This window comes from Scyliorhinus canicula, chromosome 23 (genome assembly GCF_902713615.1).
Source record: "Scyliorhinus canicula chromosome 23, sScyCan1.1, whole genome shotgun sequence".
NCBI lineage: Eukaryota > Metazoa > Chordata > Chondrichthyes > Carcharhiniformes > Scyliorhinidae > Scyliorhinus > Scyliorhinus canicula.
Genome location: NC_052168.1, coordinates 12,172,668 through 12,316,322, shown reverse-complemented (window position 1 = coordinate 12,316,322; position 143,655 = coordinate 12,172,668). Strand labels below are relative to the sequence as shown.

Genomic DNA, 143,655 nt, shown 5'->3' with positions numbered 1-143,655 from the left:
CCCCCGCCCCCCCCAACTTCCAATTAGGGGGTCCTCGCGACCTCCGCACGCCACCTCACAAAGGCAGGACACTCTCTAGCCCGATCGCTGGCATGGGCAAGAGGCAACCTGGGCGCCTCGACACGTCCAGCCTGGCAGCGCCACCTGGGAACCCTGATATTGCCAGGGACTGCCGGGGCAGCAGGGTAGCATGGTGGTTAGCATAAATGCTTCACAGCTCCAGGGTCCCAGGTTCGATTCCCGGCTGGGTCACTGTCTGTGTGGAGTCTGCACGTTCTCCCCCTGTGTGCGTGTGTTCCCTCCGGGTGCTCCGGTTTCCTCCCACAGTCCAAAGATGTGCGGGTTAGGTGGATTGGCCATGCTAAATTGCCCGTAGTGTCCTAATAAAAGTAAGGTTAAGGGGGGGGGGGTTGTTGGGTTACGGGTATAGGGTGGATACGTGAGTTTGAGTAGGGTGATCATGGCTCGGCACAACATTGAGGGCCGAAGGGCCTGTTCTGTGCTGTACTGTTCTATGTTCTATGTTCTATTCCATGACTGCCATTTATTGAACATCTTGTTCCACTTGCGTCGTGCCTCCGGGTCAAGTGGGGCTGGAATTGACCGCGCACTGCCCCGGGGGGGGGGGGGGGTGCCAAGAGCCAGACACATAAATTCTGATTAACAAGGGGAGGGGTGGGGGAGGGTGGAGGGGGGAAATCGGGCAGGAGTGTGGAGTCGAGGTTACAGTCAGGTCATGATGTGGAGATGCCGGCGTTGGACTGGGGTGAGCACAGTAAGAAGTCTTACAACGCCAGGTTAAAGTCCAACAGGTTTGTTTCAAACACGAGCTTTCGGAGCGCTGCTCCTTCCTCACCAGAGGTGAGGAAGGAGCAGCGCTCCGAAAGCTCGTGTTTGAAACAAACCTGTTGGACTTTAACCTGGCGTTGTAAGACTTCTTACAGTCAGGTCAGCCATCGAGGGGGTCCCGAGTGGCCGGCGCCTGCTCCTGATTGGCACATCCGTACGAATGAGGAGCCTTGGGAACTCCTGCCGGGCAGTCGGCACTTCAGGAATGCAAGTTCCTCCTGTTCTGCAGCTGATACTCGAGTTACACCTGAGCAGCAGGCACCTGCAGTAACCTCGCCCTGCAACTCCAGGATTTAGAGATAACTCACACAAAAAGAAAAACCAGCCAGTCCAGAAAGAAAAAAAAAACCAGGTTAGGTGAACGCCCTCTGATTGGAAAACTGGTTTCAGTCCTCACGGCGTCTGACACAGTGACAAATCTCTCTCCGTGACAGCAGTGCTGTTTATATATAGAAGGGGTAGTTAGTTCCCCAAAGACAGGATATTCTGTTGCAACTCGCACGTCAGGGCACGGTTCCTCAAAATCTAGTTTCAGGCTGACAAAAGAGGCTTTGGCGACAACGTGTGAATCACCGTTTGCTCGTTTACTTTCCTGCCTTCTCTGGCGCGGCGCAGGCTTCTGAGATGCAGCGGCAACTGAGAGAGGAGAGGTGAGGGGCGGACAAAGGCGGGTTCACCTGCCGACCGGGGCTTGAAGGGAGCGGGGTGGGGTGTGGAGGGGGGAGGAGGGGGGGGGGGGGGGGCGTTGGGGGTTGATCAGATCAGAAAGCAGAGAGAAATAGGCAGAAACTCAGATTCCTCTTTCCCGTTTCAGTGACTACGACCAGCTACCCGACAACGTGCCAGTCTCTGCCCACATCGCCGACGCAGAGCCGAGTAAAGGGTTCAGTAGCCACTATGTGAGTATTCCGCCTCTTAAACGGCCAGGTCACCTTTGTGGGGTTCTTTTCACGGATGTGTGAGCGCGACAAGGCGCTTTGGCAGAAAAGCGTGAGCCAGCCAGTTTGCGCCCAGCAAGATTTCGTCCCAGGTAGCGGTGGGCAGGCAGTGCACGGAGGTACTGTCGCTGGAATAGTAACTCAGAGGCCCAGGTTAATGCCCATGAGGACCCGGGTTCGAATCCCACCCCGGCAGATGGTGGAAATTAATGAACCTCGGCACTTAAATTCTCTGATTCTATGAAACGTTTGGATTTATAGATCTAAATGACGGCCATGAAACTATTCTCGATTGTTCCCTCTGGAAGCACCGAGCTGCTTGGTTTAAGGGCACCAGGGATGGACGATAAATGAGGGGGGGAAATGAGCGGCGAGCGGACCTCTTCTGATGATACTGGTTAAGGGGAGGGGGAGGAATGTGGCGGTAGGAGAATTCAACTTAATTATGTCAAGGCGGGTCAACTCAATGGACGCTTCGTCCACACTGGACCAGGAGGTCGTAGGGTCAATCCCCACTCTGCCAACCTGGGGGCATAACGGAGGGTTCTGTTAACTCCGTGCTGGCGAGTGAACCTTGATGGCCTTTTAACGAACATGCGTGACATGTTAATGCATGTAAAATAGCCCCCCGACATTATCCGTCGAGAAGCTCAAGCCCCGCCTTTAAATTCACCGGGAGCAGAATTCCGATAGTTTGTCCCTCCGTCGGGAATCAGACTTCTGGCCTCGCACCACATTAGGTTCCTCCGACCCCACTCCTGGTGGGTCCAGACCATTCGGCCCAACTTTTGAACACGACTCTCCTTCCGTTCGGGATGCTTGTTCTGGAGGCGTTAACTCTGTTCTCTCTCCACCGACTCTGCCAGATCTGTTGACTTTCTCTCCCCCCCCGGAGAGGAACCCACCTCCGTTATGCCCCCAGGTTGGCCGAGTGGGGATTGACCCTGCGACCTCCTGGTCCAGTGTGGACGAAGCTTCCGTTGAGTTGACCCGTCTTGGTTCTGTTTCCTACGAAACCGGAGAAGACCACACAATCCCTAAAACCTGCGCCATCGCTGGACAAGGTCATTGCCGATTCTTTAGCACGACTCCCCTTTTGTCGGATAGCCTTTCTCTTCCTTTATTCTCTCACGGGGTGCGGGCGTCATCAGCCAGGCCGGCACTCGTTATCCATCCCCAATTGCCCATGAGCTGAGCGGTTTTCTGGGCCGTTTCCGAGGGCAGTTTAGAAGCAACCACATTGCTGTGGGTCGGGGGTCACATGTAGACGGTGGCATAGTGGTAATGTCACTGGGCTAGTAATCCAGAGGCTGGACTAATCCACCGGCACCACGGGTTCAAATCCTACAGCCGCTCGTGGAATTTAAGTTTGATGAATAGATCAGGAATTACCCTCAGTAATGATGACCGTGAAACCACTGCAAACCCCTGGCCAACCCCCACCAGTCCCCCCCTGCCCTCACGGAAGGGCCCCCCCTCCCCCCCACTGGCCAGCGGCACGTTTCCTGTCCGATTGTGGCAGCGTTCACAGCCGCCAAGCCGGGTCCCCGACTGCTGAGACCACAAGCGTCCCGCGCCGTGGGAAACGCGGCCCATCGGGGGCGGAGCATCACGGGAGGGTCGGCCGGTCTACGCGCGAAAGCCGTTGCAACGTCGCGCGGTGTGCGACGACGCCACTTTCGAGGGGGCTGACTGATTGGTGAGGGATTGGCGCCAATTATTTTCCGCGTAAACCTCCCGCGGATTCTTCGTTCGGGCTGGCACATCCGCTGAAACAGAGAATCCAGCCCACACGGTTTCACGGTCGCCGTTACTGAGGGTAATTCCTGACCCATTCGTCGAACGTAAACGGGCGCAGGCCCCGATTTGGGCGTCGGAGTCGATTCTCCGTCTGATCGCCGATTACGGTGCTTTCGGGAAGGAAGTCTGCCGTCCTCACCCTGTCTGGCCTCCATGTGACTCCAGACCCACGGCGATGAGGTTGGCTCGTAACTGCCCTCTCTGAAACGGCCCTCAGCAAACCACTCAATTCGAGGGCAATTAGGGATGGACAACAAACGTTGGCCGAGCCGGCGACGTGAAAGGATTTGGCCCTGGACGCACCTGCCCACAGGTTTGGGGGGTTGACATTCCCCTTTCAGTAAGGTCAACTTTTGTTCTTCCCTCAGGTCTTCACAATCCAGGTGAAGCAGAAAGGTGGCGGTAAGTATTTCATCTTCCGTCGCTATCGGCAGTTTTATAACCTCCAGGTTAAACTTCAGGAGAAATTCAGTCCAGAAAACCACAAGAACACCTACACCTGCGACTTGCCTTCTCTACCAGGTAAGGAGACATAGCAACTGCCAGGTTAGGCTGGTACTACCCGTGGCTCGTACTGCTTAGACACCAATGAACAGTCTAGTAGAAGCTGCCAAGAAGTCTCTATTAACATTATTGAACTCTGCGCGTGTTTACAGTGGACGGTACATGAATGGCGAGCACTCCATGGCATGTCCTTACATGTTGCTAATTAGCTCTACACTGCCAACCTAAGCCCTGGGTCAGGTGCCTCCTTACATCACCGGTGCGCAGTTCCAGGTTAACCCCTAATGTACTGGATCTTTCTATGCCCAGCCCTGACAATGGAATACTCCATTACTACTACTGTATACACAAACATACAAATTCGGAGCTGGAGTGGGTCATTCAGCCCCTCGAGCCTTCTCCGTCATTCACTAAGATCATGGCTGATCTGACTGTAACCACAACCCCACATTCCTGCCGAACCCCCCCCCCCCCCCCAATAACCTTTCACCCCCCCTTTGCTTATCAAGAGTATCAACTGAAAGATATTCAAAGACCTCAACCCATTTTTGAGTGAGAGAATTCCAAAGCCCCGCATAGATTTAACCTTGCAGAATGAGGCTATTTGGCCCATCGAGTCTGCACCGGCCCTTGGAAAGATCACCCTACCTAAGCCCACATCTCCACCCTATTCCCTGTAACCCCATCTAACCATTTTGGATGTGGAAATGCTGGCGTTGGACTGGTAGTGACGAGGAGCCTGCGCAGGGAAAACCGCACGGACTTTACACCTGATTTGGATGGGCGAAGAGGCTGCCTGGTGGGTGACACCACTGTAGTCATGGGGACGGCGGGCTGGTGCAGTAACCCCATCCCCTCCAGAATTGGCCTGGAGTCTCCGGGAATTGAAGATCAATCTCCCGGGGACACTTTCACCCTGCGAGGGAAGCTCCACAAATATAATTAATCGCAATTGGCACCCCTGCTAACTTGCCCATTCCTACCAGACCAGTGGGCCTTCAACATACCACAGTATAAGGTGACCAATTGTCCCGCATTGGAAGAGATTGTCCCTCATTCTGATTGTGGATACTCTGTCACTTTGGCCTGCGTTCCTCGGAGAGCCTGTGCAAGACTGAGCCGGGGAGCCTCCAAGAGTGAGTTGGAGCGTTTTTGAATGGGACAGGCAGTGAGTGGGTCAGATAGGAGAGTGACTCAAGAAGATAACTTGACGACAAGGGGCAGCACGGTGAGACAGTGGTTAGCATGGCTGCCTCACGGCGCCGAGGTCACAGGTTCAACCCCGGCTCTGGGTCACTGTTTGTGGGGAGTTTGCACATTCTCCCCGTGTCTGCGTGGGTTTCGCCCCCACAACCCAAAGATGTGCAGGCTGGGTGGATTGGCCATGCTAAATTACCCCTTAATTGGAAACTATGGATTGGGTACTCTAAATTTTTTTTTAAATTAATAAAAAGATAACTTGACTACAAACCCACTGCTCCCGCCCGTTATTATGCCCCCCAAACCGGCCCATCCGTGTTCTCATGCCTACTGACCCCCTACAATCTCTCAGGGTCACTAGCGCACACACCCTCCTTGACTCCAGTTCCACGGTGGAAGTGTCCCTTATTTTATTCCGTAGGACTCAGTCACCCTGAGGTGAAAAGGTTTCGAGAACCCTGACAGTCTTCACACTTTACATTTCTCTCTGGTGACACTGTGAACAGAGCGATAAAAGCCCAGTCCGTCACACCAACCTGCCTCCCATCCACTGACTCCATCTACACCTCCCGCTGCCGGGGGAAAGCGGGCAGCATGATCAAGGATCCCTCCCACCCGGCTTACTCACTCTTCCAACTTCTTCCATCGGGCAGGAGATACCGAAGACTGAGAACACGCACGAGCAGACTCAAAAACAGCTTCTTCCCCACTGTCGCCAGACTCCTAAATGACCCTCTCATGGACTGACCTCATTAACACTACAACCTGTATGTGGGCAGCACGGTAGCATTGTGGATAGCACAATCGCTTCACAGCTCCAGGGTCCCAGGTTCAATTCCGGCTTGGGTCACTGTCTGTGCGGAGTCTGCACATCCTCCCCGTGTGTGCGTGGGTTTCCTCCGGGTGCTCCGGTTTCCTCCCACAGTCCAAAGATGTGCAGGTTAGGTGGATTGGCCATGATAAATTGCCCTTAGTGTCCAAAATTGCCCTTAGTGGGCTTAGGGGGCTGGTTTAACTCACTCAGCTAAATCACTGGCTTTTAAAGCAGACCAAGCAGGCCAGCAGCACGGTTCGATTCCTGTACCAGCCTCCCCGGACAGGCGCCGGAATGTGGCGACTAGGGGCTTTTCACAGTAACTTCATTGAAGCCTACTCGTGACAATAAGCGATTTTCATTTCATTTTCATTTCTAGTGTTGGGTGGGGTTACTGGGTTATGGGGATAGGGTGGAGGTGTTGACCTTGGGTAGTGTGCTCTTTCCAAGGGCCGGTGCAGACTCGATGGGCTGAAAGGCCTCCCTCTGCACTGTAAATTCTATCTGATGCTAATGCTTATGTAGTTACATTGTATATCTTCTGTTGCCCTATTATGTATTTTCTTGTACTTCCTTGAATTTTGTTTAATTCCCTTTTCTTCCATGTACTGAATGATCTGTTGAGCTGCTTGCAGAAAAATACTTTTCACTGTACCTCGGTACACGTGACAATAAACAAATCCAATCCAATCCAATCCAAATATGTCACAACACTGTGTCTTCCAGAACCCTGTCCCAATATTTGTCCCAATATCGTATGCAAATGTTCCCTTGCCCTAAGCCCAAGTTCGTCTACTCTCTCTGAATCAACAGTTATCTAACTCCTTTCTCAATGTTAACCACACTAGGTGGCAGCCTAACACATAAATGGAGAACATTCTTATTGAATCAATTTTAACATTGGTGACCTCTTCAGTTCACTATTGTGTCGTTTGGATCTGTGCAGAATTGTTTTAATGATAATAATCTTTATTAGTGTCACAAGTAGGCTTACATTAACACTGCAATGAAGTTACTGTGAAAAGCCCCCAGTCGCCTCACTCTGGCCCCTGTTCGGGTGCACGGAGGGAGAATTCAGAATGTCCAATTCACCTACACAAGCACGTCTTTCGGGACTCGTGGGAGGAAACCAGAGCACCCGGAGGAAACCCACGCAGACACGGGGAGAACGGTGCAGACTCCGCACAGACAGTGACCCAAGGCCGGAATCGAACCCGGGTCCCTGGTGTTGTGAAGCAGCAGTGCTAACCACTGTGCTGTTGTGCTGCCCTACCTTACCATCTTTTTCATCCTATCTTAACAATTCCTCTCATTAATATCTGTTTGGATCATATTCCCCAGTCTCCACCCCCCCCCCCCCCCCCCCCCCCCCCCCCACCCCAACCCGGCCATGCTAAATTTCCTCTTAGTGTCCAAAGATGTGCAGGTTAGGTGGATTAACCACGCTAAATTGCCCCTTAGCGTCTAAAGATGTGCAGATTCGGTGGACTGGCCACGCTAAATTGTCCCAGAGATGTGCAGGTTAGGTAGGGTAGCAGGGATAGGGCGAGGGTAGTGGGTCTAGGCAGGGTGCTCTTTCAGAGGGTCGGGGCAGACCCAATGGGCCAAATGGCCTCCCACACAATTGAGGTAGGTGCTCCAAATCATGAGAGATCTGTTTCCGCTGATGGAAGGATTGAGAACGAGAGGGGCACAGATTTAAGGTCATTGGAAAAAGTAGATACGGGGGGGGGGATGAATAACTTTCTCATCCAGCGGTGGTAAAGACCTGGAATGCGTTGCCTGAGGGTGTGGTGGAGAGAGGTTCAGTTGAAGCTTTCAAGAGGAAATTGGATTATTATTTGAGAAGGAAGAATCTTCAGGGTTATGGGTGCTAGGATACCAGATCAGACCCCAACATTTGTTAGGATAGTGGACTAGAACCCCAAACAATTGTTTTAGATTTGTAAAACTTTGAGGAAAGGGTACTTCACCCCAGGAGTGATAACTATTTTTTTGTTCAAACAAACTTTAAACACAGAATTAATCACATTAGCATCAAAGAAATAACTTTACAATTGTCAATTATACAATTCTTAAACAAAAGTACAAAGTTAAACTTACTATCTATAACTTGCTTCCAACTCCAATTGAGCAACCCAATACAGTTCAAAAGCCACTTATAAATAAAGTTAACAAACCGATTACTTACTTAGCTGTGTAGAGACTTTGGTGAGAGTTCCTTTCAAGAACAGAATTAGTACACTTCTGCTCAACCTTGCAGCATTTACGAACGTTGCTGTTCAACTTAAAATCCTTCTGGCTTGTCAGTGCCGAGTGGCAAAACTACAGACAGACCTGGCTCCTCCGATTAATTGAATAATCTGTATCCCACTAAGTTCCATGACCTGCGTAGATAGGACTAGGCACCACGGCCCCATAAATTATCTACCCTTCAGGGAATCTCCAGCAATAATAACACTGTTCCATTAGCCTTCTATATGTAAACAACTAAGCTCTTTCAAGGAACTAGAACCGACACAATAGGCTGAATGGCCTTGTGTGGCAATTCTAGGATTGTTTAGGTTTTCCTCAGGTTAGTGTGTTCATTATAAATCTTTACCCTTCTACTCCCTGTTAGAGAGCCATCACTTCCACTACTCTCTCCAATTCCAATTCACTTCCCGCACCTGGTGTGCACTAAGGCAGCCATGTTTTTGTTCGTCCCCATCGTGAGGTTTGCCTGGAATAGGCCGCTAGTCCGTCGCCAGATGCTTGTGGCTTGAGGGGCGCCACTCCACATCAAGCGTGGCTGACCAGGAGTCTCTCCCGTTCTTACCACCAGCCATTGACGTGTGTTGGGAGGATTCACAGGTTGACACGCTGAATCTGTTTGGCCGCGTTATGAACGCACCTTCCTCTGCCATCGAGTCCTGGGGTGGAACCCGGAGTATCCGGCTCAGAGGCAGGGACGCTAACCCACTGTGCCACCAGACCTCCTCCTACCGCTCTCTGCAAAGACTGAGGGCGCGATTCTCTGAGCCCCGCGCTGGAGAATCGCCGCAACCGCGCCCCAACGCCGGCGTGCGATTCTCCGAGGTGCGGAGAATCGGCACCATTTGCGCCGGCGTGTTCGATGCGGCGCCGGCTGCCAGCCGCTGGAATCGGCGGGGCCGCTGATTATCCGGCCCGGATGGGCCAAGCGGCCGCGCGGATACGGCAGAATCCCGCCGGCGCCGTTCACCCCTGGTCGCTGCCGGCGGGATTCTGCACAAAGGGTGGGGGCGCAGCCTGTGGGGCAGGGAAAAGCGCTCCTTCACCGGGGGGGGGGGGGGGGGGCGGGGGCGTCAGATGGGGGCTGGTCCGCAATCGGGGCCCACCGATCGGCGGGCCGGCCTCTCCACCCCGGGCCTCCCTTGTTGCATGGCCGGCCCCTGAACCCCGACGCCATATTGAATTGGGGCCAGCGCGCTGAATAAGTCCCCCGCGCATGCACAGGTTGGCGCAGCGCCCATTTGGCACAGGGAAGGGAGGAGCGTGAACCGCTCCAGCGCCGTGCTGGCCCCCTGTGGGGGACAGAATCAGTCGGCCCCATGCCCATTTTGCGCTGTCGTGAAACGCAACGGCTTTCACGACGGCGCAAACACGTCATCTCCATTTTGCCCCCTGATTTGTTTTGGAAATTGATACTCCCAAAATAAAATGCCGTTTGTTCTTGGCATGAGGGGAACACTGAAAAGTCAGTATTTATTGCCCACCACCAGTTGCCCAATGACACGAGGAATGAACCATGTAACTTGATCATGAAGGATGACAGAACCAAGGCAGATAGATGGAGTTAAGATACAGGTCGGCCAGAATCTCATTGAATGGGGAAACAATGGGTGCGAGGGTCTGAATGGCCTTCTTCCATTCCAACACTCCCATAACAGGAGATACCCATAGACCTGACCAGACAGGAGTGATAGGTTCCCACCCCCCTGGGGCAGGAATTAGTTGTGACCTTACAGTTCAACGCTGGTGTTTATTGGCACTTTCCTGGTGAGGGATGAAGTTAAAGTCAGCTTTCCAATTCGAAGCCATCCCTCTCTCTCTATTCTTCCCGGAATAACAATTTATTGCAATTATCAAAAGAAACCACTGAACTCTTGACACAGACAGGCTGAAAAATGTCAGAGCCACATTACCACCTTCGACTGTCTGTACTGTTCACAGTAACTTGAGTTCATAGAATGTACAGTGCAGAAGGAGGCCATTCGGCCCATCGAGTCTGCACCAACTCTTGGAAAGAGCACCCTACCCAAGGTCAACACCTCCACCCTATCCCCATAACCCAGTAACCCCACCCAACACTAAGGGCAATTTTGGACACTAAGGGCAATTTATCATGGCCAATCCACCTAAACTGCACATCTTTGGACTGTGGGAGGAAACCGGAGCACCCGGAGGAAACCCACGCACACACGGGGAGGAAGTGCAGACTCCGCACAGATAGTGACCCAAGCCGGAATCGAACCTGGGACCCTGGAGCTGTGAAGCGATTGTGCTATCCACAAGGCTTGAGTGTGAAGCATCCTTCATTTTCAAACCATATTGGGTTTAATCGGTACCATTCTGTCTTGTTTCAAACTCAGCTGGATTAGATTCCACTTGTGGCTAATTTTATCCCTTTCCTCTGCACGTTGTACTTCCAACATACCTTGGGATTAGACTGCAAAACCTTTCGACAGTCTGATCTGCATTATGTTTATTCCCCATTGTGAACTGGCATTTCCTATTCGAAGCCTCCATCACTTGAAGGAGGTTCTGATTCTGTTGGAACCTGTCGCACTGCTCCACCTAGTGCGAATTATTCAGCAAAAACTAGAAAGTGCTGGAAACCACACAGCAAGGTCCATCGCCATCTTAGGAGGGAATAACAGAGTTAGCGTTTCAGGACAATGAGCTTTCGTCAGTAAAAATGAAATGAAAATGAAATGAAAATCGCTTAGTGTCACGAGTAGGCTTCAAATGAAGTTACTGTGAAAACCCCCTAGTCGCCACATTCCGGCGCCTGTTCGGGGAATCGAACCGTGCTGCTGGCCTGCTTGGTCTGCTTTCAAAGCCAGCGATTTAGCCCTGTGCTAAACAGCACCAGTGTGGAAGATGTTAGAGATTGACTAAGCAGGATAGAGCTGTAACAAGACAATAGATTTGGGCTTGGGGGTGGAGGTGTTACTGTCTTGTCAAATTACATTGGTAAAGTTTGTTAATGTCAATTACATAGAAACGTAGTCAGCCTCCCCGAACAGGCGCCGGAATGTGGCGACTAGGGGCTTTTTTCACAGTAACTTCATTGAAGCCGACTCGTGACAATAAGCGATTTTCATTTCAAAATAGGTGCAGGGTTAGGCCATTCGGCCCTTTGAGCCTGCACTACCATTCAATATGACCATGGCTGATCATCCGGTCGTCGGAGAATCACACGAAGGCATCGCGGGTCCGACGCCCCATTCTCCGCCCCCCCCCCCGCGCCGGGCGCGATTGCGGCGCTGAGGCTCCGAGAATCCCGGCCCGCCATGTCCCAGGAATGTGGCAGAGTAAAGTGGGAAAACCAATAGCCGGCCAAACCCTACTCTTGCAGATCAGGGCAATGGGAAGGCTGATTGAGAAGAGGTAGCCATTTGAGGCTGCCGCTGAGTGCTCCCAATGAAAGGGTTAACCTGGCAGGGAAACATCTCCGAAAGCCACGGGAGTTAGAAAGCTAATGATCGTAACAATTCTTTGATCTAATAATTGAAGGAAAGGCTTGTGTTGATTGTGAGGAGGTTGCCTTAGATACTGCCTCTACCCTGCTTTCACCGGAGGGTGACTGATTCAACCAATTATTAATTTCTTTATACTTATTGTGCAAATTATCACCTTCCAGTGAAAAGATATACTTAGGAGTCGCAGAAGGTAAAATGATTTAAGGTTGCATTGTTTGATTCTTCACCTTTCAGGGAGTGACATGGTTTAATTCTTGGCTCAACAATTGGGATCTTTCTTTAACTTTCTCTTATTCAGTATTCTCTGTGAATTGTTATTGGGGTTTTGCCCCCAATCCCCCCTAAAATAAATCCATCTGCACCTCATGCATTATAGAGAAAAGAGGGCGGCACGGCGGCACAGTGGTTAGCACTTCTGCCTCACGGCGCCACGGGCCCGGAGTCGATCCCGACCCATGGTCACTGTCTGTGTGGAGTTTGCACATTCTCCTCGTGTCTACATGGGTCTCACCCCCACAACCCAAAGATGTGCAGGGTAGGTGGATTGGCCACGCTAAATTGCCCCTTAATTGGAAAAAAAATAATTGGGTACTCTAAATTTATTTTCTACAAAATCATAGAATGGACAGTGCAGAAGGAGGCCATTCGGCCCATCGAATCTGCACCGGCTCTTGGAAAGAGCACCCTACCCAAGCCCATACCTCCACCCTATCCCCATAACCCAGTAACCCCACCTAACACTAAGGGCAATTTGGACCCTGAGGGCAATTTAGCATGGCCAATCCACCTAACCTGCACACCTTTGGACTGTGGGAGGAAACCGGAGCACCCGGAGGAAACCCACGCACACACACGGAGAACGTGCAGACTCCACACAGACAGTGACCCAGCCGGGATTCGAACCCTGGGACCCTGGAGCTGTGAAGCATTTGTGCTAACCACTATGCTACCGTGCTGCGCTCCGAAAGCTATTGATTCGAAACAAACCTGTTGGTCTTTAACCTGGTGGTTTAAGACTTCTTACTGTGCCCACCCCAGTCCAATGCCGGCATCTCCACATCACAACAAACCATTGGGATTGAAGGGAGACAAGTCCCCGGGGACTGATGGCCGACATCCTACGGTGTTAAAGGAAGTGACAGCGGAGATAGTGGATCCATTGCTTGTAATATTCCAAAATTCCCTGGACACGGGAAAGGTTGCAGGAATTGGAAAAATGTTAACGTAACGTCCTTATTCAAAAAGGGAGGGAGGCAGAATGATGTAAATTACAGAACAGTTAGTTAGTTGGGAAATTGTTAGACTCCATTATTGCGAAAGTAATATCAGGACATTTGGAAAATCAAAACGCAATCCATCAGTCAGCATGGTTTTATGAACGGTAAATCATGTATTGCTAGTGTTATAGAACATAGAACATAGAACAGTACAGCACAGAACAGGCCCTTCATGTTATGCCGAGCCATGATCACCCTACTCAAACCCACGTATCCACCCTATACCCGTAACCCAACAACCCCCCCCCCCCCTTAACCTTACTTTTATTAGGACACTAGGGGCAATTTAGCATGGCCAATCCACCTAACCCGCAAATCTTTGGACTGTGGGAGGAAACCGGAGCACCCGGGGGAAACCCACGCAAACAGGGGGAGGACGTGCATACTCCACACAGACAGTGACCCAGCCGGGAATCGAACCTGGGACCCTGGAGCTGTGAAGCATTTATGCTAACCACCATGCTACCCTGCTGCCCCTTCAAAGATGAAACAAGCCGAGTGGATAATGGGGATCCTGTAGATGTAGTGGACGGGATTCTCTGGCTGAGCTCCCCCTGGCAACCAGAAATTCCCGTCCGAGGTCCATGATCCTTTACATGGTCCGCTCCCCACCCATGGCGATCTTGCAGTGGGAGGGGCGGAAGAACCCAGCCCTGTATATCTGGACTTTCAGAAGGCATTTGATAAGGGGGTGCGCAGAAGGTGAATGTAAAAGGTGAGAGCATATGGGATGAGGGATAATTTATTAGCTTGGACAGAAGACTGGCTGACGGGCCCAAGACAGTGAGTCAGGAGAAATGGGACCTTCTCTGGATGGGGGCAAGGTGTAACTAGTGGGGTGCCACAGGGTTTGGTCCTTGGGGCCCCAAATATTTACAATCTATATTAACGACTTGGAAACAGGGATAGAAGGTTCTAGAGCCAAATTTGCAGATGACCCTAAAATAGTTGGGACAGTAAGCTGCAATGAGGAAATAAGAACCTTAGAAATGGATAGAGATAGGCTGAGGAGAGTGGGCCAAAATGTGACAGGTGGAGTTTAACGTGGATAAGTGTGAGGTCATGTATGTTGGTCGGAAGAATGGACCTTCTGTGCAGCACCTTATTGTCTAAATGGGGAGAGACTTTGGGTTCTCCAGTGTGGTGTCCACGTGCTTGAGCCACAGAAAACGAGCAGCTACAGCAGGTAATAAAGAAAGCGAATGAAATGGTGGCATTTATAGCTAAAGGAATAAAGTATAAAGGTAAGGAAGTGTTGTTGCAACTATACAAGGTATTGGTGAGACCACATCTGGAGTATCGTGTACAGTTTTGGTCCACGTTATTTGAGGAAGGATGTCAGGCATTGGAAGGAAGTTCAAAGGTTGATTTCAGAGTTGAGAGGTTTGTCGTATGAAGAGAGATTGAACAGTTTAGGCCAATACTCTCGAGAATTTAGAAGAACAAGGGTAGGTCAAATTGAGGTACAGAGGACGGTAAAAGGTATGGAAAAGGTAGACATGGAGCAGATGTTTCCTCCTTTGGGACATTCTAGAACGAGAGGTCACAATCTCAGGATAAGAGGCGGTAAATTTAAAACAGAGTTGAGGAGAAACTACTCCTCCCAAAGGGTCGGGAATCTGTGGAATTCGCTACCCCAGAGTGCAGTGGATGCTGGGACAGTGAGTCCATTTAAGGAGGAGCTGGACAGATTTTTAATTGGTAATGAGTTGAAGGGTTCTGGAGGACAGGCAGGACTGTGGAGTTGAGGCCCCGATAGGATCGTCCATGATCGAATGGCAGAGCAGACGCGATGGGCTGAATGGACTAATTGTGCTCCTATATCTAATGGTGCTATGCCAAGTGGCTACTTAGTCCTGTCAGGGTCTGGTCAGTTGTAGGGCAGGATTTTGCCCTTTGGATCTGGAAGCAGGGCTGGGAGGGGGGATAAGGGTCGCAGCAGTGATTTTCCCCGGATTGGCCAATTAGTGGCCCGAGGCTCATTGTAATTAAGTGCAGGGCGGGCAGCCTCTGGCTCAGCAGGCCCTCCAGCATGTAAGGCCTATTAGGGGCTGGTTTAGCTCACAGGGCTAATTGCTGGCTTTTAAAACAGACCAAGCAGGCCAGCAGCACGGTTCGATTCCCGTACCAGCCTCCCCGGACAGGCGCCGGAATGTGGCGACCAGGGGCTTTTCACAGTAACTTCATTGAAGCCTACTCGTGACAATAAGCGATTTTCATTCATTTTCATTTCAAGAAGCAACAAGCTGCCTTCTCAGGCCAGAGAGAGAGAGAGAGAGGGCCGCTCAAAGACGCCGACAACCTCTTTCCAAGCTTCTAAACCTTTGAATTAAACAAAATAGACTCGGTATAGCTATACCCCCTGCCTTTCCTCCTGTGGCCTCAGCTAATGTCAGATGGTCACAGAGGAGCACAAAAACCTGCCTGGAACCCTCGCCCTGGCCACCACCCAGCAACTGGCCCATTTCCCAACGCCTCCAGGGGCCATGGGCCGACTGGAAAATCTGAGAAGAATTTCTCGGAAGTCTACGAGTGGTGATGTTCTGTGGTGTCCAGAGATTTCCTTCCCTCACTCGGACAAATCCATTCCTCTTTGCTTGTTCCGTTTTGTTGCACGTTTTACTTGAGTGTATTACGCGTTTTATTGGAGTGTATTAACACGCCTCCGTTTAAAGGCCGTGTGCTTAACACTACTACAGCTCTGTGTATGTAATTCTGCTCAGGAGTCGCCAGGTGCCGTATTTAGACACCTCACAAGTATATCAAGGTCAGGTTCAAAGTAATAAATCTGTACACTGATTAGTAAGTTCAAACGATTGATATTTATTATAACAAATATAATAAATACACATGCATACGCTAAAGAGACTAAGTTACTTCTAAACTAAACGACTAAAATACTTATCTAAACAGGAACAGGCAAGGTCAGGGAGCGAGGCCTTCGTCCCGTTCTTGGTCTGCAACTCTCAGGTATTAAAGGTCGTCAGGGTCTAGCAAGTCTGGATCACGTAGCGATCGTCGTGGTGACACTTACAGTTCGATGGCTGGCGATGGAACTGAAGTCAGGATGCGATGTATCAGCAAGCGATGAAGACAGCAGAGAGCCGGAGCCAAAAACAACAGACCGGACCATGTGCGGGGTTTACTTTTCTAGGTCCCCCCAAAGTCCGTGCCTCTTCGGGGCGGTCTCTACCTGCTGTATATCGATTGGGCCTTCTCCCAATCGATATTTTCCAAACCCCCCAATCTGAGGGTCGCTTCTCGATGGGTGGGGCGGTCTCTATGGTGCTTTGTGATGGATACTTATGGTGCCGTTTCGTCTGGGCGTCTACTCAAAAGTATCCATTCAAACCTAAATGTTTCTATTGTGTGGGCCTGGATCTGGATCACCTCATTACTATGGAAATCGTTGTTGCCATACACCTTTAGCTGAGATTCTGCACCTGGCCATAAACTGGTTTCTGTACGTGCAGAATGCTAATTAGCCTTCTGCAAACTGCTTGTCCTTGCTAAGACTGCTTTCTCCCTGCAGCCTTAGCAGTTCTCCATTTTGTAGCCCAGTGTCCATCTTAGGTGGCTACAGTTTGTAACGGTCTCTCCTTCTTTTCGCACATAGGGAAAGTTTTTATTGGTAACAAGCAGGACATTGCAGAGAAGAGGATCCCCGAACTCAACATCTACATGAAGGTGGGTCACCTCTTCAGAACCCCAGAAGCTGACGGCTTCTTCGTTGCCCTCTTTCTCGCTTCCCTTTCTCGCTCCTCTCTCTTTCGCTCCCTTCTTGTCGTTTTCTTTTTCTGCGTCCGTCCCTCTTTCACTTACTCCCTTGCGTCCTTTCTGAAACTGCTGAGAAAGGGACGGTGCTGTCGAAGCTTTCCGTCGCGCACTCATCAGGAATGACGCAAGAATGTAAAACTTCAAAAGGAACAACAATTTATGACCTCGTGAGGAAAGGGGCGCTGATTGGTTGTTGCCACGGTAAATGTAACGGGCAGTTGTTGACCCCATGATTTTTCTCTATTCAAAAAAAAAGGTGCGATGTCTGGAAATTTTCATTTCTGAAATCTTTTTTTTTGTCTATCTTTCGTTGATGTAATCCAGGTTTCAAAACTCTGAAAGGTTTTGAGCACACAGGGAGAAGCTAAACAGCTCTTGGTGGGAGGGCCAGAGCACAGCGCTTTAAAAAAAATCTTTCACGGGATGTGGGCGCCGCTGACTAATCCAGCATCGGTTGCCCATCCCTAATTGCCCCTTGAGAAGGGTTGTCTTATGAAGAGAGATTGAACATTTTAGGCCTGCACTCTCTAGAATTTGGAAGAACAAGGGTAGGAGGTATAGGAGATGATAAAAGGTATGGATAAAGTAGACGTGGAGTGGGTGCGTCCCCCAAAACGGAGGTCTAAAAAGAGAGGTCATAGCCTCAGGATAAGGGGGAGCAAATTTAAAACAGAGACGAGGAGAAACTACTTCTCCCAAAGGGTTGTGAATCTGTGGAATTCGCTACCCCCAGAGTGCGGTGCATGCTGGGAGAAGTGAGTAAATTTAAGGAGAAATTAGACCGATTTTTAATTGGTAATGGGTTGAAGGGTTACGGAGAACGGGTGGCGAGTCGTCTTCCTGAACCGCTGCAGTCCATGTGGTGTAGGTGCACCCACAGTGCTGTTAGGGAGGGAGTTCCAGGAGTTTGACCCAGCGACAGTGAAGGAACGGCCAATATATTTTCAAGTCAGGGTGGTGAGTGGCTCGAAGGGGAAGCCTAGCCAGTGAGCCCCACATCCCGCAAATTAAAGCGATTCCCTCAGGCACTGGTTAGGTTTTAGACTTGGCTTCCCAGAAAACAGCGGAGGCTGTGATATCGATTTTATTCAAGGCTAGGTTGGATAGATTTTTGATAAAGACGGGAGCCAAGGGTTTTGGGGAGGGCAAAATTAAGAGTGGGGATTAGACCACAACTAGATCAACCTTGATTTTATCGCAAGGCAGAATAGGCTTGAAGGGCTAAATGGCCTACTCATGTTCCACGTTTTCTGATCATAGATCATAGAATTTACAGTGCAGAAGGAGGCCATTCGGTCCATTGAGTCTGCATCAGCCCTTGTAAAGAGCTTAAGCACAGGCCTCAACCCTATCCCCGTAACTCAACCTAACCTTTTTAGACACTAAGGGCAATTTAGAATGATTAATCCACCTAACCTGTGTAATGATATATATAAGTGTAGATAACTAAAGGGATGGTTATAACAACTAACTGTAACACTACCACTAGAGGGCATTACAAGATCCACTATAAGTATCAGCTCCCAGAGGATCTTGGTCTCTTTCAACCCAGGAGTGTTTAGTAAGTTTTGTATGATAGATAGCTCTCAGTATAGTTAGTATTTCTAGTTGTGAATCAGTTAATACAATATATTAAATTACTTGATTTCTAGAGATAGGTCTGTCGAGTGTCGAACTCAGGTATAATTGTTACTTAATAAATTAGTTTGCTTAAGTTGAAGACTCGTTTCTTCAGGATGACACCATCAGACCATCGGCATCAACAGCAACTATTAACGATATATATTACTAGACCCAGTAATACAACATGGTACCAGGGGCAGTAATAACACAACAACCTGCACTCTTTGAACCCTACGCTGTCACTCCACCAACACCATTAAAAAACGGATTATTTGGTCATCTGGAAGATCATTCAGGATTGAAGGGAGAAGGTTCATTGCTCAAAGAGCCAGTACAGGCCTGACAGGCTGAACGACCTCCTTCTCCTCTGTTAGCGTTCACTCTGTCATTCTGTGCTTCTATTGCTGTTCATGGGACCTTGATGTGCGCAAATTGGCAGCTGTTTTTCCTATATTATCGCAGTGACACTTCATAAGCACGTCATTGACTGTAAAAGGCACGGCGGCACAGCGGTTAGCACTGTTGCCTCGCAGCGCCAGGGATCCCGGTTCAATTCCGGCCTCGGTTGACTGTTTATGTGGAGTTCACACATTCTCTCCATGTCTGCGTGGGTTTCCTCCGGGTGCTCCGGTTTCCTCCCACAGTCCAGTGTGGGCAGCACGGTAGCACGGTGGTTAGTATTGTTGCTTCACAGCTCCAGGGTCCCAGGTTCGATTCCACGCTCTCCCGTGTTTGCGTGGGTTTCCTCCGGGTGCTCCAGTTTCCTCCCAGAAGTCCGAAAACATGTGCTGCTAGGTAATTTGGACAGTCTGAATTCTCCCTCCGTGTACCCGAACAGGCGCCGGAATGTGGCGACGAGAGGCTTTTCACAGTAACCTCACTGCAGTGTTAATGTAAGCCTACTTGTGACAATAAAGATTATTATTATTATTGAGCTGTGCAGGTTGGGTGGATTGGCCATGCTAAATGCTCCTGACCGTCCAAAGTTGTGCAGGTTGGGCGAGGTTACAGGATAGGGTGGGAGAATGTGCCTTGATCGGGTGCTCTTTCAGAGGGTTGGTACAGACGCGATGTGCCAAGTGGCCTCCTTCTGCACTGTCGGAATCCTATGAAAGCCCTTTGAGATGTTGTGAGCGTCTCTGTGTCAAGGAAATCTCTTTCAAGTCTTTTACTCGAACGCCCTTTGTCGAATTGTGGTTGAAATGTTATATTTGAAATGTTATATTCTTTCCACTGGTGACTCATCCCTGTATATGTTGATGCAGTGTCTGTCCCCTTCTGACTTTTCTCAGATCACTTTAATACACTTTAAAGTGGCTATCTTTCACTTTAATACACTTGGCTACCTTTCACTTCTGGAGAATTTCTGGAAAAAAAACCCTGACCTTTCCACAAGTTGCCAGCTGAGCTGATGTCTGGATTGTACATTCTGGGGACAGCCATTAACTACTTCAGGAACATCTTTAAAAGCCCTTTGTTGTCCAGTGGTGATTGTTGAGGCCTACCCTGGCTGAAATTCCATTGAAACCCAGGAGCTTTGTGTGTGTGTGTGTTGTCAATTAACTTTGTCTCCCTGCTGTGTAGACGCCCAAGTAAGGATATTCATTTTCTAATATTCATTGGAATTCTAGAAACTTCTGGGACTGTCGGTCTGGGTCCTTCTCGATGAGGATCTCCGGATATTCTTCCACCAAACTATAGGAGACACGAAGTATGTACCACGATCGCTACGGAGACTGAGGCCTTCTACCCAGAGAGTGTGAGTAACTGTGCTAAATGAGAATCCCGCGATCTCCTGGATTGTTGCCCCTATCGTCCGCACACACTGTTATTAGGCTGAGACAGGGCTCGAGGAATTTGAGACTACTTGCATTAACTGCATGTTCATTTCGGGGGAATTTATCGAACGCTTTTTCAGGATTCATGGCCCATGGAGTCGCCAGGGAACACATCGTCCGCCGACTCCAGCCGACTGCCATGTGATGTTTTAGCGAGTGTAATAACAAGGTTAATGTTGGTCAGGGCGGGAGAACTCTCTGCCCTTTCTTTTCGAAATGGTGCCGTGGGATCTTTCACGTCCGCGCCTGACAAGAGCACTCACGACCTCCGTTAATGGACGTCCGGAAGATAGACATTGGGGGCGCGATTCTCCGCCCCCCACGCCGGGTGGGAGAATAGCGGGAGGGCCTCCTGACATTTTTCACGCCCTCCCGCTAGTCTCCCCCCCCCCCCACTCCTGACCCATGCCACGAATCGCCGCTCGCCGTTTTTTACGGCGAGTGGCGATTCTCCGAGGCCGATGGGCCGAGCGGTCGGCCCTTCACGCCCGTTTCACCATAGCAACAAACACACCTGCTCGCTGCCGTCGTGAAACGGGCGCCAGATGCTTGTTTGGGGCATCTAGAGGCCCGATTTGGACGGGAGCACCACGACTGTGCTCGGGAGGGGACAGGCCCGCTATCGGTGCCCACCGATCGTCGGGCCAGCGTCCAAAACAGACGCACTCTTTCCCCTCCGCCCCCCCGGCAAGATCAAGCCACCCCGTCTTGCCGGGCGGCTGAGGAGAAAGACGGCAACTGCGCCTGCGCGGCTGACGTCACCGGCTGCGTCAGCCGCTGTGACGCTTGACGTGCGGCCTTGACGACGGTCGTCAAGGCCGCACCGCCGTGACCCACGGGGCCGCGCTCCTAGCCCCGCCGGGGGGGGGGGGAGAATCGGCCCCGGAAGTGGCCGTGAAGGCTGCTGTGGGTCACGGCCTGTCCCGCGGCAGCCTTTACGATTCTCCGCGTTAGCGGAGAATCTCGCCCTGGGAATCTCCTGTCTCGCCAGCCGCGTTTTCCTTGGGCAGCGCGTCCCCCCTGCCGGCAATGGTATTCTCCATTCCCGCCACCTGCCAATGGGATTCCCCATTGTGGCCACCCCACCTGCAACGGAGAATGACGCCGGCTGAGAATCCCACTGCAACAACATCTGACGGCCCAGCGCTCCCTCGGTAACGCACCGGAGGGACGGCCCGGATCTCGGTGCTCGAGTCTTGGAGTGAGGGTGGAGGTTAAGTGGGATTGGGGGGCAGGGGGCGTCGGGGATGTCAGAGAATTTTAGCGGAGTTGCAAAGTGCACGTTATTCTAGCTAAGTGAAGAATGGAAGAGGAAGATAAACGGATAATTCTGTAATGGGGAATAATTGGATACATTTGCATCCGAAGAACACTGGTAATTACTGTCACTCTTCATCTGTTCCATTAAGTTCATTTTTTTTTTGCTTAATGAATTGCACTTAACTTAATTATGTTATTGCAACACTAATAATTCCTCATTTGTTACCTAGAAAATCCAACAGCAGAAAGGAAAATGCAAATGAAAAGTCAGAAGCTCCTCAGGCAGAGGTAGGTTTGCTAATGGATTCAAATGAATTCAGCACGTACGCTGGCCAAAGTATGGGCGTTAATTATTCCATTCTTGGTCTCTGCTCTGATTTTCATTCCCTCGCTTCTGTCCATTGCTGGACCTAGACTCAAGCGATCTTAGAAAATAGGAGCAGGAGAAGGCCATTCAGCCCTTCGAGCCTGCTCCGCTATTCAACATGACCTTGGCCGATCGTCTATCTCAACACAGTACTCCAGCTCTCTCCCCATACCCTTTGACTTCTTTAGAGCCTCAAATCTTTTCCTTCTTTAATAGATGGACTCCACAGCCTCTGTGGTAGGGAATTCCACAGGTTTACCAAGCACTGTGAAGAGATTTCTCCTCATCTCAGTCCTACATGGCCTACCCCCACATCCTGAAACTACGGCCCCTTGTTCTGGACCCCACCCAGCCCGAGGAAACCTCATCCCTCCATACAGTCTGTCCAGCCCTGTCAGAGGTTTATACGTTTCAATTAGATCCCCTCTCAGTCTTCTAAATTCGAGTGAATATAGGCCCGGTTGTCCCAATTCCTCCTCACGTGAAAACCCTGCCATCCCAGGAATCAGTCCAGTGAACCTTCGCTGCTCTCCCTCAATGACAAGTATATCCTTTCTTAGATAAGGAGACCAAACCTGCGCACAGTGCTCCTGGTGTGGTCTCATCAAGGCCCTGTACAGCTGCATTACGATATCTTTGCTCCTGTACTCAAGTCCTCTTACAATGAAGGCCAACACACCATTGCCTCCGTAACTGCTCACTATACCTGCATGTTTGCCTTCAGTGACTGGTGTACTCGGGCGACCTTCATGTGAAGATCCCTAACTGTCTGACCACAAAGTGCATCACATTCATTGCCTGAAGACTGGAGTCATACATGCACTGACACATATGCACTGGATACACTTATAGACAGGTACACGTGTACACCTGTGTGCAAGGAAGTCAAGGGCAGAAGATGCCACCACCTCCAAGTTCCTCTCTAGCCATCCTCACTTGAAAATATATCGGCCGGTCCTTCTCCATGGCCAAGTCAAATTCCCAGAACGCCCTCCCTCACAGCACTGTGGGTGTGTGGTGGTTTTAAAATTAAGACTGCAGGCCTCAAAGATTGAAACAAAGAGTTTTATTCAGGAGATGTTAACAATACAGGCCACTGTGTTGCACTGGCCATTTACCCACGATCGATCTCTTAAAGGGGCCCTGTTCCACTGCAAGTGAGGAAACACTGAATACACAACAGCGGGAAATGCAGCGGTTTGAGAAGGAGACCCACCATCACCTTCTCAAGGGATGAGCAAAAAAATGCTGGCCCAGCTAGCGATGCCACAATCCTGTGATACCATCGATGTGAAACACTCTGGACTGAATTTGCCGATTTTGAGACTATGTCCCCCACGCCGGCGTGGGTATGGTGGTGTTTTGAAAAATGGAATGAAATGAAAATCGCTTATTGTCACGAGTAGGCTTCAATGAAGTTACTGTGAAAAGCCCCTAGTCGCCACATTCCGGCGCCTGTTCGGGCAGGCTGTTACGGGAATTGAACCGTGCTGCTGGTCTGCTTTAAAAGCCAGCGATTTAGCCCTGAGCTAAACAGCCCCTACTACTAAACATCCGGCGCAAAACGGCCACCGATTCTCCGTTTGGCTGGGGGTTAGCAGCCAAGCAGCATAGAGCTCCTGGCTCTAGCTGCTGATATGGCCTGGAGAATTGCTGAGTCCGTGGCCGTGCGTGCGCATGGCGGCAGCCTGCAGCGGCCGCGCTGAGCAACATGGCGGCGACCGCTCATGGACCCGGCCTGCAAAATAGTGCCCCCCACCTTTGGCCAGCTCGAATGCCCCGGACCACCCCCCCCCCAACAGTGCCACCAGCCCCTGACAAAGTCCCCCCTGCCGGCGGATCGTCTCTCCCCCGACTGTGGCGGTGCTGGGCTGAGTCCACAGCCACCACGCCACACGGGATCGATGCCGTTGGGGAACTTGGCCGTTCCGGGGGGGGGGGGGGAGCATCGGGGGGCTGGCTTCAGGCAACATCCTGAGACCGTAGAATCCCGCTCGCTCTGTGAGCTTGGCTCCATTTTTGTCACCGTCGTCCCCTTCCACCCGCCTTCTGGTTGTGCCAGCATCAAACATGGCTGCCAGAAAACAGCCAGGAACAAACATGGTGGCCGACATTCTCAACAATCTTCTCTGAAAGGTGGCATAAGATTTGCTGTTTTTAGTGGTGCTTAAGCACTGGAGAATTTCTAGGTGTGGGAATGCGGAACTCGACACCACTCATTCTCTAATGACCCGCAAAATGGGTAAATAAGAAACATTAGGTGCTAATGAAGAGTAGATTTCGACTGCGTGAAAGAAATCCATTCTATTGAAGTCAGCATCTGACTAATGTGCTTTTTCTAAAATGTTAAAGCATCGCTAACAAGCTTAGATAATTTGCTTTTTCAACTCCCAACCACGATAATTCTGCTCAACTGAAGCAAGTTGGGACGTCAGCAAGGCGGCGGTCTGGTAGCTGAACGCAATGTTGTCCCCATCAGAGAATCCTGCAAATTAGCTGGATCGGGGATCAACTGCTCTTTGGGATTGCTGTGCACTTTGCCAGTAATGGATGAGCGTGTCTTTGTCAAACACCCTCGCCAAATGGACATCGGATAATGAAAGAAGAGGTGAAGAGGTTAATCCCCCCAATTGAGCAACCACTTGGCAAGTGCCGAGCATTCGGAGCCCGTCCATGTGGAGGAAACCACTTGAATTTGGGTTGTCTTTCTTAAAGGGGCCATGTTCATTTCTGACCAGCTTTGTGTTGGGCCTGTGACAGCCAAGAGGTGTTGGAAAGACAGCATATAAAATGCAAGTTACATAGAAACATTAAAAAACGGAGGAGGAGTAGGCCATTAAGCCCTTTGAGCATGCTCCGCCATTCAATAAGATCATGGCCGATCCTCTATCGCAACACCTTACACCTGCTCTCTCCCCATACCCCTTGATGCTTGACTATGTTGAAATCTATCTATTTCCTTCTTCAATATATTCAGTGGCTTGGCCTCCAAAACCTTCTTTGGTGGAGAATTCCACAGGTTCACCACACTCTGAGTGAAGAAATGCTTACCTCATATCCTTGGACTGTGACCCCTTGTTCTAGATGTTCAAACCAGAGGAAACATCATCCCTGCTTCTAGCCTGTCCTGCCAGAATGTTTTCAGCTTTAATGATGTCCCCTCTCATTCTTCTAAACTCCAGTGATTAGAGGTCTAATCGACCCAATCTCTCGTCATACAACAACCCAGCCACCCCAGCAATCAGTCTGGTGAACCTTTGCTGCACTCTCTCTATGGCGAATATGGCCGGGATTCTCCCCTACCCAGCGGGGCGGGGGGTCCCGGCGTGATGGAGTGGCGTGAACCGCTCCGGCGTCGCGCCGCACTTCCGCACCTTTAGGGGCCAAGCCCTCACAGTGAGGGGCTAGGCCCGCGCCGGAGTGGTTGGCGTTCGGCGGCTGGCGTGAATGGCCTTTGGCGCCATGCCAACCCGAGCCGAAAGGACTTCGCCGGCCGGCGTAAGTCCGCGCATGCGCCGGAGCGTCAGCGGCTGCTGACGCCATCCCGGCGCATGCGCAGGGGAGGGGGTCTCTTCCGCCTCCGCCATGGTGAAGACCATGGCGAAGGCGGAAGAAAAAGAGTGCCCCCACGGCACAGGCCCGCCCGCCGATTGGTGGGCCCCGATCGCGACCAGGCCACCGTGGGGACACTCCCTGGGGCCAGATCGCCCCGTGCCCCCCCCCAGGACCCTGGCGCCCGCCCGCACCGCCAATCCCGCTGGTCAGGTAGGTGTTATGATTCCCGCCGGCGGGGGAGGCCTGTCAGCGGCTGGACTTCGGCCCATTGCGGGCCGGAGAATCGCCGCAGGGGGCCCGCCGACTGGCGCGGAGCGATTCCCGCCATCGCCGAATCTCGGGTGGCGGAGAATTCGGGACACGGCGGGGGCGGGATTGACGCCGGCCCCGGGCGATTCTCCGACCCGGCGGGGGGTCGGAGAATCCCGCCCTATATCCTTTCTTAAGTAAGGAGACCAAAACTGCAGTGAATACTCCAGATGTGGTCTCACCAAGGCCCTGTACTGCAGCAGTAGGACATCCTTGCTCCTGTACTCAAGTCCTCGTGCAATGAAGGGCAACAAATTGCCCTTAGTGTTAGGTGGGGCTACTGGGTTATGGGGACAGGGTGGAAGTGTTGACCTTGAGTAGGGTGCTCTTTCCAAGAGTCGGTGCAGACTCGATGGGCCGAATGGCCTCCTTCTGCACTGTAAATTCGATGAAAAATATCAATTACCTTCCTAACCGCTGTCCATATTTGATTGCTGCACCACTTTCAATTAATGTAATACTCGTACTGTGCACTCACATTGCATCTTTGTTTAAGGTGCTGTTCCGAGTGTTGACACCTTTTTCATTTTGACCCATCAGGCTCTCTATGATTTTACCGGGGACAATGATTTGGAATTGACATTCAAAGCTGGCGACATTATCAGTCTGCTAAAAAGAATCAATGACGACTGGTTGGAGGTAAGTGGAACTAAGCTCGCCTGTGCCTACTCTTATGGAAGATTACCATATGTTTGGCTGTGCACTGGAGTAATAATTTGGGGATTGTGCTGTTAACATTGAGAGCTTTCCACATGTATAATTCTTAAAGGAATAGTTTTAGGTCTGCACTATAGATAGACAGACATGAATAGACAGATGGATAGATAGATAGAGAGAAAGAGTTAGATGGATGGACGGATGGATAAATAGACAGGTGGACAGACAGACAAGCAGATGAGATAGATGGATGGATGGATGGATGAATGGATGGATGGATGGTTAGATGGATGGATGGATGGATGGGTGGTTGGATGGATGGATGGACGGATGGATGGATGGATGGTTAGATGGATGGATGGATGGATGGATGGATGGGTGGTTGGATGGATGGATGGACGGACGGACAGACGGATAAACAGAATGATAGACAGATTGACAAACGGATGAATGGACATATGGATGGACGGATGGAACAGATGGATGGAAAGAATGGATGGATGTATGGATAAATAGACGGATGGACGGATCAACTGTACCACTTTAGCAAAAAGAAAGAAAGGTTTGCATTTGTATAGCACCTTTCACAACCTCGGATGGCGCAAAACACTGCAAGTAATTACGTGCTTTCAAAGTCACCGGACGGAATTGAAGGCCGGCTTCGGGTGGGAAAGTAGAGCTGAGTCCACAAAAGATCAGCCATGGGGGCAGCGAGGTGGCGCAGTGGTTAGCACCGCTGCCTATGGCGCTGAGGACACGGGTTTGAATCCCGGCTCTGGGTCACTGTCCGTGTGGAGTTTGCACATTCTCCCCGTGTCGGCGTGGGTTTCGCCCCCACAACCCAAAGACGTGCAGGGTAGGTGGATCGGCCACATTAAATTGCCCCTTAATTGGAAAAAAATAATTGGGTACTTTAAATGTAAAGTGGAGCTGAGTCCACAAAAGATCAGGCATGATCTCATTGAATGGTGGAGCAGGCTCGAAGGGCCAGATGGCCGACTCCTGCTCCTAGTTCTTATTTTCTAATGCTCTGGGGAACCAGGTTCAAATCCCACCATGGCAGATTGTGAAATTTGAATTCAATAACTTTCAAATTCAATAGAAATTTGGGATAAAAGTCTAATCATGACCATGAAACCAGTATTGATTGTTGCAAAAACCCATCTGGGCCATTTGGAACTAAAAGTCCGATGATTGGGTGGCACGACGGCGCAGTGGTTAGCACTGCTGCCTCATGGCACCGAGGACCCGGGTGCGATCCCGGCCCCGGGTCACTGTCCGTGTGGAGTTTGCACATTCTCCCCGTGTCTGAGTGGGTCTCACCCCCACAACCCAAAGATGTGCAGGGTGGGTGGATTGGCCACGCTAAATTGCCCCTTAATTGGAAAAAAAAATAATTGGGCACTTTAAATTTAATAAAAAGTTGAATGATGACCATGGCCAATTGGTGTAAAAACCCATCTGGTTCACTCATGTCCTTTAGGGAAGGAAATCTGTCGTCCTTACCCGGTCTGGCCTACAGACCCACAGCCATGCGGTTGACTCTTAAATGCCCTCAGGAGTGGGCAATGAATGCCCAGCCAGCGAGGCCCACATCGTATGAATGAATAAAAAGAAGGTAGTTGGGGACGAGGAGATAGTTTCTCCTGTGTGTATAGTCATCAGTTTACTTAAGTGTCACAGTCTATTACAGTCCATATCATGTGTGCTTTTGTCTTTTAAGTTAATAAATATTCTTTATTAATTGTTCACACATTGACTGGACTGTTCCTCACTGGTCTGAACACCGTTCCTCACCTTGTGTTTGGAATTCTCCAGCCGTTGGGAATCTCTGGGCGGGATTCTCCCAGCCCCGGGCCGGGCCGGAGAATCCCCGCACCCGCTCCACGCCGCCCCAAAACCGGCAGGCGATTCTCCACGGAGCAGAGAATCGGCGCCATTGGTGCCAGCGCGGCGCAGGTCGCGGGCCGCTCTAGGCGGCCGGGCCGCCGATTCTCCGGCCCGGATGGGCCGAGCGGCCGCTCTGAAAAGGCAGAGTCCCGCCGGGGCCGTCCACACCTGGTTGCAGCTGGCGGGAACTCTGCGCGCAGGGTCGGAGGGCGGCCTGTGAGGGGGGGGGGGGGGTGCTCTGACCCCGAGGGGGGTCTCTGATGTGGCCTGGTCTGCGATCGGGGCCCACCGATTGGCGGGCCGGCCTCTCGCTCCCCGGGCCTATTTTCATACGTGCCGGCCCCTGAACTCCCACGCCATGTCGCGTCGGGGTTGGCACGTTGAGGGAGGCCACTGCACATGTCCTCGTTGACGCCGGGGCCACAGCTTGTGCCGGATGGGAGGCTGGAGCGGCGTGAACCACTCCAGCGCCGTGCTGGCCCCCTGTAGGGGCCAGAATCGGTACTCCCAGCGGCCCGCCCACACCATCGTGAAACGCGACGGCGTTTCCGACGGTGTGGACACTCTGCTGCCGAATGGGAGAATCCCGCCCTCTGTTCCCGCCGACAGCGTGCCCCCGCCCGTGGGTTTCGCAGTGGTGTGGCGGGGGGGGGGCCTCAATGGGGAATTCCATTGACAAGCGGTGGGAGTAGAGAATTCCGCCGCCAGTGAATGGCGTACCTCCGAGAGACACGTGGCGAGGGGACCGGAGAATCTAGCTCTATACCGGAAAGAGCGCTTGTATCACAGCGAACCGGTGCTCCACGTCACCTTTCTGGCTTTCAGGATACCTTCGCCTTTGGCATCAGCTGGGTTCGGAAAAGTGGCCTTGGCATCTAATAATAATAATAATCTTTTATTGTCACAAGTATGAAGTTACCGTGAAAAGCCCACATTCCGGCGCCTGTTCGGGTCAGCTGGTACGGGAATTGAACCCACGCTGCTAGCCTTGTTCTGCAATACAAACCAGCTGTCTAGCCCACTGAGCTAAACCAGCTCAACAAGCCAGCCGAGCTGAAGGCAGGGCTGCCAACGGCGGAGCGATTAAAGTCGGTGACATGCGAGAGACTAAAATTGGAGGAGCGAGGGATAGCGAAAGGGGAAAAGGCCAGGGAGGGATTTGAACACCAGGGCAGGAATTTTAAAACTGAGGCATCACTGGACTGGGAACCAATGTAGGTCAGCGAACACAGGGCCAAGTCTGATGCATTCAAATGTATTGCCCCTTGCTCCACCCCCCCCCCCCACCATAATGTTAACCCTACTGAAAATTTTACACTATAACAGAAGAAGGGTAATAATTTTTTTCTTCATCGGTTTCTCAATAATTCTTTGTTTTTTTGCCTCGTACCGTTTTTCCATTCCTCCAGCCCTTGCCCTTCCGTGAAATTTGAAATCCCCATTTGTTTTGAAAGATAACAAGAGCATATTTTGAAAAGATGGATGTGTTCTGCTGATGGCAGATGGTGGCCAGCTGTATTGAAACAACTGGGCCAACAGATGTGCTAAGTGTATATAATCGGACTCTTGCAGGAGGGGACTTTCGGATTTGGCAAGGGAAGAACAAGGACTATTTCCTCTAATACGGTGACTCCTGGCTGCAACAGGTTGAGTGTGAAGCCAAAAAATGCCAATCTATGTTACAGAAACAACATGCAGTCTAGCTAGCCACAAAGTGCTCTCCTTCCACCTTGTTTGTGTAGTGAGAGTGTTTCGGTGGGACGTTGAACAGCATCCACTCAGTATTTTAAGATCCCCAGTTAGGATGGAATGGCAAAAAGCCATTTGGATCATTGCCTCAAATAATCGGCCTCGTTTGGAGACGCTACCCCGGCGCTTCCCAAATTATTTTCCAACAGGGCCCCATTTTAATGGATCCATTGAATCCCGACAGCGCTGAAGGAGGCCATTCGGCCCATCGGATCTGCACCGACCCTCCGAAAGAGCACTCTACCTCGGCCCACTCCCCCGGCCCATCCCTGTAACCTCGTGCGTTGATCATGGCCGGTCCTACACCTAACCTGCACATCTCTGGACTGTGGAAGTACACCAAAGTATTCCCTCCACCATCGACGCACAGTGGCAGCCGTGAGCACCATCTACAAGATGCACTGCAGCACCTCACCGAGTCTGTTTCGACAGCAACCTCCAAGCCATAAGCCACCACCATTTCGCAGGACAAGGGCAGTGGACACATGGGAACACCTCCACCTGCAAGTTCCCCTCCCAGCCGCTCATCATCCTGACTTGGGAAATAACAATCACTGTTCACTGTCGCTGGGTCAAAATCCTGCGACTCCCTCCCTAACAGCACCGTGGGTGTACCTACACCACATGGACTGCACAGATTCATAGAATTTACAGAGCAGAAGGAGGCCATTCGGCCCATTAAGTCTGCACCGGCTCTTGGAACGAGCACCCGACCCAAGGTCAACACCTCCACCCTATCCCAATAACCCAGTAACCCCACCCAACATTAAAGACAATTTTGGACACTAAGGGCAATTTATCATGGCCAATCCACCTAACCCGCACATCTTTGGACTGTGGGAGGAAACCGGAGCACCCGGAGGAAACCCACTCACACACGGGGAGGATGTCCAGACTCTGCACAGACAGTGACCCAAGCCGGAATCGAACCTGGGACCCTGGAGCTGTGAAGCAATTGTGCTAACCACTATGCTACCGTGCTGCCCTCCACCACCTTCTCAAGGGGCAATTAGGGATGGGCAATAAATGCTGGCATAGCCAGCGATGCCCAGCCACCTTAAATAAATAGAAAAATGCGTAAAACAGATTTTAGACACAGTCTAGATCTACTCCTATCACTTGTCATGTGGGAGATGTATTTATGTTTGTTGTTTTTCTCCTAAGATCATTAGAACATAAAGAGCTGGAGTAGACCATTTAGCCCTTTGAACCTGCTCCATCAATTGATATCATGGCTGATCTACCTCGAATACACCTTCCTGCACTATCATAGAATTTACAGTGCAGAAGGAAGCCATTCGGCCCATTGAGTCTGCACCAGCTCTTGGAAAGAGCACCCTACCCAAGGTCAACACCTCCACCCTATTCCCATAACCCAGTAACCCAACCCAACACTAAGGGCAATTTATCATGGCCAATCCACCTAACCTGCACATCTTTGGACTGTGGGAGGAAACCGGAGCACCCGGAGGAAACCCACGCACACACGGGGAGGATGTGCAGACTCCGCACAGACAGTGACCCAAGCCGGAATAGAACCTGGGTCTCTGGAGCTGTAAAGCAATTGTGCTATCCACAATGCTACCGTGCTGGCCAATATCCCTATATTCCTTAATTCCCTTGGTACCTAAAAGTCTTTGGATCTCTGTTTGAGTTTTCTCAATAACTAAGCATCAACTGCTTTTTAGGCCAGTGAGTGATTCACAACCCTTCATGTGAAGAAATTTCTCCTCACCTCAGTCCAAAATGGCCACCCCCATATTTTGAGAACGCAGCGAGAATTTCAGACTCCTCAGCCTTTCCCTCTGCTTCATCAGTCGTCCCTAATCTCACCTCATTCTTCTTTTCTTGTCCCTTTCAGTCGTTTCCCCCTCTCCTCATTTCCATTTTGACCTCCTTCTGTTTCGGCCACTCTTCCTGTTTTCGTCGCTGCTTATTTATTTGTTTCTTCCCTCCCCCGCTCTCTCCCGAATTAGGGCGTTCTGAATGGCTGCACCGGGATTTTCCCCAAATCGTTCGTGAGGATTATTAAGGATTTGTCGGAAGGAACGCTCAACGCGGATGGGGAACTCACGGATGCTCACTGGTTCCGATGCTTCTACCATGACATCCATTGTTGCGAGATCAGGTATGTGGTTGCCCAGTTCCGAAGAAGATTGCCAAGTAACCCGGGTAATATGGAGTCAGGCACAGATTGTTACTTCTTTACCGCAGATTTTCTTCAGAGTTGTAGCTTCTGGATTGCTTCAGCAATCTCCAATGCTATTCTAACCTAATCTAATTGTTATTTATGTTAAGGAATTGACTCCTGGTACCATGTAGTGTTCTTTGTGTTGCTTATTTCAGGATGGTTGGCATAGTGTTCATAAAGACCACAGAATAGCTTTTACCATAAACAAAGCTATGATTATATTTACACGGCTAAACTGGGGTACGACACCTAGACCTTAAGAATACGCAACTGAACGCAACTACACTCATCTACTGTTAATCTCACTACTGGTATAAACTATGATCTAACCTTACTGACGCTATCTTCTCTGACGGTCTTCACTACTACCTCCTGCATACACTCCTCCCCTAAGATCTACCATCACTGCCTTATATAGCTGTATCTGCAGCTCCCTCTAGTGGCTACTCTCGATACTACATTAAGCCTTAAAATGCTGGTAGTTCTGATAATACCACAAGCGTGAGTCCAAACATTTACCCACTCAGCCGACCCTACTCAGCAGAATGTTGCGATTCCCTGGGGTGGGGGTGGTGGGGGGTGGGGGGGGGGGGGGTGGGATGGAGTTAGGCCCATTGGCCACCTGAAAGTAGATTGGATAGGCTCACATGAGTGGCCGGGTGCCATGGTGGGCTGGTTCTAATAATAATCTTTATTATAATTATCTCTATTGTCACAAGTAGGCTTGTGTAGACTGTTATGTGCCAGGGTATAGAAAACTCTAAAGTATATCATGGAGTTCATCTGACCTTTAACTGCTTATAGATTTTAGTTATGAGGAACACAAGGGCCTACCTTTCAGGTGTTATTCAACAGGGCACTTTTAATCAAAAACAAAGCTTATTCTACGAATTCAGTCAACAGTGTTATAAACACATACAGGTAGCATTGTTATCAACTACAAACAGAAATACCCCACACAGCTACAGTACTCTACATATAACCCTTTAATGAATTCCCAGTGTTATGGGCCAGGATTTAGAGAGCCCCAAAGTGCATCATGGAGTTCACCTGACCCACAACTTTTAATAGATTGTGGTATGGGGAGCACAAGGCCCACTCTACAGGTGTGGTACAGCAGAAATGGAAAAGTATTTTTAAAAGCAAAACAATGTTTATTCTATGACCTCAAGTTAACCTTTTTAAAACAAACAGTGAACATCTTAGCAACCATTAATTCAAATACAACCCCCAAAGACTACAGCACTGAGTAAACATTTAAGCTTTCCTTTTAACATCCATACGACTTAAAAACACCTTTTAACAGAAGCACATCAGGTTTACATTCACTACTGAGAACATTTATCATTCTGAATTCACCAAATGATCAAGAGATAGTCTTTTGATGGCAGAGAGAATAACAGTACACCTGCTCTGTCTGGCTTCAGCTCCAACACTGAAAACGCAACCTGCAGCCTGATAAAAAACGGAAGTAAAAAGCTGACAGACAGCCCAGCTCCACCCACTCTCTGACATCACTGCAGTAATAAACACCCATTGCTTCAAGGTACTCTCACTACAGATATTTATGTACACACCCATTTATAAACACCCATTTCTTAAAGGTACTCTCACATGATACCTGAGCTGTTTCAATTTAATAACAACATCCCATAACCCTTTTACCAAAATAGTAGGTTTGAATTCCTTCCAGAAAACAGTTATCACTTTTAAATTATCACATAATCTGGAAACACCTTTTAACATGCAGAGAGAGAGAGAGAGGCAAGACAGACTTCTCTGTCTGAATTTAGCTTCCAAATGTGAAAACCAAAGCAGAAAAACCCGGAGCCACAGCCCAGCTTCCAGCTCAAAAATGAAACTAAAAACCCAGAGCCACAGCCCAGCACCACCCACACAATGACTTCATGAAAGCCATTTGATTAGACACAACATTTCTTAAATGTCAATCCCATGACATTACTGTGAAAATCCCCTCGTCGCCACACTCCGGCGCCTGTTCAGGTACATGGAGGGAGAATTCAGAATGTCCAAATTCACCTACACAAGCACGTCTTTCGGGACTTGTGGGAGGAAACCGGAGCACCCAGAGGAAACCCACGCAGACACAGGGAGAACGTGCAGATTTCGCACAGACAGCGACCCAAGCCGGGAATCAATCCTGGGAGCCTGGTGCTGTGAAGCAACAGTGCTAACCAATGTGCTACCATGCCAATGCCTGCATTGTTTTAATGGAGTACAAAGGTCATTAAGCCCTCATGGTGCTCCATCCACTCTCATGGCACTTATAGCCCTCATGCTAACACAGTGTCAACTCATGACCCCCCACCACCAGCACTCTCACTCCCATGGCTTCCTCCAGCCCTAATGCCAACTTAATGCTTACATACGCCCCCCATCCACTAACCTAGCCCAATGGCCCCCTCAGGCCCTCCATGCCAACGCAAGAAACCCTCCATGCTCATTGACTTAGTATACACTCTGTACAGAACCATTGAGCACAGTAGTGACAATGGCATGTATAGAACTGCTCAGGAAAAGAAGACACCCATTCAAATATCTTCTGCAAAGGCAAAACTGCTGTTTCTGCAACTGTGTAAAAGTGTCAATCAAACAGACCATTAAAATTTCAATCACAGAAGCGTAACCACGTTGCATCTCTTAATCTCGTGCAAGCAAGCACTGAGTTATTGACAAAAGAGATCACAGATAGAGAAACCTATTGTAACCACATAACAATGTCAGTCAAGTGAAGACAACAGTTCTCTCCAGCTGTCCAAAAAATCTCCCATTGAAGCTGAACTTCAAAGACCAGAAAGTCCCTGATTTTGTTCCCAGCTTGTGATAAGCTTGTGATCTCAGTGATACCGGTAATGAGAGCACCAAGGTTGATGTTTGCGGTGATGTGCTCCCTCCTTCTTGACTGCTGGAAGCGGACATTATGTGAAAGTTGGATTGAATTTGGCTGAATGCCTGCCTTGGTTGGGATAACTCACCTATACTTCAGGGGAAGAAAGGTCCTTGAGGTTAGGTTAGGTTGTCCCACAGCACATTCCAGTGAGGAGTTTGGGACAGGGGTCGTTTTGTTTGCAAGTTGCGTTGAAAATCTTCCTCAGCGTAGTTAAGGCAAGGGTACGTTGGCCATAGATTTGTGTTACTTCCAACAATATCCAGAGGGCCGTAGGGAGGTCCATGTCCTTGCTCCCTCGCTAGTGCCGGCTAATAGAAGGCAAACTAATTTCTAGTCAACAACGCCAATCCACTTACCAGTGTTTAATGGGAATTGTGCGTTACTTCGTGGCAGCCAGGAGCATCACTGAGTGCTGGAATGGTGTTAAGTAGGCTTGGGGCCTCTGAATGTTTGAAGTATATTCTTGGCCACTCAACCCAACAATGAAGAACTCCAGCTGTGAGCAAACTGAGAACAAGGTTGCATTTATTAATTTAGTTGCGTGTTTCTAAAGAGACCCAATTCTTTTTGCTTTGGGCAGAATTGTCCCATGCCACCTCCCCCCCCCCCCCCCCTTGCCCCACCCACCCCCACCCCTTTGTTGGGACCAAGGGCAGGCGGGGTTGGGGAGATTTGGCGGGTGAATTTCCTGGGGAATCTCTCGCTGCTGCCCGCCATGGCAGATCGGGACATTACTGGAGCCCGGCGTGAAGCTCATTTGCATCTCGCGAATGGGATTCAGGTGAAGGGCTCTCCGCCCTCGCCTGATTCTCCGTGACGCCAACGGGTAAACACGCCATCGGGGCGAAACACGTTGGGAAAACATGGCGTGCGGATGTTGAGACTCCACCGAACAATGCCCTGGGGCTGCCTCCAGAGGTCAGGATGGAGGCCGCCAGCAAGCGTGGACTCCGGAACACCACGGCAATGAGAGGGATGGCGGGGGGGGGGGGGATAGAAACAGAGCTATCGGCAGGATCGCTGGCCGGTGGATTCACGCTGGTTTCCCGGTGGCGCGGGGTGCCTTGACAACGGCGAGAATGGGGAACCCCACCACCAGCGAACTTTGAGCAAGTGAAAAGCGACGGCGGGAGGGGGATGTGGTGGGGCGATGGGAAGAAGACGAAGATGAAAGCTGTGGAAGCTTTGGCGTGCGTTGTCCCACCAGCCTCTGCAGTGGGAAGGTGCAGGCTTGAAGGGCCGAAGGGCCTGGTCCTGTGCTGTATTGTTCATTGTTCTTTGAAACACTCCACGCTCCCGCCTCCGCCATGGGACTTAGTCCCAGGGTGGGAGATTTCCGCCCATTGAACCATGATAAGGCAGCACGGTAGCATAGTGGTTAGCATAAATGCTTCACAGCTCCAGGGTCCCAGGTTCGATTCCCTGCTTGGGTCACTGTCTGTGCGGAGTCTGCATGTTCTCCCCGTGCCTGCGTGGGTTTCCTCCGGGTGCTCCGGTTTCCTCCCACCGTCCAAAGACGTGCAGCTTAGGTGGATTGGCCGTGCTAAATTGCCCTTAGTGACGAAAAAAAAAGGTTAGGAGGGGTGATTGGGTTATGGGGATAGGTTGGAAGTGTGCGCTTAAATGGGGTGCTCTTTCCAAGAGCCGGTGCAGACTCGATGGGTTGAATGGCCTCCTTCTGCACTGTAAATCCTATCATTCTTTGATAAGGCCAAGGCCGGGATTTTCTCGAGGTTGACCGCCAGTCTATGGTGTTATGTTTGGCTTGCTCACCCCCTCCCCCAGTGAACCTGCTGTGGGGGGTGGGGGGTGTCATGATATGCTGACACACACATAATGATATACAGACAAACAGCTAATGGACGCAGAGATCAGGACATGACCAATAAGCAGGCAGGACACCCAGGGGTGGGATCGGACTATAAAAGACACGAGGCACTCACACTCCACCTCTTTCCACTGATGGACATCTAGAGAGTCAGTCGAGGGTGTTGTTACAATCTCACACCTCCACCACGTGGCTAAGAGCTATTCTGGTTCAGTCAGACAGCATGGTGGTTAGCTTAAATGCTTCACAGCACCAGGGTCCCAGGTTCGATTCCCGGCTGGGTCACTGTCTGTGTGGAGTCTGCACGTCCTCCCCGTGTGTGCGTGGGTTTCCTCCGGGTGCTCCGGTTTCCTCCCACAGTCCAAAGATGTGCGGGTTAGGTGGATTGGCCATGCTAAATTGCCCTTAGTGTCCTAAAAAATAAAGTTAATGGGTGGGGGTTACTGGTATAGGGTGGATACGTTGGCTTGAGTAAGGTGATCATTGCTCGGCACAACATCGAGGGCCGAAGGGCCTATTCTGTGCTGTACTGTTCTATAACAGACAGAGTAACCACACTTACGTTAGCAGAGAGTCGAACTCACAGAGAACTGTGCTAACTGTGCTATTAGTTCAATAAACCTGATTGAACTAACTTCAAGGTCTGGAGTATCCTTTTGATCTAAGCTGCATCCAGTTGCAGCCAGTGTTAGACCAGTGTACCTAACATGACGGGGGGGGGGGGGGGGGTCACCTCCGGTGGGACTGGAAGATCATGCCGGCGGGAATCCCCTCCCCCCCACCACATTAAAATGGCTACATTTTAAGGCCTGAGGCCTGTTGAGCAGGATTAGAGCCGCAGGAATAAAGAGTGAAATTAATATACAACAGTGCTGTAAGTGTGTGTGTGTGTGTGGGAGGGGGGGGGGGGGGGGGGATTAATAGTGAAATACTTCAATAGTAACTGTGTTACTGAAGTAGTTATTCAGTTTTCGTGTGTTTTCTCTTTCCGCAGGGATATAACTATCCGAGATGGTGTCCCTGTACATATGGAATACACAGAGCTTTTGTCCTTGATGAGGTATTATTTAAAATATTCTCCCTTTGAACAGATTTCTTGCAGATTTTTACTTTGCTTTCAGCTTCCCTTTGTTTGAGCCGAATTTCAAATCAGTCACAGAGGTGAGGGCATCCCACCCAATCAGAGGCAGTCTCCCTTGGAGGTGGAACGTCCTCTCAGCATCTTAACTCCGAACTGTACCCCTTTCAATAAGATCGCCTCTCGTTCTTCGAAGCTCCGATGAGTGGTTCTCTTCCCCCCCCCCCCCCTCCCCCCCACCTCCCCCACACACACTGAAGGACGTGCCAAACACACTTGGAGCTCCATCTTGTTTTCCAGACCCAAGCAACGCAGGCCTCCTCGATGCCAACCATCTGGTTTTCCAATCGGGCATCAGTCTCTTCCGCCCTTCAGCAGCACCGTCCGCCTGGGAGCCAGTGAAAGAACCCATTGTTAGTTGCTCCATCGGAGCGGATCATGTTGGCAAAGGGGCCCTCCCTGAGGCTTGACAACTCTCCAAGAACCTTCTGGAATCTCCAGGAATTATTCTCCGAGGCACTGCAAGAGAGCTCTCGGCGTAAGATCGTCGGTACATTACCAGAAATAGTGCGTGTGTTTTTTCCATTGCTTCAAATGAAAACGCATTGAGGGGGGGGAGGGGGGGAGGGGGGGGGAAGGCGCGGGAAGGCGCGGCATTTGCTTGCATTGGAGGAAGTTCTGGGCAGGTTCATTGGGTCGATTCCTGGGAAGAGGGGCATCGAGTCATGAGGACAGTTTGGATAGGCTGGGTCTATACTCACTGGAGGAATGAGAGGCGCTCTCCACACAATGGAGAAGGAGGCCATTCGGCCCATCAGATCTGCACCGACACTCCGTAAGAGCACCGCTACCTAGGCCCAGGCCCCCACTCTATCTCTATAACCCAGTAACCCCGTCGAACCGTTGGACACTGAGGGGCAATTGATCTTGGCCAATCCACCTAAACTGCACATCATTGGACTTGTGGGAGGAAACCGGAGCACCCGGAGGAATCCCACCCAGACACGGGGGAGAATGTGCAAACTCAGGCAGTCACCCAAGGTTAAAACTGAACCAGGGTCCCTGGCGCTGTGAGGCAGCAGCGCTAACAACAATCGTATTGAAACATATACAGTTCTGAGGGAGGCTGAAGATGCTAAGATGTGTCTCCCCTCATTGGGAAATCCAGGACTAGGGGGCATAGTTTCAGAATAAGGGGTTCCCTGTTTCAAAGGGAGATGAGGAGGAACTTCATCTTCACAGGAAGATCTTTAATCTTTGCAGTTGTCTACCCAGAGAGCAGTGGGGGCTGGGCCATTGAATATCTTCAAGACTGAGTTTGGCAGACATTTGATCCTCAAGGAATGTATGGGGGGGGGGGGGGAGGTAAACAGGAAAGTGGAGTTGAGACTATTGTCATATCGGCCATGATCTTGTTGTGTGGCGGAGCAGGCTGGATGGGCCGAATGGCCTACTTTCGCTCCTATTTCTTATGTTCTCATGTGATTGGCATCAAGAAGCATTCAGTCGAGCGACAAAGAGTCCGTTGACTTCTCAACGAACCAGATGAAGGCAGTGCGTCTTGTGGATGGATATACTGGCAGACTGAGGGTGGGGAGGGGCAGTGGGAGATGGGCGGACCCCAGGGATGCCCTAGCGCAATGGTCAGCGACGTTACCCCCACATCCGTACCCACCCCCCGCCCCCGAACGATGATTCATCATGAAGAGTGGTTGAAAACTGTCAGCGACCAGAGATATTGAGCTCCGTGCGAGGCCATTCAGCCCATTTTGTCTGTCCCGGGTCTTTGCGGGACCACAAAACCAAAACTGCCACATGTCCCACATCCCGGAATTGTTAAAACTAAAATGAACAGTAAAATCGTTGGAAATACTCAGCAGGTCAGGAAGCATTTGGCGGGGGGTGGGGGGGGGGGGGGGGGGGGGGGAGAAACAGAGCTATCGGCGGGATCGCTGGCGGTTGGATTCCTGCGGATCACCCGGTGGATTCGCGCTGGTTTCCCGGTGGCGCGGGATGCCTTGACAGCGGCGAGAATGGAGAACCACGCCACCAGCGAACTTTGAGCAAGGCGGGAGGGGGTGGTGGGGGGGGGGGTGGTGGGGCGATGGGAAGAAGACGAAGATGAAAGGATAGTTTGGAGGACCGGGCAAGTGGGCAGCACGGTGGCACAGTGGTTAGCACAGTTGCTGCACAGCTCCAGGGTCCCAGGTTCGATTCCTGGCTCGGGTCACTGTGCGGAGTCCGCACGTTCTCCCCGTGTCTGCGTGGGTTTCCTCCGGGTGCTCCGGTTTCCTCCCACAAAGATGTGCGGGTTAGGTGGATTGGCCATGCTAAATTGCCCTCAGTGTCAAAAAAGGTTGGGTGGGGTTACGGGGGTAGGGTGGAGGCGTAGGCCTGGGTAGGGTACTCTTTCCAAGGGCCGGTGCAGACTCGATGGGCCGAATGGCCTCCTTCTGCACTGTTAATTCTATGTCTCCTGTGTCTAACTAACCAAGGATTTCATGGCGACAAAGCTAAAGGGGATTGGCCAAGTGAAGGAACAATAGATGAGGTGTGACGATCTTCCCTACATTCCTTTCTCTGCTTCAAATAATTATCCTTAAAAATAGCAACGATTCTGCCTCAAACCACTCACTGTGGGAAAACATTACCGGCTCCAACGTCAGAATGAGGCATCCCTCCTAACCTCTGTCTTAGTGAAAAGCTAACCGAGCCCTCCCTACAGGACACTTTTCATGTGGGATCTGCTGAGGAAGACTTTTAACTCCATGGTCTGGGCTGGATTCAAACTCGGATTCCAAAGAAGTGGTTTTCTGGCTCACCACGCCACATGAAAGCCCCCCCGCAACTCTGAATTCCTTCCACTTCACTAGATTGCTATGTATCCTTCCTGACCACAAGGGTGGGCAGGCAGCCACGGCCTACGCTGGCAGAGACCGCTAACTACACGTTACGCCCCGGAGGAATGCGGATGTGTCGCACAACGCTCTTCAATCATTGATCAAACTGCTGAAGGAGAGGGGCAAACTTTCTCTCCCTGCTTGGGACACGCTTGGATTTTCAGCCCTGTGCCACAGCCCGGACGAGAGGCCAGAAATCAGCAACTTAACAGGTGGATAATTGTTGGCGAATGCCAACATGCCAACAAGCTACACTGCGTCGTTCTGTTTAACAATTGGGCAAGCTTCTCCGAGCAATTGTCTGGTATGTTTATTGTTAACAATTATGACTTAAAGAATCGCTGGAGTGCAGAAGGAGGCGATTCGGCCCATCGAGTCTGCACTAAGGGGCCTCACGGTAGCATGGTGGTTAGCATCAATGCTTCACAGCTCCAGGGTCCCAGGTTCGATTCCTGGCTGGGTCACTGTCTGTGTGGAGTCTGCACGTCCTCCTCGTGTGTGCGTGGGTTTCCTCCGGGTGCTCCGGTTTCCTCCCACAGTCCAAAGATGTGCAGGTTAGGTGGATTGGCCATGCTAAATTGCCCGTAGTGTAAGGTTAATGGGGGGGATTGTTGGGTTACGGGTATACGGGTTACGTGGGTTTAAGTGGGGTGATCATTGCTCGGCACAACATCGAGGGCCGAAGGGCCTTGTCTGTGCTGTACTGTTCTATGTTCTATGGCCCTCTAAATAATAATCGCTCATTGTCACGAGTCGGCTTCAATGAAGTGACTGTGAAAAGCCCCTAGTCGCCACATTCCGGTGCCTGTTCGGGGAGGCCGGTACGGGAATTGAACCCGCGCTGCTGGCCTTGTTCCGCATTACAAGTCAGCTGTTTAGCCCACTGTGCTTAACCAGCCCATACTTAGGCCCACTCCCCCGCCCTATCCCCGTAAGCCTGTAACACCGCCGTTTAACCTGGGGCCGTTTAACCTGGCCTATCCACCTGACCCGCACATCTCTGGACCGTGGGAGGAATCCGGTGCACCCGGAGGAAACCCACGCACACACGGGGAGAACGTGCCAAGTCCACACGGGCAGTCACCCAAGGTTGGAATTGAACCCGGGTCCCTGGCGCTGTGAAGCAGCAGTGCTAGCCACTGTGCCACCGTGCTGCCCGTGTTTGATGTCAGCGAGTTCCCAATCTCGCTTTGGAGTATCGCTACGATGAGGTCAGTGTGTCCTGTGCCTGTTAGCTCAGGTTGGAGTTCTATAACTACCCTCTTGGCCCTCGGCAAGGTTGGGGGAGGGGGTAATGTCAGTTGGGACATCCAATTTCAATCCAGTGATTTCAACCCATGACCTCTGACCTCTAAAAGACAAGGGGTAGCAGGCACCTGGGCACCCCACCACCTGCAAGTTACCTCCAAGCCACGCACCGTCCCGACTTGGGAATATATCGGCCGTTCCTTCACTGTCGCTGGGTCAAAATACTGGAACCCCTTTCCCTAAGAGCACTGTGGGTGTACCTACATCACACTGACTGCAGCAGTTCAGGAAGACACCACCTCCTCAAGGGCAATTAGGGATGGGCAACAAATGCTGGCCCAGCCAGGAATGCACGCACCTCATGAAAAAACTTTTTTAAAAGTGACCCTGAAAAGTTCCATTTTACCTCCCAAGTTGCAACAAATTCTTTCCCCAGAAGGTGTGAACTGAGGAATTGTCGACCTCAGAGGCCCACGGATACTCATTGCCGGACAGATTCGAGGCTAAAATTGGCGGAGTTTTGACATCTGACGGAATCATGGGGCTGGATTCTCCGCACCCCAACGCCAGCTGCGGACTCAGCCCGTGGTCGTTTCGGCCGGGGGTGGGGCGATCGGCGGGCAGGGTCCTTACATGCGGCCGGGAAATTATAGTGCGGGCGTGGCCGATCGGGGAGTCCATTTGCAGGGTCCAGCTCCGCGGTCCGAGTCCGCCATGGAACACGGCGCAGCCACTGGAGGCCGACGCCGTGCTCATGCGCGGCCTCCGACCCAGAAATGCGGGCGCCCGTATCTGCAGCAAAAGCTGCTAGATTTACGCCGGGTCCCTGCTGGCCCCCTGCAGGGTGAGGAATATGTGGCTCTTTCACGCCAGTTTTGACGCCGGCCTGGGGACATTACCCCAATAACGGAGTATCCAGCCCAAGGGTTTTGGGGCTAGGGCCAGTAAGGTGGAATTGAAGCCAAGGAAGATCACCCATTATCCTGTTGAATGGTTGAGCGGGGCCTTGTGGTCGATTCCTGTTCCAATTTCTCATTTTCTTGAGGCCATAGTGTTTGTGTGCTATCAGCTGGAGTGGCAGCCCATCCCTTAATTGCTCTTGAACAGAGTGGCTAGGCTTCCAGAACACACCGGTGCGGAGGGGGAGGTCCTCCCATCAGATTCCTTGATGAACACCACTGCCTGTTGTCCAGCAACATTCCGCGATAAACTGCGGAGCAGGACAGGACCTGGTTGTGGTATCCCTGTGATTGGGCCGCTGACACTCGCTCTCGAGACAAGTAAGACCACTTGGCTGAGACACGTCAAAGTGACTGACATCTACAGGCCCCTGGACCCCAGGACAGAAAAGGAAGAGTTGGATTAATGAGTCTGGTGTGTTGAATGTTAACGTTTCAAGAGTTACCAACCATATTGTTCTTGGACGGGAACCACAATGATGAATGTTTTGAATAGGAAGTTAATTTTCACCATTGGAATCCCAGACTTGGATTAGGAAGTGTTTATGTTGAGTTCTACAGAGTCAACAAGAGTGGCCTGTTTTTCCTGGGTCGTGGTGTGCTGTGGGGTCAGCACTTCCAATGTTTGGAATTAGTTATCCTGCTGCAGTTTTGGTGGCATGCTCTTCCCTATGGACACCACACGGGATAGCAAGGAAGCGTTGGAATGAGCCAAAGTGTTGGCCAGGTTGACGGGAGCCACGGGACTATCAAGGGGCCCTGTAATCAGTGTCAGCTTGCTAGGCAAATGGAGGAGCCTCAAATTGAACCTTTTGACAAAGGACTTGCATGTGGGGAGGCGGTGGTGCAGCGGTATTGTAACTGGACTAGTAATCCAGTGACCCAGGGTGACGCTCTGGGGCCCTGGGTTCTAATCCCACCACGGAATATGGGGAAATTTGGAACTGAAAGTCTAATGATGGGGCGGCACAGTGGCACAATGGTTAGCACTGCTGCCTCATGGCGCCTAGCACCCAGGTGCGGTTCCGGCCCCGGGCCACTGTCCATGTGGGGTTTGCACATTCTCCCCGTGTCTGAGTGGGTCTTACCCCCACAACCCAAAGGTATGTGGAGGATTGGCCACGCTAAATTGCCCCTTAATTGGGAAAAAAAAAGAATTGGGCACTTGAAATTTATCAAAAAGTCTAATGATGACCATGGTCAATTGGTATGAAAACCCATCTGGTTCACTAATGCCCTTTAGGGAAGGAAATCCGCCGTCCTTACCCGGTCTGGCCTACATGTGACTCCAGACCCACAGCAATGTGGTTAACTCTTGCCTCTGAAGTGGCTGAGCCAGCCATTCAGTTCAAGGGAAATTAAGGATGGGGCAACAAATGCTGAACGAATAAAAAAAATGGTGGTGAGCCACCTTTTATAGATCCAAACACATATGTGTACTGCACAGTAGTACGAAGGCTGTCTTGTTGCGTGCTTCAGACTAAAAGCAGTTGTATTTTCTTGACATTCCAGGACTGAATTTGGGAACAAGGCCATTGCCCTGAATTACCGGGACCCAGAGGGGGACATGGTGCGCATTATGGACAACATGGATGTTGAACTGATGGTGTTGGAGGCCGACGGTCACTCGAAGATCCGGAGACCTGATTTTGCCACTTGGGAGCTGCATGTGACCAGAAAGGATGATCTCTCAGTGTACAACACCAATCCGTGAAGCAGTTACTATGGTAACTTGCAATATGGGTTGTTCGCCAACGAGGGCCTTTTGATTTGGTTCTTTTTCTGTGACCTACTCATTTGCTGAAAGGTATAATTTGGGTTGCTCCCTCTACGTTTCAAAGATATTTAATTCCCCCTCATCTACAGTCTTTCTTCATCCGTTCTCCTCTAATCTAGGAAGATGAATTTGTCTTTGATTGGAGCGTGTATTAATACCAATGCTGCTCTATTTTTGACAGGGCGTGGTTTTATGGTCCCTGGGACCAGACATTCCCACCCGAGGTCAACGGAACTTTAGCTTGTCCGTCAAATTCTCCATCAGATTACAGGAGGGAGATAGAGAACCTAGTGGAATGGAACAACGACAACAATCCTTCCCTCAATGCCAGCAAAACTAAAGAGCTGGTCATTGACTTACATAGAACATAGAACAGTACAGCACAAAACAGGCCCTTCAGCCCTCAATGTTGTGCCGAGCCATGATCACTCTACGCAAACCCACGTATCCACCCTATACCCATAACCCAACAACCCCCCCCTTAACCTTACTTTTATTAGGACACTACGGGCAATTTAGCATGGCCAATCCACCTAACCCGCACATCTTTGGACTGTGGGAGGAAACCGGAGCACCCGGAGGAAACCCACGCACACAGGGGGAGGACGTGCAGACTCCACACAGACAGTGACCCAGCCGGGAATCGAACCTGGGACCCTGGAGCTGTGAATCATTTATGCTAACCACCATGCTACCCTGCTGCCCCTACTTCAGGAAGCAAAGTTCTATACACACCCCTGTCAGCATCAACGGGGCCGAGGTGGAGATGGTTAACAGCTTCAAATTTCTACGGGTGCACAACACTAAAAAATATTTCTGGTCGCCCCACGTCGACGCTACCACCAAGAAAGCACAACAGCGGTTATACTTCAGGAAACTAAGGAAATTTGGCATGCCCACACTGACTCTTACCAACTTTTACAGATGCCCCATAGAGAGCATCCTATCTGGCTGTATCACAGCCTGGTATGGCAACTGCTCGGCCCAGGACCGCAAGAAACTTCAGAGAGTCGTGAGCACAGCCCAGTCCATCACACAAACCCGCCTCCCATCAATTGATTCTATCTACACCTCCCGCTGCCTGGGGAAAGCGGGCAGAATAATCAAAGACCCCTCCCACCCGGCTTACTCACTCTTCCAACTTCTTCCATCGGGCAGGAGATACAGAAGTCTGAGAACACGCACGAACAGATTCAGAAACAGCTTCTTCCCCGCTGTCACCAGACTCCTAAATGACCCTCTTATGGACTGACCTGATGCCTGTGTCTATGTATTTACTTTGTGTACCTTGTGTTGCCCTATTATGTATTTTCTTTTTCTTTTCTTTTCCTGTACTTAATGATCTGTTTGAGTTGCTCGCAAAAAACTACTTTTCACTCGGTACACGTGACAATAAACAAATCCAATCCAAAGAATCCACTCCAATCTATTCCGCCCGTGGTGATCTGCACAGCATGCCGTACCAGTGGATTCAGGCCTTAGTGTTATTTCAACACCATCTCTTGTCACCCTGTGCATCGAATGATCTGGATATAGGTCCCGACTCAAGTGGTGTCTAATGGGCCGGGACTTTAGCCTGGAGACAAGTTCTGTGCAAATTTTGTTAGCCCACATTCAGGTCTGGAAAACAGGAAGAACAGGGCCTGGATTCTCCCTTTTGGGGACTAAGTCCCCACTCCCGCCGGAAAACGGGCGAGAATCACTCCGGACATTTTTGTCGCAAGTCCGGGGTGATTCTCCGTTTTCCAGGGGGCTAGCAGGGCCCCGGTGTGCGTGCCGCATCTCTGGCTGCCGGCGGGGCCCTGCTGTCCAGACCACGCGGCCGCGCATGCGCACGGCGGCCGCAAGCGGGTCCTCGCATGCTCGCGGCGGCCCACCTCGGCGCAGGCGGGTATCCTGTGGTGGTCTGGTGGGGATTCCCTGCAGCAGAGCAGTCTGCTCACCGTCTGGAGGGTCTCAGTCATGGGACAGCGTCTGGTCCCACGGCCGTCAGTTGGATTGTTGGGTGTTGGTTAGGGTGGGCAGCAGAGAAATCGTGGAGAGGCTGTGGATGTTTCCGGGAGAACTGCAACTCTCGGCCCACAAGCAGTGCTGCAAAGCCTCTTACCTTGCAGATTCAGCCCCTCTCTCTTCCACTAAGCTTCCGAGTTTCCCAAGATCGGAGAAGCATGCCTTCCTGTGTTTAAAATTACGAATTACTAATTAAAATTATGAATTGCTAATTAAGAAGACAGGCCACCTCATTATAATATCTGGTGACCATCCTGCATCCTGAGGGAAGGATGGATCCCCCGCTCCTTGCCCTCACTCTATTAAAACAGGAAGTGGGCAGTTTTAAGGAGTGTTGATTGCCCGATGTTTTTGCTCTCTAACTTCAGACTTGAACCTTACCCAGCCGTTTTTTGGGGTTAAGATCCAGCCCTGCCTCGCAACCCAGATCCCTCTGACGGCATCTGCCTGCTCCCGAGCATTTGAAGATCTCCCTTGTGCCTTGCAACGGGACGCAAACACTCCCTGTAGCATTGGTTAAGGATGACTTACTTCGATTCGCACACTGTAATTTAAGATGTACAGTTCAGCTTTTTGCATCTCTTTTTTAAAAAAATTAATTTACGGGGTGTGGGCGTCGCTGGCTAAGCCAGCATTTACTGCCCCTCCCCATTTAGCCTTGAGAAGATGGTTGTGAGCTGCCTTCTTGAGCCGCTGCAGTCCCTGCGGTGTAGGTGCACCCGCTGTGCTGTTAGGGAGGGAGTCCCAGATTTTGACCCAGCAACAGTGAAGGAACGGCCGATGACTTGGAAGGGAACAGTCGACTTCTTATTCTTATGCCCTGATGTGGCTGGTTGCTAAGACCCCTGGACCTCTCTCAGTTTCATCTGTAGCTATCGCAGCACCCTGTAACTTTGACAACAGTGAGAGATGACAATAGCGAATTGACCGTGTTGATTGATTGATATTTATTGTCACATGTACCGAAGTACAGTCAAAAGTATTTTTCTGCAGCCAAGGGAACGTACACAGTACGTACATAGTAGACAAAAGAATAAACAACAGAGTACATTGACAAATGGTACATCAACAAATAGTGATTGGTTACAGTGCAGAACAAGGGCCAAACAAAAGCAGCATAGGGAGTCGTGAATAGTGTTCTGATCAGTCCAAGGGAGAGTTGTTGAGGAGTCTAGTAGCTGTGGGGAAGAAGCTGTTCCTATGTCTGGACGTGCAGGTCTTCAGACTTCTATACCTTCTGCCTGATGGAAGGGTCTGGAAGAAGGCAATGCCTGGGTGGTAGTGGTCTCTGACAATGCTGTCTGCCTTCCTGAGGCAGCGGGAGGTGTAGGCAGAACCAATGGGAGGATGGCCGAGCAGTTGCCATACCAAGCTATGATGCAGCCGGATAGGATGCTCTCTATGGCACATCTGTAGAAGTTTGTGAGAATCGATGCTACGTTTCTTCCCTTCCGCTGTGGCTAACGCGATATCGCAAATTGTACATTTAAGTTAAAGATTACCGAAAAGAGAGACTTGTTGAAGCTTTTCGCTTTGCACTCATCAGGGCAAATGCAAGAAGATCAAATTTCAAACCATCGCAGCAATTTATGGAGCAGATGTTGCAGTCATTTGAAAGTTGGCTTTCTTGCATTTGTCCAGATGCTTACAAGCAAAACTTTATCAATGCCTTTGTTTGCAACAATATTCAAGTTCTGTATTACTGGGTGGCTATTTAAGTTAAAGTTAATGTTGCTCTTTATTTTATACCTCCCTGTAGTACTCTAAGTAAAGTTTAAACCGTCATTTTAACCCCCTTACATATCTTGTACAATTCATTTTATGCTTCCTAAATTGTACTTTCATAAGTAAGGATTCCATTTAATCCCACATTCCATGAAAATATATATTTTTTCATTTAACACTTGACATGACTGTTCATGCAGGACAAGAGATGGCGAGCACCTGATCCCATCACCCAGCATTCTCGTTCTTTCACATTGTCACTTGAACCATGTGCCTTTTGTTGAGTATCCATGTTTGTTCCTGGTCGGAACAAGGTCACTTTGAGAGCCAGATTACATGATGCATTGTTGACATCATCGGCCGTTTACACGGGCAAACGGACATCTAGCCGAACAGCCTGTAGAGTAAACACCTTTCCAATAAACCTCTTGTTTGTTTGTATCTTTGTCGTTTGTATCTTTGTCGACAAGGAAGTGGGAACCATGCAGACTCCAGGAAAAGTTTTTTAAAAAATAGAGAAAAATCGTCGATCTGCGCGCTGACATCCCAAAAGGATAAAGAAGCTAAAAGCTTTGCGACGCCAAAGTTGGTGAGGGAAGGGGCGCCAAATATTGGTCGCGGCCATCAAAGGAACCAAAATTTCTCTGTAAATTTCCGAAGAAACAACATCGAAAAGAAGCTCACCACGTGTTCTGCCCGGAAAGATCTGGAACAGTACAGGGAGCACGCTGAGGAGCCGGCAACAACAGTTTAGAGCTGGAGCTGTTCCAAAACTCATCAGGAAACAGGCTGAACTCGTGGGTAACTTGTCTGAAAAGAGAAGTGAGGTGGCAACAAAACATTTGTGGCTCATCGTGCTTATACATTTCATTTAAAAATGATGCATAATTTTTGCGTCGTGGGATTGTATGACGAGAGCACTGAGTGGCAGGGCTCATATACTGAAAGATTTAATTATTTAGTCCAAGAGAATGAAATTGCGATAGATATGGTAGTCCCAACTTTCCAGAGTACATGGGAATCATAGAATTTATAGTGCAGAAGGATGCCATTCAGCCCATCGAGTCTGCACCAGAGCCTGTGAAGATCACCCTATTTAAGCCCACACTTCCACCCTATCCTCATAACCCAATAAACCCACTTACCTTTTTTGGACGCCTGATCCCAGTAACCCCACCTAACCTTTTTGGACACTAAGGGCAATTTATCATGGTCAATCCACCTAACCTGCACATCTTTGGACTGTGGGAGGAAACCGGAGCACCCGGAGGAAACCCACGCACGCACGGGGAGAACGTGCAGGCTCCGCACAGGCAGTGACCCAAGCCGGGAATCGAACCTGGGACCCCGGAGCTGTCAAGCAACAGTCCTAACCACTGTTCTACCGTGGGAAGTTGGCGATGGAAATTTCAACCTCCTGCGATGTCAGGTGTAGCCAGAAAAAACCGACCCGGAGAACTATGGTGAGATCGTGGAGATATTGCAGGGCCACCTCTGACCTAAACCTTTGGTCATCGCCGAGAAATTCAGGTTCCACATATACAACCAACAAGAAGGTGAATCAATCAGTTATTCACGAGGTTAATCCCAGAGTTGAGGGGGTTGGATTACGAAGAGAGGTTGAGTAGACTGGGACAGTACTCGTTGGAATTTAGAAGGATGCGGGGAGATCGTATAGAAACATATAAAATTATGAAGGGAATAGATAAGTTAGATGCGGGCAGATTAGGGGCAGCACGGTAGCATGGTGGTTAGCATAAATGCTTCACAGCTCCAGGGTCCCAGGTTCGATTCCCGGCTTGGGTCACTTTCTGTGTGGAGTCTGCATGTCCTCCCCGTGTGTTCGTGGGTTTCCTCCGGGTGCTCCGGTTTCCTCCCACAGTCCAAAGATGTGCCGGTTAGGTGGATTGGCCGTGCTAAATTGCCCGTAGTGTCCTAAAAAAAGTAAGGTTAAGGGGGTTACGGGTATAGGGTGGATACATGGGTTTGGGTAGGGTGATCATTGCTCGGCACAACATCGAGGGCCGAAGGGCCTGTTCTGTGCTGTACTGTTCTATGTTCTATTGTTTCCACTGGCGGGTGAAAGCAGAACTAGGGGACATAGCCTCAAAATAAGGGGAAGTAGATTTAGGACTGAGTTCAGGAGGAACTTCTTCACCCAAAGGGTTGTGAATCTATGGAATTCCTTGCCCAGTGAAGCAGTTGAGGCTCCTTCATTAAATGTTTTTAAGCTAAAGATAGATAGGTTTTTGAAGAATAAAGGGATTAAGGGTTTTGGTGTTCGGGCCGGAAAGTGGAGCTGAGTCCATAAAAGATCAGCCATGGTCTCATTGAGTGGCAGAGCAGGCTCGAGGGGCCAGATGGCCTACTCCTGCTCCTCGTTCTTATATTCTTATGTTAGTTTGTAGTTACTTTGAAGAAATTAACTGAATACTGTGAATTTGGAGAAGTCTTGAATGACACCATGAGAGACAGACTAGAGTGTGGGTTAAGAAACAAAGCTATCCAAAAAATGTTAACAGAAAGCAACTTAAAGCTGAAGAAAACTTTAGAAGTCACAATCTCTATGGAATTAGCAGCTAGGGAAGCCCAATAATTAGGGTTGAGCACTAGAATCCATAAATTGTCGGCTGAGACTCGACCACAAACTGAGGTTCAAAATTGACACCGATGTGCAAGAACCGGTCACGCAATGGCAGGCTGCTGATGCAAAGATGCAAAATTCAGGGATTGTGGTAAAAAAAAAGGGCACATCGAACATGTGTTTTGATTAAAGGAACAACAATTTCCAAACAAAAGCGATAAAAAGCAAGAACCACAAGTGTATCAATTGGAAAACCGAACACGGGAAAAAGTATCCTTGTGATACAAAAAGGGCACAAAGACGGGCGAGAGTCACATTCAGATGATGAACGGTTGTTGAACGTACTGACTATTGCGGGTACAACAAACCGTTACTGGGTCCTTTAATGGATGGACAACCCGTGAAAATGGAGGTGGACGTTGGGGCAGCAGTATCATTGGTACCAGAAAGTGTTTACCAAGAGAAACTACAACATATCACCTGAAAACCCTCAAAGATAATACTAAAAACCTACAATGGGGAAGTGATTGTGTTGAGGGGCCGTATCGATGTAAATTTGCAGCTAAATAGACAGACTGTAGACTTGTCCCTGCCCATCGTTAGAGGTAACTATCCAGCTCTTTAGGGGGAGAACCTGGCTGGAGAGAATCAAGATAAATTGGGCCGAGGTGAATATTATAGAACATAGAAAAATACAGCACAGAACAGGCCCTTCAGCCCACGATGTTGTACCGAAACTTTGCCCTAGATTAATCATAGATTATCATAGAATCTACAATGCAGAAGGAGGCCACCCGGCCCATCAATTCTGCACTGGCCCCTGGAAAGAACACCCTACCCAAGGTCAACACCCCCACCCTATCCCCATAACCCAATAGCCCCACCCAACACTAAGGGCATTTTTGGACACTAAGGGCAATTTACCATGGCCAATCCACCTAACCTGCACATCTTTGGACTGTGGGAGGAAACCGGAGCACCCGGAGGAAACCCACGCACACACGGGGAGGATGTGCAGACTCCACACAGACAGTGACCCAAGCCGGGAATCGAACCTGGGACCCTGGAGCTGTGAAGCAATTGTGCTATCCACAATGCTACCGTGCTGCCCGTAGGAACAAATTAATCTACACTCCATTATTCTACCGTAATCCATGTACCTATCCAATAGCTGCTTGAAGGTCCCTAATGTTTCCGGCTCAACTACTTCCACAGGCAGTGCATTCCATGCCCCCACTACTCTCTGGGTAAAGAACCTACCTTATGTCAGATCCGAAGCAGCTCCACCAAGTATTTTAAAGAAACATGGGTTGGATTCTGTGGTCTCCGACGGCAAAATTGCGTTCGGCGAAGGGCCGGAGAATCGGACCCCCCCCCTCAATGGTCCGCCCCAGACCAGGGTGTGTGGTCTCACCTGTCGGGAACTCGCCGTGGTGGCTGCGGACTCAGCCCAGCGCGCCACAGTTGGGGGAGGGCCGATCCGCAGGCAGTGGGGGCATTATTCGGGGCTGGGGGAACTGTGGGGTGGGGGGGGGGGGGGGGGTGATCCTTGCGGCCACGGACCCGGCAATTCTCCGGGGCATATCGGCAGCTAGAGCCGGATGTTCTACGCTGCCGCCCTGCTGGCCCCCAGCAAAGGGGGAAATCGGTGGCCGTTTTGCGCCAGTTTTTCTGGTGTAAAACGCCACCTTTCCCATGCCGACGAGGGGAAGCCAGCTCCAGACCTTTAATGGAGAGTTGGGAAGCATGAAATAGATCTCAGTCAAGCTAAAGATTAGAATGGAAGCCAAGCAAAATGCTTAAAGGCTTGGCCCGTGCCGTCTGCCATTGACTCTAAGCTCAAGGCAGAATTAGACAGGCTGGTCAAGATGGAGGGCCTCGCGAACCCGTTAATGTAAGTGATTGGGCTCCACCCATAGTGCCCGTGATGGAGAAAGATGGTTCGGTACAAACATGTGGCAATTTTAATCAATCCGGTACGTATGCAGAGCCGCACCTTCTGCCTTTAATTACTGATTTAGTTGCTGGGTTGGCTGGAGGCCAGCATTTCAGTGAAGTTGGCCTCAGTCAAGCTTATCTCCAGATAAATGTGGATAGAGCTTCACAACAATATTTGACAATCGTGACACGCCCGGGGCAATTCAGACATAAAAAACTTCCATTTGGTATCGTGTCTGCACCTGCGTTGTCCCAACATGCCATGGATCAAATTCTCAGTGGATCAGAAGGAGTCCAGAGCTACTTAGATGATATCTTAGTCACTGGCAAGAATGAAGAAAGGCATCTTCAAAATTTAGGTGCCACACTCCAGAGATTAGAAGATTACAGGCCATGGGTACAGAAGGATAAATGTGAATTCTTCAAATCTTCAATTGAGTACCTGGGAGATATCATAGATGCAAAGGGACTGCATAAATCAGATATAAAATATAAAAGCTATAACTGAGGCGCCTGTAGCTCAAAATGTAAATCAATGATTGTTTTGGGGATTATTAAACTATTGTGGAAGGGTTATCCCTAATCCAGTAATGATTCTCAAGCCTTTACACAACTTACTTGTGTCAAAACAGGAAATGGAAATGGGTAGATCAGTGCGAGAAGCCTTCGCAGAAGTTGAAGAGGCACTGCTAAAATCAGAAGGCCTGGCTCCCTTTGATCCCTTGCAACTGGCTTGCGACGCATCACCTAATATGATGGGAGCCGTGGTTTCTCACATCATTCCAAATGGTGAAGAGAAACCAATAGCGTTTGCATCAAGGCCCTTGAACATTGCAGAAATGAACTAGGCACAGATAGATCTCGGCATCATCTATCTTAGCCCCACGCCCTCACGTTTCCTCCGCAGCTCTGCGCTTTTCTTTCCTTATTAGCGCTTATCCAATCTTTTGAAAACCAGAATTGAACCGGCCTCCACCCCCCACACACACAGACTTGCTTTCCAGATCCTAACCACTCACTGCATGAGAAGGTCTTTTTTTTCCCATCATGCCACCATTGACCCTTTTGCCAACAGAGACAGACTGGCCTTGATCCCGTTAAATGTAGCAGGCCCGAGGGGATGAATGGCCTAACTCCTGCCCCTATTTTCCGAAGTACCACTGTTACTCGGTATTGAATCTGTTTCCTTGTCTAGATGGTAAACACTTTGTGCACAATGTACACTTCCTGTAAGTGTGCAATGTTTACATCTTGTCACACTTTGTCCATGATACCCCGATATTACAAAACAGCATTCAGACTCGCTGTGAGCAATGCTGTGGGAGATCTGCTAATATTTATTGTCAAATATCAAAATGAAAGACTAATTGTCACCAAGGTCAATGACATTTGTGTGTTTTTCCCTTATTCTCATTGACAACGCAAAGACACATGGACTGATTATCGTTAAAGGATAGACTGCCAGACTACATATTGGATGTCCCAGGGTAGCAGAATTGAGAATTTGCATTAAAATAACGCCTCTCACAATGTCAGGGATTCCCAAAATGCCATGTGGCCAATTAAGTACTGTTGTGATGTACGGAAACACAGCAACAAAAATGTGAGACCTCACAAACAACAATGTGGTCATCTTTTCCAAGTTCATTTATTACCCCTGGTGATAAGTTCTGGATTTGTTCCCCGAGAGATATGTTCTGGATTTGCTCCCCAGGTGATAAGTTCTGAATTTGTTTCCAGGTGATTTGTTCTGGATTTGTTCCCCGGGTGACAAGTTCTGGATTTGATCACCCGGGAGATAAATTCTGGATTTGTTCCCCGGGAGATAAGTTCCGGATTTGTTCTCCGTGTGATAAGTTCCGGATTTATTCCCCGAGTGGTAGGTTCTGGATTTCTTCGTTGGCCGATAATTTCTGGATTTGTTCATTGGGCAGTAAGTTCTAGATCTGCTTGTTAGTCGGTAAATTCTGTATTTGTTCCTTGGGCAATAAGCTCTGGATTTGTTTGTTGGGGGTAAGTTCCAGATTTGTTTGTTGGACAGTAAGTTCTGGATTTGTCCATTGGGCGGTAAGTTCTGGATTTATTAATTGGACGTTAAGTTCTGGATTTATTCATTGAATGATCAGTTTTGGATTTTTTCATTGGGTAGTAAGTACCAGATTTGTTCATTGGGCAGTAAGTTCTGGATTTATTCGTTGGGTGATAAGTTCTGGATTTATTCCTAGCGCAATAAGTTCTGTATTTGTTCATTGGGTAGTAAGATTTGGATTTGTTCATTGTGCAAAAAAGTCCAGAATTGTTCGTCGGTTAGTAAGTTCTGGATTTGATCGTTGGGCAGTAAGTTCGGGATTTATTCGTTGGGTGATAAGTTCTGGATTTGTTCTTTGGGCAGTAAATTCTGGATTTATTCGTTGGGTGATAAGTTCTGGATTTGCTCGTTGGGCAGTAAGATCTGGATTTGTTCATTGTGCAGTAAGTCCAGAATGGTTTGTCGGGCAGTAAGTACTGGATTTGATCGTTGGGCAGTAAATTCCGGATTTATTCGTTGGTTAGTAAGTTCTAGATTTGTTAATTTGGCAGTAAGTTCTGGATTTGTTAATTTGGCAGTAAGTTTCGGATTTGTTAATTTGGCAGTAAGTTCTGGATTTGTTCCCTGGGCGGTATGTTCCGGATTTATTTGTTGGGCAGTAAGATCTGGATTTGTTACCTGGGCGGTAAGTTACGGGTTTGTTACCTGGGTGGTAAGTTCCGGGTTGCGGTGCAGCTTCCTCTCCACGCAGCCGAGCGGCTATGTTTGCCGTTGTTATAAAGTAGCCACTAATGAAGCCAAAAAGGAATTGAGGAGTAACATTTCCACACAGAGGTGGACGGCACGGTGTTGCAATCTCCCCCGGCTCCCATGAATCACTTCCATCCCCTTTTATATATAATTAATTAATAATTTATTTTGTCATCTAAGCCCGTTGGTGTCGAAACATTATTCAACGGAAGAGCAGGAAACTGAGATCACTCAGAGAACACCAAAATAAATCTTGATGCCAAAATGACCAGCTTCCAGTGAATCACCATCAGACATCGGCACAGTCACAAGTTCCCATTGAGGTCACATCAACAAATAATGGATGAAGTGCCCAGAAGTTTCGCTATTCCCAGCAGCCGCACTGTGGAGTGGAAATGTTTCAAAGCAGTTCTAATTAAAATGGCCGAGCACGAGGAGACAAAGGAGGGAGCGGAGCCCCAACAACACTCAAGAAGCTCAACGCCATCCAGGACAAAGCAGCCCCGCTTGAACAACACCCCATCCTCCACCTCCACCTCCACTCCCTCCACCATCAGCCCTCAGTGGCAGCTGCGTGTACCATCTACAAGATGCACTGCAGCAATTCACCGAGGCTCCTTCAGCAGCACCTTCCAATCCCGCGACCTCTACCACCTAGAAGGACATGGACAGCAGCTACCTGGGAACACCATCGCCTGTGAATTCCCCTCCGAGCCACAGACCGTCCTGACTTGGAAATATATCTATTTTCCTTCACTGTCGCTGGGTCAAACTCCCTGGAACTCCCTCCCTAACAGCGTTGGGGATGCAACTACACCACATGGACTGCACGCGGGTTCAAGAAGGCAGCTCACCACCACCGTCTCAGGGGCGGTTAGGGATGGGCAATAAAAATGCTGACCCAGCCAGCGACGCCCACATCCTGTGAAAGAACAAAAAGGGGAATTCCCAATTCGATGGATGGAGAGGAAGATGGTTTTGTTGCAGAGGGAGGGTGGTGACAGGGAAGGCCCAAGCCGGTTCCAGTGTAGCCATCTGGGATGGCCACTTACAACAAGAAACATGGACGTTCGCAAAGCCTAAAGGGAAATGTGGACAATGTAAGATTCAGGCAGGCACAGAGCCTGAATGTATATTTGTGAGCAAAGAATCCAGGCAGCAGCGAAACTCCCAACCGATTCGCATTTTAATGGCCCACATCCGTAAGACAAAGGATTGATACTCAGGTAACCGATACAAGTCCAGACACATCGGCGCCACTCCCTCTACTCAGGGAGCATCAACAACAGGGTCAATGACCGCTTAGGACACGCCCAGCCATCAAGGCACCCACCGCTTTATTGGCTCAGATCGAAGGCAGTGATCGAGAACTGCCCAATTAATTGGGTCCAAACCTAAGGACCACCCAAAAGAGCACGAAACCCCCCCAAGGATAAAGAGAGACACTGCCATGTGTTCGATCTCTTTTGGACCTGGCGCTCCTGCAACGTCCATCTCCAATCGCAGCACCACGACCAGAAGCAAGTCCAAGTTCAACGCTCGCTACCAGATGGATGAGCCCAGTTGAACAGCAGTTACTGCTCCAGACCCTGCGGATCCAGATTCGAACAAAGGCCACTGTTCCTCTGACCTAAGCCGGGTGCCTGAAGTTAAGTACAGGTTGTTATAGTTGTTAGGTCTAGTATTTATGCTGCATGTAGAAGTAACCTTGTGTGTAAATAAAGTATTATTGAACTTGAACTAACTAACTGGTTGTTGGGTCTTTGATCGATGTCCGGTTGAACCTTGTGGTGGTATCATTTGATACCTGGCAACTTTGAAAGCAATATAATATCAATATCGAGGCAAAGGAAGGGTAACCTTATTGATTGCCATATTTATAGCGAGTAAAAAAGGCAGCACCAGAGTGGGACCTTGATGATGCTGTCATCGCCAAAGTGCCTCAGAATGAATTTGATGAACCTCTTTACATTGGATGCAAAGGAGATGAATCATTCTTGTGGTTAAAGGTATCAATTTAATATGAATTACTGGAGTTATGTTTCATTCACTCTTCAATACAAGGACCACGCCCACCCACACATTTATACTTGCCGTATAAGTGGGCGCCTGCCTTTGGAAGATATTCAGAGGCTTCACGGGTTGGCTTATATGTGGGTGGCACGGTAACACGTTGTGTTGCTTCACAGCTCCAGGGTTCCCAAGTTCGATTGTGGCTTGGGTCACTGTCTGTGCGGAGTTCTCCCCGTGTCTGCGTGGGGTTTCCTCCGGGTGCTCCGGTTTCCTCCCACAAGTCCCGAAAGACGTGCTTGTTGGGTGAATTGGACATTCTGAATTCTCCGTCCATGTACCCAAACAGGCGCCGGAATGTGGCGACTAGGGGGATTTTCACAGTAACTTCATTGCGGTGTTAATGTAAGCCTACTTGTGACACTAATGAAGATTATTATTATTGTCGTTAAAGGTGCTATATATGCAAGTTGTTCTTATATTAACCTGTATGACCAGGTTGACTGTGTACTATTTTATCCGATTGTGCCAGGGCCAATAACATGCATTTAAATTCCCAATAAATGGCTCGAGAACCGTTATTAGGAATCGCAGGATCAATTGTTCCGGACGCAGAGTATTCCCTGTGGTGAGGGAGGGACATCCGGCCAGCTGGTGATTAGAGTCACTTTTCCCCAGCGAGGTTATTGCTCCTTCGGAATGTGTGCAGGATCCTGAGTTGAATCCAAGGTCGTTCCTCCATGATCAGGATAACCCCCTGCCAATTCCAATCTGACCAGCTCCTTAGCAGCAGGACCCTTAGCCAACAATTTTGCAGACGGAGACTCTTTTCCCAATAGCCCACGTCGGCCTGCCTTGTGGCATCTGTCATGTCCCAGTAATGAGACCAGGGTCCTCCAGAGCCCATCGCAAAGGCTCCAATGGAATAAACGTTGCAGCCGGGGAATGTGTGTGATCTTTGTTCTGCTGGCAACGTGCTTCGAGGTCCAGCTGTTCAAGGGGCTTGTCCTCATGCAAACCTCCAACAAAAGCAAATCCTCGTTCCCTCCCCCCCACGCCCACCCACCCCCAGGGATTGCTCAGGATGTGGAGTACTCAGCTTGGACGGCACGGCAGCAGCGGTCAGCACAGCTGCTTCACAGCTCCAGGGTCCCAGGTTCGATTCCCGGTTTGGGTCACTGTCTGTGCGGAGTCTGCACGTTCTCCCCCGTGTCTGCGTGGGTTGCCTCCGGGTGCTCCGGTTTCCTCCCACAAGTCCAAAGACGTGCGGGTTAGGTGGATTGGCCACGCTAAAATTGCCCCTTGGCGTCCAAAAAGGGTTAAGCGGGGGTTACGGGGAAAGGGTAGAGACGTGGGGTGCTCTTTGTAAGGGGCCGGTGCAGACTCGATGGGCCGAATGGCCTCCTTCTGCACTGTAAATTCTATAAAAGAAACACGGGCCGACCAAAGGTGAAGGGCGGCTGGCGGAGGGCGCTTGTGACGATGCAGGGCCAAGTCCCCCCCCCCTCACCACTCCCCCCCACAATGTCCCCTCTTACCCCCTCCCCCCCCGCCCTCGCTTCCCATCGAACGCTTTTCCAAATGCAGTAATCCAGCAAACAAAAAAAAAACTCCACTCAAACTGCAAGTTGGCAGCCAACTCAAAACATTTGTAACCCGAGTGAAATAGTGCAAAAGGCTGACATCTGGTAGACATTTGAGAGCTGGAATTCGCTCGCGTTTCGTACTTGCTTCAGTATTTTCCAATGACAAATGTAACTCTTCTGTGCAAATGCCTCTCCAGCGTTACAGCTTCACAGGCCAATGCGGCCGAAGCCAGGGGACAGTGCTGCTCATTTAGCCCCCTTTTAACAACAACAAGCTACATTTATCTGACGCCTTTCAGACAAAACGGCGTCCGAGAACTCTTCACTGGAGCACAAAGAAACCAAACTTGACACAGAGCCACGTGAGGAGATATTAGGCCAGTTGGCCAAGAGGTCAATGAGGTAGATTTTTGGAGGGCCTTAAAGGAGGAACGTGTTGTAAGGGTTGTTTGAAATAAGCGGTCTGGAGGCTCGTGTTGTTAAACATTAATGAGGGATTCGTCCCCTCCCAACAAAGGATCTGTTGGGTGGGGTGGGGGGGGAGGGGGGGTCAGAGTGATTCCCGCCGTGGAGTGATTAATACGCGAGATCATGCGCTCCTCGCCTCATCACCTGTGCACGCACGGGATCCGTGTCCACTCTTGCGTGGGGTGGGTAGGCAGCCGGGCTGGATTTAAAAGGCAGCCGGCCAAGCCCTTGTCCAAAGGGATGAGCAGGGCAAGGCCGCATCCCCGTGGCTCCCTGCTTCAGCGACAGATGGGCGGCACGGGGGCAAGGCGGTTGGCACAGCGCCAGGGACCCGGGTTTTATTCCGACCTCAGGTGTCTTTCTGTGTGGAACGTAGAACATACAGTGCAGAAGGAGGCCATTCATCCCATCGAGTCTGCACCGACCCACCCAAGCCCCCACTTCCACTGTATACCCATAACCCAATAACCCCTCCTAACCCTTTTGGATACTCAGGGCAATCTAGCATGGCCAATCTAATTTAAGTATGCTGTCAGTGCGGTGGGGGATGCACAGGCACGGTCAGAGCCCTCCCCTGCCAGCTCAGCAGCCTGCTCTTCAAACTATGTGGTGGACTGGAGCTCAAGCATCCCCCCCCCCCCCACCCCCCACCTCCACCATACTTTGTCATAATATACACACAAGTATATGATGGTGCACAGACAGACATTGATTGACACACAGGATGGCCAATGAACACACAGAACACAGCAGCCAATCACCAGACAGGACACGGCCACTATAAAGCCAGAGGGCACTAGTTTTCCCGCTCCCTCGGGATCCAGCCTCTGAGACAGTCAGAGCCCGTGAGCAACAACTAGAACAAACACCATGTGGTAGTAAGATAATAAATGTTTTGTTATTTGAATAATTTACAACAAGACTGACCCCTTTCCTCACCACGTTACATCCCATTCTCACTTTTTTTTCAAATCGGCAAAAACAAATTGTTACGGGCCAGCATTCCAAGTTTCCAGCCCGGGATTTGGGATGCCTTCGCATTGAACATCAGCGGGGTTCACCACAGAATGCACCTGAAAGGACCAGGGCGTCCTCCTCACGCCCGCAATCCGTGCCAACATTCGCATCTCGGAGAAACCGTGCCAGCTTTGGCAATGAAAGACGTAGAGCTGTTGATTCAGCAACAGTCGGTTGGAATGTGAGTTTATATAACTCCTCAAGTAGTTCTCTCTGAGGAGCTAAATTCTGTAGTCCCGCACTTGCATCTGGGGATAACATCAGCCAGGAACGAATTGGCTTCCCGATTGAGGAATCCAGCTGTACAAACCTGTGTTAGTTTAATTATAGACGTGTCAAATGACAACCACAAATTATTCTTGAGGTGTACGCAGCGTTGTTAAATAATCAAATGCGGCAGTCGATCTTCACAGTGTGGCACTCACATGAACCAGATGAATGGACCATAGGTAGCTCCTGTACCCAATGCCGTGGCTCGTTGATGCTATTCTCTCCTTCTGGATCAGAGGGCCCCGCCTTCAGGTTTCGCCCTCTAGTTCAACCAGACTCATCCAGGGCCCCTCTGAGGGAGTGCTGGACTGCTGAAGGGAATACACAAATTTGAGCTCATCCAAAAGTCTGCCCTCCGCACCCTGACTCACATCAAGTCCCATTCACCCATCACCCCCTGGCTCACTGCATGAGCGGAACGGTACTGTTAACGATATTCGTTAAGCCCGTCATACCGGAGCCTACGGCGTCGGGCTGCTAGCCCCGACCGGGGACCAGAATCGGTTCCCGGTCGGGAAGGGGCGCGCTGGCGTCAAACCCGCCCGGGTTTGACGCCAGCTTTACGATTTCTCCCGTTTTGGGAGAATCGCGCCCACAGAGTTAATGTTTCGAGTCTGCATGACCCATCGACAGAACCTCAAGTTCCTGAACGGCCTCGACAAGGTAGGTGTCAAAAGGTTGTTTCCTCTTCTGGGTTGAGTTTAGAACTAAGGGGCATTGTTTTAAAATTAGGGGCCGCCTTTTTGGTGCGGTGATATGTCTGTGAATAAGATTGCGTGCAGTTAGTAATGCAACCTCCAACCAGCTGGTGGCGTCAGACGTTGGTCACACGATGTGGCAGACTCAGCAGTTGGTAGTAAGCCGAACACAAGGACAGTCGCACATCGGGGAGTTCCAGACCAACATGGTCTGGATAGCATTCTGAATGTTATCCTTCCATCCGTTAACTAATAAATCATCATTCTCAGTAAGTCATCAGCAGTTCTGTATGAATCATTGCAAAGAGAAGACAACAGAACACAACATTTACGATGGAGATGAGGAGAATTTTCTTTACCTTTTGGAACTCTCTGCCTCAGAGGTTCTCCAAAACGGGGGCTGGAAACGTCGAATGGCTTTCAACAGACTTTGGCCGGGATTTTCCTGGCACCCCCGCCCGCCCCACTGGCGGGGAACCCACCCCGGGGGCTGCCTTCAGCAGGCCAGGAAGATCCCGCTGCCGGGAAGGGAAAAAGACCCCTGCCCCCTTCAAGGGCAGCACGGTAGCATGGTGGTTAGCATAAATGCTTCACAGCTCCAGGGTCCCAGGTTCGATTCCCGGCTTGGGTCACTGTCTGTGCGGAGTCTGCACGTCCTCCCCGTGTGTGCGTGGGTTTCCTCCGGGTGCTCCGGTTTCCTCCCACAGTCCAAAGATGTGCGGGTTAGGTGGATTGGCCATGCTAAATTGCCCGTAGTGTCCTAAAAAGTAAGGTTAAGGTAGGTGGGGGTGGGGGTGGGGGGGGTTTGTTGGGTTACGGGCATAGGGTGGATACGTGGGTTTGAGTAGGGTGATCATTGCTCGGCACAACATCGAGGACCGAAGGGCCTGTTCTGTGCTGTACTGTTCTATGTTCTATGTTCTATGTTCTCTGTCCCTGTGAGATTTATATCGCAATGGATATAACACGCCTGCTGTATCTATTTAAGTATGTGCCAAGGGGCACTCCTCTCCCCTCTTCCTCAGCTGGGTGCGCTTATTTTGCAGCACCACGTCTTACAAATGCACGGAGGTGGAAAAGGTGGTTACCACAGTAACGCTCGCTCGGCATGTCTCTCGTTCACCTCTTTGCCAATTGGGCAGAAGTTTAAAAAAATTTTTTTTTTTAAATTTCCAATTAAGGGGTCATTTACCTTGAACAATCCACCCACCCTGCACATCTTTTTGAGTTGCGGGGGTGAGACCCACACAGACATGGGGAGAATATGCAAACTCGATACAGAGAGTGACCCGGGACCTTGGATCGAACCCGGGTCCTCGGCGCCACGAGGCAGCAGTGCTAACCCACCGTGCCGCCCATAGAAGTTTTACTGAGCTTATAACAAAGGGAGGAAATAGATACAAGAGTCTTCAGAGTTAATATAAGATCATTAATAGCAGCCATTTCAATATTTGGATCCTCGATTAGGTTCCTCTAACTCAGTCCCAGGTATCCACTATTTCATCTATATCGGCATCTTTATTATCCAGTTAGGTGTGGATAATGGGTGGTCGCCAGTTAAAGGAGAGTTAACAGTCTGCGTGGCGTTTGCACTTTCTCCCTGTGTGTGCGTGGGTTTCCTCCGGGTGCTCCGGTTTCCTCCCACAATCCAAAGATGTGCAGGTAAGGTGGATTGACCGTACAAAATTGCCCCTTAATGTCCAATAGGTTCGATTGGGTTACGGGGATAGGGTGGAGGAGGAGTGGGCTGAAGTAGGGTGCTTTTTCCAAGGGCCAGTGCAGACTCAATGGGCCAAATGGCCTCCTTCTGCGCTGTAAATTCTATGAGCCTATGAAAAACTCAGTTACGAAAGAACAGTATTCTTTTTATTACATGTGGTCCCACAAAGGGGCGGGCTTGGAGGATCACGTGACTGGATGTGGCCCAATGACGCATGAGCGTGCTAACCCCAGCCAATAGTGTGTTTGCGCAGGACCCTGGGAGCAGTGGCCTGGGCAGTGTAGACCCGGGAGCCGAAGAGACTGGACCCACTATTTGTGTTCAGATCCTGTATCATTATCAACCTTTGCCTTTCCTTAATAAACCCCTTTATTACTACTGGAAGTCTGGTTTCTCGAGCCACTACACTAATCTTCAACAGGACATTAAAACATATGCAATAAACTAATACAGTATTCAGGTAGGGGTCCCCGATTACTTTGTTTCGAGTTGGTGTAGTGACAATTCCGCTTCGGGGAAGATCAGAAATTCCGGTTGTGAGAGAGCTCCGGGTTGGTAGAGTGCCGGATAGCTCCAAGTTTGTTGCATTGACTATCCGAACCAATTCCTAAAAATTTAATTCCTGGGATGTGGGTGTCACTGGCCAGGGCAGAGCTTATTGCCCATCCCTAATTGCCCTTGAAAAGGTGGTGGTCATCGAATACAACTGAGGGAGCTGTGAGGCCATTTTCAGAAGGCAGTTAAGAGTCAACCACATCGCTGTGAAAAATGAAAAATGAAATGAAAATGGCTTATTGTCGCGAGTAGGCTTCAATGAAGTTACTGTGAAAAGCCCCTAGTCGCCACATTCCGGCGCCTGTTCGGGGAGGCTGGTACGGGAATCGAACCGTGCTGCTGGCCTGCCTTGGTCTGCTTTAAAATCCAGTGATTTAGCCCAGTGTGCTAAACCAGCCCCTGTGGGTCTGGAGTCACATGTAGGCCAGACCGGGGTAAGGACGGCCAATTTCCTTTCCTCAAGGGGATTTAGGGAACACAGGCAGGTCCGAGGCAAGTGGATAAGGAGAAGCTAGTTTTATTGCAAAGTAATGTGGATAATTCTCTTCAGATCCCAGCTGAGGTGTCGGTTCCAAGTCTGGTTGACTTTTACAGCAAAGTCTATTTGATGCACAATCAATGGACACGAAACGTAGGTGAAGTCCGAAACAAAAGGCTTTAATCAGCAAGAAGTGAGCCCGGCAGCAGACGTACAGGAAATGGCCAGCTGCTGGAAACACGGGTTCTTATACCCCGCCTCGTAGGCGGAGCTACCTTCCTCTTACCCAATAGGGATAAGAGGCACACTATTCCTGGGCCAATGGGCAGCGAGTCCTCTGCACCAATGGCAGCTCACACTCCCAGGTACTGTAATACCCCTAGTTATACTACCACACTATTACTCTGTCCATGGGCTCCCCCTCAGCAGGTGAGGCTCACGGGGAGACGCATTTCTCCAACCCTGTAGGTCTCGTGCGGGTTATAACAGTGAATAGTGAATCAGATGGGTTTTTCAAACAACAACAACCCAGTAGTCCTCATGGTCACCATTACTAGGGCGAGCGTTTCATTCCAGATTTAGCTAATTAACGAAATTCAAATTCCCCAGATGCTCGGGTGGGATTTGAACCCTTGCCTCTGGATCATTAGTCCCAAACTCTGGATTGTTAGCCTAGTAACTCTGATACCGTACCATCTTGGTTAGATTTTAGCCTGCGATATCACTTCCTTGTATCCATTATTTGATGTACATAAACCGTTTGAAACCCTTGAAGTGATTCCAATTCATGAAGGCCTCCCAGGTATCCTAAATATAAACCACTTGATTCTCAGAGTCAGGCTCCAGCTTCTCCTGCCAACTATATTTAAACCAGCCAAACCCCTCAGTTAGATTGTATTTTGAAGTGATTCCCTGGGGTCCATTACTCCAGATATAATACTTCCGACTTCCTTTAGGTTACAGGTTTGTGATCGCTCCCAGATACTGTCTCCCCCTCACGCAGGTGCAAATTCATCTTTCCATTCGCTCTTTTGTGGGATTTGAGCCAGCCAATTCATTGCCCATCCCTAATTTCCCTTGAGAGGTGGGCTTTCTTGCACTACTGCGCTCCATCTGGTGTAAGTACACACACACACACACACGCGCGTGCACAGGAACAGCGATGGAACGACGATATATTTCCGAGTCAGGATGTGGTGTGGCTTGGAGGGGAACTCGCAAGTGGCGGCCTTCCCATGTTTTTCATGGAATCCCTACACTGCAGAAGGAGGCCATTCGGCCCATCGAGTCTGCAACGACCCTCCGAAAGTACCTAGGTCTACTCCCACCGCCCACCCTACCTTATCCCTGTAACCTAACCTGCACACTCAGGGAGACTTTAGCGCGGCCAATCTTCCCAACATGCACATCTTGCACTGTGGGAGGAAACCGGAACTCCACACAGTCTGTAAACTCCACACAGACAAGGCCAGAATCGAACCTGGGTCACTCACGCTGTGAAATGATGATGAAATCCCTATAGTGCAGAAGGAAGCCCATTGAGTCTTTTTTTAAAAAAATAAACATTTTATTGAGGTATTTTTTGGTATTATAACAACAACACAATAAACAATGTGCATGAAACTATAAACATAGTGCAAAAGCCGTCTCCCTCCCTTACAGGTCCCACCTTTATTAACCCCCTACTCTAAACTAACCTAAACCCCCCCCCCCCCTCCCCCCCCCCTCTGCTGACGATTAATTCCTGCAAAGAAGTCGACGATTGGTTGCCACCTCCGGGTGAACCCTAACAGTGACCCTCTAAAGGCGAACTTGATTTTCTCCAAATAGCCATGTCCGACAGCCAGGTTTCCGACTTCGGGGGCTTTGACTCCCTCCAGGCTAATAGTATCCGTCTCCGGGCTAGCAGGGAGGCAAAGGCCAGAACGTCTGCCTCTTTCTCCTCCTGGATTCCCGGGTCTTCCGACACCCTGTAAATCGCCACCTCTGGACTCAGCGCCACCCTTGTTTTTAACACTGTTGGCATGATATCCGCAAACCCCTGCCAAAATTCCCTAAGCTTCGGACATGCCCAGAACATGTGGACATGGTTCGCTGGTCCTCCGCATGTTTTGCGCACCTGTCCTCCACCCCAAAGAATCTGCTCATCCGGGCAACTGTCATGTGAGCCCGATGAACGACCTCAAATTGGATCAGGCTGAGCCTGGCAAAGTTGGGGACGCATTGACTCTACTCAACGCGTCCGTCCACAGACCATCCTCTATCTCTCCTCCCACTTGCGCTTCAGCTCCTCGGTCTGCGTCTCTTCTGACCCCATAAGTTCCTTGTAAATGTCTGAGACATTCCCTTCTCCTACCCACCCTCTGTAAACTACCCAGTCCTGATTCCCCCTCAGCGGTAGGAGCGGGAAGGTTAACACCTGTTTACATAGGAAGTCCCGCACCTGCAGGTACCTGAATTTGTTTCCCCTCGCCAACCCAAACTTCTCCTCCAGCGCCCTCATACTCGGAAAGCTCCCCTCGATAAACTTATCCCCCATCCTCTCAATCCCTGCTCTCCACCATATCCAGAATCCCTCGTCCATACTTCCCAGGGCAAACCGGTGATTATTACAGATTGGGGCCCAGACCGATGCTCCCTCTGCTCCCACATGTCTCCTCCATTGCCCCCAGACTCTCAGGGCCTCCACCACCACGGGGCTGGTGGAGTACCGTGTCGGCGGGAACAGCAGAGGCTCGGTTATCAGCGCCCCCAGACTGGTACCCTTGCATGAAGCCCCCATACGCTCCCATGCCGACCCCTCCCCCACCACCCACTTCCTGATCACGGGTATATTTGCCGCCCAGTAATAGTTACTAAAATTTGGCAGCGCCAGCCCGCCCTCGCCCCAACTCCGCTCAAGCATCACCTTCCTTAGTTTGGGTCTTGCCCGCCCAAACTAAGCCAGTGATCACTTTGTTGACCCGTTGAAAAAAGGACTGCGGAATAAAGACGGGGAGACATTGAAATACAAACAGGAATCTCGGGAGGACCGTCATCATCACCGTCTGCACCCTCCCTGCCAGAGACAACGGAAGCGCGTCCCATCTCCGAAGATCGCCCTTCATTTGGTCCACTAGCCGGGCATGATTTAATTTATGCAGCCGGTCCCATTCTCGTGCCACTTGGATGTCTGGGTACCTAAAGCTCCCTCTACTAATCTAAATGGCAGCTCCCCCAATCACCTCTCCTGTCCCCTTGGCCCATTGAGTCTTAACCAACCCTTCAAAAGAACACTCTGCCTAGACCCACTCCCACGCCCAATCCCCGTAACCCTAGTTAACCTGCACATCTTTGGACACGAAGGGGCAATTTAGCACGGCCAACCCACCTAACCTGCACATCTTTGGACTGTGGGAGGAAAGCGGAGCACCCAGAGGAAACCCACGCACACACGGGGAGAACGTGCAAACTCCACATACAGTCGGCCAATATAGCTCTGGGAAAGACAAAGGCTATGGATATGGGCATGATGTGGAGATGCCGGCGTTGGACTGGGGTGAGCACAGTAAGAAGTCTTACAACACCAGGTTAAAGTCCAACAGGTTTGTTTCAAACACGAGCTTTCGGAGCACGGCTCCTTCTTCAGGTGAATGGAAAGGCTTGTTCCAGAAATGTTTATATAGACACAGTCAGAGATGCCCTGGAATGCGAGCACCTGCAGGCAATCAAATCATCAAAGATGCAGAGAGAGAGGTAACTCCAGGTTAAAGAGGTGTGAATTGTCCCAAGCCAGTTCAGTCGGTAGGCCTCTGCAAGTCCAGGCTTGTTGGTGGGGGCCGAATGTAATGCGACATGAATCCCAGATCCCGGTTGAGTCCGCATTCATGCGTGCGGAACTTAGCTATAAGTTTTTGCTCAGCAATTTTGCGTTGTCGCGTCTCCTGAAGGCCTCCTTGTAGAATGCTGACCCGGAGATCAGAGGCTGAATGTCCTTGACTGCTGAAGTGTTCCCCAACTGGAAGGGAACAGTCCTGCCTGTTGATAGTCGCACGATGCCCGTTTATTCGTTGTCGCAGTGTCTGCATGGTCTCGCCAATGTACCACGCTTCGGGACATCCTTTCCTGCAGCGTATGAGGTAGACTACATTGGTCGAGTCGCACGAGTATGCGCCGCGTACCTGGTGGGTGGTGTTTCCACGTGTAATGGTGGTGTCCATGTCGATGATCTGGCATGTCTTGCAGAGATTACCCTGGCAGGGTTTTGTGGTGTTGTGGTTGCTGTTCTGAAGGCTGGGTAATTTGCTGCAAACAATGGTTTGTTTGAGGTTGCGCGGTTGTTTGAAGGCCAGTAGTGGGGGTGTGGGGATGACCTTGGCAAGATGTCCATCCTCGCTGATGATGTGTTGGAGGCTGCGAAGAAGATGTCGTAGTTTCTCCGCCCCTACCGACTGAACTGGCTTGGGACAATTCACACCTCTTTAACCTGGAGTTACCTCTCTCTCTGCATCTTTGATGATTTGATTGCCTGCAGGTGCTCGCATTCCGGGGCATCTCTGACTGTGTCTATATAAACATTTCTGGAACAAGCCTTTCCATTCACCTGAAGAAGGAGCCGTGCTCCGAAAGCTCGTGTTTGAAACAAACCTGTTGGACTTTAACCTGGTGTTGTAAGACTTCTTACTATGGATATGGGGGGAAAGGATGGATGATCAGCCATGATCCTATTGAATGGTGGAGCAGGTTCAAGGGCTGAATGATCTCCTCCTGCTCCTATTTCCTATGTTTCTACGGCCCTCCAAGCATTGAGCTTAACCAGTAACTCTCCATGTGGGACGTCATCAAATACTTTTTGGAAGAACAAGATGAGGCGGATCACGGGGTCAGTGGGGTGACTCTTCCTGTTTGAATTGCAAAGGATAATGGACAATGCCTTTTCGAGATACTGCCCAGTCTCAGCATGAGGGCTGGTGCCTGTAAAATGTCAACATCATCCCAGCTGGCTAGCCACATACTGTGTGTCTGGTTTAGCTCACTCAGCTAAATCGCTGGCTTTTAAAGCAGGCCAGAAGCACGGTTCGAGTCCTGAACAGGCGCCGGAATGTGGCAACTAGGGGCTTTTCACAGTAACTTCATTGAAGCCTACTCGTGACAATAAGTGATTTTCATTTCATTTCATTTACCATTGAGACTGCGTACAACAAAACAGGGAAGACGGGATGTGTCCTCCACAGGGAGCACCCTGTGGTACAGTTCATGGGGCTATTTTGGGGGGTGGGTTTCATGGAGTAACAGAGTCCTTGCGTTCAGATGTCTTGGGTGCGCTAATAGTGCAAAGTTAAATTTCTTCACTCAAGAGGGTGGGGGGGTGGCGTGGTGGTTAGCCCTGCTGCCGCACGGCGCCGAGGTCCCAGGTTCGATCCCGGCTCTAGGTTGCTGTCCGTGTGGAGTTTGCCCGTTCTCCCCGTGTCTGCGTGGGTTTCACCCCTCACAACCCAAAGATGGGCAGGGTAGGTGGATTGGCCACGCTAAAATTGCCCCTTAATTGGAAAAAATAAATTGGGTACTCTAAATTTTTTTTTTTTTAAAGAGGGTGGTGAACTTGTGGAACTCTCTTTACAGACGGTTGTAGAGGCCTAGTCACTGATATATATTTAAGAAAGAAACAGGTGGATGTTTAGGCTTGAAAGGTGTCGGGGCGGGGGGGGCAGATATAGGGAGAGGGCGGGAGTATGGGATTGAGATCGAGGGTCAGACTTGAGCACATTAAATGACGGTGCAGGCTTGAAGGGCCGAACGGCCTATTCCTGCTCCTAATTTATGTGTTTCGATGTCTTATATTCTCCTGTTGATTGGACGTTGTGCCTTCGGCTATGTAGGCGCGAAGCTTTGGAAATCCCTGGCTTAACTATCCAGCCTCTCCACCCTATCCCCTTCTTTAAGATACTCGTCGAACCTCTTTGACCAAGTTGGTTACCTGCACTTGGGGTGGCTTGGCAGCAAATTTTGACAACGCTTCTGTGAAATCCGTGGGGACGCCTCGCGACACGAAAGGCGCTATGCAAATGAAATTTGTTGTTCTGATTGGAGTGATTAATAAGGGGATCAGGGGTTATGGGGTGAAGGCAGGAAACTGGGGATGAGAAGCACATCAGCCATGATTGAACGGCGGAGCAGACTCGATGGGCCGAATTATGCTCCTCTGTCTTATGGTCTTCACGTGTTGAGCATTGGAATAACACCCAACTTCTTTTCCCAGGGTACAGATTAACTTAACCATCTGTAGTAATTAAGCAGCAACGATTAGTCCCTCCAGGAGTTAATGACTGATTGGCTGGAGACAAATCGTTACCATATTATATAAGCAGCCTGTGTTCTCTCCTCTCCGTGTACTCAACAGAGTGCTCCTAATGATCGTAGTTTCCTTCCTCTTATATGATTAAAACCACATGTGGCTACACGTATGCTAAAGCTGACATACTGCATCAAAAAGGTAAGAATCTGCGTTTCTTTGTTTAGATCATCTGCTTCTTTTCCATGTTCGGAGAGGTTCTGAATGATGAGGCTCTACAGCGAACGTTTCGCTGGCTCTTGGCATCTTCCATCTGCTGACATTGGGGAACGGGGAGCATCAGAAACAGAACTTTCTACCGAGTTTTTCCAGCTCAGTGCTTCTCCAACAACAGACCGCAAATACTTTAACCCCTTAACTGCTGCCGATTACTACCGTCCCTGACCAGGCCCCAACAGTTGCTAGGATACCGGACAGAAACCCCAATACTTTATTTAATTTGTAAAACCGTGAGGAAAGGATACTTCGCTCCACGCAAAAAAATGATGTGGTATATTAAAACAAACTTTCTTACCAGCACAGTATTACTAACTTTAACATCATGAAGAAATTATCTTACAATCACCAGTTAAACAATGACAACAAAACACTCATTCCCAACTGCTTATCTTTTATCTCCACTCTAGCAAAACCCATCTCGGGTCACAATCCACTTTTAAATGCAGTTAGCCAACCCAGGAATACTTGCTGTGAAGAGATGTCTTAGATAAACCGCTTTGAGGGAGAGAGAGATCCTTCAGGAATCAGCTTGCAGATTCTTGCCTGTGTCAAGCTACTGTTTAACCTGCCGGCCGGCAGCAGGATTCTCTGTTCCCGCCACCTTCCAATGGGATTTGCCCATTGCGGCCACCCCATGCCGCCGACACAACAGAGAACTCCGCGGCGGAGAATCCAGCCCAACGTTTTTTAAATCAGATTTTACGGGATGCTGTTTTGGGAAGGAGAATGAGTGAAAGTTGACAATAGTAAAAAAGCAATGAGGAGAGGTTCCATCTGCCAAAGCTCACCTTCGCCGCTTTGCAAAGCATCATCAATAGGGTTTCAAATGGCCTGAATTCATAACCAAGATATACACAGCTGCCTTTCCGACCCCAGTACATGCGACAACTCGAGAAGGTCCACTGCACTGGCTTCCCACTTACTGGTCAGTAACAGATGGACATGATTTCAAAATGGACGTTAGTGGGTGTTGTTGAGAGCTCAGCTGCAGATGAATCATCTCAGAAAGTTACATTTAAGAATTACTCAATGTTTTTTTAAATAATCTTTCGTAGTGTGTGTGTGTGTCTGTGGCATTTATTGTCCATCTCTAATTGCCCTTGAAAATGTCTTAGAACTTCCATCCTTTCCAAGAACGTGGTCCCAGTTGTTGTATATTTTATATCTCGGACCCAGGCGGAAATGACACTGGTGCGCGAGAAATTTATATACAGGGTTTTATACAATGCTTTGAAATGTCTACTCTATGCTTCAGTTCAGACTTCTAGTAGCTTCTGTATTGTCTGTTTACTTTTCTCTGAGTCAGCGCCCAAGCTTCACCGCTCAAGCATAGTGAGCATCAATAGTAAACAGACTCGCATGATCAAATGCAGAACAATTGAATGGAACAGTACACCAGTCAGAAGAAAATTAGGGAATGGGGATACAAATGGATGAGGGATGTTGGCTGGGTGTTGTATCTTCTCTCCAAGATGTTTTAGAGCATCTACACCATTGGTTTCCATGTCATGTGGTATATGTTTTTGAAAATGCGACGCCATTATAAAATGGCGTCACGTCCGGAGGTTGAACCCATTCCCTCTTGCCCTCTCAATAGAAGTAAAATCCCTTTTCTTTCGCTCTCCTAGGGAAGGCATTCTGCTATCAAATGTCCAAACCTCACTGTGCTTGTACATCTCTGTGTTGTGCACTATCCGTGTGGAATTGGGAAGGGTAACGGCAGTCCCATGCGCGGGGGGCTCCACAGCCCTGCACAGGAGGCGAATCGAATTGCAGTCATTGTCGTCATGGAGGCTGCTGGTTCAGGCAGAGAAAGATCCCACAAACAGCAATGCGATGAATGTACAGATAATGTATTGTGACGGTGCTGGCTGAGGGGCAGGTGTCAGCCAGAGAACCAATAAGCACTAAAGGCAAAATACCTCGATCCTAAAAATCTGAAATAAAAACGGAAAATGCTGGAAAAACTCAGCAGGTCTGGCAGCGTCTGTGGAGAGAGAAACAGAGTTAACGTTTCGAGTCCATGTGGGCCTTCTACAAAACCGTTAAAAACTTCCTTGCCTTGAGATCAATTACAGCCCCATTGGTTTGGCCGATGCATCCTCAGGTTAACCTCTTCTCCGAAAGACAGCAGCTACTCAGTACCACATATTCAACCTAAAATACGGGTTCAAGTCCCAGAGTGGGTCTTGAACACACAGGGGGCGATTCTTCGAGCCCCGCGCCGGGCCGGAGAATCGGAGCAATCGCGCCACGACGCCCCGACGCCGGCACACGATTTTCTGAGGTGCGGAGAATCGTTGCAGTTTGCGCCGGCGCGTTTGGCGCGGTGCCGGCTGGAATCGGTGGGGCTGCCGACTCTCCGGCCCGGATGGGCCGAGCAGCCGCTCCGACACAACAGGGTCCCACCGGCGCCGTTCACCCCTGGTCGCTGCCTGCGGGAACGCTCGGGGGTCGGCCTGTTGGGGTGGGGGGGGCTTCTTCACCGGGGGGGGGAGGGGGGGGGCTCCGATGGAGTCTGGCCCGAGACCGGGGCCCACCAATCGGCGGGCTGGCCTCTTCCCCCGCCCCGGGCCTACTTTCTCTGCGCGGCCGGCCCCTGAACACCGACCCCATGTTGGGTCGGGGCCGGCGCGCGTAAGAGGTTCTTTGCGCATGCGCAGGATGGCGCTTGCCCAACTGCGCATGCGCGGGATTGAGCTGGCCCAACGCGTCGGCATTCACGACGGCGCGAACACTTGGCCTCCATAGCGGAGAATCGCCCCCTCAAACTTCCACCTCACCAGTAAAAGCAATCAACACCGCTGTACGCAAATATTTTTCCAAAATGTATTTCTGGGACATGGGCGTCATTGGTTGGGCCAGCATTTGTGACCCGTCCCTAATTGCTCCTGAACTAAGTGGCTTGCTTGGCCATTTCAGAGTCAACCACATTGCTGTGGGTCTGGAGTCACATGTAGGCCAGACCGGGTAAGGGCGGCAGATTTCCCTCTCTAAAGGGCATTTGTGAACCAGCTTGGTTTTTTCAGCATTGGTTTCTAGGTCATCATTTGACTTCTAACTCCAGGGTTTTATAATCGAATTGGCTTTTCGCTATCAGCTGTCGTGGGATTCGAACCCATACAGAATTACCCTGGGTCTTTGGATTACTAATCCAATGATAGTACCATTGCCTCCGCCTAAGCTTTCTAAAGTTTTCCAATTAAGGGGCAATTTAGCGTGGCCAATCCACCTGCCCTGCACAATCTTTGGGTTGTGGGGGCGAGACCCAGGCAGCCACGGGGAGAATGTGCAAACTCCACACGGACAGTGACCTGGGGCAAGAATCGTACCTGGGTCCTCGGCACCGTGAGGCAGCAGTGCTAACCACTGCCCCACCGTGCCGCCCTGATCTGCATCCTCATAAATGGTGATATTCGCAACGTAGGTCGGGTTTATTTGAGTCTCGCAGATGGTAGACCTGAGAATGGGAAGGGAGAAACCATCAATTTACTGGAGTGTGCGCAAGCTTTAAGTTACTAGTGGCGGAGTTTTCCCACCTTGTATGTCCCCTGGGCGAGGTGAGAAACACGGAAACATCTCCAATCTTCCAGGCCCTGTCCTGAAGTGGGTTCGAGCAGTGCTCTCGGTCTCCAAGGCCCCGGTTAGACCGCACCTGGAGTTACTGTGAGCAATTCTGGGCACCACACCCAAGGAGGGATATACACACCTTGCAGTGTAGATTAACCGGAATGACACCTGGACTCCCTGGGTTCAACCATGAGGAGATATGAAAAATGAAATGAAATGAAAATCGCTTATTGTCACGAGTAGGCTTCAAATGAAGTTACTGTGAAAAGCTCCTAGTCGCCACATTCCGGCACCTGTTCGGGGAGACTGGTACGGAAATCGAACCGAGCTGCTGGCCTGTTTTCAAAGCCAGCGATTTAGCCCTGTGCTAAACAGCCCCTAAACAAACTGGGATTGTATTCACTGAAACACAGGTTAAGGAGGTAATTTGATTGAATTTTACAAAATATTAAGGGGAATTGTTAGGATAGAAGCTATTTCCATAGGTTGAAGACGCTAGGACAGTGATGGGTAACCGAGGCTGGTGATTGGCCGCATGAGGGTCCCTCGTTCACCTCAGGAGGCCGTAAGATATGCTTAATCATTCATATATCAATAGAACTGTCATCAACTTCAAATGGTAAAAACAAAAGGAATATTTACACTCTGGATGCTGAGGGAGCGCACGGCTCTCAAAGTCAATGTTGTGAGCAATCAGCACACTCCTCAGTTCACTCGCCCTCGCTTTATGTGCGAATCATTTCAGTCATACCGGTAGGAAAAAAACTACGCAAACGGAAATCAGCGGAATTTGGCGACCCCCGCGCGTGGGCAACGGTCAATGAAATATCTCGCAGGCCGCACTCTGAACCCAGGTGGGCTGTATGTGGCCCCCGGGCTGTCGGTTGCCCACCACAGGTCGAGGATAAGAGAGCATGGCCTAAAGATTAGAGCCACGTCTGTCAGGAATGACATTACAGGGAACACTTCTTCAGGTGATGGGTGATGGCAATTGATGCCAAATTCTTTGTCATTTTTAACACTGAGATTTGTCATAATATCCACTCATGTATATAATGAAGTGCAGACAGGCAGTGATTGACACAGAGGATGACCAGTAAGCACACATCACAGAGCAGCCAATCACCAGACAGGACACGACCACTATAAAGCCAGAGGGCACTAGGTTTCCCGCTCTCTCGGGACCCAGCCACTGAGACAGTCAGAGTCCATGAGCTAGCAAGTGCAAACACCATGTGGTAGCTAGTAAGTCTGGCCAGGCTAGTACTAGGTCTCCAGTCAATTCAGTATAGTGTCAACCCACAGCTGAGCATGTATATTAGTTACAACATTGAATAAAATCGTGTCGGATCTTCTCCAGTGTTAGAGGTCTGTCTCTCGCTACGCTGCAGCAAGTGCAGTCCACGTCGAACCAGCCTGCCTAACACATCATGGTACCAGGGGTGATACTGAAATCAAGATTGATAGATTTTTGTTAATCAGACGGAGGAGTATGGGTTGGAGGCAGGTAGATGGAGATTAGTTGCAATCTCATTGTAGGGCAGGACAGGTTCAAGGGTCTCCTTAAGTTCTCACGTAAATCCCAGGAGAGGCAGGAGCCAGTTCCACCTTTGTCCTTAGTTTGCGCCTTTGTGAATGGCCACTTTGTTGCCTTTTTTTGCATCTTTGAGTAATCCAGGGAGTGTGAAAAAAGAATGTACAATGCCCGCCATGTTCGATCTATTTGACTGGGGTGGGAGTATGGGTGGATAGCAGTGGCAATAGGAGGAGCAATGGTGTGGCTGGTGACAGCGTGGCTGACTGGTCTAAGGCGCTGGATTAAAGCTTCTGTTTCTGTGGGGGCGTGGGTTCGAATCCCACCGGTGGCAGAGGTGGTTTTAGTTTTGGGGACAGAGATCCAGGTTCAATTCCAATCTTGAGTGACTGTGTGGCGTTTGCATGTCTGCCCCCACCCGCCCCCCCATGTTTGTGTGGATTTCCTCCAGGTGCTCCGGTTTCCTCCCACAGTCCAAGGTTAGGTGGATTGGCCATGATAGATTGACACTTGGTGCCCAGGATGTAGGGGTTAGGTGGGGTTACGGGGATAGGGCAGTGGATTCGGCCTAGGTAGGGGGTTCTTTCGGAGGGTTGGTGCAGACTCAATGGGCCAAATGGCCTCCTTCTGCACTGTACTGATTCCATGGCTGAGGCACATACAAAATTCCAAAATACCTATCCCACTCGAGAGGGGGCACCATTGCCCGAGGCCAATATTTATGAGGTCCCAGAGCTGTTTCGTGTGTTTCTGCCAAAGTTATTGGGTTCTCCAGTGTTTTTTAGATCTTCCTACTGTACACACATGTGCTTGATTTTCTGCCCATTGACTGTGAACTTAGCCAACACCTTTCTAACACACTTTCCCTTTGTTAATCCCCACAATGAAAATTTGAAACTAATGCTTCTTGACAGATAGCTGGTGTAGCGGTGGACGTTTTCACTATGGGTGAATACATCTGACTTGTGAGCAGGATTAAATAAATAACTGTGAGAAGTTGAGATGTTGCACATGGATGTGCACATGGCTATCCAGTGGGTAGCTGCAATTTTTTGCCAGAAATATATAATATTGCTTGTGTTTGTAGCGCCTCCATCATCTCAAATTGTAAATCCTCATCCGGTGTTTGATCCTTACCTCCCCATAACTATCGCTGTCACCTCCTCCAGACGCACAACCCTCTCCGCTCCTCCAATTCTCGCCTCCTACGCATTCCCAATTTCCTGCTCCCTCACTAGTGACTGTGCCGTCTGCCATCACGGCTCTAACGGAATTCCTTCCCGAGGCCTCTTCTGCCTCCTCCTCCCAAAGAGGCAAAACCCACCCCTCTGACTAAGCCATTGCGTCAAATATTCTGATGTCCCTCCTTTAGCGTGATGTCAATTGGTTTGCCTTTCAGATAGAATTATAGAACGGTTATAATACAGAAGGAGACCAATTCAACCAATTGTGTCCATGCTGGGCCCTTGCAAGAGCAACACAGTCCCCCAATTTTCCATCGGCCTGCAAAACTTTATTGAAGCAAAATGGCAGCAGTGTACGCTGTCGACAAGGTGCACGGCAGAAACTCACCAAGATTCCTTCGGCCGCGCCTTCCGAGCCCATGACCACGACCATCTAGAAGGACAAGAACAGCAGACACATGGGAATGTTCTGCTCCGATGGGAACTATGAGAACTGGAAAGCAAGCCAGGCTTGTATAACTCCAGATTTATTGCGTTCAGTAACCACTTCTCCAACACAAATCAGTCCCGCCTGCATCCCCTTTATATATCGGTGCAGTCTATTAAACAATAAGTGCAATTTATTAGACAATTAAAACAGCAGTTCCAACTTAAGTGCTCAGGAACACTAACTCTTTCTTAACAGGGAACCCGACCACCTGGAAGTTCCCTTTCAAGTCATCCTGATTTGGAAATATATCGGCCGTTCCTTCATTGTCACTGGGTCAAAATCCTGTAACTCCCTTCCTAACAGCACTTTGGGTGTACCTACACCACATGGACTGCAGCCGTTTGAGAAGGCAGCTCACCACCAACCTTTCAATGGGCAATTCGAGATGGGTGATGAACGCCGGCCTCGCCAGTCCCATGTGCCCACGTCCCGCAAACAAATTGAAAATAATGCTCCTGGAAAGGGCCTTGGAATGTCTTATCATGCATAGAATCCCTACAGTGCAAAGAACATAAATGCAGAAGGAGGCCATTCGGCCCATCGAGTCTGCACTGACCCATTTAAGCCCTCACTTCCACCCTACCCCCGTAACCCAATCACCCCTCCTAACCTTTTTGGGTCACTAAGGGCAATTTATCACGGCCAATCCACCTAACCTGCACGTCTGTGGACTGTGGAGGAAACCGGAGCACCCGGAAGAAACCCACGCAGACACGGGGAGAACGTGCAAACTGCGCACAGACAGTGACCCAGCGGGGAATCGAACCTGGGACCCTGGCGCTGTGAAGCCACAGTGCTATCCACTTGTGCTATTATGCTGCCTCAAAAAAAAAGAGGAATGTGAAAGGGAGGTCATTTGGCCCATTGAGTCAGCACCGTCCTTTGGAAAGAAAACAGGCCCCATCACTGTTAGCCAACCAACCTTTTGACACTAAGGGACAATTTTAGCACTCCCAATCCACCTAACCTGCACATCTTTGGACTGTGGGAGGAAACCGGGGCACCCGGAGAGAACTCCGCACAGACTCCGCAGAGACCCGCACAGGCTGGAATCGAACCCGGTCCCTGGCGCTGTGAGGCAGCAATGCTAACCACTGCGCCGCCGTGCCGCCCAATGTTGAGGCACAATTGTGGGCGGCATGGTAGCACAATGGTTAGCACAGCCTGCTTCACAGCTCCAGGGTCCCGGGTTCGGTTCCTGTGTGGAGTCTGCACCGTTCTCCCCGTGTCTGCGTAGGTTTCCTCCGGGTGCTCCGGTTTCCTCCCACAGTCCAAAGATTATTATTTTTTTGTTCTTTAAAAATTTAGAATACCCAATTACTTTTTCCAGTAACCCCACCTAACCTAAGGGTAATTTAGCAAGGCCAATCCACCTATCCTGCACAGCTTTTTTGGGTTGTGGGGGTGAAACCCACGCAGACACGGGGAGAATGTGCAAACTCCTCACGGACAGTGACCCAGGGTCGGGATTCGAACCTGGGTCCTCAGCGCTGTAGGCAGAAATGCTAACCACTGTGCCACCGTGCTGCCTGTCACAGTCCAAAGATGTGCAGGTTCGGTGGATTGGCCACTCTAAATTACCCTTAGGTTAGGTGGGGTTACTGGGTTATGGGGATGGGGTGGAGGTGTGGGCTTATGTGGGTGCCCTTTCCAAGAGCCAGTGCACACTCAATGGTCTCTTTCTGCACTGCAAATTCTATGAGTGTAAATGCAAGTGACAAGTGTTGTTGCATGTTAGTTCATAAAAACATATAAAAACACTTTACACGGTTAATTATTTCCTGAAGTACGGTAGTGATTGCTGTTCAATCGGAAAAGATGGCAGTGATTCAACATTAGTAACAGGAACGGCAGTGCTTTGAACATATTACCGGCAGAGGGATGAATGTTGGCCGAGATATCGGGAACACTCCCTGCTCCTCCTTACATAGTGTAAGAGACTTTTATTGTCAGACAAAGTTGCGACCCTGTTTTAATATCTCAAATCAGGAAGACATTTCTCACAATGATGTACTCCCTTTTGACCTAAGTTATGAACTGTGGTCTTGGAATGGGATTTGGGTGCAACATTCTGACCCAAACGGAGACTGCTACCGACCAATAAACACTTTCCATTGAAAGTATCCTCCAGGGGTAATGCATACTGATTAGAAACAGAGTTAAGACACAACAACGCAATAAGCAGTGCATGAATAACAACAGTTTGCATTTATATAGCATCTTTCTAAAATATCCCAAGGTGCTTGTCAGGAGTGTTCGCAAACCAAAGTTCAACATCCAGTCATATGGGTGATATTACTGAAAACCTGTTCATCGCGGTGGGCTTTATGGAGTGATTTAGAAGATTCAGCTTGGTATGGCAACTGCTCAGCTCAAGACCGCAAGAAGCTGCGGAGTGTGGTGAACTCAGCCCAACGCATCACACAAGCTTGCCACCCACACATTGATTCTGTCTACATCTCGCACTGCCTCAGGAAGGCAGACAGCATTGTCAGAGACCCCTCCCACCCAGGCATTGCCCTCTTCCTGACCCTTCCATCAGGCAGAAGGTACAGAAGCCTGAAGACCCGCACATCCAGACATAGGAACAGCTTCTTCCCCACAGCTACTAGACTCCTCAACGACTCCCCCTCGGACTGATCTGCTCCCTGTAAGACACTATTCTCAAAGAACAAAGAAAATTACAGCACAGGAACAGGCCCTTCGGCCCTCCCAGCCTGCGCCAATCCAGATCCTTAATCTAAACTTGTTGCCTATTTTCCAAGGATCTACTTCTCTCTGTTCCCCACCCGTTCATGTATCTGTCCAGATGCATCTTAAATGATGCTATCGTGCCCGCCTCTACCACCTCCGCTGGCAAAGCATTCCAGGCACCCACCACCCTCTGCGTAAAAAAGCGTTCCAGGCACCCACCACCCTCTGCGTAAAAAACGTTCCACGCACATCTCCGTTAAACTTTCCCCCTCTCACCTTGAAATCGTGACCCCTTGTAATTGACATTGGTGGAGGGAAGGTTGTGGGAAATGTGCAAAGGGGCCAGACTTGAAGGAGTGCAGAAAGGGTCGTAAGAAGTGATTGAGATATTGTGGAACACTCGTTGAATATAGCGTTGACTGGATATAATGGAGCAACAGCATTGACATGGTGATTGCATAATATCATTCACTTCTCTCAATGGGATTAATTGATGTCAATATGCTATCCACCTAACCTGCATGTCTTTGGACCGTGGGAGGGAACCGGAGCACCCGGAGGAAACTCACGCAGACACGGGGAGAATGTGCAAACTCCGCACAGACTGTCACCTGAGATCGAAATCAAACCCAGGTCCCTGCCACTGTGAGGTAGCAGTGCTGACCTAAGCAAATTACCCCTTTTTGTCTCTGTGGGTTCTAAACCTTTGTTATCATGGACTGGGCATCGCTGGTGAGGGCACTGCCCAATGCAACACCCAACCATGGAAAATGGACCCAGCACCCAGCTATAATTTCCCATTTGAACTGATTCATGGCTGGCTGAGTGGGAAAGTGGCTGTTGATACTCCAAGGCAGGAATCCAGTTCCTGATCACTATCCAGTAATTAATAATATATCGTGCAAGAGTAGTAATATAACATGTTGTGTTATATTACTATTGCTTGAAGTAATACATGTTACTCATTTGTTAATGCCGAGAAGTTCTTAACTTTGATGATGATGAATACTCAAAGTCGTCCCGGGATAACTAATAATTTTTGAGTAACTAATCAATTAACTTGTGAGTTCAATTCTTTAATCCTAGCTATCAAATTAAACAAGATAGAATTGGATTAAACTATGAATATTATACTTGTACTCTGAGCTAACTCTACACTTCTGTTCTCTAGTCACAACACACCCGAAGAGAGCGGGACAACAGATTGAGCTGGTATTTATACCCCCTGTTAGTGTTGCCCTCTAGTGATCATCTGACTGTACTGACTAAACATTAACCCTTTATGTATATACATATACAGAGATCACTACAACGTGCATATTTACTTGGCCTACATGTGACTCCAGATACATAGCAATGTGGCTTACTCTTAAATGCCCTCTGAAATTTTTTTAAAATTCATTTCTGCACTGTAAATTCTATGCTTTTGTATGATTTTTTTTTTACGAGATGTGGGCGTCGCTAGCTAGACCAGCATTTATTGTCCATCCCTAATTGCCCCTTGAGAAGGTGGTGGTGAGCCGCCTTCTTGAGCCGCTGCGGTCCATATGGTGTAGGTACACCCGCAGTGCTGTTAGGGAGGGAGTTGCCGGATTTTGACCCAGCGACAGTGAAGGAACGGCCGACATATTTCCAAGTCGGGGGAGGGGGTGGAGGGGTGGGGGGGGGAGGCGGGGGGAGCGACTTGGACCCTGCAAGCCCCTCAGTCCCAGGGCGATTAGGGATGGGCAGTCAATGCTGGCCCCGGCCAGCAACGCCCACATCCCACGAAAGAGCTGGCGAAAATCTAGAGGGGTCTACCCCTCGCTATGATCTACCACGGAAAACTCGCAAAGAGAATTCTGTGCTGCGACAGCCAAGGAATCTGGTGCAACATGAATTTATCACAGCCTATTCTGCCCTGGCACAGAAAGAGAGACGCCGACATTGGCTGTCCAAATACATATGTGGTGCTGGAGTAGCTCTGGAGTGTTCTGCCCTAAAGGTGAAGTTGATGTGCCTTCGGGTTTCGCCATTCCTGACTCAATCGTGGTGGTGGGTCGCCTTGTACAGTCTGCGATAGTCTCCAAGTGGCCAATCGAAGCTGGAGGCATTAAGGGCTGCTCTTTGTTCTGTTCTAGAGCGCGGCCCTTGCTCGAAAGCCAGGCCAGCTTTTTACAGCCAATTTGTACATATCCTGTTACAGCTCCAAGTGTTAAGAAAATGCAAGTGCAGCATTTTCCAGTCTAGGAAAACCGTTTTGTCAACTCCCTTCACATTTTAAAGCTGTGTTGACACTCTGCCTGGCTACAGTCGCAGGATTTTTTTTTTTTCAAATACATTCTTTATTAAAGTTGTTATTTTGAAACTGTTTAAAGCGGGGAGTCTCGGTGGCTTTCAGCCCAGAGCCACAACGTTGAACCTTCCTTTGGAAGGGCGGGGGGGGTTTTTATAAAAATAAATTTAGAGTACCCAATTATTTTTTCCAATTAAGGGGCAATTTAGCATGGCCAATCCACCTACTCTGCACATCTTTTGGGTTGTGGGGGCGAAACCCACGCAGACACGGGGAGAATGTGCAAACTCCACACGGACAGTGACCCAGGGCCGGATTTCGAACCCAGGTCCTCAGCGCCGCAGGCAGCAATGCTAACCACTGTGCCACCGTGCTGCCCTGGAAGGGCGGGGGGGGGGGGGGGTTTAAGATGTGTCGGGCTCCTTCTGTGCGAGGGGCCTCAGCGGGCAGCACGGTGGGGCTTCGAGAGATTTTTAACTCCCGGGACTGATTTCTACCTTTCAAACCCCGCGTCCAGCTCGGATCCAGCACTGCCTGCTTGGTGAAATGAAATGAAATGAAAATGGCTTATTGTCACGAGTAGTCTTCAAATGAAGTTACTGTGAAAAGTCCCTAGTCGCCACATTCCGGCGCCTGTTCGGGGAGGCTGTTACGGGAATTGAACCATGCTGCCAGCTTGCCTTGGTCTGCCTTCAAAGCCAGCGATTAGCCCAGTGAGCTAAACAGCCCCTGTGGGTGGGATTTGGCGCCACTATTGAATGAGGATAGCCCCCAGGCTGAGAGTGAGGAGTGACAGGGAGGTAGAGTTTATTTGCGATTTCAGGAGTGAGGGTGGGGTTGGGGGGATGGAGTGGGGGGGGAGTGGCGAGTGGTGTAGAGGGGAGTAGAGGACAGTTTCCTTCTGGGGCCCAGAGAAGAATTCTACAGCATTGCTTTGGCTGTCAGGCACATTCCTTGAGGTACAGGAAGGTGCTATATAAATAAAGGTTAATGGGGTGGGGTTACTGTTATAGGGTGGATGCGTGGGCTTGAGTAGGGTGATCATTGCTCGGCACAACATCGAGGGCCGAAGGGCCTGTTCTGTGCTGTACTGTTCTATGTTCTATGTAAATGCAAGTCCTTCCTCCTTTGGCTGTGTGAGATAGGAGTCCCCACTGTGTGAGGGAATGCACCACCACACCCCCGCCTGCAGAATCTGAGACTCCCATTACAATGGAAAATCTGGTACCTAATGGCTAATAGCCATTTGCACCCCGAGGGTTACCATTGGCCAGAAACTGAACTGGACTAACGGTATAAATACTGCGGCTGCAAGAGCAGGTCAGAGGTTAGGAATCCTGCAGCGAGTAACTCACATCCTGACCCCCTCAAAGCCTGCCCGCCATCCACGAGGCACAAGTCAGGAGTGTGATGGCATACTCTCCACTTGCCTGGGTGAGCGCAGCTCCAACAACACTCAAGAAGCTCGACACCATCCAGGACAAAGCAGCTCCACTTGACTGGCACCCCATCCACCACCTTAAACATTCACTCCCTTGCCAGGGCAGCGACAGCTGTGTGCACCAACTATGAGATGCATTTCAGCAACTCACCAAAGCTCCTTGGTCAGTAACTTTCAAACCCATGACCACTATCATCTAGAAGGACAAGGGCAATAAGCAGACACATGGGAACTCCACCATCCCCCTTATTCTTTGCAAAATATACACTTTATTCTTAAAATATCTGAAAGAAGTGACAGACATTCCAAAATGGCTGTCACGCAAAGTGCAATAATATTCAAGTTGTCCACATACATCCTGAGGTGCTTCAATACAGTCAAGGAGACATTACCCAGAATTTCAAAATGACCGTTCCAAATGGTACAATGGTATTTAAGTTGTCCACGTGGATCAAGTTGCCTTCTGAGGTGCTTCAATACAATTGGGATACATGTAATATTCACTGTATACATTCAATGGCAGTCATACAGCCCAAAGGGGGTCCTGGACAATTCCTCTGCCCTCAGTTCACTATGGCCAAAAGGTCTTCGTCAGGGGCCTTCCCATCTCTGCAGCAGCTGCCCCATTCAACAGGATCCACCATCTCTTCTTCATGAATGGGCTCCAGGACATTACATACAGACCACTGCCTAATGGACTTGTCAAAGGTGTTAAATTTTCCGCGAGGGACTGGTGGTAGGGCACGGTCCAACTACTTGAGGACTACCTATGAGGACTGTCAGAGGATAAAGCAGGACTTAGATCGTTTGGAGACTTGGGCGGAGAGATGGCAGGTGGTGTTTAATCCGGACAAATGTGAGGTAATGCATTTTGGAAGGTCTAATGCGGGTAGGGAATATACAGTGAATAGTAGAACTCTCAAGAGTGATGAAAGTCAGAGGGATCTGGGTGTACAGGTCCACATGTCACGGAAAGGGGCAACACAGGTGGAGAAGGTAGTCAAGAAGGTATACGGCATGCTTGCCTTCATTGGCCAGGGCATTGAGTATAAGAATTGGCAAGTCATGTTGCAGCTGTATAGAACCTTAGTTAGGCCACACTTGGAGTATAGTGTTCAATTCTGGTCGCCACACTACCAGAAGGATGTGGAGGCTTTAGAGAGGGTGCAGAAGAGATTTACCAGGATGTTGCCTGGTACGGAGGGCATTAGCTATGAGGAGCGGTTGAATAAACTCGGTTTGTTCTCACTGGAACGACGGAGGTTGAGGGGCGACCTGATAGAGGTCTACTAAATTATGAGGGGCATAGACAGAGTGGATAGTCAGTGGCTTTTCTCCAGGGTAGAGGGGTCAATTACTAGGGGGCATAGGTTTAAGGTGCGAGGGGCAAGGTTTAGAGGAGATGTACGAGGCAAGTTTTTTACACAGAGGGTAGTGGGTGCCTGGAACTCGCTGCCGGAGGAGGTGGTGGAAGCAGGGACGATAGTGACAAATACGTGAATAGGATGGGAATAGAGGGATACGGACCCAGGAAGTGTAGAAGATTTTAGTTTAGACGGGCAGCATGGTCGGCACAGGCTTGGAGGGCTGAAGGGCCTGTTCCTGTGCTGCACTTTTCTTTGTTCTTTGTTCTTGTAACGTTCCGCAGGAGCGTGGCCAGACCCATCCCTCACAACACCGGGATAGAACAGTAGAAAGTCAGTACATAGTGACACTTGGTGCTTGTGTACTGAGGATCTAGGCACAGCTTGATGCAGCCACAGTGGTGACCATCAGGATTAGAGTGATTTGGGGCACGCTTTTCCCCCCTTTATCTATAGGTATGTACATCATGTCCATTCGAACGCAGTCCATTTCCGACCACCAGATGAAGAGGAAAAGGGTGATTGCCACAGAACAGGAGTGAGGAATGGGCCAGACCTGCGCCACGTACAGCAACACTGAGAAGTGCCTCGCACCTGATGATCAGGTTCTTTCCTGCAAAGGAAAGAGAGCGTCGCTCCCACATGACCATATTTTGATTCATTACACCTATTTGCTTCTTCCAGTTTCTAACGCATCCTGGTCCCTCCGAATCATATCCCCAGTACCTTCAGGCCGCCAGAACTGACGGTGAAGAGGACAAATGATCAGTCAGAGCAGTTTGCAAAGAACATGGCCACCACCTCGAAGTTCCCCTCCAAGTTACTCACCATCCTGACTTGGAACTTTGTCGGCCGTTCCTTCACTGTCGCTGGGTCAAAATCCTGGAACCTCTTTCCCTAACAGCACTGTGGGTGTACCTACACCTCTCTATCAGAATTGTGGGCGTATCTACGCCACACGGACTGCAGCGGCTCAAGAAGGCGGCTCACCACCATCTTCTCAGGGGCAATTAGGGATGGGCAATAAAGACTGATGTGGCCAGCGACGCCCGCACCTCATGAGCAACTAAAAAACATCACGCCTTGGGTGGTGCTGGGTTACTGATGATAAGCTCAAGGCATCATCTCCCATCTCTCACTCAAAGTGCAGAGCCTGCCCGTTGACCACTGTGCTGTTGAGATTCCGAAAGATTATCATCAATTGACTTTGCTGCAAGTAATTTATTGAGCTCGTCGGTCCGAACTCTCTAATTACAGAGTTCAAAAAGGCTGTGGGTTTGAGGTGCAGTGCCGTACTGAGGGAATGCTGCACTGTCAGTGTCACCATTTCTTTTCGGATGAGGCGATAGGCCGAGGCCCCAACCTGTCCTCGCATGGTGTCATTCGATGGCGTGCAAGGGAGTTCTGCTCAATGTCCTTCAACTGAAACAGTCGAACCATCCATGTGGGGAAACCAGTTGAGTTATTTGGCTACGCGGCAACAGTGACTAGAATCGCAGAACCCCTACCGCGCAGAAGGAGGCCATTCGGCCCATCGAGTCTGCACCGGCCCTCCGAAAGAGCACCCTACCCGGGCCCAATCCCCCGACCTATCCCCGTAAACCCCAACAAACCTTTTGGACACTAAGGGGCAATTTTTAAGCAATGGCCAATCCACCCAATCCTGCACATCTGAGGGGGAAACTGGAGCACCCGGAAGAAACCCACCCAGACAGGGGGAGGATGTGCAAACTCCACACGGACAGTGACCCCCAAGCCGGGAATTGCACCCGGTCCCTTGGCGCCATGAGGCAGCAGCGCTAGCAAAGAACAAAGAACAAAGAAAAGTACAGCACAGGAACAGACCCTTCGGCCCTCCAAGCCTGTGCCGACCATGCTGCCCATCTAAACTAAAATCTTCTACACTCCCGGGGTCCGTATCCCTCTATTCCCACCCACGGTGCCCCCCGACTGCCGTCAGAAGATGTCTGCGAAGTGCTTCGAGGCACCTTGAGACGTTACACCAATGAAAATTCTTTCATTGCATTTTGGGACCCAAAACCTCAGGGGGGGTTGATTGCTGAATTCAGCTTTCGTAGGACTATTGTATCGTTTCCGAGCTCCATTTCCCCTCCTCCACACACACACACGTACAGCTGGCTCACATCTTGTTGGGATAAAATGCAGCTGGAATAGGTTTACTTTGAGCTTGAAGATTTTATCATTTTCTCTCTGAAAGGCTCGTAATTTGGCCCATGAACAGCAAACTCTGCTATTCCCTCCTCCCCCCCCCCCCCCCCCCCCCCCCCCCCCCCTCAGGTCAAAGAGAGCCACTTAGCCAAAAAAAATCTAAAACCAATTAGACAGAACAAGCTCACTATTTTCAGCTGAATCTAAGGATTTTCTCTCTCTCTCTCTCTCTCTCTCTGCATAGCTAACCAGAGTGGATTCCCATTGCTTGCAAAAGACACTTCCAGTGCAGAGAACCTGGGATAGAGCTTTGAGGGAGAGAGGCAGAAGGGGCAGAAAGAGGCAGGGAGACACAGACAGAAAGAAAACGAGAGAGAGAGAGAGAGAGAGAGAGAGAGAAATAGAGACAGAGAAAGACAGAGAGGAAGGGAGGGAGTGAAGAAAAGGCATCCAAATATCTCAACGTAGATAGGGATCTGGAACCAGCTGCCAAGTTGCAGGATAGCAAATGGTTGCAAATTCATGAAGTATTCCTTTGTGTTCCAACTATCTTCGAACCGAATAGAACAACTTGAGGAGAAAGAGCCAAGCAAAAGAATAAAAAGCGGGTTTTGTTTTTCAAAAAAAAAAACATCAGGAGCTTGGAAGGAAAAGAGAGAAATAATCCCATTTTTTTTGAAAGATTAGATTTTTTTTTTTCCCTGCTCGTGCTTGAAGGGGGACTAACTCTGAAGAGCCTCGGCCGGTGAGTGTGTTCGTTTACTTGTCTATCTCGTGTTGTCTGCTCAGCAGCTGATCTGCGCGTCATGTCTTGCCCACACGACCGACCTTCCACTTTTGGCCGGGGGGTTGGGGGGGGGGGGGGGGGGGGGTGCGATGGGTTCTGCAGGCTGGCAGGTGCCTGCGATGGGCTGACTGGCCGACTGAGGGGGTGGGGGGGGGGGGGGGGGCGGGGAGAAGGAGCTGGATGGTCTTCAGAGGCCAGCCGCGAGGTGTGGGCGTCGGGGTTAAGAGGGAGGAAACCGCGGCGGAACTTGGCATAGGTAACCCGCAGTAAAACAGTGATCCCCTGGCGCAGTTACTTCCTGCAGGTGCTGCACCCGGGGGTGTACCGATAAATTGACTGAATGTTTCCCAATCATGGGCCAGGACGTCACACGGGTATAAGAGCATCTGTCCTCACAAAATTTTGGAATCTGTCATTAGCTTGCACCCGCATGATACTTACGAAGTGGGAACGATTGTATTCCCTGTGTCCCTTGTGGAATACGAGTTACCCACTAAGGGGACAGGGGAAGGTCAATTAATATTGCACATAAGGTTGGCTAGTTCGGGACCTGGTTAGGTAACTTAAACCTTGAAAGTAACACTTTCTTCCTTTTGTTACAATTCGGTGTGGACTCCCCATGTCTTCGTAAAATCTTTTTTTTATTCCTACGTGAGGAGGCAGCAGGGTGGCGCAGTGGTTAGCACTGCTGCCTCGTGGCACCGAGGAGCCGTAGGGTGCTCTTTCCAAGGGTCGGTGCAGAGTCGATAGGCACTGTAGGGATTCTATGACTTCTGAGCTTTATTGCCACAAGTAGGCTTGCGTTAACACTGCAATGAAGTTCCTGTGAAAATCCCCTCGTCGCCACATTCCGGCGCCTGTTCGGGTACACGGAGGGAGAATTCAGAATGTCCAATTCACCTGCCAAGCACATCTTTTGGGACTTGTGGGAGGAAACCGGAGCACCCGGAGGAAACCCACGCAGACACGGGGAGAACGTGCAGACTCCGCACAGACAGTGGCCCAAGCCGGGAATCGAACCCGGGATCCTGGCGCTGCGAAGCAACAGGGCTAACCAATGTGCTATTGTGCCACCCATTTGCAGCCCGTAGCGAGATACGCGTAAGCTTTCAGGCCTGGTCACATAGTCCTGTGGTAAAATCCCCTCCACACTCTTCCCTCCATGACAGCAGGTTTTCAGAGTGTTGAGTGAAGATAATGGGGGGGGGGGGGAGAAAGCAATCACCCTGCGTGTCCGTGACTTTCAGGCTCGGCACCCATTTCCCAGAGCATCCAGGGCAAAAGGTGCGAACATTGTGAACACAAGATTTAGGAGCAAGGCAGGACCATTCGGCCCATTCAATCTGCTCCACTATTCAGTATGATCATGGCTGACCTTGAGCTTCAACTCCATTTACTTGCCTGCTCTCCGAATGCCTTAATTCCCTCGGAGACCAAAGATCTGTCTATCCCAGCCTAGGCAGGTTTACCTGGGCAGTACTGGCGAAATATTAGGACAAGACCCCAGGACTAATTTTGGGTCGTCTTCAGCCCAGACTCTTCTGGTGAGTGTGGTGTTTGAGGGCCCTCACATTGTTCAACTAATTGGTCACTGTGATTGGTCAGCACTTGTTGAACAACCCTGAGTGCGCTAATAACTACACTACCAACCGATTTAAGGGAATTCATTGAGCGCCAAACATCCACACGCTGTTTGCAAACAAAAACCGTGGGTTGGATTCTCCTTTCCCGAGGCCGGCGTGAACGGAGAATCCGTGGGAGGTTCACGACAGGAAAATCAGTGTGAGCCCCTCACTGATTCTGGTACCGGTGAAGGGCTAGTGCTGTGTGAAACGCCATGCGGATCATGCCGGAGAAACGGCGGTTCCCGGGACGCGCGCGTGCTGGGCTGACGACCTGCGCCGGCTGCGCTCAGACCCTAACCCGCCAACCCCGACCCCGCAGCCCACTCCCTGGCCACCCCCCCCCCCCAACCACTCCCCCCAGCCCAAGCAGAAGCCCCCCCCCCTCCCCTCCCCCCGTCCAACAGCATGGATTCCGGATGAGCGCGGCGGCGCTGGACACTGTCCGCAGCCGGCACGCCAGGTTCCCGTCGGCTGGGACCGCATGCGGCCCGCGTCGTCGGGAACTCGGCCCTTCGAGGGCGTGGCCTCGCGGGTGGGCTGGCTGGTTTGGAGGGGGCGGAGCATGGCGGACCGGCGTCAAACCGGCTCCTGCCCCGATTCCGGCATCGGAATCCGTTCTCCGGCCGATCGCCGATCACGATTTTGGCGTCAGGCTGCTGAGAGTTTGTTCAAACTTTGTGGCTTCGATGAATTGCCCAGGAGCTTGGTGAACCGATAGATCCCCATTCTCCCTGACAACACCTCAGCCAATCGGAGTTGACTTCCCGATCGATCAGCACCTTTTTCTCCTGTTGTTACAGTTAAGGTCATGTGAAATTTTACATTCTTGTGTTTTGACCTGATGACTAACAGATAAAAAGCTTCAGTAACATTTTTCTCTTTTGAGTAACATCTAACTCGAATAGTATTGCACCTTAATACATAGTAGCTCAAATGATCCCGACAGTGCAGAAAGAGGCCATTCGGCCCATCAAGTCTGCAACGACCCTCTGCGAGAGCAACCTACACAGGCCCACTCCCCTGCCCTATCCCTGTAACCCGTAACCCCACCTAACATCCACATGTTTGGACACAAAGGGGCAATTTAGCACGGCCAATCCAGCTAACCTGCGCATCATTGGACTGTGGGAGGAAACCGGAGCACCCGGAGGAATCCCACGCAGACACGGAGAGAACGTGCGGACTCCGGACAGACAGTCGCTCAAGGCTAGAATTGAACCCGGGTCCCTGGCGCTGTGAGGCAGCAGAGCTAACCACTGTGCCGGCACGCCACCCAGGATAGAAGGTGAGCGATGGATTTTCGATTGACCAACAATTCTTACATTTTGCATTAAAAATCCTGAGGAATTTGACTGATGGATCATCAAAAGATGGATGCTGAGCCGAAGGAGAATGTATCAGGAAGAGCAAACCTCCAAAAGATTAATGGAGGAGAAAGTTTTTAGGAGGATTAAAAGGAGGACGGAGTGGAATTGAAGGTGACCCGTGTGATTCAATGCACAGTCATCAATAATATAGTGAAAGGGAGGCGAGGAACTCACAAGGTACCAGATTCAGAGAGTAACAGAGAATAGAGGAGATCATGTAGGTTTGTAGGAAGTTTCAGAGATCGGGAGCGGGTGACAAGATGACAGGATTCAGACACAAGGAGCAGAAGGTTAAATTGGCGACACTGGGCAGCCGGGGTCAAAGGGCGGCATGGTAGCACATTGGTTAGCACTGTCGCTTCACAGCACCAGGTTCCCAGGTCCGACTCCCGGCTTGGGCCACTGTCTGTGCGGAGTCTGCACGTTCTCCCCGTGTCTGCGTGGGTTTCCTTCGGGTGCTCCGGTTTCCTCCCACAAGCCCCGAAAGATGTGCTTCTTGGGTGAATTGGACATTCTGGATTCTCCCTCAGTGTACCCGAACAGGCGCCGGAATGTGGGGACCAGGAGATTTTCACAGTAACTTCATTGCCGTGTTAATGTAAGCCTACTTGTGACAATCAAGATTATTATTATTAAAGTAGACCATCGGGAGCGGGGGGGGAGGTGTGGGGGGGGGGGGGGGGGGGGGCGGTGAACAATACTTTGCGCCAAATTTCAGACAATTCAAAGATGAAGAAGGAGAGTGGGAAGCCGGCCAGGGAACCATTTGAGTGTCGGGCTGACAAAGTACTGTAGAATATGCCAATGATGCCGTGAGGCGCTATATAATGCAATTTCCATTTTGCTTTCGACAAATCTTTGGGGGGAGGGGGAAATAACTCTGTTGCCAGTTTAAATCATAGGTGATCCACTGAGCGAGATAATGTTTGGATGCAAAGAATGTTGTCTGCACCAATGCCCTACAGGAATTCTTTGCAATCTCTCAGCATCTTCCTGTTTGTGAGTTCCTTGTTCCTTTGATCTCCATGGAAGTGATTTTGGGCGGATAATTAAGTTGGATGAAGGGAGGCAGGCTTGCTTTGAGTGCATCCAGCTCATGATGTGAGGGAATTTAGTGTCTCGGACAAGAGAGGCCTCGGCTTCAGGCTGCCCCTGTGTTCTCGGCCAACCTGGAGCCCTCAGGCCTACGCATGTCGAAGTTGCACCGAGTTCCTCCAGTGCTGGGTGATCCGTCATTAATATACAAACAACTCCAGGTCAGTGGGGGCTGAGGTCAGGCGACCTTTGGGGTTTGGGAGGGGCCGGAGCCACTGGAGGGTCAGGACCCCGTTGTCGTGGCCTATGCCCCTCTGATTGCCTGGTGACGGATCCTGTCGAATTGGAGGTCGGAAACGGTGCCATGGGGTTGGCGGCATGGCAGGGAACTTGTACTACTTTCTCCAGCCGGAATTGGGAATCACAATTGGACGGAGAATTGGTTTCAACGCCAAAATCGTGCTGGGCGCTGGTTTAACGCCAAATCGCAATTCTCCGGTGCCTCGACAGCGGCGTCAGTGCGTTCCACTCCACACGTACAGTAAACGCCGTTGGCATAGCAATAGCAGGCCCGACCCGGTATTCTCCGGGGCCTCCGTGATTCTCCGCCTCCACTTGGGCGAATTCCCGATGGTGAGGTTCTCTTGTGCTTTTAGAAATCGTGAAACCGGCATTGCGGCTGCTGGGGGGGGGGGGGGGGGGGGGGTGGGGTGTATGGAAAGTGTCCAACATCGGCATAGTATGCTGACAGTCGTGCCGCTGGCCGGGGGGGGTTCTGCCAGGGCCGGGGGGGGGAGTAGCGGGGGGGTGGCCAGGGGGTGGGCTGTGCGGTCGGGCACGGAACACCGTTGCCGCAGCCGGCAAGTCAGCCGTGCAGCGGCGCACACGCTTACAGCCCACTGTGAACTTCGGGCCACGGGTCATATGGGCAGGGCCGGCTCAAGGCACCGGCAACCCGGGCAGTCGCCCGGGGCGCCATGTGCTAGGGGGCGCCAGAGACTCGGGTCCCGCGCATGCGCAGTTGGGCCGGTGCCAACCAGCGCATGCGCGGTGGCCGCCTTCCCCCAGGGCGGCCCCCCTCGGTCCGCCCCCCCTCCGGTGCGTCCCCCCCTCGGGTCCGTCCTCCCGCCCACCTCGGGTCCGCCCCTCCGCCCCCCCTCGGGTCCGCCCCCCCCCCCCCGCCGGTCCGCCCCCCCCCCCCCGCCCCCCCCTCGGGTCCGCCCCCCCTCGGGTCCGCCCCCCCCCCTCTCTCGGCCCCCCCTCTCTCGGCCCCGCCCCCCCCCTCTCGGCCCCGCCCCCCCTCTCTCGCCCCCCCCGGCCCCGCCTCCCCCGCCCCCCCCCCCCCCCAAGGGCGCCGAAGTTCAGCTTGCCCGGGGCGCCAGCAACCCTAGGGCCGGCGCTGCATATGGGTGTCCCTTCAGGGCACCCCCCGAGGTGCCCTCTGAACCCAGCCGACCCATCAGCGGGATGGGCGTCCTCCAGCGCAACCAGTGCTACTTTGTTGGCTGGGATGAGCATACGTGGGGAGTGCAATGTGTGCGCGCGGCTACAGCTTGTCAGCCTCCGGAGTGTCAATCACCAATCCGGCAAATCCCGCATCGTTTCTCATTGGAATAGATTGTGTTCCACGTGGCGCCGGTGCTAGCCCCTCCGCAGTCGCTAAGTCCCTCCTCGGAGGTCGGGGCGCCATTTTGTCTGCCTGCCCTGATCTCCCCCCCCCCTCTTATTTTCAACCTGACCCTAAACTCGGTGTGCCAGGCTGGCAGTGCCAAGGTGCTTGGGTGCCAGAGGGAGTATTGCCCTGTCCCTGACCACCCAAGGGTCTCTAATAGCCTGGGAGACCCCCCCCCCCCCCGCCCACCCAGGTGCCACATTTGTGGAAGCCAGTACCAAACGGCGCCCTGGCAACGTCTGCCAGGAGCTGCCTCTAGGTCCCGGACACCAGGAGACTCCCGTGAACACATATGTAAATGAGCCCATTCCCCATTTAAATACACCGATATGGATCATGCCGAGTGAGGGAGTGACCCAGATAACGACGCATTGCATTGCTGACACCAAGTCGCTAAATCCCGCCCTGTGACTCTATCCTTGGACCTTTACTCTCTGGAATTTCCTCCCCGAACCTCTTCAGTTCTGGACCATGGCCGGGATTCTCCGCCGGCGGGATTCTCCGAAGCCCGGGGGTTTTCCCGACGGCGTGCGGCCGCCCCACAGTGGGAAACCCCATTGACCGGCCGGCGTCAGGGAGAATCCCGCCGGCGGGTTGAGGCGGAAAGGTGGCGCGTCGGAGAATCCAGCCCCGTTTCCTCCTTTAAGAAACACCCCTTAAAATACACCTCTTTGGCCAACCTTGTGACCCTCTCACCTATTAACGTCTTGTAAATATGAACACGTTGTAAATAGTTTTATTTCTTTCCAAGGGGGGAAATCTTTAAAAGGAATATAGCGGGTGGGATTCACCCAATGGGAATCTGAGTGCCGACGCCGGAGTAAAAACCGGAGTGTTTTACTCAGGCGTCGGCGCCCATTCCCGGACCCCTGTTCTCCCCCCTCCATGAGGCTAGCAGGGGCGTCGCACGATTTACGGGGGCGGGGCCTCGGCACGCCGTCAGAGACCCGGCGCTGCGTAAAAGACCCGCGCATGCGCAGTTGGGCCAGCGCCGACTAGCGCATGCTCAGTGGCCGTCCTCCCCCAGGCCGCCCAGCACAAACATGACGGATGGATCCAGGCTCGCCGGCCGGAAGAAAGGAGGCCAGCCGACAGAGACGATCGGCTCGCCGATCGGTGGGTCCCGATCGCGTACCAGGCCCCTCCGGAGGGCCTCCCCGGGGTTGGGACCCCCCCCTCCCCACAGGCCGCTCCCGGCCCTTTAAGCCCCAGGTCCCGCTGACCTGGCAGCAGGTTAGAACGGCGCCGGCGGGACTGTCACTGTTTTCACCGGCCGCTTGGCCCATCCGGGCTGGAGAATCGCCGCTCGCCGATTCTCCGAGCGGCCTGGCGCGATTCGCGCGGCGCTGGTCTTCGGGGGCAGGTGGGAGAATCGTGTGCGGGGGGTCGGGGCGGGTGGCGCAATTCGCGCAGCGCCCCCGGCGATTCTCCCACTCGGCTGCTGAGGGGGAGAATACCGCCCAGGATGTCATCATATGCCTTTACGAGATTTCAGCATGACATTGCTAATAATAATCTTTATTATTGTCACAAGTAGGCTTACATTAACAATGTAATGAAGTTACTGTGAAAAGCCCCTGGTCGCCACACTCCGGCGCCTGTTCGGGTTCACAGAGGGAGAATTCAGAATGTCCCATTCACCTGTGAAGCACATTTTTCGGGACTTGTGGGAGGAAACCGGAGCACCCCGAGGAAACCCACGCAGACACGGGGAGAACATGCAGACTCCACACAGACAGTGACCCGAGCCGGGAATCGAGCCCGGGTCCCTGGCGCTGGAAGCAATGGTGCTAACCACTGTGCTACCCTGCCGCTCGTGCTAGAAAGGAAGCGTGTCCTGCAATCCAGTTTCATAGATTTACATAGAATTTACAGTGCAGAAGGAGGCCATTCGGCCCATCGAGTCTGCACCGGCTGCTGGAAAGAGCACCTTACCCAAGGTCAACACCTCCACCCTAGCCCCATAACCCAGTAACCCCACCCAACACTAAGGGTAATTTTGGACACTAAGGGCAATTTATCATGGCCAATCCACCTAACCTGCACATCTTTGGACCGTGGGAGGAAACCGGAGCACCCGGAGGAAACCCACGCAGACACGGGGAGGATGAGCAGACTCCGCACAGACAGTGACCCAAGCCGGAATCGAACCTGGGACCCTGGAGCTGTGAAGCGATTGTGCTGTCCACAATGCTACCGTGCTGCCCCAGTTTCACTATTGCTTGCAACGGAGCACACACAGATAGCTCTGCTGATGATGGGTTTTCAAGCTTTCTGTCCATGTATACCTGCTCACATAAATTAGTTAATGAAGCCATAGCGCAATTAGTGCCTTTAGATTTTAATCACAGGTGGCACAGTGGTCGGCACTGCTGCCTCACTGCTCCAAGGTCCCAGGTTCGATTCCCGGCTTGGGTTACTGTCTGTGCGGAGTCTGCACGTTCTCCCCGTGTGTGCGTGGGTTTCCTCCGGGTGCTCCGGTTTCCTCCCACAGTCCAAAGATGTGCAGTTTAGGTGGATTAGCCATGATAAATTGCTTCTTAGAAGTCCAAACAATGTTTTATGAACAGGTCAGCGTAGGGTTAGGTCGAAGCAAATTACTGCGGATGCTGGAATCAGAAACCAAAGGAAAAAATCTGGAAATTCTCAGCAGGTCTGGCAGCATCTGTAGGGAGAGAAAAGAACTAACGTTCCAGATGACCCTTTGTCAAAGCTGAAAGACAGAGAAATTGGGAAATATTTATACTGTGGAGTGAGAATGAAAGATGAGTCATAGCCACAGAAACCCAGGGAAACCGGGTGCTAATAGCCACAGAAAGAAGTCTTACAACACCAGGTTAAAGTCCAACAGGTTTGTTTCAAACACGAGCTTTCGGAGCACGGCACCTTCTTCACCTGAAGAAGGTGCCGTGCTCCGAAAGCTCGTGTTTGAAACAAACCTGTTGGACTTTAACCTGGTGTTGTAAGACTTCTTACTGTGCTCACCCCAGTCCAACGCCGGCATCTCCACATCATAATAGCCACAGATACCAGGGGGAAAGAGTGTTAATGGCAGTCCCCAGAGAGAACAAAAGATGTGAAAGGTCAAACAGCAGAGAAACTAACATCAGAGGGTAAACCGTGACAGATGTGGGGGGAGGGGAAGGGGAAGCAAAGGGGAGAAGGGTTAAGGAAAGGTAGATAAGTTGAGGGGGGGGGTTAAATATATATAAAGAAAGACAATGGAGAAAGAAATGGTAAAAGACAAGTTAAAATGAAATGGGATGAAAACAAATGGGTCGAGGTGGGGTAGAGCTGATCATCTGAAGTTGTTGAATTTGATGTTCAGGCCGGATGGCTGTAGTGTGCCTAACCGGAAGATGAGATGTTGTTCCTCCAGTTTGCTTTGAGCTTCACTGGAACATTGCAGCAGGCCAAGAACAGACATGTGGGCATGGGAGCAGGGTCTTGTGTTAAAATGGCAAGCAACAGGAAGGTCAGGGTCCTGAATACGCACAGACCGAAGATGCTCAGCAAAGCGATCACCCAGTCTGCGTTTGGTCTCTCCAATATAGAGGAGACCACATTGGGAGCAGCGAATGCAGTAGAACAAATTGGAAGAGACGTAAGTGAAACGCTGCTTAACCTGGAATGAGTGTTTTGGGCCTGGGATGTTAAGCATGGAAGAGGTAAAGGGGCAGGTGTTACACCTTCTGCGATTGCGTGGGAAGATGCCATGGGTGATGGGAGAGGTACTCATGATGTGGAGATGCCGGCGTTGGACTGGGGTGAGCACAGAAAGAAGTCTTACAACACCAGGTTAAAGTCCAACAGGTTTGTTTCAAACATGAGCTTTCGGAGCACTGCTCCTTCACCTGAGGATTCACCTGAGGAAGGAGCAGTGCTCCGAACGCTCGTGTTTGAAACAAACCTGTTGGACTTTAACCTGGTGTTGTCAGACTTCTTCCTGGGAGAGGTACTGGGTATGGTGGAGTAGTGGACTAGGTAATCTCGGAGGTAACGGTCTCTGTGGAATGCTGACAGAGGGAGTGAAGGGAAGATGTGTTTGGTGGTGGCATCACGCTGGAGTTGGCAAAAATGGCGGACGATTATGCTTTGCATATGGAGGCTGGTGGGGTGAAATGTGAGAATGAGGAGGACTCTATCCTTGTTCAGGGAGGAAGGGGAGTGGGCGAGGGTGTTGGCTAGGGAGATGGACCGCACACTGTTAGGTAGGGTTAGATAGGGTGCTCTTTCGGAGGTGCAGAGTTAACGGGCTGAATGGCCTCCTTCTGCACTGTCATGGTTCTATGATTATAACACACATGACAGGTGTCGTATTTTGCTTTATCACACTCCTGTGAAGGGGCTCGGGAGTTTTATTACATTAGAGGCACTATAAAAGTATGGATTGTTGTTTGCTACGTTAATGATTCCAAGGTTTTACAGGTGATCTTTGATATCTCAGGGCTGAATATAGGGAGGGGAAAATATCAGCATGGTGAGAGTGTATTGTAGGACAACTCCATCTCCTGATATTTGTCTTTATTTATTTACCAGTCAAACAGAGGCATCATTTGCCAATATCAGTGGCGGACAACCTATAGCCTCACGGCCACATGTGGCCCACATGTGTCCTGAGTGGGGCCCACGAGACATTTTGTTGACCGTTGCCCACACACACAGGGTCGCCACATTCCGCTGATTTCCGTCCGCATAGCTGTTTTTCCTGCTATGAAATATTCGGCGTGTATTAAATTTATTTAATCTTAGTCATGGGGTCATGATAGATAGATAGAGAAATACAGCACAGAACAGGCCCTTCGGCCCACGATGTTGCGCCGAACTTTTGTCCTAGGTTAATCATAGAATTTTGGACAATTTGTCATGGCCAATCCACCCAACCTGCACATCTTTGGACTGTGGGAGGAAACCGGAGCACCCGGAGGAAACCCACGCAGTCACGGGGAGGATGTGCAGACTCCACACAGACAGTGACCCAAGTCGAAATCGAACTTGGGACCCTGGAGCTGTGAAGCAATTGTGCTATCCACAATGCTACCGTGCTGCCCTTAAGAAGTTAACCTACACTCCCTTATTCTACCCTAATCCAAGTACCTATCCAATAGCCGCTTGAAGGTCCATACATTTTCCGACTCAACTACTACCACAGGCAGTGCATTCCATGCCCCCACTACTCTCTGGGTAAAGAACCTACCTCTGACATCCCCTCTATATCTTCCACCATTTATCTTAAATTTATGTCCCCTTGTAATGGTGTGTTCCACCCGGGGAAAAAGTCTCTGACTGTCTACTCTATCTATTCCCCTGATCATCTTATAAACCTCTATCAAGTCGCCCCTCATCCTTCTCCGTTCTAATGAGAAAAGGCCTAACACCCTCAATCTTTCCTCGTATGACCTACTCTCCATTCCAGGCAACATCCTGGTAAATCTCCTTTGCACCTTTTCCAAAGCTTCCACATCCTTCCGAAAATGAGGTGACCAGAACTGCACACAGTACTCCAAATGTGGCCTGACCAAGGTTTTGTACAGCTGCATCATCACCTCACGGCTCTTAAATTCAATCCCTCTGCTAATGAACGCTAGCACACCATAGGCCTTCTTCACAGCTCTATCCACTTGAGTGGCAACTTTCAAAGAACAATGAACATAGACCCCAAGATCTCTCTGCTCCTCCACATTGCCAAGAACCCTACCATTAACCCTGTATTCCGCATTCAGATTTGTCCTTCCAAAATGGACAACCTCACACTTGTCAGGGTTAAACTCCATCTGCCACTTCTCAGCCCAGCTCTGCATTCTATCTATGTCTCTTTGAAGCCGACAACAGCCCTCCTCACTATCCACAACTCCACCAATCTTCGTATCATCTGCAAATTTACTGACCCACCCTTCAACTCCCTCATCCAAGTCGTTAATGAAAATCACAAACAGCAGAGGACCCAGAACTGATCCCTGCGGTACGCCACTGATAACTGGGCTCCAGGCTGAATATTTGCCATCCACCACAACTCTCTGTCTTCTATCGGTTAGCCAGTTTGTTATCCAACTGGCCAAATTTCCCACTATCCCATGCCTCCTTACTTTCTGCATAAGCCTACCATGGGGAACCTTATCAAATGCCTTACTAAAATCCATGTACACTACATCCACTGCTTTACCTTCATCCACATGCTTGGTCACCTCCTCAAAGAATTCAATAAGACTTGTAAGACAAGACCTACCCCTCACAAATCCGTGCTGACTATCCCTAATCAAGCAATGCCTTTCCAGATGCTCAGAAATCCTATCCCTCAGTACCCTTTCCATTACTTTGCCTACCACCGAAGTAAGACTAACTGGCCTGTAATTCCCAGGGTTATCCCTAATCCCTTTTTTGAACAGGGGCACGACATTTGCCACTCTCCAATCCTCTGGTACCACCCCTGTTGACAGCGAGGACGAAAAGATCATTGCCAACGGCTCTGCAATTTCATTTCTTGCTTCCCAGAGAATCCTTGGATATATCCCGTCAGGCCCGGGGGACTTGTCTATCCTCAAGTTTTTCAAAACGCGCAACACATCTTCCTTCCTGACAAGTATCTCCTCAAGCTTATCAGTCTGCTTCACGCTGTCCTCTCCAACAATATGGCCCCTCTCATTTGTAAATACTGAAGAAAAATACTTGTTCAAGACCTCTCCTATCTCTTCAGACTCAATACACAATCTCCCGCTACTGTCCTTAATCGGACCTACTCTCACTCTAGTCATTCTCATATTTCTCACGTATGTGTAAAAGGCCTTGGGGTTTTCCTTGATCCTACCCGCCAAAGATTTTTCATGCCCTCTCTTAGCTCTCCTAATCCCTTTCTTCAGTTCCCTCCTGGCTATCTTGTATCCCTCCAGCGCACTGTCTGAACCTTGTTTCTTCAGCCTTACATAAGTCTCCTTCTTCCTCTTAACAAGACATTCAACCTCTCTTGTCAACCATGGTTCCCTCACTCGACCATCTCTTCCCTGCCTGACAGGGACATACATATCAAAGACACGCAGTACCTGATCCTTGAACAAGTTCCACATTTCACTTGTGTCCTTCCCTGACAGCCTATGTTCCCAACTTCTGCACTTCAATTCTTGTCTGACAGCATTGTATTTACCCTTCCCCCAATTATAAACCTTGCCCTGTTGCTCGCACCTATCCCTCTCCATTACTAAAGTGAAAGTCAGAGAATTGTGGTCACTACCTCCAAAATGCTCCCCCACTAACAAATCTATCACCTGCCCTGGTTCATTACCAAGTACTAAATCCAATATGGCCTCCCCTCTGGTCGGACAATCTACATACTGTGTTAGAAAAGCTTCCTGGACACACTGCACAAACACTACCCCATCCAAACTATTTGATCTAAAGAGTTTCCACTCAATGTTTGGGAAGTTGAAGTCGCCCATGACTACTACCTTGTGACTTCTGCACCTTTCCAGAATCTGTTTCCCAATCTGTTCCTCCACATCTCTGCTGCTATTGGGGGGCCTATAGAACACTCCCAACAAGGTGACTGCTCCTTTCCTATTTCTAACTTCAACCCATATTACCTCAGTAGGCAGATCCCCCTCGAACTGCCTTTCTGCAGCTGTTATACTATCTCTAATTAACAATGCCACCCCCCCACCTCTTTTACCATCCTCCCTAATCTTGTTGAAACATCTATAACCAGGGACCTCCAACAACCATTTCTGCCCCTCTTCTATCCAAGTTTCCGTGATGGCCACCACATCGTAGTCCCAAGTACCGATCCATGCATTAAGTTCACCCACCTTATTCCTGATGCTTCTTGCATTAAAGTATACACACTTCAACCCATCTCCTTGCCTGCAAGTACTCTCCTTTGTCATTGTTACCTTCCCCACTGCATCACTACGTGCTTTGGCGTCCTGACTATTGTCTACCTTAGTTGCTGGACTACAGATCCAGTTCCCATTCCCCTGCCAAATTAGTTTAAACCCTCCCGAAGAGTACTAGAAAACCTCCCCCCCAGGATATTGGTGCCCCTCTGGTTCAGATGCAACCCGTCCTGCTTGTACAGGTCCCACCTTCCCCAGAATGCGCTCCAATTATCCAAATACCTGAAGCCCTCCCTCCTACACCATTCCTGCAGCCACGTGTTCAACTGCACTCTCTCCCTATTCCTAGCCTCGCTATCACGTGGCACCGGCAACAAACCAGAGATGACAACTCTGTCTGTCCTGGCCCTTAACTTCCAGCCTAACTCCCTAAACTTGTTTATTACCTCCACACCCTTTTTCCTACCTACATCGTTGGTACCAATGTGCACCACAACTTCTGGCTGCTCACCCTCCCCCTTCAGGATCCTGAAGACACGATCAGAGACATCCCTGGCCCTGGCACCCAGGAGGCAACATACCTTTCGGGAGTCTCGCTCGCGACCACAGAATCTCCTATCTATTCCCCTAACCATTGAATCTCCTATTACTATTGCTTTTCTATGCTCCCCCCTTCCCTTCTGAGCCCCAGAGCCAGACTCAGTGCCAGAGACCTGGCCGCTGGGGCCTTCCCCCGGTAGGTCATCCCCCCCAACAGCATCCAAAACGGTATACTTGTTTTGAAGGGGAATGGCCACGAGGGATCCCTGCACTGTCTGCCTGTTAGTTTTCTTTCCCCTGACTGTAACCCAGCTACTCTTGTCCAGTACCTTTGGTGTGGCTACCTCCCTGTAACTCTTCTCTATGACCCCCTCTGCCTCCCGGATGATCCGAAGTTCATCCAGCTCCAGCTCCAGTACCTTAACACGGTCTCTGAGGAGCTGGAGTTGGGTGCACTTCCCGCAGGTATAGTCAGCGGGGACACCAGTGGTATCCCTCACCACCCACATCCTACAGGAGGAGCATGCAACTGCCCTAGCCTCCATCCCCTCTTACTTTACAGAATTAGCTGCCCTGTGGACCAACTGGACCTCCGCCCTCCGACTCTGCTCCCAGTCAGCTGTACTCTAAACTCCTGGTTCCCTTCATGCTCTTTGATAAATATAGGAAATTAAATGAAAGGAGTACCTTACTCCCTCCTCACCTAACTCCCTCAGTCACCAAACTCTCACTGTAGCACTCAAATGCCACAAGCTCAGCACTCAGTGCAAACAAAGTCTGCACTGTATCTAGCCCCTATTTATACTGTGACTCTAGCTTCTAAAAACTGGCCTAATGCAATTAACTAATTAACAAGCTCCAGCTGCAAGTAAGTCCAAGTAGAACCTTGTTTAAAGCTGATTCAAAATTCACCTTCTTATAGACCAAACAGCAACTTTTAAGTTAATTAAGTTAAGTCATGGTTAGTGAACGAGTCCCGACTTTAAACTAGCAACCCCCTGAGGGCTTTTGTTTAATGCTTTTGTTTACCTAATAGTTAATAACGTTGTCGGAACCTAACGAATCGGGGTTAATCATTCTCAAGCTCGAAGGAAATGCTTGCATTTATCTAACGCCATTCGTAGGCTTAAGGCATCACAAAAGCACTTCACAGCCAAATGAAATACTTCCCAGATTGTAGTCCCTGCGTGCTGTGGGAAATGAAGTTTGTGCACAGCAAGCTCCCACAAATGTGATCGCGGCCGGATAATTTGTGTTTGTGGGGTAGGCCGAGGGATACACACTGATCCAGGTCCCTGGGGAGGACTTCCCCAACCAAAATGGGATATTTACGCCACTTTGGAAAGCAGACAGGGCCTGTGTTTAAGTAACCTTCCCAAAGATTGCAGACCCAACAGTAATGCACTGCTGTATTCACCGGGAGCTTGCATTCACATCTCTACAGGAGGATTTGAACCCCCACAGTCTGCGGATTGAGAGACTAGTGTGCCATCCAGAGAACCAGGATTGCAAAACGCTGCAATCCACTGGAAATATCTTGGGATGAATGGTGTGTGCGTTTCAGTGCGACCGTGACACCAGGAACGGAGGCCGTATCTCCAAATAACTGGCGAATGATGTCAAACAGCATGTTTGACCACAACAGGCAGAGCGCTGACTGGGCTGAACCATCCCAGCTCCCAAAACTCAGAACGTAACGGGCGCGATCCTCCGGCCACGCTGCGTCGGAAAATCAGCTCGCCACGGCGCAGCATGGCCATTGAAAGCCGGGAATCCCGCTCCCAGGATCTACCCGGCTCGCAACGCCTTGCGAAATTCAACAATAATAATAATCACTTACTGTCACAAGTAGGCTTCAATGAAGTTACCGTGGAAAGCTCCTAGTCGCCACATTCCGGCCCATGTTCGGGGAGGCCGGTTCGGGAATTGAACCCACGCTGCTGACATTGTTCTGCATTACAAGCCAGCTGTTTAGCCCACTGTGCTAAACCAGCCCCTAACCTAACCCACTGTGCTAAACCAGCCCCCGCAGTCGTGCGAGACGTTGCGATGTGAATCCCACCCACAATGGGCTTTTTAGCAAATCTGCACATTGAAGCGAGGCAGTAAGCCTCACTCTAATGTGCAGATTCCCGAGGTACCTGAGGATTTGGGATTCAGCCCCTTCATTCAGATATCTCGGGCGAGCGCCGTTTGATACCGGTCCCCACAAACGGGGATCAGACGGAGTGGCACTCGTGGGGTTTTCCTCAGGGATTGGAGGTCCACCCATATTGTGTTCGGGCTTGAGGGGAGGTCCAGGATTATTCCGGGGGGTCTCGGAGATCGGGACACCATTTAAAAACGGCATTCCGATCTCTCGCTACAATGGGGAGTGCCAGTGAGCGGATCTCCCCGCTGTACAAAAACGGGGCTATGTACAGTCTCATCCGCGTGTTCCCCATTCAGGCCCTTTATTCAACGTGAGATTGGGGGGCTTTGTTGACATTGAGGAGAATCACGCGTAGGCTTCAAATGAAAAGCCCCTAGTCGCCACATTCCGGCACCTGTTTGGGGAGGCTGGTACAGGAATTGAACCCGTGCTTCTGGCCTTGTTCAGCAGTACAAGCCAGCTGTTTAGCCCACAGTGCTAAACCAGCCCCTAGTACAAGAAGAACATATCAGGGCATTGTGACAATTTCAAATCAAACAAAAACATGGTGCACCATAGACCCCTCGTGCATTCTTCATGGACTCAACCAATCAGAGTCCACTTGCCAGCGAATCAACACCCTTTCCTCTTCCAGTTACGAATTGCGGCTCCCTTTGAAATTTGACGTACTTGCATCTGATGAGTGCAAGATGAAAAGTTTTGACGGCACGTCTCTTTATTGGCAATATTTTGAGATGGGAGGCTGGAAGTTCAAATGCAGTCAGGTCCAAGCTGGTCCATTCTTGAGTGTACCTGCCCCTTTAAGAAACAGTAATTATGAGAGGAGGCATTTATCATTCCAATAGTCGGTGGTCTGACGTGGAAACTGTAGATTTGATCCCGAGCTGTCACACGCTTGGTATGTTTCTAATCACTGGTGGTCTCAGTTATTCACATGACGCCACCACAAAGCAATAAATCCCTTGTCAACATCTTTCTTGACTAGTTCTTGTGTTAATGACTAGTGCTTGTGGTAATTGCCAGCTCACTGAACTGGTGCGGTTGAAAGGAAAGATTGTTTAATTTAGCAGTAAGGCGGGGGATCTTGGCAACGCATATCCCACTTGACGTGACACAGATGCACCATATTCTTTAATGGTAATAATGCATCTGGTGTCACATCGGAACATGGAAAGTGGGAGCAGAAGTGGGCCATTCAGCCCCTCGAGCCTGCGCCGCCACTCAATCAGATCATGGCTGATCTCTTCCTGGTCTCAAATCCACCTCCCCACCTGTTGCCCATATCCCTTTAACCCGTTATTTAAAATCAGAAAGATATCGATCTCCTTCTTGAAACTATTTAATGATTCAGATTCCACCGCACTCTGGGACAGCGAGTTCCGCAAATTCACCGCCCTCTGCGAGAAGTAGTTCCTCCTCATCTCAGTTCTAAATCTCTCAACCGATATCCGTGACCTCTCATTCTAGATTGCCCGACAAGGGGGAACATTTGCTCCACGTTTTCTTTATCAATCCCTCTTAGTATTTTATACACCTCCGCCAGATCCCCTCTCATCTTTCTAAACTCCAGCGAGGAGAAGCCCAAACTGGTTACTCTCTCCTCATACGTCAACCCCTTCATCCCCGGGATCAATCTCGAGTGAACAGTTTTCCTTTAGTGTCCAATGGTTCTCAAACGCCATTGCCAATTTTCATGTTCGGTTCTTTTTGTTTCAGCGAGTAAGACGACAGCCGGGATTTTCGCCGGCAGAGGAGGCGGCCCGCCATTGGCTGACGGTGGAACTGTCTGTTCCCCGCTGATGGCAATGGCATTTTCCATGGCGGGCTGACCGCACCGCTGGTGAACCCGCTGCGGAGGCCAGATCGGAAAATCCCGGCCTACATGGCTTCACGGTATTTCAGTAATCCGCAAGCTCAGGCTCCTGGGGTCAGGGGTTCAAATCCCACCCTGGTAACTGATGGAATTCAAATTTGACTCACAAGTCAAATTGGGCCTCACGGTAGCATGGTGGTTAGCATCAATGCTTCACAGCTCCAGGGTCCCAGGTTCGATTCCCGGCTGGGTCACTGTCTGTGTGGAGTCTGCACGTCCTCCCCGTGCGTGCGTGGGTTTCCTCCGGGTGCTCCGGTTTCCTCCCACAGTCCAAAGATGTGCGGGTTAGGTGGATTGGCCATGCTAAATTGCCCGTAGTGTAAGGTTAATGGGGGGATTGTTGGGTTACGGGTATACGGGTTATGTGGGTTTAAGTAGGGTGATCATTGCTCGGCACAACATCGAGGGCCGAAGGGCCTGTTCTGTGCTGTACTGTTCTATGTTCTATGTTCTATGTTCTAAGTCTGGAATATAAAGCCGTCTTTCGTAATGGTGACCATGGCAACTATCAACGGTTCTTGTTAAAAACCCATCCTGGTTCACTTCAGGGAAGGGAAATCTGCCGTCCTTACCCTGGTCTGGCCTACACGTGACTCCAGACCCACAGCAACGCGGTTGACTCTTTACTGCCCCCTCAGTTCAAGGGGGTAAGGAGGGGGCAGTAAAGAGTCAACCGCGTAGCTGTGGGTCTGGAGTCACATGTAGGCCAGACAGGGGTAAAGACGGCAGATTTCCCTTCCCTGGAGTGAATCAGTTCTTACAACAAGGACAAACAGGGGCAGCAACAAATGCTGGCCTTACCAGCCATGCCCGCATCCCATGAGAACAATAAAACTGTCAGGGGGAAGGTCTTGGCTTCAATACACTGAACTCAGTTGGAATCAGAGAATCCCTACAGTGCAGAAGAAGGCCATTCGGTCCATCGTGTCTGCACCGACCCTCTGAAAGAGCACCCTGCTCAGGCCCACTTCCCTTGCCTATCCCCGTAACCCCCACCTAACCTATACATCTCTGGGCACTAAGGGGCAATTATAGCATGTCCAATCCACGGCACGGTAGCACAGTGGTTAGCACTGTTGCTTCACAGCGCCAGGGGTCCCGGGGCAACGATTCCCGGCTTGGGTCACTGTCTGTGCGGAGTCTGCACGTTCTCCCCGTGTCTGCGTGGGTTTCCTCCGGGTGCTCCGGTTTCCTCCCACAAGTCCCAAAAAACGTGTTGGTTTGGTGAATTGGACATTCTGAATTCTCCCTCGGTGTACCTGAACAGGGGCCGGGGTGTGGCGACTAGGGGATTTTCACGGCAACTTCATTGCAGTGTTAATGTAAGCCTGCTTGTGACAATAATTAAGATTATGTCATATTACCTAGATGTGAAAGGATTGTACTCAAACTGCTTACGTCACTCGATTGTTTTTACAGCAGGCCGCATCTCTCTTTGTCTTTTACAGTTAGTAATGGTGACTAGAAGGCTTCTGGGGCACGTCCTTCTTTTCATTTGTCTGACATCCGTAACTGGAGCCCCTTCCAGCGAGCCGACTGAAGAGGAGACAACAACAACAACTCAGGACAGATGCATCCGGTGCTGTGATCCACACGGGTATCCCACGCAACCCACCACCGCATCCGCCACGGCACCAGGCCCGCAACCGGGCGGTTACTACCCGCCATACCCCATGCCACAAATCCACCCTCAAATCAACATCACCATTCTCAAAGGTAAAGAGACAACTTTGGTTGATCGCTGTGCGCGCTGGTGCCAATTTTCAGATCTCCGCTGTGTTAGCTATGGCAAAAAGAAAATTGCTTTTGATTGTTGGTGTTTACCCGAACATCCTCACTGAAATATATATTATACATGCGCAGTGGGAAATGTCCTTGTCTCTGAGACAAAAGCTCTGGGTTCGAGTCCCACTCCAGGCTTTGATGAACAAGAAAGGTGCGTTCATTAAGGGGCGGCACGGTGGTTAGCGCTGCTGCCTCACAGCGCCAGGGTCCCAGGTTCGATTCCCGGCTTGGGTCACTGTCTGTGCGGAGTCTGCACCTTCTCCCCCGTGTCTGCGTGGGTTTCCTCCGGTTTCCTCCCACAGTCCAAAGATGTGCAGGTTGGGTGGATTGGCCATGCTAAATTGCCCCTTATTGCCCAAAAAGTTAGGTGGGGCTATGGGGATCGGGTGAGGGAGTGGGCCTAGGTAGGGTGCTCTTTCGGAGGGTCGGTGCAGACTCGATGGGCTGAATGGCCTCCTTCTGCACTGTAGGGATTCTGTGTTTTTGTGGTGAAGACACGTTGAGTGTCAGTCTTGCAAATGGGAGATAGCGGCATAGTGGTAATTTCACTGGACTGATAATCCAGGGGGCCTAATGCTCTGGGGGGGGCATGAGTTCAAATCCCACGAGAGCACCTAGTGGAATTTCAATTTCATTAGTTAATTGGAAATGTAAAGATGGCGATCGTGAAAGTGCGATTGTTAACCATTTGGTTCACTAATTGGCCCTCCCTATTAGGGATGAAATCTGCCGCCTTTACCTGGTCTGGACTACATGTGACTCCAGACCCACAGCAATGTGGCTGACTCTTAATTGCCCTCTGCAATGGCCTAGCAAGCTACTCAGTTCAAGGGCAGTTAGGAATGGAATGGACAGTGCCAATGACACCCACATCCCATTAAAGAATAAAGGAAAAACAAAATCCTTTCCACACATGTCAATGCCCCGCATTGAGAGCGGGAAATTTCCTGGGCGACCATGTGATGGATCGTGTTGTGTTATTATAAAGACACAAGGCACCGATCACTCATAAGGGATTAGGTAAACACATGGTGGGTTTATTTATTAAGACGTAATACATGAGAACAGTTAATTATGGGTGTAACACCTGAAGGTATCAGAGCTGTGCATATGTGCTCTGCTCAAAGAAAAATTCGAACTAAGACTGGATCACATTTCCTTTCTAGTGATGGTGTGCTACTATCCCTTAGAGGCATATTACAACGTCCCCCTTTCTTTTTATTAGAACAGAAAGGAAGTTGGTGCCTCGAGCAGCCCCGCTGGCTGCCGAATTCTCTGGCGTCGGAGATTTGGCGGGGGCAGGAATGGTGTGCCGGTTGGTGGGTTACCCCCAGCGATTCTCCGGTCCGCGATGGGCCGAAGTCCCGCCCGTTCTATGCAGGTCCCGCCGGCGTAAATTGGACGAGGTCCCTTACCGGCGGGACGTGGTGGCGCGGGCGGGCTCCGGGGTCCTCGGGGGGGGGGCGCAGGGCGATCTGGCCCCGGGGGGTGCCCCCACGATGGCCTAGCCAGCGATCGGGGGCCCACCAATCCGCGGGCGGGCCTGTGCCGTGGGGGCACTCTATTCCTACGTGCCGGCCATGTAAGCCTCCACGATAGCCGGCATGAAGGTGAACACCCCCCCCCCCCCGCGCATGCGCGGGAATGACGTCAGCAGCCACTGACACTCCCGTGCAAGCGGACCTGCGCCGGCCATTTGCGGGTCGCAAACCACTCCGGCTCCGGCCTAGCCCCTGAAGGTGCGGAGGATTCCGCACCTTTGGGGCGGCCCGATGCTGGAATGGTTCCCGCCACTCCACTTCGCAGTTTCTGCCCGCCCTGCCGATTCCTGGAGGATTCCGCCCCATAGCTCCGATCTACAGCATGCATGGAAAAGTGCACGTGGCCACAGCTGCCTAAACTCCCTGAGTGAACTGTAACAAATTATTAGCAAAATATTACACGTCGAATCATAAAACAATACAGCAGAGAAGGGGGCCATTCAGCCCATCGAGAAAGCAATGGCCCTTTGGAAGAGCAGTTCAGTTAGTCTCACTCCCCCTGCTCTTACCCCATATTGCTGAAATGTTTGCTCCTCATTTCGCGGATTGTGATAATTCACTATGGCCGGGATTTTCTGACCTCCTTCCCCATCCCCCCCCCCCCCCCCTCCTCCCCCAAGACACCTTTTGCGGCAGGGGAGCCATTTTTTTGCGGAGCCCATTCAACCTTAGCCACTGGCAGGATCTTCCGTTCCCTCCAATGCCTACGCCGCTTTGTGTGGATCACCCCTTCCGCCACTGGGGAGACCCACCGCGGGAAAGGGGTGGGATCACCTTTGGCGGGGGCGGAATATCCCGCCGACAGGAAGGGCCGGAAATCCGGCCTAATGCCTGTTAAATTCCAACTTTTGGCTATGTTTCTATTGGGGATTTTCCAACATGATTTGAATTGGATTCACCCTTGTACCGTTGATGGGTTAGACCATTTCGGACACAGCTCAGTAAAATCATATCAGGATGGAACTGTGTTGCTGGGATCACTAAAATTCAGGAGCGCGCTGCCCTTGACTCAGATTGTGGGTTTTTTAAATCTTACTCCAGAGGCTTGAGCTCTCAAAGTTTAGTCTGATACTCCAGCGCAGTTAGCCAAATACTGCATTGTTGAGGCATGCTGGTCCGGATTCTCCGTCAGCTGGATTCGGGAGGCGTGATTGGGCGGAGAATCGGTTTTGCCCCTGAAATCGTGGCAGGCGCTGGTTTTGCGCCTAATCACAATTCTCCGGTGCCTCTGCAGCTGCATCAATGGCTTCCGCTCCGCATGTACAGTAAACGCCCTTGGAACATCATTGGCGACTCCCACCGGTATTCTCCGGGGCCTCCACGATTCTCCGCCTCCTCCGGGGTGAATTCCCGATGGCGAGGTTCACTTGTGCTTTTTAAAATCGGGAAACCGGGTGTCATGGCTGCTGAGAGGGGGTACGGAAAGTGTCCCAACATCGCCATAGTTTGCTGACAGTCATGCCAGGGCCGAGGGATTTAGCGGGGGGTGGCCAGGTGGTGGGCTGTGGGGTCCGGGCGGACGGGCACGGTACACCATTGTCGCAGCCGGCAAGGCAGCGCACGCCGCTAACAGCCCACTGTGAACCTAGGGTCACAGGTCATATGGGTCTCCTCCCAGGCCACCTCCCGAGGTGCCCTCTAGACACGGCCGACCCATCGGCGGGATGGGCGCCCTCCAGCGCAACCAGAGCCACCTTGTTGTCTGGGACTGTGTGCGTACGGAGTGGAATGTGTACGTGCGGCTGCAGCTTGTCAGCCTCCCGAGTGTCGATCACGGACCTGGCGAATCCCGCACCGTCTCTCATCGGAATCGATTATGTTCCACGTGGCGCCGGTGCTAGCCCCTAAATGGCAGCTGAATCGGTCCAGGTGCAACGTTGGTTTTGCTGTTGAGGAAGTCCACGAATCCTGCCCCGACATCAACGCTTAGTCTCAGGAACGGAGAAAGCCGCTGGCTGTCTTTCCAATCTGACATTAAGCTGAGGCCCTGAGGTGGATGTAACTTTAAACCATCCCATGCGGTGCTGTTCGAAAAAAAAAAAAAACAGGGAAATTCTCCCTGCCCAATATATATCCCAAAACCCACATCAACTAAACAAATTACCTGCTGGTGAACAACTTACATATAGTGGGCAAATCAGCTGTGGCGTTCCACACAATGTGACAGTGACGTTACTTGGAAAGGTATTTGGTTTATAGTACAGTGCTTCGGGAAATTCTGGGGACATGAATGACGCTGGCCCCAGTTGCCATTGATGTGTTGGCTGGTGTAGACTTGAGAGATGAACAGACACTTCCAACACTGATGAAGGTTCAACTCAATTTTATTAACCAACTTCTAACTAACTAACACACGATGACTGTGGGTCTAAATGATGCTAACTTAAACTAGAGACCTAAGCCTTGTCCGAACCAGTTGATTCTCTCAGCACGTGGTGTGAGTCTGTGCTGGGCTGGATGAGTTCTTGTTACACTGAGAGGCAGCACCCAGAATGAGCGGGAACAAATGGTGCCCTCTGCCTTTATAGTGTGTGTATTCTAACTGGTGATTGGCTGCGGTGTTTGTACATGTTGATTGGTCCCTCTGTGTGTCCATCAGAGTGTGTCTGAACCATGATATACTGGTGTATATTATGACAGCCATGGACGTAAATGAGGAGATCCCGCGAGGGACCGAAAACAAGATTCGCGCCGGCCAGATCTTGCGACACGATGGTCGCCGCCACCCTGCCCCCTCCCAATGACGTAATGGGGGTCTCTGTTATCCTTTTTAAAATGGCGCCCGATCTACGGGAGATTGAAATCGCCGTCAATGTGTTGGGAAATCAGACCAACCCAAGCCTGTTTCCTCCTGCAGCATAACATCCGCCCGGATTAAACTGAACGTGAGTTTAGGTTTCGTGGTGCGGATCCTCCCTCTTCCTGTGTAAGCGTAGATAGGAAACCAGAATGGGGTGGGACTTCATGCTCAGAACGGCGTCTACCAATTTTTCTTCCTTTATTTTAAATAAAGATAATTGAGTGGTAGAAACATCAGCAAGAATCTCAAGATGAAAATGGCTTGCGAAGGGTTTTCCTTTGGTCTAGATGCACAATCCTCCATCTTGCAGAGCTCCAGAGTCATGGTTCAGCACACTGGGCTAAATAGCTGGCTTTTAAAACAGACCAAGGCAGGCCAGCAGTGTGGGTTCAATTCCCGTACCAGCCTCCCCGAACAGGCGCCGGAATATGGCGACTAGGGGCTTTTCACAGTAACTTTGTTTGAAGCCTACTTATGACAATAAACGTTTTTCATTTCCTCAGTGATTCCGTTTTGCCCCTAAAGGTCTTTACGTTGCCCGCCAAGATTTCATGTCGCACATCCGTCAATCTCAAATTCAGGGACTATATTGTCATGCACATGTATACATGTATATGCAAAATGCCACCTCACATCACTACTGCCTGTGTACCATCAGCCAAATGAAGAGATGTAAAAAGGCCATAATACAAACTGCGCTGTCTGTTTGAAATAGTCCAATTATTCCAGACATCATGGCAGCACGGTAGCACAGTGGTTAGCACCGTGGCTTCACAGCGCCAAGGTCCCAGGTTCGATTTCCCCGCTGGGTCACTTTCTGTGCGGAGTCTGCATGTTCTCCACGTGTCTCCGTGGATTGATCATGACCAATCCACCTAACGTGCACATCGTTGGACACTCAGGGGAAATTTAGCATGGCCAATCCACCTAACCTGCACGTCTTTGGACTGTGGGAGGAAACCGGAGCACCCGGAGGAACCCCACGCAGACACGGGGGGGGGGGGGGGGATAAGGTCCAAACTCTGCACAGACAGTGACCTAAGACCTGAATCGAACCCGGGTCCCTGGCGCTGTGAGGCAGCAGTGCTAACCACTGAGCTACCGTGCTGCCCCTAAGGGGCTCATCTGGGACCTGGGACCTTTCGCAAGCCCCTGAACATAAACCCCAAAGCAAGAATCATACTCTACGCCATGAGCCAGTGGCAATACCGCTGTCGCCCCCGATTTAAAACAACAGGTACGCAGTCAGGACCAGTGAATATATATGGAGTGATATCCTGTTACTTTTCCTCTCAGTGGGGTAAGTATTCATCTGCAAGAAAAACTAGAGACGTGGATCACTGGACTTGAAAGCCAGGAAGTTACCGGCAGGCGGGGCCAGTTTTGAACGGTGCTGCCAAATTTGAAAATATATATTCCCCAGCATCCGTGGAAATGAAAATAAGATTTCGTTGGATGTTGCCACCTTGGCGGACCTGCCTCTTTATTCTTGTTCTCATGAGTTTGAACAAATGAAAGAGAGGCCTTGACATAGCGACCACGGCCTGTTAGAATAGGCTTAATCTAGGCCAAAGGCTTCTTCTCCTTCTGTGGGTGCCCTTTGGCCACCTGCTGGCCAGCCGCTGTAACAACACTCGGGGATTTTCATCACAGAAGGAAGGCTTTAGACTAAACATGTTGTGGTCTTTGTTTCAGTTCTTTCAGGATGGTGAAGGTTGTAGTGTTAACAAAGAATAGCAAGCAGCGTTTAACACACAAAGCTAATTAAGTACACTACACTGAATAAGATTCAAACAAATGACTAATTACTGAGTAAAGATTACACTACACATCTACAATACTAAACTATGCCATCAGTTAAACTATCTCACATCTACTCTGTCTCTACTGCTCCTGCTCTCTCCCACTCTCTCTCTGAAGTCAAGGAGGCATGTGATGTGATATTTATATGGTTGCTCTTTAGTCCCATCTAGTAACTTGAGTAGTAACATTACTTTAACCCTTTATGTTCCTTACAATATCCACATTTTGTTTTCTTTTATAAATTTAGAGTACCCAATTATTTGCTTTCCAATAACGTTGCAATTTAGCGTGGCCAATCCACCTACCCTGCGCATCTTTTTATGTTGTGGGGGTGAGACCCACGCAGACACGGGGAGAATTTGCAAACTCCACACGGACAGTGAGCTGGGGCCGGGATCGATGGCGGCCAAAGAGGTACTTTTGAAAGAACGTGGCCGCTGTTGGAGTGTCGGAAACGCAGCGGCCGATTTTTACACAGCAAGATCCCACACACAGCCACGTGGTACCGGCTGGATAACGCAAGTTTTTTTTTACTTCTCAGTTAATGACGTCTTTAGGGGACTCTATCACACAAGACACCTGGGGGCAGCACGGTGGCACAGTGGTTAGCATTGTTGCCTACGGCGCTGAGGACCCGGGTTCGAGCCCTGGGTCACTGTCCGTGTGGAGTTTGCACATTCTCCCCGTGCCTGCGTGGGTCTCACCCCCACAACCCAAAAGATGTGCAGGGTAGGTGAATTGGCCATGCTAAATTGCCCCTTAATTGTGAAACTAATTGGGTATTCTAAATTTATTTTTTTAAAAGACAAGACACCTGGGAAAATGCCTTCTGCTCCTTTTCAAATAGGACTGTATACTCTTCTAGCAAACCCCCCCCCCCCCCCCCCCCCCCCCCCCCCCCACCGGCCACCTGCGAGGCCAAAAAGCAGGGCCTTATTTTATCGCATTGTCTGAAAGACGGATGATTATTTTTATGAGAATTTTTGACAGGGTGAGATTCGAAAATATTAAATTGCCAATGTTGGGCTATAAATTACTGTGGGTTATGGGACTATAACTCATCGTGCGCGTGGAGCATTCCACAGGGTAACAGTTCTGAAAGGTCAGTAGGTTTTACTGAAATGCACAGCGTAACTCAGTTAAGCCTCGACCTGTTGTAAATTAGAAGCTGACAATGATATTCTCCATGAGGCATCAGAGAATAATGGAATCAGACAGATATTGCCGTGCAGACTGTCACCCGAGGTGATTTATATAACCAGTATTCAGAAAGAGGTTTGAGCTGAAGAGGGGCGTGCTCGCATTGGAAATGATTCAGAGAAGGTTCACTCAGCTGATATTTCGGGGCTGGAGGGGGGATTGCCTTGAGTGGCACAGTGGTTAGCACTGCTGCCTCGGGTTCCATTCCGGCCTCGGGTGACTGTCTGTGTGGAGTCTGCACGTTCTCCCCCCCTCCCCCCCCCGTCTGCGAGGGTTTCCTCCGGGTGCTCCGGTTCCCTCCCGCAGTCCCAAGGATGTGCGGGTTAGCAGGAGTTGCGGGGTAGGGTGGGGTTAGGTACGTTTTGGCGCAGCCATTTGGGCGCGGCCGTTGTGGCGCGGCCGTTTTGGCGCCAGCCGTTTTGGCCATAATAACATTTCTTTATTTGTAAATTAGCCTCAGTTGAGTTGGCTGCTGGTGCGGGTCCGCTGTCACAAGTGTTTCGTTCTATCACCATCTTTTTATATATTTTTTAACTAAACCAATTCGCATACCCATATGATGGCTGAGGAAGTATCAACGAAACGTGGTAAAGAAAAATTTGTTTATAACGGATTCCTTTACGACTTTGAAATACGAACTTGGCATGCATCATCCCACCATATGGATACTAATTGATGGCCTGCGTAAAGTACAGAAAGGTAGAGATGCATATTATGAAAGGTTACTAGCCGGCCATGAATCGCCACAAAAAGTAAAAAAGTATAGAGATGCAGATAAAAGAATGCATGAAACTGTTCTTAAATTTGAAAACATGGATGCTATCGAGTACTTGAGGAGCCTTGCTCATAATTACCAAATTAACTAAACTAAATGAACTAATTTAAGGTTTTTAATTTACAATAAAGTTAGTTTAAAAACTTTTTAAAGCTCATCTTTTAATTTACAGTTTTAAGCTTGCTTTTAAGTCCTTCCTTCGAATGATACTGAATCTTGCAACAATTTACTTGCAACAAGTTACTAGCCACAAAAACGAAAAAAATTTCTGTCGTCTGCGCCCAAACGGCCGCGCCAAATTGGCTGCGCCCAATTGTCCCATACCGGGTAGGGTGTGGGGGAGTGGTCTTTCAGAGGGTCGGTGCCGACGCGATGGGCCGAATTGGCCTCCTTCTGCATCGTAGGGCTTCTATTCTATGGTCTTCTGAGGAAATGTTGAGGAGGTTTGGCCTACACTCATTGGAGTTTAGAAGAAAGGGAGGGATTCTTATTGGAGGATAAAATAGTCTGAGGGGGTGTAGCAAAGTTGGTGCTGGTTAGCACTGCTGCCTCAATGCGCCGAGGTCCCAGGTTCGATCCCAGCCCGTGTGGACTTTGCACATTCACCCCGTGTCTGCGAAGGTCTCACCCCCAAAACCCAAAGATGTGCAAGTTAGGTGGATTGGCCAAGCTAAATTGCCCCTTGATTGGAAAAACAATGAATTGGGTACTCTAAATTTAAACAAGAAGTGTTCAACCAGGAGCTGTCTCCACGCTTGCATGTACCCACGTCTCTGTCCAACATTATGGACAGACCTCTAGATGCATGTTCTCTTATTTCGCAGTGTGATAAGCCATCAGCATCCACTCCAAAGCTAAAGTATCTTTCCAGAGCAGAGCTGAATGCTGCACTCTTAAAGGGGCCTCACCCGAAATTTATGTGTAGTATTTTGAAAACTGCATTCTTTCATTGGATCTGGGTGTCCCTTGAAAGCTGGCATCAATTGTTGCCCATCCCTCATTGCCCTTGAACTGAATGGCTTGCGAGGCCATTTCAAAGGGTCAGTTAAGAGTCAACCACATTGCTATGGATCTGGAGTCACATGTAGGCCAGACCGGGTAAGGACGGCAGATTTCCTTCCCTGAAGGTACATTAGTGAACCAGATGGGTTTTTACAACAATCGATGATAGTTTCATGGTCATCGTTACTGAGACTGGTTTTGAATTTAACTTGGCTCCTTTGCATTCAGCATCTCTCAGATAAGGGCCACGAGCCTTTCAAACCACATCCTTGCTCCGAAGCATTGAATCGTACAATTGTAAAATCGTCACAGCAAAAAAACAAAAGGAGACCATTCAGCACATCTGGTCCTTGCTGCCTCTCAACAGGAGCAATGAAGCTGGTCCCATTTCCCAGCGCTGTCCCTGTAACCATGCAGATCTTTTGGATATATCTTTACGGCCGCGACTCCCCCATGAGGGCGGTTGGCCCTCATTAGTGGTACTTTATGGTCGCAGGTCAGCATGGAGCATGTTGGCTGCATTCTGATGTAGTTTCTGGGTGAATGGGTTTAGAGTATCATTCCCCCCCCCGCCTCTCTCCAAACCCCACTCTCATTATTCACCCCCTCTGAAATGAAATGAAATGAAAATCGCTTATTGTCACGAGTAGGCTTCAATGAAGTTACTGTGAAAAGCCCCTAGTCGCCACATTCCAGCGCCTGTCCGGGGAGGCTGGTACGGGAATCGAACCGTGCTGCTGGCCTGCTTGGTCTGCTTTAAAAGCCAGCGATTTAGCCCAGTGAGCTAAACCAGCCCCTGCCTCTGCCTCGAGTTACAAAGCCGAGGATCCTTTATACCTTTTTAACCACTTTCTCAACTTGCCCTGGCACCTTCAACCATCTAGAAACATAGTCCCTCGTATCCTAGTTCCTGTACCCCCTTTACAATCGTACCCTTAAGTTTAAATTACCTCCCTTCCTTCATCCTACCAAAATGTATTATCCTTCCAGTTGCTTCAGCTTTGTCTCTTTGATTGGTCCGTGTTTTGTTCTGCCTTTGTTACCCAACTCTTCCACAATCCCACATGCAATGGGGATTCAGTTTGAACTTGCTTACGCTTCCCGGGAAATGGCTGAATCTATTGTGATCGTCTCGCTTAATGGTGGATGAACCAAAAGTACTTCTTGAAGATCAGCCATGATTTTATTAATCAGCGGAGCAGGCTCGAAGGCCGGAATGGTCTACTCCAGCTCCTATTTCTTAGGTTCGTTTGTTCTGAGGTTGCACGGACACTTTTCATGCATTTACCCTTCGATTCTAACCCTCCTCGTCGCTGCCCCCGACTCCAATAGATTGTGGGTTTGATTTATTGTCACGAGATACAGTGAAAAGTATTGTTCTGCGTATAGTCCAGGCAGATCGTTCCATACATGAAAAACATAGGACATACGGTAGATACACAATGTAAATTACAGACACAGGCATCGGGTGAAGCATGCAGAGTGTAGTACTACTCAGTAGAGAAGATGTGTGAAGAGATCAGGTCAGTCCATAAGAGGGTCATTCAGGAGTCTGGTAACAGCGGGGAAGAAGCTGTTTTTGAATCTGTTCGTGCGTGTTCTCAGACTTCTGTATCTCCTGCCCGATGGAAGATGTTGCAAGAGAGGATAATCTGGGTGTGAGGGGTCTTTGATTATGCTGCCTGCTTTCCCCAGGCAGCGGGAGATGTAGACAGAGTCAATGGATGGGAGGCGGGTTCGCGTGATTGACTGAACTGTGTTCACGACTCTCTGTAGCTTCTTAACGGTCTTGGGCCGAGCAGTTGCCATACGAGGCAGCCAATGTGCTTGGAAATGTAAGTTATAAAGCGGACATTTGATTATCCTCTGTTTCTTTCAGGGGACAAAGGTGAAAGGGGCGACCGAGGGCCACATGGGAAACTTGGCAAGGAAGGCGCAGTGGGATTACAAGGCCCAACGGGATCCAAAGGAGATCGGGGGCAAGCGGGCGTCCCCGGAGACTCCTACAAGCAGCATTATTCCGCCTTCTCAGTGGGCCGCAAGAAAGGACTGCACAGCAGCGACTACTACCAAACGCTGATCTTTGACACCACCTTTGTGAACCTCTACGGTCACTTCAACATGTTCAAGGGCAAGTTCTACTGCTACATCCCAGGGATTTACTACTTCAACCTCAACATCCACACGTGGAACTTTAAGGAGACCTACCTTCACATCATGAAGAACGACCTTGACATGGTCATCTGCTACGCCCAGCCCAGCGATCGCAGCATCATGCAGAGCCAGAGCATCATGCTGGAGCTACAAGAGAACGACGAAGTTTGGGTTCGCCTTTACAAGCGCGAGCGGGAGAACGCCGTCTATAGTGACGACGTTGACATATACGTCACCTTCAATGGTTATTTGATAAAACCCGACTTGTACTGAACCACCCCTTAATAATTATCTTTTACTCTCTCCCCGCCCACCCCCCACCCTCCCTCTCTATGCGGCGAAATGTTATCTGTCGCGGTGGGGGGGGGGGGGGGGGGGGAGCCATTAAGTTATAAATGGGACTGTTTCCTCAGCTTTCAGAAAAGAAAGTCTTCACTTTACTAATCTAGAATCACCCATGTTGAGCTTTTTATTTAAAGAAAAGCCTTGTTGCTGTCAATAATATATATATACTTCTTCAAAGCAAAGATTAAAAAAAAGACCAAAATGAAAGGCTAAATTTAGGTCCTGCATCTCTCTTTTATAGTAATGGATTGTGCACAAAAAATCCATTGCGTTAACATTTAATGTCTCCAATGGCAACCCAGATGGGGAACCAAGATCAAATGTAGTTTTCAACAAAACAGGGTAAGTTCAAGGAACAGAGTGTGCAGACATGATTCATCTACCCCCTCCCCGCCCCCCTCCGCTTTTCTTAAATATCAATATTCTCCTCCGTTTCCATTTAAAAAAGAGGAATCTCATTTCCATAGCACCATCCACGGCCTATGCTAGTGCCAAAGTGCTTTACAGCCACCGCTAATCTAATTTTAGGGAGATGTAGCGACGTAGGAACCATGGCGGCCAATCGGAGCAGCAAACCCCCGCCAACGACACCGCGACGGTGACTAGGGAGTGGGCGAAGCTTTCCCGTCCCGCGGGCCCACCCCGAGACTGGAAATCCCCCCCCCACCCCCCACCTGCCCCCCCCCCCCCCCCCCACCTCCTCTCCCCCACCCCGCAGCCCAACGAAGCTGCCGACGTTCCACCACGTTTTCCACCCCGGCGGCGACGATTCCCGCGGCGGGCGAAATCGGATAATTCACCCAAACATCTCGTTGGGTGTTGGCTGAGGGGTAATCGGTTATGGAGTGGGGTGGTGCGTTGGGGTGGGGGTGGGGAGTGGGGGGGGGGAGAGAGAATGCTTCAAAATAGTGCCATGGGATCTTTCAAGTTGACCTCAGAAGTTTAACGTCTTGCCCGGAACTTTACGGCGCGGCCGACGGCCCTCCCCCTCTCCTCCGCCTCGGGTTACACGGCGGTGAGGGGTTCATCCGATGGGAAACCCCCTGTTGAAAATGGCAGGACCCACCAGGGCAGCCTGCATAGAAAATCCCTCTCAGTATTTGCGAACAAAGAGCCTCAGATAGTCCAGATCTCCCTCAGTTGGTGGACCAAATTTGGATGAGTGTATTTAAATTGAACAGTACCGAAGGGGGGGGTTGGAAATTGTTGGAACTTCCCGTTGTCTAATCTGCCTCCAATTACGTTCAGAACAAAACTGGGGAACATCCCTTTGAATCGAATGGAAACTGCCCGTCACAGGGTACTGTCAAAAGAATCTTTTCTTGAGGGTCAATGTTTACAAGGAAACAAATTATATTTCCATTCCCCCCCCGCCCCCCCTTCCTTTATTCTTCAGGTGGTCCACGTGTCGGGAAGGGGGCTTTACTCCACTGTGTTCCATGCGGTTCAGCAGGTGGACCCTTTTGAGTTGGAAGGTCATGGGTTCGAGACTTGCTCCAGGAGCAAGGGGGCGGGGCGGGGTGGTTGCAGAAAATCTATGGTGGCGTTCAAAGCGCCCGACCGCAGGGCGCTCCCGCCAATTTTGGATGAGATGCCAGAAGTAGACCTTTGATCGTCCCTCTCAGCTGGGTCTCGTGGCACTGTTCCAAGGAGGGGAAATCTCCTGGCCAACGATTCAGCCCCTCAGCGGCATCGCTGAAACCGCGTGGCCAGTCGTTGCCCGTTTGTGGGATCTTGCTGTGCGCGGACTGGCTGCTGAGTTTCGACAATGGCTGCACTTTCCAAAATGCTAAATTGGCTGGCCAGTGCTCTGTTGAGGGGCTACGTGCATGCCAAGGTGCTATATAAATGAACATTTTTTTGTTGTTGTTGCGCTGGGCTGAAATTAGGGCCTTGCGTAATGGGGCCACCATCGACTTTATCCCCACTCATGCATCGTCATTTGCAGAACATGGTGGACACTGGCGAGAATGGATTGCCCATCTCTAATTGCTCTTGAGGGGGTAAGGCATTTAGAATCATGGAATCCCCACAGCGCAGAAGGAGGCCATTCGGCCTATCGAATCTACCCCGACCCTTCGAAAGAAACTCCGCCCAGGCCCACACCACCACCCCAACCCCATAACCCGGCAACCCTACCGAACCTTTTTGGGCAATTTAAGAGTGGACCGCATTACTGTGGGTCATGGGGTCAGTCGGAGGCCGTTCCAGGGAAGGCTGGCAGGTTTCCTTCCTCCCCTATAGGACGTATGTGAACCAGGTGGGGGTTTTTCTCTTCACGACGTGGTCATTATTGGACTTTGAATTCCAGGGGCTTATGGAAATGTTTCCTGCCCTCCCATGCGCCAATCTCAACACGGTGGGCCAACAGCCCGGGCGAGGGATCGCTCAAGGCCTGTTAGCAACAAGACACTCCCGTGATGACAGCCAACATGACTTTGAAACCCAGCTCACTCATTTGATCTTGCTGTCAAATGTCTTATTCACGGGGTTTTGCCCCTTATAAAAGGAGAAAAGGACTCTATTTTACCACATTTATAACATTCCTCAAATAATCTGCCATCTCTTTATCAACCTAACTAACATATACTTTGGAGATATATTGCTACGCTGAAGTGTACAGGGCTTGGTATATTTTCACGTATCTCGGAGCAATGCAGAGATGACACTAGTTTAGAAGTGCTTTGCCGTACTTTACACTATCCCTGCGGTCACAAATGTCTGAACTCATGCTTACAGCTCAGCTTATCGTAGCTTCTGCAGTATCTGTTTACTTTACTCTGAGTCCACGCCCAGACTCAACCAATCAAGCACAGTGAGCATAGATCAGGTACCAGGCTCAAAACAGAACGATTGAATACCATGCTGGTGTGAAGTGTTCATTCCAATAGCTGTTAAGCAATGTCATAACATTAGTCTGAAAGCGATTTGTTAGATAACATTAATGCTTCTGATGTTTTCCATAATTGATTAATATAGTATTTTTTCACATATGTTGACAACACCTGAAATTCCCTTTCCAAGCCTCTCCACCTCTCTCTCCTCTTTAAGACACTCCTTGAAACCTACCTCTTTGACAAAGCTTTTAGCCACATGTGGCTTGGTGCTAAATGTTGTTCGAGCATGCTCATGTGAAGCAACTAGGAGCGCTTTACAACATTATAGGTGCTACAGAGATGCATGCCTCTGTTGTTGACTCAGAGCAGGAAGACCTGCTCCACGGGCCCGCCAAGTGGTCAGAGTCTGCAACTGCAGCGCGACGGTTCACATAAAGAATTGAGTGGGAAATGTCGAGGTAAAAATAAGAAAAGACAAAATGCTTTAGGTCTCAGATTTTTTTTTTTTAAACGGGCGATGAATAATCACGACTGCAGAAAGTCAACTTAATGTGCGTGAAGTGCATGCAAGATTTTTAATAATATATAAGTGTGTTCAATCATAGTGGGAGCGGAGAGAATTTTCGAAGAGCTTTGTTGCCATAGCTCACTCAGCTGAATCGCTGGCTTTTAAAGCAGGCCGGCAGCACGGTTCGATTCCCGTACCAGCTTCCCCGGACAGGCGCCGGAATGTGGCGACTAGGGGCTTTTCACAGTAACTTCATTGAAGCCTACTCGTGACAATAAGCGATTTTCATTTCATTTCATTGTCATGTGTAAAACAATGCCGCAAATGTGGAAACAATTCACAACACATTGCATTAAGGTTAAAAAAACAGTGACCCTCTGAATCCATTAAGCTGTTAGCACGTTCCGCACAGTGTTGCTTGCAAGCAAAGGCTAACTGGCTGGGTGAAAGCAGCAGGGTGACACAAAGGGAATGTGGTGGGGTCACAGAGATAAGCCCGTTAGACAGTAGCTGGACTGGATCATTAGTAGGCCAGGTCAAAGGTGGAAGGGAACCCCTGTTTGACTAGTGGCAGAGAATTTGTCAATGGGCTCAGCGTCATGTCAGCATGAAGGTGTGCTAACCCTTCTGCACATTTGCTGGGTGCCTTCCATGGCAACTTCTATTTTGCAGTTCTGAATTAATTAATGTCCCTGTAAGGAATAACCAATCCGATACGGCACAAAATAGCCTGCTGTCCTTAGAATCGTAGAATTAACAGTACAGAAGGAGGCCATTTGGCCCATCGAGTCTACACCGGCCCTTGGAAAGTGCACCCTACTTAATCCTCCCGCCCTCTCCCCCCACTCTATCCCCAGTAAGCCCATCTAACCTTTTGTACGCTAAGGGGCAATTTATCACGGCCAATCCACCTAACCTGCACACCTTTGGACTGTGGGAGGAAACCGGAGCACCCGGAGGAAACCCACGCAGACATGGGGAGCACGTGCAAACTCCACATGGACAGTCGCCCAAGGTCGGAATCGAACCCGGGTCCCTGGTGCTGTAAGGCAGCAGTGCTAACCACTGTGCCGTTATGCCACCAGACACATTGATCTAATCGGAGAGCCCAGACATGAGCCTCCAATGCACCCCCCCCCCCCCCCCCAGTCCCCTCATTCCACCATTGGCAGCTATGCCATTGGCTCTCCGGCCCCAGTTCTCTGGAACTCTATCCCTTACCCTTTCTGCCTCTCTCTCTCTCTCTCGCTCTCTCTGTTTCTCTCCCTCTCTACCTCGCCCTTTCTATTTCTCTCCCTCTATCTCCCCTCCTAAAGACACTGCTTAAAACCTACCTCTTTGACCAAGGTTTTGGTCATGTGTGCTAATGTCTCGTTCTTGGGCTCAGTGTTAATTATTGTCTGACTAGGCCTCTGTGAAGTGCCTCGGGACATTTTACCGCATTAAAGGTGCTATATAAATGCAAGTTGTTCTTGTTTTCTTTCAACCAATCAGAAAATGCAAATTTGACACTTCGGGCAGAATCCCACGAACGCACTCGCCAACATCCTGGTGGTTACCATTGACCAGAAACCAAACTGGATCAGCCTTCCCTGTGGCTGCAAAGCCAGGCCGGAGGCCGGGAATCCTGCGACGAGTAACTCGACCCCTGGTCACCGTGTTTAAGACAGGTCATCACTGCACTGGAGGCGGAACAGCGAAGGTTCACTAGGCCGGACCCTGGGATGAGGGGGTTGTCCTGTCATGGGAGGCTGAGTAAACTGGGCCTACGTTGTCCGGAGCTTTGAAGAATGGGAGGCGATCTCATTCAAACGCACACGATGCTGAGGGGGAGGGGTCCGACAGGATGGACGCTGAGAGATTGCTGGGTCCGAGAATCCAAACACATTGGGCGGGCAGGGTGGGGGTGCACAGTCTCGGGATAAGGGGGCTAACCATTTAGAGCCGAGATGTGGAGACATAACTTCAGGAGGTTGGTGAATCTTTGGAATTCTCCACCCCAGAGGGTTGTGAATGATTCATCGTTCAGTATCTTTAAAGTTGGGACTGACAGATATTTTTACATCGTTCTTGGGATGTGGGCGTCGCCGGCTGGGCCAGCATTTGTTGCCCATCCCTAATTGCCCTCGAACTGAGTGGCTCGCTGGGCCATTTTAGTAGGGGGCAGTTAAGGGTCAACCGTATTGCTGTGTGGGGCCTGGATTCATATGTAGGCCAGACCTGGTAAAGAAGGCAGAGTTCCTTCCCTGAAGGCCTTAGTGAACAGATGGGTTTTTGCGACAAGGGTTCTCCTGGTCATCGTTAGACGTTTAATTCCAGATTTTTATTGAATTCAAATTTCACCATCTGCCGTGGTGGGACTTGAACCCAGGTCCCCAGAGCATTACCCTGGGTCTCTGGGTTACTAGTCCAGTGACAATACCACAACGCCACCCTGCCCCCACTGTCCCAGGGAATCGTGGCCACCAAAAGCCCAACAGGTCCTCACTTGAGTAGATCACCTGTGTCAAAGTTGTGCTGACTCAGCGGAGGGTGGGATCTTGCTGTTCTGTCCCACTCAGCTCCAGATTGTGCGTGGGTTTCCTCCGGGTGCTCCGGTTTTCTCTCACAGTCCAAAAATGTGCAGGTCAGGTGATAAATTGCCCTCAGTGTTGGGTGGGGTTATGGGGATAGGGGTGGTGGTGTGGGCTTGGGTAGGATGCTCTTTCCAAGAGCCGGTACCAACTCGATGGGCCGAATGGCCTCCTTCTGCACTGTAAATTCTATGAATTAACTTCTATGAATTTCCCAGAATGGAAAAAACAGCAAAAACGAGGAAATGGGAATACGTATCCGAACTGGTGTTGTATACCTTAAAATGGATCCCAGTAAATACTGGGAAATAACAATGCTGATGGCACATTGGCGCTGTGGTTAGCACTGCTGCCTCACAGCGCCAGGGGCCCAGGTTTGATTCTGGCCTTGGGTCACTGTCTGTGCGGAGTTTGCACGTTCTCCCCGTGTCCGCGTGGGTTTCCTCCGGGTGCTCCGGTTTCCCCCCACAGTCCAAAGATGAGAGGGTTAGCAGAATTGGCCAAGTCTAAATTGCCACTTAGTGTCCAAAGATGTGCAGGTTGGGTGGGGTTAGGGGATCGGGAAGGGGGGCTGGGCCTAGTTAGGGTGCTCTTTCACAGGTTTGGAGCAGACTCGATGGGCTGAATAGTTTACTCCGGCACTGTGGGGTGTCTGTGGTCCAAACTTTTTTTTTCCCCTGTTGGGGGGGGAATCCAGGAATTGGACGCGGCGATAGCGAAGGAACTGGACATTATAATTCCAAGTCAGCTCTCCATAAGCTTAATTTTACCAGGCTGGTGGAGCAGATGGAAGAGGAATTTAAAAGGTGGGACATGGTGCCGCTATCGTTGGCGGGTAGAGTGCAGTCCGTCAAAATGACGGTTCTCCCGAGGTTCTTGTTCCTTTTTCAGTGTTTGCCCATCTTTATCCCTAGGGCCTTTTTTAGAAGGGTGACTAGCAGCATCATGAGCTTTGTTTGGGCGCATGGGACCCCGAGGGTGAAGAGGGTCTTCTTGGAGCGGGGTAGAGATGGTGGGGGGCTGGCGTTACCCAATCTCTCGGGGTATTATTGGGCGGCCAATGTGTCGATGGTGCGCAAGTGGGTAATGGAGGGGGAGGGGGCAGCATGGAAACGGATGGAGAGGGCGTCCTGTGGCGATACAAGCCTGGGGGCCCTGGTAACGGCACCGTGGCCGTTCCCTCCCACGAGGTATACCACGAGTCCGGTGGTGGCGGCTACCCTCAAGATTTGGGGGCAGTGGAGGCGACATAGGGGAGAAGTGGGGGGCTCGATGGAGGCTCCGTTAAGGGGGAACCATAGGTTCGTCCCGGGGAACATTGATGGGGGATTTCAGGGTTGGCACAGAGCGGGCATCAGACAGCTGAGGGACCTGTTTATTGATGGGAGGTTTGCGAGCCTAGGGGAGTTGGAGGAGAAATTTGGGCTCCCCCCGGGGAACATGTTCAGGTATCTGCAGGTAAAGGCATTTGCTAGGCGGCAGGTGGAGGGATTCCCTTCGCTTCCCGCGAGGGGGGTGAGCGACAGGGTGCTTTCGGGGGTCTGGGTCGGAGAGGGGAAGATATCTGATATCTACAAGGTTATGCAGGAGGCGGAGGAGGCGTCAGTAGAGGAGCTGAAAACGAAGTGGGAGGGGGAACTGGGGGAACAGATCGAAGACGGGACATGGGCTGATGCCCTGGAGAGGGTTAATTCTTCCTCCTCGTGTGCGCGGCTTAGCCTCATCCAATTCAAGGTGCTGCACCGGGCCCACATGACTGGGACGAGGATGAGTAGGTTCTTTGGGGGTGAAGACAGGTGTGTCAGGTGCTCGGGGAGTCCAGCGAACCATGCCCATATGTTCTGGGCATGCCCGGCACTGGAGGAGTTCTGGAAGGGGGTGGTGAGGACGGTGTCGAGGGTGGTAGGATCCAGGGTCAAGCCAGGATGGGGACTCGCGATTTTTGGGGTTGGGGTGGAGCCGGGAGTGCAGGAGGCGAAAGAGGCCGGTGTGCTGGCCTTTGCGTCCCTAGTAGCCCGGCGAAGGATCTTGCTACAATGGAAGGATGCGAGACCCCCAAGTGTGGAGACCTGGATCAATGACATGGCGGGTTTCATTAAACTAGAGAAGGTCAAATTCGCCCTGAGAGGGTCGGTACAAGGGTTCTTTAGGCGGTGGCAGCCTTTTCTCGACTTTCTGGCTCAACGATAGGGTACGGGGACAGTAGCAGCAACAACCCGGGGAGGGAAAAGGGGAGGGAAAAGGGGGGGGCCGACAATGACTATGTTTGTTTATTTAATTTTAATATTTTTAAAGTTCTTTTGTTGTTCATTAGGGTTGGGGGGGGTGGGGGGATGTGATATATGCGCCGATACGGTCTGGGGGTGTCACAGTTATTATGGGTTATTTTGTTGCATTTCATTGTTTGTCGTTATGTTTTATATTTTCTGTAAAAAATTCCAATAAAAAATTATATAAAAAAAATAAATAATTCCAAGTCAGGATGGTGTGCGTGGCTTGGGGGGAGCCTGTGGGTGTCTTTCCATCTGTCTGCTGGCCTTCTGCTGACAAGTTCAGAAATGCAGGGTCCCTTTCTCGAGTAACAGATACAAAGGGAGTTTGGCACCTCCAACCTTCACGTCGACGCTCGCTTGTTTGCAATTGGAACCTGAAAAGGCAAAGCTGAAAGGAACTTATCGAGGCAGAAATTGGCATTGCATTTTGTTCTAAATGCAGTGGCCCTCTCTGGTTTAAAAAAATGAGGAACCAAATGGAGAGATAGGATCAGAATCACACTGAGATTGCGGAAATATGTAGAGTTCTGGGCTCTGTCGCTCGCGCAGCGGTACAATGGGCGGCCCACCCAGCCTTTACCAAATAAGCCCCTTCTGGGTATCAACCAAGCTTGGGCAAAATGGCTGCCTTGTTTGTCTCCGTAGCAACCATGCCCAAAGTAATTAGTTTAGGGTGCCATTTTTCTGAGAAGCACAAGACCGAAGCACAGGCCCTTTATTCCGCATTTGTTTGCCTCCTCCTTCTGAAGGTATTATCGTCACACATTTCCCTCACGTTTTCAGATGTGGCCGGACCATGAGGTTCTACCTGTCGAGGCGGGCTGGGATTCTTTCCTTTGTGTGGTAGTATGACATGGGGTATTACGGTACCTGGCAGTGTGAGCTGTGATTGGTGTAGAAGGGTCGCTGCCCATTGGCCCAAGTGTTGCCTTCTCATTGGTCGAGAGGAAGGTAGCTCCGCCTACGAGGCCGGGTATAAGGACCCGTGTTTCCCAGCAGCCAGGTCATTTCTGTACTCCTGCTGCCGGGCCCACTTCTTGCAGATTAAAGCCTTCGATTCGGACTACTCCTTTGTTTCTGCGTTCATTGATCGCGCATCACTTTGGAAAAGGAAAGGCCTGATGGAGGACTATAAAACGATAATAGAGTTTGAAAGAGATTTTCCCACTGGCGAACCCAAAATTCGGACCACGGATAAAAGATAGTCACTGATTAATCCAAGAACGAATTCCTGGATAAAGCTCTTTCAAAAATCATAGAATTGTAGAATCCTTACAGTGCAGAAGGAGGCCATTCGACCCATCCAGTCTGCATCAACCCTCCGAGAGAGCACCCTACCCAGGTCCACTCTCCTGTCCACCCTGCCCTATCTCCATGACCCCGTAACCTACCCTGCACATCTTTGGACATTGAGGGGCAATTTGGCATGGCCAATCCACCTAACCTGCATGTCTTTGGACGCTAAGGGACAATTTAGCAATCCACCTGGCCTGCATATCTTTGGACTGTGAGAGGAAACCGGAGCACCCGGAGGAAACTCACACAGACACCCAACTGAATCAAACCTGGGTCCCTGGCGCTGTGAGGCTGCAGAGCTGACCACTGTGTCGCTATGCTTAGAGTGATAGATAGAGTGATAGAGAAATACAGCACAGAACAGGCCCTTCGGCCCACGATGTTGCGCCGAACTTTTGTCCTAGGTTAATCATAGAATTTTGGACAATTTTTCATGGCCAATCCACCCAACCTGCACATCTTTGGACTGTGGGAGGAAGCCAGAGTACCCGGAGGAAACCCACGCAGTCACGGGGAGGATGTGCAGACTCCACACAGACAGTGACCCAAGTCGAAATCGAACTTGGGACCCTGGAGCTGTGAAGCAATTGTGCTATCCACAATGCTACCGTGCTGCCCTTAAGAAGTTAACCTACACTCCATTATTCTACCCTAATCCATGTACCTATCCAATAGCCGCTTGAAGGTCCCTAACGTTTCCGACTCAACTACTTCCACAGGCAGTGCATTCCATGCCCCCACTACTCTCTGGGTAAAGAACCTACCTCTGACATCCCCTCTATATCTTCCACCATTTATCTTAAATTTATGTCCCCTTGTAATGGTGTGTTCCACCCGGGGGAAAAGTCTCTGACTGTCTACTCTATCTATTCCCCTAATCATCTTATAAACCTCTATCAAGTCGCCCCTCATCCTTCTCCGTTCTAATGAGAAAAGGCCTAGCACCCTCAACCTTTCCTCGTATGACCTACTCTCCATTCCAGACAACATCCTGGTAAATCTCCTTTGCACCTTTTCCAAAGCTTCCACATCCTTCCTAAAATGAGGCGACCAGAACTGCACACAGTACTCCAAATGTGGCCTGACCAAGGTTTTGTACAGCTGCATCATCACCTCACGGCTCTTAAATTCAATCCCTCTGCTAATGAACGCTAGCACACCATAGGCCTTCTTCACAGCTCTATCCACTTGAGTGGCAACTTTCAAAGATCTATGAACATAGACCCCAAGATCTCTCTGCTCCTCCACATTGCCAAGAACCCTATCGTTAACCCTGTATTCCGCATTCATATTTGTCCTTCCAAAATGGACAACCTCACACTTGTCAGGGTTAAACTCCATCTGCCACTTCTCAGCCCAGCGCTGCATTCTATCTATGTCTCTTTGAAGCCGACAACAGCCCTCCTCACTATCCACAACTCCACCAATCTTCGTATCATCTGCAAATTTACTGACCCACCCTTCAACTCCCTCATCCAAGTCGTTAATGAAAATCACAAACAGCAGAGGACCCAGAACTGATCCCTGCGGTACACCACTGATAACTGGGCTCCAGGCTGAATATTTGCCATCCACCACCACTCTCTGTCTTCTATCGGTTAGCCAGTTTGTTATCCAACTGGCCAAATTTCCCACTATCCCATGCCTCCTTACTTTCTGCACAAGCCTACAATGGGGAACCTTATCAAATGCCTTACTAAAATCCATGTACACTACATCCACTGCTTTACCTTCATCCACATGCTTGGTCACCTCCTCAAAGAAGTCAATAAGACTTGTAAGGCAAGACCTACCCCTCACAAATCCGTGCTGACTATCCCTAATCAAGCCGTGCCTTTCCAGATGCTCAGAAATCCTATCCCTCAGTACCCTTTCCATTACTTTGCCTACCACCGAAGTAAGACTAACTGGTCTGTAATTCCCAGGGTTATCCCTATTCCCTTTTTTGAACAGGGGCACGACATTCACCACTCTCCAATCCTGTGGTACCACCCCTGTTGACAGCGAGGACGAAAAGATCATTGCCAACGGCTCTGCAATTTCATTTCTTGCTTCCCATAGAATCCTTGGATATATCCCGTCAGGCCCGGGGGACTTGTCTATCCTCAAGTTTTTCAAAACGTGCAACACATCTTCCTTCCTGGCAAGTATCTCCACGAGCTTATCAGTCTGTTTCACACTGTCCTCTCCAACAATATGGCCCCTCTCATTTGTAAATACCGAAGAAAAATACTTGTTCAAGACCTCTCCTATCTCTTCAGACTCAATACACAATCTCCCGCTCCTGTCCTTAATCGGACCTACCCTCGCTCTAGTCATTCTCATATTTCTCACATATGTGTAAAAGGCCTTGGGGTTTTCCTTGATCCTACCTGCCAAAGATTTTTCATGCCCTCTCTTAGCTCTCCTAATCCCTTTCTTCAGTTCCCTCCTGGCTATCTTGTATCCCTCCAGCGCCCTGTCTGAACCTTGTTTCTTCAGCCTTACATAAGTCTCCTTCTTCCTCTTAAGAAGACATTCAACCTCTCTTGTCAACCATGGTTCCCTCACTCGACCATCTCTTCCCTGCCTGACAGGGACATACATATCAAAGACACGCAGTACCTGTTCCTTGAACAAGTTCCACATTTCACTTGTGTCCTTCCCTGACAGCCTATGTCCCAACTTCTGCACTTCAATTCTTGTCTGACAGCATTGTATTTACCCATCCCCCAATTATAAACCTTGCCCTGTTGCACGCACCTATCCCTCTCCATAACTAAAGTGAAAGTCACAGAATTGTGGTCACTACCTCCAAAATGCTCCCCCACTAACAAATCTATCACCTGCCCTGGTTCATTACCAAGTACTAAATCCAATATGGCCTCCCCTCTGGTCGGACAATCTACATACTGTGTTAGAAAAGCTTCCTGGACACACTGCACAAACACTACCCCATCCAAATTATTTTATCTAAAGAGTTTCCACTCAATGTTTGGGAAGTTAAAGTCACCCATGACTACTACCCTGTGACTTCTGCACCTTTCCAAAATCTGTCTCCCAATCTGTTCCTCCACATCTCTGCTGCTATTGGGGGGCCTATAGAAAACTCCCAACAAGGTGACTGCTCCTTTCCTATTTCTGACTTCAACCCATATTACCTCAGTAGGCAGATCCCCCTCGAACTGCCTTTCTGCAGCTGTTATACTATCTCTAATTAACAATGCCACCCCCCCCCCCCCCACCTCTTTTACCATCCTCCCTAATCTTGTTGAAACATCTATAACCAGGGACCTCCAACAACCATTTCTGCCCCTCTTCTATCCAAGTTTCCGTGATGGCCACCACATCGTAGTCCCAAGTACCGATCCATGCCTTAAGTTCACCCACCTTATTCCTGATGCTTCTTGCATTAAAGTATACACACTTCAACCCATCTCCTTGCCTGCAAGTACTCTCCTTTGTCAGTGTTACCTTCCCCACTGCATCACTACGTGCTTTGGCGTCCTGAATATCGGCTTCCTTAGTTGCTGGACTACAGATCCGGTTCCCATTCCCCTGCCAAATTAGTTTAAACCCTCCCGAAGAGTACTAGAAAACCTCCCCCAGAGTATGGAATCGCCGCTGGAATAAGTAGCCGGAGTGAACAGTGCAGATGCACTCCTGGTGCGATGGGAGCGGGAAGGAATTATGTTGATAGGATGCAACGAAGAAGGGTGGGAAGAGGTTTGTGTGGAATATACGTACCAGCATAAACCAGTTGGGCGAAACGGCCTGTTTCCATTGTGCTGTAAGCGCCATGTAATTCTACATAACTCCCAGAGGTCAAAGCCGAAGTTGAAATACAACATGATACGAACTGGAGAGTCTAACAATTAACTCCGACCAGAATTCTGCTTTATGTCCTCGCTAATTCACTCCCTCCCCATTCTAAATGTCAAAAGCATTAAACGATAAAACCTCATTAGCCGAGACCGCCGCTGAACAAGGTTGTCGCTCATTGGCATCTCGTCAAACTCTCGTTTTTAATTGAAGCTGCTCCGAAAATGATAGGGCTGCCAGCTGTTGCTTAGCAACCGTACTTGAAGAAGTATAACAGAGTCATTGAAAAGTGAGTGGCGGGGGTAGTGCGGTGGGGGGGGGGGGGGCTGAAAGCGAGAAAGTGAGAATTTTGCAGAGAGAAGGGTGGATATGTCCCATCCCCCGCGCCACCCCCCCCCCCCCCCCCCCCCCCCCCCCCCACACCCCACCCCCGCGCCATCCCCTGCGGGTTTTTGGGCAAAACCTCACCAGCTAATGGAACATTCCGGAATTTTTCAGTCAGCATTTTGAGAGAAAGTACAGATGCAGGTTTTGGGTGATGCGTGTCAGAATGAAGATCCTAAGTTAGGGAGCCATTTTGTTTGCTGCACGGCCCACCGTGTTTCCTCCAGTACCTATCCACTCTAATCCCACTTCCCAGCACTTGGCCCGTAGCCGTGTACGCGACGGCGTTTCAAGTGCTCCCCGAAATGCTGCTGAAATGTTGTGAGGGTTCCCATCGCCTCTACCGCCCTGTCAGGCAGCGAGTTCCAGCTTCCCACCGCCCTCTGGGTTGATGCACCATCAATTGGACTGGAGTCGTAGTGAAGTTCCAAACAACAGGCTTTAATACGCTAGATGTGAGCCCGGCAGTGGTCGTACAGAGAAAGGCCGACTGCCAGCCAACACGAGCTCTTATACTCCGCCTTGTAGGCGGAGCTACCAACCTCTCAGCCAATCGGTGAGGGGTCACATGACCAGCCACAACCAATTGGCAAAGAGGCACATGACTTGCCTGGGCCAATGGGCAGCGAGGCTGCTGTACCAATGGCAGCCTGGTTCTCCGGTAATATGATCTCTCTAGCCATACTACCACACGGGTGAAAAAAGATTTCCCTCAAAGCCCCCCCTAAATTTCCTGCCCCTTACCTCACATCCGTGCCAGAAACAGGAAATGCTGGGCTCTCTCACCAGGTCTGGCAGCCTCTGTGGAGAGAGGAGGGAGCTGATGTTTCGAGTCCAGCCTCGAAATGTCAGCTTGCTTCCCTCTCCACAGACGCTGCCAGACCTGCTGAGATTTTCCAGCATTTTCTGTTTTTGTTTCAGATTCCAGCATCCGCAGTAATTCGCTTTTATCTTCAACCTGTGGCCCCTGGTGAAGGACCCCTCAGCGAAGGGGAAAGGTGCCTATCTACCCTATCTGTATCCCTCATAATTGTGTGCACGTCAATCAGGTCAATGTTATTGAATGGTGATGAAAGGAAAGTGGGTCGTTTAATACGGACACGGGGAGTTCACACTGAGTAAGATTAAAGAACTTTGGTTTATTTACAGTCATGTTATATACACTTCCCGGTAGATCCCTCACGGATCTTTGGCCGGCCGACCTTTCATACGTCGCTAAATGGAGTAACCCCGCCCCTCAGCGGGGGAGCTCGTACTTTACGGGATGATGATGGTTCCCACCCTGTATGTTCCCTGCGGGATATGATGTAAGATGAGGAAAAAAACAGGTGAAGGCTTCCATAGGGGAAAGCAAACTTTCGGACGCGACCTAACCAAACTGGGTGACCGAAGTGCCGAGAAACGCCACGATTAAACGGGACTTTGTAGCAATGCAGGCCTCAGTGGGAACGCTCTGCCCAGACTAGCTGTTCCACTCCAATTTTCACTCAGATTTTCCAAATACTTGATCCTGCCCACAGTGGGCGGGGTTCTGCGCGCGACAACTCACGGGACCCCGTTAGATCTCGCCAGGCGCGGTGAGCCGGGTAGATCCTGGAAGCGGGATCTGCCGCCACCTACTCGCCGCAACACCGCCAGGGCACGGTCCGGACTGTAGGTCGCCGCCAATGTTTCAAAAATTCCAACTTAAAAATACGTGGAGACGGCGTGAGAGGCTAAGCTCGGACTTCTTTCCGAGCCGGTAAAGTAGGTGAAGTGACGCCACAGTCGGGGGGGGAGGGGTGAGCCGTGCCGCTGGCTGGGCGGGGGGCGGGGTGGGGGGAGAGGGGGCTTCGGACAGGCTGGGGGACCGGTGGGGAGGTGGTCCGGGGGTGACGAGGGGGGTTACAGGGAGACGCTATCTGGCAGGTCGGGTCCATGCGGGGCCGGCACCATGTGGGGAGGTGGTCCGGGGCTCGTCGCCCTGCGCATGCACAGCCATGGACCCGCCCATTTTTGGTATGGGGACCGGTAGTTTTACCCAGAGCCGCTGCTCGCTCCTCACCGATCCCGGAACCAGTGAGGGTTCGGCACCGCTTTTGCCGCCGTAAAACACCAACGTTCCCACGACGGTGTTGTCATTTAGACGGATCTGAAAAGGCATCAGGAAGAGTCAGTCAGATCTGGAATAGGGTAAGCAAACCCTTTGGGTCTGTTCTGCTATCAGATCATGATTGATCTGAACCTTACCCGCACCGACCATCCTTTGATTCGCATCCCTTAATACACTTGCTGAAGAAAAGTCTATCAATCTCGGGCCGGGATTTTCCACTCCTCTCCCCCACCCTAACCATGGTAAGCTTTCCAGAGGCGGAGCATGATCGCCATTGGCCGCCAGCGGGCTCGTCCTGACGAAGTCAACGGCCATTTGCGTTGCTCGCTGAGATGGCTAAGGGCTAAATTTCATGGGGCAAATGTTTGGATGAGCGTGTCCCAGACAATGATGAGATACCTGCCCCCCCCTCCCCCCCCCCCCCCCCCCCCCGTCCGTCGTCAAAATTGGGTGGAATCCTATTGCCGCTATTGTGGGACAAAGCTGACAGTTACTGAATGATGAGCCTGTACGGTTTCCATTGCCCTTTACGCATGATTACATTTTTCAGAAATGCTTGTCGAGTCACAATTTCTCCACGTTAATGTATAAACCTTCGAAAACCTTTCATCGATGCAGCGCCTTTCACGACAACCAGACTTACACTTTGTTTTTTAAATGTATTCGTTCAGGGGAAGTGGGCGTCGCCGGCTCGGTCACCATTCATTGCCCATCCCTGATTAACCTTCAGAAGGTGGTGGTGAGCCACCATCTTCAGGGCAGCACGGTAGCATTGTGGATAGCACAATCGCTTCACAGCTCCAGGGTCCCAGGTTCGATTCCGGCTTGGGTCACTGTCTGTGCGGAGTCTGCACATCCTCCCCGTGTGTGCGTGGGTTTCCTCCGGGTGCTCCGGTTTCCTCCCACAGTCCAAAGATGTGCAGGTTAGGTGGATTGGCCATGATAAATTGCCCTTAGTGTCCAAAATTGCCCTTAGTGTTGGGTGGGGTTACTGGGTTATGGGGGATAGGGTGGAGGTGTTGACCTTGGGTAGGGTGCACTTTCCAAGAGCCGGTGCAGATTCGATGGGCCGAATGGCCTCCTTCTGCACTGTAAATTCTATGATCTTGAACCGCTGCAGTCTGAACTAATGAAGTACTTTGTAAAGTGTTGTCACTTGTCGAGTAGTATAGTCCCAAGTGTAGTGTAGTCACTTGTAATGTAGTCACAAGTGTAATCGAGTCACAAGTGTAGTGTAATCACAAGTGGAGTGCAGTCACTTGTAGTGTAGTGTGGTACAAGTGTAGTGCAGTCAGAAGGGTAGTGTAGTCAAGTATATGTAGTCACAAGTGTAGTGCAATCAGTAGTGCAGCCAAAAGTTTAGTGTTGTCACTTGTAGTGTAGTGTGGTCACAAGTGTAGGATAGTGTAGTCACAAGTGTAGTGTAGTCACTGTTTAACTGTAGGAAACGTAGCGGCCCAATTAAGCACAGCAAGATCCCGCAATCACCATTTTTGCGGGATGTTGAACATATTTGCCATGACAACAGGGACAACTCATGCCTGCAGTGCCGGGAGCTGCAGTGGGCTGGACTGGTACTGCGCACAGTCCCCGGAGCCTGTGTCCCGGGATTCCAGGGACAGGTAGGTTTTGGGGGTCTCAGGGTGGGGAGAGTAATGGAGGGTTGGGGGAGGGAGAGGTGGATCAATAATTGACCGCTTAAGGGCCTCAATTGGGGCAAGGGCAGGCTGCCTGTCCAAGGCCTCATCTTCCCCGGCATTAAATTGCTGAGGTCGGGAGGGGGGGGGGGGGGGGGACCCGGCAGATGAAGACAAAGTTTTTCCCTCTGTACGTACACCTTTCCCCGCCCCCTTCCCCACCCCTCCTGAGCAATACTGCAATGGACTGGGAGGGAAGCTTTATTGGTGATGGGGAAGTGTTCCTATGGTTCCCGACATTGAACATGCTAACACCCCTATATATACTTCTCGGCTTCCCCATCAGAAATTATGTCAGATGTTCAATACCCAACCAACTTGAATATTGTTGAAAAGAAGGACATGTTACCAAAGTTTTTCATCTCGCACTCATCAGAACAAACACAGGAACGCCAAATTTCAAACAATCACAACACTTTACATTACAGAAAAGGGTGCTGATTGGTTGGCAGGTACGACAACGAGAAGCTGAAAAGGAGCTTCCGAATGTGGGCCCCCAGCCTATACCAGACTCCCCCTCTGCCTGGAGTGGCATACAGGGTACGAGCTATTGCGACCTTGACCGCCTCAGGCTGCGCTCTCGATGCCTTGGGTTGAGGCAACATTCATGGCATCGTAGCTCAATGATACTGCACTGTGGTAGAATGTCGGCACTACATGCACTGTTCCTCAAAGTGGCACAACGGCACTGTTAACACTGCTGCCCCACAGCGCCAGAGACCCAGATTTGATCCTGGCCTCGGGTGACTGCCCGTGTGGAGTTTGCCGTGGAAAGTTTTTTACGCAGAGGGTGGTGGGTGCCTGGAAGGCTTTGCCAGTGAGGTGGCAGAGGCGGGCACGATAGCATCATTTAAGATGCACCTAGACAGATATATGAACGGGCGGGGAACAGAGGGAAGTAGATCCTTGGAAAATAGGCGATAGGTTTAGATAAAGGATCTGGATCGGCGCAGGCTGGGAGGGCCGAAGGGCCTGTTCCTGTGCTGTAATTTTCTTTGTTCTTTGTTGTTCTTTCCGTGGCTGCGTGGGTTTCCTACGGGTGCTCCGGTTTCCCCCGCACAGTCCAAAGATGCGCCGGTTAAGTGAATTGGCCATGGTCAATGTGTGGGGTTGCAGGGATAGGCCGGGAATGGATCCAGGTAGAGTGCTCCTTTGGAGGGTCGGTGCAGACTCGACCATCCGAATGTCCTCCTTATGCGCTGTAGAAATTCTATGAATGCAGTTGAGGTGTGGGAACTCTCTGGAAACTCTCTGTGTGTAGTTCCCTCTTCCCGTCCTCCTATCCTCTTTGCTACCCTCACCATCCAGCCCCTGGGATGAGGAGCTTCCAAGAGGAGAAATTACGCCTCCAAATTCTTTGGAGTTTAGAGTGAGGGGTAATCTCACCGAAAGATACATAATTCATAGAGGGCTTGACAGGGTTGATTCCAAGAGATTGCTTTTCCCTGGCTCCAAAGTTGGGAATACTCAACAACCCCTTAGTCTAAGGATAAGGAGTCAGCCATTTTGCACTGGTGTGAGAAGACATTTCATGACCCGGAGGGTTGTCAAACTTTAGGCTTCTCTGACCGAGTTCGGACGCTCGTAAACCGAATGAGTATTTTCAGTTCCGAGAGGGGATTAACCAGAATGGCGGCAGCAATGAAGAAATTTAGCCGCAGGGTTAGGCTGGAGATGCTGGCTTCATCTTGCTCCTTGGAGAGGTTTGATGGGACTCTCCCCACAGAAAAAGCAATTCTCAGGTTCTATAGGGGACACAGGTGTGAAGTTGTGGTGGGCAAGAGAAATGGCGGGGTGGGGGAGGGAGGGTGGGGGGTGGGGTGATGATGGGAGAGTGGATTGCCCGAGAAAGCAGGCATGGATGCGAAAGGCCCAATGGCCCCCTTTCCCGCCATTCTGTCGCCATGGCGCTTTAGAATCGGGCTCTGGAGGAAAAGGAAGGAAGACCTACCCGTACCACATTGCCCAATGCTCCTTGCGGCTCCAGGTTTTCGTTTAGCCTTCCCAAAACTCCTCAGGAGCCTTCCGCGTTTACATATTCATCACACTGAAAGGGTCGACAGAACGAATCCTCAAGCTGATAGATGACACACAATAACCTGGTCGCTTGAAAAGTTTAATCCACCGAGAGAAAAAGGGTAACCACAACAATAATCGTTATGAAACCAGTTGGCATGCGTACATCCCCGCAATGAGGTACAAATACTGCGATACAATACGGGCACTTGATTCAGGTCGAACGCACAAAAGGGTTGCAGACTGGGTAGCGGAGCTCCTGAAATGGATTTTTCAACCCAAACGAGCTGGGGATAACTCCATTCGCCTGCCTTTCCCAAACTCATGTGTCCCGATGTCTTAATGTGCCGACCCCCTTGGCTGACTGTCCTCTCCCCCTCCCTCCCATTTGGCCCCATTCCCTCCTTAAGGCTCGGACCCGACCTTCAGATCGACGCGCTCGCCTTTGACCGACGGGTCCGTGACTGTGGAACAGGCCCCCCTCCCCACCCCTCCCGCTGGGACAACTATTAGGGGTTGGGTGAACAATTGCCCCGTGACCCGGCTGTCCAGTTGCTTGATGGCTGGGGCGCAAGATCTTGGGGCTCCTTGGCATCAAACCCTGATTGACCTTTGCCCCCGGCCTCCCCAACCAACGGGCACTGAGGTCAAATGTCACCACCTTGGAATGAAGCATGGACCAGAGTACGAACAAAGGAACTTTCCCCCAGTAAATCCCGTTAACCCAATACTAGGCAGTACAGTTCCCATCGTGTCAAATGGCCTAGAAGGTTTGATAAATTCAGATTTATTCAACTACAAAAAAGCAATATGGGCAGTCACAATATTTCACAAAGGTTTACAAGTCGCTGATCTCCAGTGTCCCGTTTTGGGTTGAGTTGGGTAAGATTTCATTGGGTATCTTCTGCTCCGAGCTGCCAGCCAGCAGGTTCTCTTGCGCCTGGGCATTCTGGGCAATGTTGTTGATGTGCCGCATCTCCATGTAGGTGCTGGTCGTCCCTCTGCTGCCCGGGTTCTTGTCGTCCACCTTCCTGGTGGTCCGGCACAGGACCTTGCGGAAGCCTTGCTTGAAGTTGTCCGAGAGGAAGCCGTAGATGATGGGGTTGGCGCAGCTGTTGGCGTACGACAGCACCACCACGAAGAAGTAGAGGCCCACCAGGGCGGGCTCCGAGGGCATGGTGGACACGAGGTTGACTATGTTCATGACGTAGAAAGGGAGCCAGCAGAAGACGAAGGCGGCCACCACGATGACCACCATCCAGGTCACCCGCCGCTCGGATTTCTTCCTCTTGGTGGAATTGGCCCTCACCTTCTTGCCTGAGGATTTCACCTTGATCACAATGAGAAGGTAGCAGAGGCAAATGACCAGCAGAGGGGCAAAGAAGCCTAGGGTGGCCGTGTAAATGATGAATGCCGTGGACCAGATGATAATGGGCTCGGGCCAATTGATGTTGCAGGTGTGCATGCCAGCCTTCACATCCGAGAAGATGACAACTGGAAGGACCACCACGAAGGAGATAGCCCAGACCATGGCGTTGATGATCTTGGCCACGTGGGGTTTGCGCCACCTGATGGACTTAACAGGGTGCACCACGGCAAAGTATCGGTCGATGCTCATCACGGTGAGGCAGAAGATGCTGGTGAACTGGTTGATCCCGTCCACCGTCATGACCAATCGGCACATTAACGAGCCAAAAGGCCAGTAGGACAAGGCGTGCTGGATGGCCAGGAAGGGCAGGCCCAGCATGAAGAGCTCGTCAGCGATGGCGAGGTTCAAAATGTAGAGGTTGGTGACTGACTCCATTTTGGCGTAGTGGAGGATGACGTGAATGATGAGGGTGTTCCCACTCAGCCCGATGATGCACACGGTGAAATAAATGGCGGGAATCAGCACGACGCGCCCGCTGCGCATGCTAGCCGGCTCCAAGGTGCTGTTACCGGATATGTTTTCAATGGAAAGTGTTGGCACGCTGTAAAATCTGGGACTTGCCGAAGCTGTCGCAAGGTAGGATAAAGGTTTCTCCATTGCTTCCAGAACGTGTTGCCTCCAGCTACAATGCACTCCTGAAAAAACAAAAACAAATTCATGTCAGCAAAGGATTAACTGCATGAACAAAAATCATTCATGTTGACTATGCTCCTCCAGGTTAACACTGTAGGTTTATTCATGGTAATCATGTCAATCCATATTTATCCCCGTTCACCATGTTAATCCATACTTCTCCATAATCCATGTTAGCTCAAGCTTATTTGTTACCTTCTGTTACCACTGACTGTAACAGCAACAAAAATTGTTTTTCCTTTTTTCTTTTATGGGATGAAAATAAAACTGAGATGAGGAGGAGTTTCTTCAGCCAGAGGGTGGTGAATCTGTGGAACTCTTTGCCGCAGAAGGCTGTGGAGGCCAAATCACTGAGTGTCTTCAAGACAGAGTTAGATAGGTTCTTGATTAATAAGGGGATCAGGGGAGAACATAGAACAAAGGACACACAGTGCAGAAGGAGGCCATTCGGCCCATCGAGTCTACACCACCCCATCCCCGTAACCCAATAACCTCTCCTCACCTTTTTGGTCACGAAGGGCAATTTAGCATGGCCAATCCACCTAATCTGAACGTCGTTTGACTGTGGGAGGAAACCGGAGCACCCGGAGGAAACCCACGCACACAGGGGGAGGACGTGCAGACTCCACACAGACAGTGACCCAGCCGGGAATCGAACCTGGTACCCTGGGCCTGTGAAGCATTTATGCTAACCACCATGCTACCATGCTCTCACTGTGAGAGCTGAATTAGAGTGCTCTCACTGTGAGTGCTGTATTCGAGTGCTCTCAGTGTGAGTGCTGTATTAGGGTGCTCTCACTGTGAGTGCTGTATTAGAGTGCTCTCACTGTGAGTGCTGTATTAGAGTGCTCTCACTGTGAGTGCTGTATTAGAGTACTCTCAGTGTGAGTGCTGTATTAGGGTGCTCTCACTGTGTGTGCTGTATTAGAGTGCTCTCACTGTGAGTGCTGTATTAGAGTGCTCTCACTGTGAGTGCTGTATTAGAGTGCTCTCACTGTGAGTGCTGTATTAGAGTGCTCTCACTGTGAGTGCTGTATTAGGGTGCTCTCACTGTGAGTGCTGTATTAGGGTGCTCTCACTGTGTGTGCTGTATTAGAGTGCTCTCACTGTGAGTGCTGTATTAGAGTGCTCTCACTGTGAGTGCTGTATTAGAGTGCTCTCACTGTGAGTGCTGTATTAGAGTGCTCTCACTGTGAGTGCTGTATTAGAATGCTCTCACTGTGAGTGCTGTATTAGAGTGCTCTCACTGTGAGTGCTGTATTAGGGTGCTCTCACTGTGAGTGCTGTATTAGGGTGCTCTCACTGTGAGTGCTGTATTAGAGTGCTCTCACTGTGAGTGCTGTATTAGAGTACTCTCAGTGTGAGTGCTGTACAGTATTAGAGTGCTCTCACTGTGAGTGCTGTATTAGAGTGCTCTCACTGTGAGTGCTGTATTAGGGTGCTCTCACTGTGAGTGCTGTATTAGAGTGCTCTCACTGTGAGTGCTGTATTAGAGTGCTCTCACTGTGAGTGCTGTATTAGAGTGCTCTCACTGTGAGTGCTGTATGAGAGTGCTCTCACTGTGAGTGCTGTATTAGGCTGCTCTCTGTGTGAGTGCTGTATTAGGCTGCTCTCACTGTGAGTGCTGTATTAGAGTGCTCTCACTGTGTGTGCTGTATTAGAGTGCTCTCACTGTGTGTGCTGTATTAGAGTACTCTCAGTGT

General features: G+C 50.4%; 3 protein-coding genes across 7 annotated transcripts in view; 2 read left to right on the top strand and 1 right to left on the bottom strand.

The window, feature by feature from the left end:
• The first annotated feature begins 1,258 nt into the window (after nt 1-1,258).
• On the top strand, nt 1,259-49,201 carry ncf4 (neutrophil cytosolic factor 4). Of its 4 annotated transcripts, none has more exons than XM_038783522.1 (11): nt 1,261-1,499; nt 1,664-1,748; nt 3,956-4,109; nt 16,725-16,795; nt 20,140-20,267; nt 21,837-21,894; nt 26,378-26,476; nt 32,110-32,261; nt 38,058-38,123; nt 44,761-44,975; nt 48,961-49,140. In XM_038783522.1, exons 1-10 carry the CDS (start codon nt 1,474-1,476, stop codon nt 44,960-44,962), a joined length of 1,041 nt encoding a protein of 346 aa, XP_038639450.1. In that variant the 5' UTR covers nt 1,261-1,473; the 3' UTR covers nt 44,963-44,975; nt 48,961-49,140. The 4 variants fall into 4 exon arrangements, 3 of the variants coding, with proteins under 3 accessions (XP_038639452.1, XP_038639451.1, XP_038639450.1); XR_005458636.1 differs by having other exon boundaries at nt 1,262-1,499; nt 44,761-45,055; nt 48,961-49,113; XM_038783523.1 differs by lacking the exon at nt 44,761-44,975 and having other exon boundaries at nt 1,260-1,499; nt 48,961-49,201.
• Nucleotides 49,202-71,242: 22,041 nt separating this feature from the next.
• LOC119956365 (complement C1q tumor necrosis factor-related protein 1-like) lies at nt 71,243-120,417 on the top strand. 2 transcript variants are annotated; one of them, XM_038783525.1, is made up of 3 exons: nt 71,243-71,335; nt 108,457-108,724; nt 119,794-120,417. In XM_038783525.1, exons 1-3 carry the CDS (start codon nt 71,306-71,308, stop codon nt 120,339-120,341), a joined length of 846 nt encoding a protein of 281 aa, XP_038639453.1. In that variant the 5' UTR covers nt 71,243-71,305; the 3' UTR covers nt 120,342-120,417. The 2 variants fall into 2 exon arrangements, with proteins under 2 accessions (XP_038639453.1, XP_038639454.1); XM_038783526.1 differs by lacking the exon at nt 71,243-71,335 and adding an exon at nt 88,323-88,879.
• A 19,962-nt stretch (nt 120,418-140,379) lies between these two features.
• The window catches only part of LOC119956600 (somatostatin receptor type 5-like), a 139,767-nt gene continuing 136,491 nt past the window's right edge, over nt 140,380-143,655 (bottom strand). Inside the window, exon 2 of the mRNA XM_038783932.1 lies at nt 140,380-141,954. Coding sequence (XP_038639860.1) covers nt 140,729-141,916 — 1,188 coding nt within the window. The 5' untranslated portion in view covers nt 141,917-141,954 and the 3' untranslated portion in view covers nt 140,380-140,728. The remainder of the gene's footprint in view (nt 141,955-143,655) is intronic.

What these genes read in the sequence shown, in the direction of transcription:
- ncf4 (XM_038783522.1), top strand. Translation starts at nt 1,474, where the DNA reads ATGCAGCGGCAACTGAGAGAGGAGAG. An exon ending in AAGGGTTCAGTAGCCACTAT is followed by an intron (nt 1,749 to 3,955) that starts GTGAGTATTCCG and finishes TTCTTCCCTCAG; the next exon opens with GTCTTCACAATCCAGGTGAA. An exon ending in ATCCATTGTTGCGAGATCAG is followed by an intron (nt 32,262 to 38,057) that starts GTATGTGGTTGC and finishes CTCTTTCCGCAG; the next exon opens with GGATATAACTATCCGAGATG.
- LOC119956365 (XM_038783525.1), top strand. Translation starts at nt 71,306, where the DNA reads ATGCTAAAGCTGACATACTGCATCAAAAAG. An exon ending in TGACATACTGCATCAAAAAG is followed by an intron (nt 71,336 to 108,456) that starts GTAAGAATCTGC and finishes TGTCTTTTACAG; the next exon opens with TTAGTAATGGTGACTAGAAG. An exon ending in CAACATCACCATTCTCAAAG is followed by an intron (nt 108,725 to 119,793) that starts GTAAAGAGACAA and finishes TGTTTCTTTCAG; the next exon opens with GGGACAAAGGTGAAAGGGGC.